We start from the raw sequence: 144,179 nt of genomic DNA, 5'->3' as shown, positions 1-144,179 counted from the left end.
CTGGAAAACAACTGTCATATTCCTTCCTCCCTTTCGTATCAAAAATGGTGAATTAAACTTGGTTTTGAAGCTATCCAATCGTATCACTTGTATGACAGTTGAAAAAATAAATCAATTGATGTGTTTGGACTTTTGATTTTGCCTTTTGATTTTTGATTTTCCTTTTTGAATTTTCCTCGGAGTTCATTATTTTTGTTTTTTTACTTTTTACATTGAGAATTTACGAAGGAATGATTTCAACTTCACTATTTGGAACTCTTGGTTTGATAGCTTCCTTATGAGCAGCAACCTCAATCAAGAAAATCATGATAGGAAATGGAAGCACGGAAATATCGTATCAATTGGGAAATATATACCCCGTATGCAGGTGCTGCTGGAATGTTGCTACTCAAAATGGAGAGTTCACAATTGGAAAGCTGAAATCATCTTGAATTACATCAAGATAGGTAGGGTAAGAACGGTTGTTAACAAACATGTTTAAACCTACTAGAAGTTCGATGCTTTGTCATTGATGGTAGACTTTCTTCTCGTTTCCCTATATGAAGTTACTTTTTCTTCATTTCTATTAATTGTAATTAATAAATCCCTATGAAGTGTTTTGGTTAATTTCAGTCTCTACATGACTTTTTGTTCTTAATTGTTTTTTGCTTTTAATTATCTTTCAATAACTGCGAGTACTCTTAAAGAGTACTTTCCTACATTCGTTTTAATTTGACCGGTTGATACAATTTTTTATGCAATTTTGTTATTTAATAACATTGAGAATGGAAATGGGGAATGTGTAAAACAGACAACAACCCGACCATAGAAAAGACAACAGCAGAAGGTCAACAACAGGTCTTCAATGTAGCGAGAAATTCCCATACCCGGAGGCGTCCTAAATTTTTACTTATTTAGTGTTATGTCCCTACCCACTATTTTTAATAAACACCACCTTTGATAAAGGTTTGGTGTGACGATACATTTTCACTTCTGTTCCCGTACTTAGAACAACAAAATTATTTATTTTCTTAAAACAATCCATTTACTGTAAAACAAAATCATTCTTATTTATCTATGTACGTTATTTTATTTTACACTTCTGTCCAGTGTAATGGTTGTCTCTCTGATATTGTTTTACATCTCACCCCTTTTTTCATTTAGTAATTTTATTGTGTCTTAGATCAAATTTATTCTGTCGTTTCCGCCTCTGGGTGCGGGATTTTTTCGCTGTGTTCAAGATCCATTGGTGGTCGTCGGCAGTGTTCTGCTATTTGGTAGGGTTGTTGTCTCTTCGACACATTCACCATTTCCATTCTCAATTTGATGGCTTGTTATTTTGTTATTTCGTCTTTTATTGAGTAAAGCCCTTTGAATTGAAATTTTATATTATATCTTTCTAGGTTGGGATGTTTAAGGCTCATCCTTACAAATGGACAAATATGGCCGTATTTTCACCTCAAAAAACAACTTTGTGTACAGACTTACTTTTGCTGTTTGGAAAGTTTTAATGCCTAGCATCCATTAAATATATAAAAGTTAAATGCATTTTGTGTGTAAGAAAAATAAAAAATTTCTTGGTTTTTGATGAACATTTTTTTCCTGTACTCAGAGTAATTGTTGGCATGTAAATACAGTCATATTTGTCCGTTTGTTATAATGAGCCTTAACTATTGTTTCAATTTAGGGTGACGATTGGTGCCTATCACAACGTTAAAACCCGCTGTATTTTTATGCACCTGTCCTAAGTAAGGATCCTGTTATTCAGTGGTTGTCAGTTATTGATAGGTTCATAACTGTTTCTCGTTTTTTTAAAGATCAAACCGTTTGTTCCCTGTTTGAATGGTTTTACAATAATCATTTTTGGGGTGTTTTAAAGCTTGAAAATAGGTGTGAGCCACTGCTCCGTGTTGAATTTCTTCCTCTGTCCTATAAAAGTACACTTTTACAAATTGTGACTTAGATAGAGTGTTGTCCCATTGGTCCTCATGACCTCATACCATATCTCACTATATCTATTCAAGATATGACATAACGACAAGTGTGGGGTTATTGTTTTTACCTTTAATTAAAATGTCAACTAAGGTTTTTATGAACACATTCAATTCATTTGATTTTCCAGTTTGTGTTGTGTCCAGTTGGGTCTGAACAAAATTTAAAAAAAGTTTCACATGACACGCTATTGGATAAAATGTAATATGTTATTTAATGTGTTGGGGATGTCATATTGAACTTTGGTATGCTTAACAGTGTATATATTAAAAATGTGTTGATTGAAACAAAGCTCTTTAACTTTGACGAATTAAATCTAAACTTTAGAGACCAATTATACTTTCTCTGCTGTCCATCTATCATAAACATTCAATATGAATTTGATTCAATCAAATAAGCAGATATAAAGTAAAATTTGGAATCATTGTTTTTTCTGAAAGTTGTGAGGTTGTGTGCAGAGACGTGAACTGTGACCTTTGAATTTAAAAAAAAACCTCTTCCAAATAGTTTATCTGCAAAGGATAATTTAATTTATCATCGCAAGAATAATCATTTTTTTAAATTCTATGCGTGTTTGGTGTTAACAAAAAAATTAAAATACTAGAAATAAGATTTAAGATTTACACTTGATGCACTTTGACATCTTAAGAAAAGAAGCTTTGGACATAAATATGATATACAGTAGTATTTTTGGGAATTTTATAACATATCTTATACAATTTTGTATGCACTTACCAGGAAATCTTGGAAACAGAAGGTTCCACTGTGATTGGTTGATTCTATGTTCCTGTTTCAAGGCAAGCAATTTGTTATACTCTTTCTTTATTGACGCATCTAAACACGCGGGAGCAAACTCACTATCAAAAAAGGCTCTAGCTGCACGGGGAGAAATTCCTGTCAAGAACAAGCTCATTCGAACATAGTTTTCTTCCTCTACAGAAAGAGAAGCCATAGTAATGTGTTCTTTATTCCTTTGCTAACCATAAACGTTGAAACAATTAAAACAAACTAATAGTTATATGGCAAATTTCGTGGCTTTCAAGCTGGCATACGTCTTTGTTGTTGCCTCACTAATGATGAAAACCACTATTTCATCTGGTAAATTAACTGAAAAAAGAAGACATGAATGTATCTAAATGTGTAAAAAGGTTTTTTTAATTGAATGATTTTAATTAAATTTCTTTTGCGATAATTTTTTACAGTACCAGGACTGATTTAGATCGTTTTCTAACATGTATATAAACTCATCATAGATACGCCAGACACGCGTTTCGTTTACAAAAAACTCATCAGTGAAGCTCGTTTTTAAAAATGTTTAAAAGGCTAAAACAAATGTATCGTCTTCTTACATGTATATGAACTCATCATAGATACGCAAGACGCGCGTTTCGTCTACAAAAGACTCATCAATGACGCCCGAATAAAAAAAATGTTTAAAAGGCCAAATAAATTACGAAGTTGAAGAGCATTGAGGACCAAATACTCATGTCTTTCGTTTTTTTTTCTTATGATAAGCAGGAACACACAGACAGTACATAAACATCATCATCGTAGGGCAATGTCCCCTAATATTAATTCTATTAGAGGTTCTGTTATACCTACCGTAGATAGGTTTTGTCAAGATAATACTGAAAACATGTAAACAAAATATAGTAGTTAACTCATGGTCACAGTCAATATGTATGTTGTTTTTTTGCATTTAACTTTTGCTATACATTTTGTACGTTTTTTATTTATCAGGTCTCCATTTTCTTTTTAATAAGGTTTGGATTTTCAAATATTTTGGTCTCTCAGAAAAGACATTCATTGTCGAAAAAAGTAAAATAACAAAAATACCGAACTCCTAGGAAAAAAAATAAAACGGAAAGTTCCTTATGAAATGGCAAATTCAAAAGCTGAAACACATCAAACGAAAAGAAAACAACTGTCGCATTTCTGAATTGCTGTAGGTATTTCCTTACGTCGAAAAAGAAGGATTTAACCTGGTTTTATCGGTAGCTTAAACTCTCACATATATGGTAGTCGCATAGATTTTCGTTATGTCAAATTGTGCATCTGATCAGAACAATTGGTATTGTGATTTTCAAAATCTTAACAGGTAAATTAATAAAAAAAAAAATATGTGTAGACAGGTTCACGTCGAAGAAAATATTCTACCATATCGAGTGCTCTGCAGTCGATTTTATTTCAATTAGAACATACTCACCCCTCCTCGTCCAATGAAAAGTCAGTGTTTTCCCTCTAATTTTCATAGTACACGGTTTTCCATGCACTATGAAATGCTATACATGAATGACTTTTCATTGTCAGTTAATTATGAAAGTGAACTCTTAATAACTGAACTAACGAAGTGAACAATCCCCTGAGGTATTTTCCATGGGAGAAGAGCTTACTGATTAAAGATGAAAGAGCAAACATTAAATCAAAACATTTTGAATTTAGCAAATTTTCATACATTTTCTAACGGTACACATATATAAAATAAACAAAATCAATTTGGGTGAGATATATGTAAAATAATACTTATTTGATTTATATACCTGAAATTGGAGAGATTGTCTTTTCAAGAAACAATGCCAGACTGTTGATATTTAAAGCAAAGAATTGTTTTTGGAGAAACACAATACATGTAAATTTATCAATAAAAAGTAACACTTAATTGAATGGTATAAATTTAACTATACATACAGAATTTTATATTTATAAAAAAAGTGAAATTTCAAAAAAGGGGATTTATATAACAATGTGATGCTTTTTAAAACAAAAAAATCTAAAGATATGTAAGTATAAAATTTTACCTGAAGCAGAAAAAAAACCCAATTTATCCACAATTTGGTCCTCACAAACTATGTCCGAGCTTTTTCATTCCATCCATTGAAATGATTATTTAAACCTAAGTTTTACATTTAGTTCATTATAAAAAGTGAACACTTCAAATGTTTGAATATTACAATGGGAAAGGATAATTTTGTAAGGTCACTCGAATGTGTGTATGTTCTAAATTGGTCAGACAATACTTGGTCATGTTTTATAAAGATTTAAGCCCTCGGCTTCGCGTTGTGCTTAAATCTTCATAAAACATGACCATGTATTGTCTAACCTATGAATAAATAACAACGTACAATCAATTTTAATCCTTTGATTAAAAAAAAAATCACGTTTAAAGCTATAATCATCCATTTATTCTAAAAGTTATATTTTGTTATGGGAATAAGAGTTCGTCTGGGTTTGTCATTAATCGCAATTAGCTTGTGACCCTATGTTCCCATTATGTTCCAACGCATTAAAAATCGAAATTGATTTAACATAAGTTACGAATCTGGTTTCGCCAATATTGGCTATCAGAATTTTTATCTGTATATAGATGTGCCGCTGGTATGATTCACATTTTAAAAATGTCATAGATATCAATATAAACGTACAGTTCATCATAACAATTGGACATACATAGATTTGTTTACATCTCACAAAACACCGTGTAAAGACAATCATGTGCCGGTTGAAATCTTTTTAAGTTTTAGTATCCATTAGATGTACAAAACAAATGCCTAACTTTGGCATGGTATTGGTTGCAAAAATTCGATATTTTTCATTTAACTGCAGTATTATATATTTAATTGGTATATTTCTTCATTAAAATGCAATATTTTTTCATTTGACTGGTATATTTTTTCATTTACATGAAGTGTTTTTTTATTCAAATGGTATATTTTTTCATTTAAATGCAATATTTTTTATTCAAATGGTATAATTTTTCATTTAAAAGGTATATTTTTTCATTTAAATGCACAATTTTTTACTTGTCTATCCCAAATTCATGTATTTGGTTTTGATGTTATATTTGTTATTCTCGTGGTGTTTTGTCTGTTGCTTGGTCCGTTTCTGTGTGTGTTACGTTTTGGTGTTGTGACGTTGTTCTCCTCTTATATTTAATGCGCTTCCCTCGGTTTTAGTTTGTTACCCCGATTTAGTTTTTTGTCCATGGATTTATGAGTTTTGAACAGCGGTATACTACTGTTGCCTTTATTTTTCATTTAAATGCAATATTTTTTCATTTGAATGCAAATTTTTTTATTCAAATGTTAGAATTTTTCATTCAAACATTATAATTTTCATTCAAATGCAATATTTTTTATTCAATTGGTATAAAAATCATTTGCATTCAATATTTCTTATTCAATTGGTATAATATTTTTTTTTTAATTTAAATGCAATAATTACTTTTTTGGATTTCTCCCCTTTCTTTCGTGTTTGAAAAAATAATGAAAAACAGTTCAATATCTTGAGAATGGGGCGACAGAGGACGATCGACCTCAAAATTTTCCGGTACTAAGTGGCAAGTTTTGGAGTATTACACAAATTCTTTTATTAATTTTGTATTTATCGGCCTATTTCTTTAAAGAATTATATATCAGAAAATCATTTCTTAATCGGCACCCTCATCCATTGAATTGAAATGCTTTAAATTGAATGAATTCTTAACTTGTTTACTTTTTTTTCTATTTCTCTCCGCTTCGTTAGTATCCAATTTCCGGTGGCGATGATACACAGTGATGAAGAAATATAAAAAAAAAATGTGGTGCACACTGAATAACGCGCGTTATTTCGAATAGACAGAAAAAATATTACAATCATTTTTTATAATTTAATTCTAAATTCCATTCTAAACCGTATAAAACCATGACTAAATTATGTCTATGGGCTCATTACAAAATAACGTTTGCCAAACAGAAGACGCGTTACATTCAAAATCAAATTATATCGTGTTTATATTAAACCTAGTCCCGCATGCAGCTGTGGCCACCCTGTTGAAGATAGTATACTATATTTTTTAAAGTGCGTTTTTCACAACGAAGCAAGAGAAATACTGTTTTAAAAATTAGAAGGATATGATATATCCATTGAGCTTCTATAAGCTGGTGACGGTGACATTTATTTTCAGCAAAACAAAGACATTTTTGAGTCCGTACAATCTAATTTAAGAATAACACAAAGATTTAAAACAATCAATTAACATGTTAAATTTCTACTTTGCAACCCTTCACTGCAGTCCAGTTTTTTCATTATTATTCCTTATTAAATTGTATTTTTGTTTCGACTTTTTATTTTTAATTTTTGTTTGTAGCATGTATGACATGCATTCCAACTATGTTTTTTCGTCATTATCTAATGTACTTTTTGTTTATATTTATACTGGGAGAGATCGTCTCTAATGTTGTTATAACTTGTGTCAAATCCCTTCTGCTACTTTTGCAAATAAAATATATTTAACCATAAACTTATTATCCTAAATAGCAGTGTAACAAGTTTATTAACTATCATCCTGATAAATAATATAATATGACAATAGAATTTGAATTTGCTATTTTACTATATACTATTTGTAGAAGTAGGAAGAGAAATATACAGGTTTCAGTTCCTGTCAGGGAGGAAGTAAAAGAATCAGATCTGCTCTTACATTGTTATGTTGATTTTCTTGGCACTTTATACATATTCTAACACTTGGTAATTCTTAACATAAGAAATCCGAGGGACAAGGTTAAATTTACAGTTGTAACCACACATGTAATCCCAGGCCTAGTCTGTAAAAAGGTCAGGTGATGTGTGCGAATGCCAAATTTGACATGTGTGCTATATTCCAATCTTGATTGGCTATGACTGTTAGTTTTCTTAGTTTTCTTACCGAAGGTTGGTGGTCCTCCTTGGCACTCCGCCTTCCTCCACAAAAAAAATTCCCAAATAGCACAATACTACTGACAATCAAATCAATCAACAAATTAATGAAATAAAATAATTTAGCAGATTATTTGTCAAAATATAAGGTTATGTTTAAGAAATAACTTCAATTGTTTTCATTATAAATAACCGATTGATTGTTTTCCTTGTTTCGAACGAAGTGTTACTTCACTTGTTTTCACTTCACCACTGCTCTAAATAATAATTCAGTCAATACATTTATATATTTAGATTAAAATGAAAAATAATCTCCTACCTTGTATTTTAAATATTTGTAATGACTCGTTTGCTTCCCTTTTCCATATTTTGTTTAAGTCGGCTAGATAAAGTGTCGACTTTGAACTCTATAATCAGTTTGATATGATATTTTTAGAATATTGACACCTTCTCGTTTTCAGAAAATTGATATTTACTCTTTAAATTATATATATATGTTACATATAGGAAATTAGGAATGACATGTAATTACTAGGAAATATATGAATACTTGAAGCACTTAGTTAATATAAACATGAAACAATTGAAACTGACCTGTTATTACCAGTAATTTCTAATTTTAAAATGTATTTTTAGACATATTTACTAACTGTTGACAAAGATATGTATTATGTTTTTTTTATAACTCAATGGATAGTTTTCATTATAAAACTTATGTACATATACTTTTTTCTGAAGAAAATTCTTTAATTTATTCATATTTAGAAGAAGTTTACTCAATTTTAATTGCTAATTCCCTCGACATATTTTCCGTATGCAAAGTGACCTCAGTGTGACCCATCTCGTAAAAATCCGGTGATCACAATACGCATGGATGTCCTTAAAATAAACTATTATCTGAATTTACATGTTAAACACGTGCTCAATTTCCATGCTTTTTTGTTTATTTTTCGTCAATTTTTGACAAACAGGTGACAATCGTTAGACTTCGGCTTCAAAACACGAACTTTAATTACCTGCCATATTTCACAACAACACTGACCGGTGGAAAAAAAATTGACGATTAAACGAAAATTACACGAAAAAAATGATCAATTCGATGACAGAAGACTAAGATTATGATATTTGTATGCATTGGTTCAAGAATTGGAAGAACATTATTTTTCACTGGTCACTCGTTTCTAATGACTTTAATCAATGCTCTTCACCACAAGAACATGGGAGTCAAAATTATCAAATTAAAACAATAACAGACAAACATATTGTACCGTTGCTTAATATAGTAAAAATATATTGTACTCAAACAATTGTTTTTAATATATGAAAATATTTATTTGATTTTTCGAAAAATGGTATAGGTAAACATGTACTGTTGATTTGCTATTTAAAGATGTTCTTAACCATGCACTATGTTAATTAACTGAGCTAGAGGCGATCTTGAGTTGTTTTAACACAGATCGAGCTTACCTTACAATTGCTAGAATCAGATTGGAGCTATCCAAGAGGTGACCTATATTAAGATCCTTAAACATTCGCATAGGTTAAAACGCTGTGAGCCAAGAATCCATGTTGAAGGCTGTACAGTGACCATAATGGTTTCCTTTTACACATTGTGACCTGGATATAGAAATCGTCTCACTAGCACTGATACCACATCGTACATATTTCTATAAAATAAAAAAACCTTGAGTAAAACAATATCCCATTTTCATTGCAGTATAACTTTCATGTACTTTTCAAAATTTAGGTTGAAGGGTTAAAGATTAAAAATCAATTGCAATGTTGTTTCTTTTGGCATTTTCAGTTTAGGGGTTTTCTTTAAACAAAAATAACAAAAATAGCGAACTCAGTGGAAAATAGAAAAGGAAAGTCCTTTATTATATGGTGATTTAAAATTTCAAACATACCAAATGAATGCAAAACAACTGTCATATTCCTGACGTGGTACAGGCATTTTCTTTTATCAACAATATATATTGCTCAGCTAATATTTCTGAGTTTTAAAAGAGTGTACCGTTTGAAATCAGTAGTACTCCTAAGTAACAAAACTTATTATTTATGTCAATTACATTACCATGAAAATACCATTTTTCTTTTACCCTCATAAAACCACCTTTTCTAAATAAGATAATTTGTATGATAGAATTGTTTTTGTAGACTTTATTTTCGATTGATGAGTTTGATTGTCCCTCTGGTACCTTCCGTCCTGTTTTGTAAAACTCCGTTTATGAGAGTTCAACAAAATTGAGAATAGAAATGGGGATTGTGTCAAAGAGACAAAAACCAGATTCCAGAGTAAAAACAATCGCCAAGGCCACAAATGGGTCTTCCTTTTTATACCAAGTAACTGTTACAGAATCAGAAAGCAATCATATCATCATCATGCATAAGCCAATAAAAAAACAATTACTGTACGTAATACGTCGAATCACCATTACTTAGAAATTCCATTTAAAAATCTTTTACATACAACGTCATCAGTATTGAAGAAAGTTGCCCCTTGCATTAAGCAAACCGTACTAGTGACCTGCACTGAGAAACTAAAAGGATGATCCCATTCTGTACTTTTTTTTCTTGAATTGTTTTTTCGTGTGATGAAGAGTTCCCATAGTTTTGAAAATAGAAAAAAACAAACTGTTTCAAATTTAATTGAAAGGACCTTTGATTTCTAATCCCCTCAAATCAGCCTACAATTCATATCCCTTTACTTACAACTCCCTCAGTAAGAGTTAGCCGTATGGTATTCTATTTAGTTCCTTTTTGTCTAAAACCCTTTAACGTTTTCGGCCAATATATTATCAATCTGATTAGTAATTACAGGTATTAACTGAAGTGTTTACTAATACCACGCATGAATCGGTCCACATTTTTCTTATTCTGAATATTTTACATATTCTGAGCACAAACAATTAACATTAAAATTATTGCAAATAGGCCGGGATTTTTAAAAAGAAATTGAAAAAGAAAATAAGACATTCTTGGTCTTAAAACCTTTTTCTTTTACCCTAGAGTTGTAATTTAGGACAACATAATATATTTCCGATTAGCCACACATGTATTTAAATGTTTTCCCAATTATACATTTTCAGCATAACCTTACAGTTTTAAGAATTGAACGCTTCTATAAGTAAATCTATTTAATAGGAACAACAAGATCATTGTTTACATGTTTTATTGGCTATTTTCTGTTTGACTCTTTGATTTCCATAGCTAGACCGTCCATCTGCCCCGAATGTAATGCAATGTATACAAAGACTTTTTTCTGCACGAAGTTTTTGAAGCATTTTTACAAGAAAATGAGACGAAAGACATATTATTTTCATTGGATTTATTGAAAAATATATGGAAACAGTTTCAAAAAACAAAAAAAAAGTATTTCCTCAAGCGATCGAAATTCTACTTTTAGCCAAATTGTTGGGAAATATGTGACCACCCCCACACTTTTTTAAACAAATAAATGCAGATTGTTGCCACAGATACACACACAAGAAATTATATTTTACTATTTTATTACTGAAGATTCTAAACACATACATATACATGTACATGAATGACACAAACAGTAAGCTTAATATTGAAAGAAAGCAATGAAAAGTGATGGTAAAATCTATAAGATCAAATTTTAATATTTTTTTCTAACTATGTAGTGCTACCTGAGGAACATATCTGATATCATATGTGAAACGGATATTCTATAATGGTTTACCAACTCGCGATAGCAAGTTTACGAAGCGATGATTTCAACTTCACCATTTGGAACTCTTGGTTTAAAAATGGAGAATATAGTTATCAAAGGTACCAGGATTATAATTAAGTACGCCAGACGCGCGTTTCGTCTACATAAGACTCATCAGTGACGCTCAAATCAAAATATTTATAAAGCCAAACAAGTACAAAGTTGAAGAGCATTGAGGATTCAAAATTCCCAAAAGTTGTGCCAAATATGGCTAAGGTAATCTATGCCTTGGATAAGAAAATCCTTAGTTTTTCGAAAAATTCAAAGTATTGTAAACAGGAAATTTATAAAAATGACCACATTATTGATATTCATGTCAACACCGGAGTGTTGACTACTGGGCTGGTGATACCCTCGGGGACGAAACGTCCACCAGTAGTGGCATCGACCCAGTGCTGTCAATAGTTATCAAGGAGAAGATCACAATTGGGATGCTGAATTCATCTCTTTTTTTCGTTTAGTTTAATTTTCAAATGATCCTCAGTCAATTTCTATATATAAGTTCGTGCATTTGTATTCAGATATCGCAGATCAAATTTATTCGTTCATTGTGTAATCATACGTTTTTTGATTGAGTTAAGTCTGCTAATTGATATTTTATCGTATGTTTTTATATGTTGTGATGTTATGCTATTGTTTCAGAAAAAGGGAGAAGGTTTGGGCACATTAAAACGTTTAATCCCGCTGCAAATGTTTGCACCTGTCCTAAGTCAGGAATCTGATGTACAGTAGTTGTCGTTTGTTTATGTAATATATACGTGTTTCTCGTTTCTCGTTTTGTTTATATAGATTAGACCGTTGGTTTTCCCGTTTGAATGGTTTTACACTAGTAATTTTGGGGCCCTTTATAGCTTGTTGTTCGGTGTGAGCCAAGGCTCCGTGTTGAAGGCCGTACTTTAACCTATAATGGTTTAATTTTTAAATTGTTATTTGGATGGAGATTTGTCTCATTGGCACTCACACCACATCTTCCTATATCTATCTAATCAGCTGGCAAAATCAATATCTCAAACACTTTAAACGAATTGACAACAACCTAATATTCCTGACTTGGTGCCGGTATTTTCTTTACGCAGAAAATGGTGGACTGAATCTGGTTTTATAGCTAGCGAAGCCTCTCACTTGAATAACAGTCGCATTAATTTCCATTATATTGACAACGATGCGTGAACAAAGCAAGCAGACATTATATATACAAATATCAAATATACAGCAGTCAATATATATTTTTTTATAATCTAAATTAAAAAAACAAACAAATATGTAACAAAGAAGCACACATTGGCATTAATTTTTCATAGTACAATAACTCAATGACGGGACGTATAAGTACAGAGCCACATCAAATATAACCAAGAAATATAAAAAGGCATACAGACAAAGCACAAAACATATATAAAAGATAACAACAAACAAGTTTATCAATAAAACAATAACTAGACGAATAAGCTCAATGCCAAATAAAATGAGAATATTTAAAACAAAAAAATGAGAGGACGTGTAAGTACCACACGCATCTTAATCACAACAAAAACAAACATAAGGCTAGAGGTATAGGGGAGAGTTGAGATCTCATAAACATGTTTTACCCTGCCGCATTTTTGCGCCTGTCCCAAATCAGAAGCCTCTGACCTTTGCTAGTCTTGTGTAACTTTTAAATTTAGTTTATTGTGTACATTTGGCGTTCATTATGTCACAGTGGAAAAATGGACAAAAAATGATTTTGAGACTTTTCGGTCATTTTATAAAAGATTTTGTAAAATCACTGTTTTGCTATATTTGCAATATTTCACTAAGGGATTTTGTTATTTTTATTATGCAAGATTTAATTCAAGTTAAGAAGATTAAGCTAATCTTATTTTATGTTTTAATTTGTTTTTTCAATTAGCGACATTTTACTTCAAAACGATCTATTATTCATATATGACAAGCCAAGACTTTAATTCCATAAATAAGTTTGTATGTTCTATTGATTATCATTATCTATGTGCTATTTTTTCTGAAAACCATTAATTGAAATTTCTCACTAATTTAGAGAAATATTTGTCAAGTCTATTAAATTAGTTTTTGGATTGCTGTATAATCTTTGTTATTATTTTGATGTGGCAGATTGGATTTAGTATTACACTGAGCAGTTCCAACTCTGTACAATTGTATTCCATGCTAAACTTATTAGATTATACATCGCGCTTACCAAAGTCGTCTTTTGTTACAAGAGTTAGTCCCAGAGTTAGAGTCCGTGCAGACTTGTCGTACTGTTTATTGTATGTGTGTGGTTCCAGGACTACACATTTCCCAGACACAGATACACACAGTTTCTATTTGTGACAATTATTACTGAACTATTATATATATTTGTTCAGGGACCAGCTGAAGGACGCTTCCTGGTGAAGGAATTTCAAGCTGCATTGAAGACCTATGGTGACCTTCTGCTGTTGCCTGTTCTATGATCGGGGTGTTGTGTCTTTGACATATTCCCAAATTTCATTCTCAATTTTAAATTTTTAACAAAGAAGCACAATAAGGCATATATTCAACCAAACAACCTCTGCAAACGCTTTCACATTTTTTGATTTGATCGATGTATGCCAAATCCATCAATAAAACACTGAAAGATAGTGCAAACAACACAATGACGGGATGTTTAAATACAGAGCCACGTCAAATGAACTTGACCAAAAGCAGACCAAACAGTAAAGGTAATATTAATAAAGACAAATAAAAGAACATTATAATCTATACTTCAAAACAGTCGTGTATTATTTGTGAAGTTGATAGGCAATATTTATCAACAGGGTCTTTGTACCATCCAATAAACCTTTTTAGAAAAAAAAAACGAGACATTCTTTGTCATACTCCTGGTTCAAGGGAATGCGCCCTACACAAAACTGCTTAAACACAAATATGAGGGAAAACGACTGAAATTGACTATGGTATAGTTTAGTGATCTCATAGTAGAGTGTATGCCTCAAGTGCGGAAGGTCGATAATTTTAGTCGTATAATATTTGATCATACTTCTTTTTTCTAAGCTTGCTGCATTTTAAAATAAGAACAAGGACAGTCGTCATTCATTCTTAAGGTGTTAGTTTAAGGTGTAAAGGTGATTTATTTTCCTGTTGACTGCTACTTTGTGAATTACCACATTAAAACCTTGGCTTAGTCTGTAAATAAATATATGAAGATGTGATTGGTTGCCAATGAGACAACTCTTCGTCCAAGTCACAATTTATAAAAGTCAATCTTTTTATGTGTGTGTGTGTAAAATAAAACAAGATGTATTTATAATATTTCCAACATCACAATTTTGTTATTTAAAACACACATACACACACACACGAGCTTTTAAAACTTGCACTACAATGTTTAATTTCATTATAAAAATATGTTTCATAACAAGTGTACAGTTTGGAAGCTTAGACACAAAATTTGTCACTTTTTTCCATTGGTTGAATTTCTCTCAAAAAACATTATATGGTGAGTTTAAGGAATGTTGCTGAAAGAAGACGAAGTCATGTGACTTTTAGGTGGAATTTTGCTGTGTTCCTTGTCAATCTGTCCATTACTGTTAAGTGTTCTGGTGACATCAATACCATCATTCCTTTGGTTCATGTGACTTTTGGGTGGGATGTTGTTGTATTCCTTGTCGATCTGTCTATTACAGTTAAGTGTTCTGATAAAAACAATACCATCATTGCTTATGTTCATGTGACTTTTAGGTGGGATGTTGTTGTATTCATTGTTCATCTGCACATTACAGTTGTCTGTTTTGAAGAAATCAATACCATCCTCGATGGTGATGTCGTTTTCAGTGTCAGTCAGATCTGACTAAATGATAGATAATAATCCTTATGTTTCTTATTGAACTTAATTTTACAGTTTGCAATTATAGCATAACACAGAATGATACAGTTGAAATTAGAAAGGTACAATCAAAACTTAATCATCTTGAAACTTCAAAGGTATCGCAACAAAAGATTGATGTTAGATGTCGAAGTACTGTAAACCAACTTATTTTCGCGACTTTCGCGAGGAGAAAAATAACTCGAATATAAATCGTCGCGATTATTTCAATCTTTGATCTTTCCTTAATAAACTTCATCAATTAAATCGGATAATCGCGAAATTAGATAGCCGCGAAGGGTTCAAGAAAGGGTAAAACGCGAAATAAAGTATCCGCGAAAATAAGTTGGATTACAGTTTACAAGACAACACAAGAAATAGGAGGGTTCAATCATAACAGACGATGTACAACAATGTTAAAGTTCTGTAAATGTATTCAGCAAATGTATTTAAACGAGATGCGGGATTAACTACCACTAATTCGACAGGTTAAGACAACGTCGTTGATTTAATTTAATTTAGTAACACATTGCAATGATAATTATTATTATGATAATATGTTACTAAATCAAACAGATTAATAATTTAGCAACTATGTATGGAATTAATCAAATAATCAAGGACCTGATATTTTAATCCTATTAATACAGGCATTTTTTAATAAGTGTTTTTATTCTCTTTGACAAATATCCTATGCATATATATTAAATCCTTTAACATATTAATGAGTCATTTAAAACTTACTTTGAATTTTGGTGGTAAGTTGTCTCATTCGCAATCATATCACATCTCCTTTTTTCATTTGTTTCAATCTGACACACTGTATTTGATAATTTACATGGTAGCTCCTAAGATATTTTGACACCGAACTGACAAGTCATTCATTTCACGTACTTTATTAAGACGCGGCAATTACATATTTGGAAGTCTAAGTCTTTATCCGTAACTCCTTGTAAGTTTTAAAGATACAGGCTAATGGGTGTATATATCTGATAAGACTTGAAACCTTTCCGAGACACCTGATATGACCTCTGACTTAGTCTGGGTTGTAGAACTCTGCATAAGGCTCTGTAGCAAATGTTTCTATCAAGTCGTTTTTCTTTTTGTGTCGTTAATGTGAGGTTCAAAATGTATATATACGTTAAAGTGTGTCTGTGTTTTATGAAGAAAAATAATATTTACATGTCTAATTCTACTCGCTGTGTTTATGAACCGTCTCAGTGCTGTGAATGATGTTATTAGCGTAATTGATGCAGCAAATCCACTGATTATAACACCTATATATGTGAAAGTTGAGCCTGAATGAAGAAAAAAATAAAACCCCAATTGAGTTCATTTCAAGTATGATTCAATACGACGATGGCTGATAAATCAATTTATATAAACATGTTAAGGGAATCCAATAAATAAGCATCTGTAACATTATAGCAATGTGGTCATTGAAATATGATATTTATATTATATGGTTTGATTTTGTGTATCGATGATAAATATCTTATGCATCGATGATGACTGATGTACCCATATTTTGACTATTTTATTAATTGTGACTGTTTATTTAACGCATCATGTAAATATAACGGAATTTGACGAGACTGTTATTAAAGAGAGAGGGTTAGCGCTATAGAACCAGGTTTAATCTACCATTTTCTACATTTGAAAATGCCTGTACCAAGTCAAGAATATGACAGTTCTTGTCTATTCGTTTTTGATGCGTTTTGTTATTTGATTTTGCCATGTGATTATGGACTTTACGTATTGATTTTCCTCTGAGTTCAGTATTTTTGTGATTTTACTTTTTGATACCTGAATGAAATACGTAAATTGTTAAGTTATCAAAGGTACCAGGCTTATAATTTGATACACCAGACGCGCATTCCGTCTACACAAGACTCATCAGTAACAATCAGATAAAAAAAGTTCGAAAGCAAAACAAGTACAAAGTTGGGTAGCATTGACTAGCCAAAATTCCCCCAAAAATTGTGCGTAATACGGCTAAAGTGATATATTCATGGGATAAGAAATTCCTTCGTATTTCGGATCATTAACAATTGTGTAAACACCAAATTTATAAAAATGACCATATATATATTTGAAGTGACCGAAGTGCCGACTACTGAGTAACTGATACCCTCGGGGGCGATACGTCCACCACCAATTTCATCAATCCCATTTTTTGTTTGTTTTACATAATAAAGTGTCAATGTATATGACCTCTTAATATAGTACGTTAAGTGTAATGTTTCGCTGAATTTCATTTTTGTTTCATTTAAAACATTGATTTTGATAAAACATGCAGTGTTTAACATATCATGCATGTTAAGAACGACTATATGGTTATATTTATATTATCTTTAAAGAACAAAATCCAGCGAATGTAAATTCTATTTATCAGTTTTACAACAGCATCTTTATCCATGGAAATAAGCAAGGCAAATGTATTGTGTTTTATTTTTTTATAGACCGGTGCATCATTTATGGGTTGTTCAACTGGTGCAATTCAACTAGTAGAGAAAATGCTATAACATATATAATGATACCAGATATTCACTCTGTGAATCATTTATACAATTAACAAAGATTTTTCAAGATTCTATATTTGCCAGTAATAGTTCAAAGTGATAAATAGTCTCCTAACAATGTGACTTCTAAAATATATTTCAACTGTTACTTTGCTGATATCTTAATGATTTTCCATCTTCCATCACTAGTATATATGTTTACGAATTTAAATATAAATAATGTGACTTGCCTTTGGTCTTCGTCTTATGCTTGACTTTGTCAATGGTTGATTCCATAGACCGGGTTGCTACAGTCGTTGTATTCGTAGAGGATGATTTCATTGCAATGGACTCTTTGCAGTTACACGATAATTCGTGTTGTATTATCGTCACTGCTAAACGTGATCCATCGTCTATGTAAATGATACAAATTCCGTTGAAATTTTTTTAATTTTCAAGATTTACTTTTTCAATTTGTAATGATTTGTAGTGTTATGAACAGCATTTGTTTATGTCTTTTAGTTTTATTTTTGAAGTTTTATTACTTTAAAATTGTTGTTACGTCATATGATACCGATTTGTCAATCATCGCCTGAAAAGTCTACCTCCAATGATGATCTGACTGCATATTAACAGCTTTTGATTTGTGAACTGTTTCTTTAATCGATGATGAGAATGTATCCGTAATTAAGAGAAGATTATTACATATATTTATTCATAATGCATTGATTTCAAATATTGCATTCCATACTGACGAAATAGAATACAATTATTTACTGCATTATGGACGGACAACATACCAGTACATAAAAACTGCAATATGTTTGACAGCAAGGAATACAAATGCAATACTTTAGCCTCGAAAGAGTTCCAAAAATTGCTGACGTAGAAGATCAATTATACAATTAACACCCACAATCCAAGAAATGAAACAATACTCAGTGGATGAATTTTATACTTATTGATATGACTATGGGAATGACTTTGAACACTAGGTTTGCAAACTTGCAAAGTCAATGCCGATTGTCCATATGGTGAACAATTGGTTCTCGATTCTTGTCTTTTATATAGATATTACCTTTGGTTTCCCTATTTGAACTATAACACAAATCATTAGGGGGGGGGGGGGGGGGGGGGGGGGCTTTATAATTTGCTGTTCGGTGTGAGAAAAGTGAGCCAAGACTCCGTGTTTCTCTAAATGTAAAACTCAAACGCCTTTCCAATTTCATTTCTCCCCTTTCATTCTGCGCGTTCAATACTTTTCACATATTTTTAATTTAATTCAACGGTAGAGTTTTCATTCCGGTCGCATATCCGAATTTGTATTTCGACAAACTATCATATGACATATTGATAATGATCTCTGTTTACTCATTGGCGATTTCATATGTTTCCTAGCAGAAGTTTTTTATAAGAGGAATACTCCAAAATAAAGTCCAGCCGGAAGGAAATTGTAAAATCAGAATGATATGAGGACAAAATTTAGAAATAAAATGACGAGAGAAAAGTGACGAAGGTGAATTTATTCATAATTTTTTTTTGTAGAAGGTAGATGTCATCGGCATTTGCGGAATCATGCATGATGCATGGTACAGTACTGTACATTATAAATGTACAAAATGCTAATATACTGATTATCCATTGCACAATGACAGAAAACAGGATAAGAAATATGCAATAAAAACAAATTAGCTAACATGATTGAAGAGTACATATGTTAAAAGAGACAACTAACCTGAACAATTAACCACGGTGTTAGGGAGAGGAACTCCGTCACGGCACGAGAATTCGGAAAATGAAAGGTCTGCTACCCTTTTCGTTATCCATTCATAGGTTGAAACAGACAAACAGTCACAGTCAAAACATTTACCGCAAACTCTACAGTAATAAGAAGCATTATATGTCAATATGTATTATCGTAGTTTGATTGGAAACGTAAGGCTGACAAGGATCAAACACTTGATAATAACCTCAACTTTAAAATCATGCATGCAGTGGTTTATGATAAAATGAAAGTTTACACCTTCTCCTTTTATCTTTTTATTATTAATTGTTTAACAATTAAAGCTATTTTTAAAGAATATAACTTCCATTTTCCCCTTGATTTCTATGCAACTTTCGACTACCATTTCAACCATTCACATACAGTGTGAGAAATAATGATACTATTTTCATGTAAACCACAAATTAATAAAAATTAAAAAAATTGTAAATGATTGATGGTTAAATGAATCGATGTTCTAGTTTTCACGTCATCTTTCATAATAAAAATACAAATCAATGAAGCAATATAAGAGAAAAATTAATGTATAACCTATTGCAGTTATTTGTTATGATTGTATTGATTAATGGATGCCCTCCTATCCTTGTTTTCATATGTTATTAAATTAGGGAGTTCTTGTTCGTAAGGTTACTTGCGGGGTTTCATTGAAAACAATTTCTCGTATTAACCATGGTTTAATATTGTCAATAGAACTGCTATCCTTTGTTTTTTTTTATTTAATATATCATGTCAACGCATACAGTGATTAGCATTGGGTGTAAGTAAGTTTTACTCTTCTGCATACGGCGTGTCTGTGGTATCTTATACAGACACACATAGTCATCATTGTATAAATATTACTAAAATACCTATGATTAAAAAGCCTAGATGTTAATTGTTGATCAGAAAGAAAAATTGAATAATTTCATATGCAGAATATTCGCAATGGACTATCAAAACTAGTGAAGATAGGGATACCTGACAAAACAATGGCAGAATATGTAACAATAATGAAAAGAATAACATCGGTGCATTGAACAATATTTCGACAACTATGACCGGATGACCAACACGAACCAACACCAAACACATGAGTTTATCTCGTGTACTGCGAAGTGTAATTGGACACTGATTCAGCAATCTGTTTATTGTTTTGAGTTTCATGTAGATACATGTAGATATATACTTACACCATGAGGTTTCCGATGTCGTTGTGATTATCAAATAAACGTGGTTCTACATTGTCGATGGGATTTCCCGTAATATATCTAAAATGGAAGAAAACGTCTCTTTGGTATAATTTTAATCTCTTTTATCTTACATGACGACACTGATGTTTTTTGGGTTATCAAAAATGTCAATTCGTTGTAAACATCGTCAATTTCGATTATTTATCTACACATGTAAGGATTAAATATTTGGGAGAGGAACTACACTAAAGGTTATTGTATTTAATGATTAATTGGACAAATTTTCAATCGTTGCAGGAGGAATTTCCCTTTTTAGATTACTGTCAAAACATATAACATCCAACTTTAAGGAACAAACACGGGAAACTTGCCAATGAAATGAAAAAGCGAAATGCTCATGAATCATCAATAAAAAATAAACATCATTAAGGTGAAAGCAATCTCTTTGAGCCCCGATGTGGATAGTGTGCGTTAAAAACGTTGTTATTTTTAAATTATGACAATGGTTTTGAACTGAAATCTAATATTTTTACCTTGACCTTCGTCATAGAAGGTTATTCATACATTATGACACACCTCCTGGTGTGATTTAATGTTCGTGTCAATTATAAACTTTGAAATCATAACTATTCTTTAGTTAAAACCAAAGTTTTATACCTTGATTTGGACCTATGAAGTTGTACATACATTATGACTCATCCTCTGGTGTTGGTTAATTTACATGTCAAGTATAAACTTCGAAACAATTCCGAGTCTCAAGATATAGGTCGAACACGATCCTTACAATATGAAATTAGGTTGTCAACTGCAACAAAAGTTTTTGACCTTGACCTTCGACCTAGGAAGTATATACCAAAGGGAGATAAAACCTAGACAGTTCATGAAAAATTGGCGACCATTTAGTTTACTAAATACCACAAATAAATTAGCATCAAGCTGCATAGCTGAGCGAATAAAATTAGTTCTACCATTAATTATTAACAGTGATGTCACCAGACTGGTGTTATTCCGGGTAGATTTAAAGGGGAGAATACTCGTCTTATTTACGATATATTATTTCATACAGAACTGAATGATTTACCAGAACTTTTCATAGATTTCGAAACAGCTTTTGATTCTGTATCATGGAATTTCATGTCAGACGTTTTAGATTTTTTCAATTTCGGCCCCTCTATAAAACAATGGGTAAGAACCTTTTACAAAAATATAAGTTCTGCAGTTTCTCAATTTTTTTTTATCTGAATTCTTTGAAACTCAAAGAGATTGTCGACAAGGGGATCCTTTATTTTCTTACATATTTCTTTTATGTGCAGAAATACTTGGAATATTAATTAGAAAAAATAAAAAAAATAAACGGAATTAAAATAGATGATACTGAATATTTGATTCTTCAATATGCTGATGACACGTCAATTATTCTTGACGGTACATTAGAGTCCCTTGACGCATTTCTCCGCTTATTACATAAATATGCTGAATGTCTGGTCTCCGTATGAACTTAGACAAGACAAAGGTGGTGTGGATAGGAAAGAAAAAAAATAATCAAGCCACCATGTGTGTAAAGTGGGGGTTGGAATGGGGTTCCAGTAGGTTTACACTATTAGGAATAAACTTTTCTGTCAATTTGCAAGAAACGGAATCTTTGAACTATTATTCTAAAATAAAAGAAATTGAAAATATAATCAATATTTTGTCTAGACAAACACTTACTCCAGTGGGAAAGATAACAATTATCAAGACACTAATTATTTCAAAATTAAATCATCTGTTTTTAACATTACCAACACTATGCAATACTACTCTTAAACAACTTATTCGTACACTATATTCATTTATTTGGAAAAACAAGCCTGACATGATTAAAAGGGAAATATTATGTCTGGAACATACATTTGGGGGGCTGAAAATGTTAGATATTGATAAATATATAAAAGGGTTAAAATTAACGTGGGTCCGACGGTTGCTAAAACACAATACAAAACTCAAAAAGCTTATAGAAAGCACAGAAAATATTGATATTAAAAATCTAGTATTTCTAGTTCCACCAAACAAATGTAAAAAACCCTTTTGGAAAGAGGTTTTTAAAGCATGGACAGAAATGCAAAATAAACTTAAACCAAAAAATGAAGAAGAATTTTTAACATTTTCACTTTGGAATAATGAAAATATTAAAATAGATAGCAGATCTGTGTTCTATAAAGACTGGGCTGATAACGGTATTTTGTTAATTAATGATCTGGTAGATAATGAGGGTAAATTAATGTCGTTTGAGCAATGCAAAAATATTAATGAAATTAAATCTAACTTTCTAGTTTATAATTGAGTTATATCAGCAATAAAATCATATCAAAATTCTCTTAAACATAATATCTCTATAGAAAATCTTTATAAAGTTCATGGACCAATTCTACCAAATTATACTAGAACATTTTTTTGTCAATTAAAGGGTCAAAAGATATGTATAATGTTTTCTTAGAAAAAAGGAGTACAAGACCTACTTGTGAAGATAAATGGTCTTTAAGATTAAACAAAAAATTTGATTGGAAAAAGTGCATGATATGTCTTTCCACACCACAAAAAGCTCTAAACTTCATTGGTTCCAGTACAGAATAGTGCACAGAATCATAGGCACAAATGAATTTTTATTTAGAATTAAGATAAAAACAATCAGATAAATGTACTTTCTGTAATGAAGCTATTGAAGACATTGAGCACATATTTTTTACATGCCATAAAATTTCAGATTTATGGATTGAACTTGGTGATTGGATTTATAACCAAATACAAATATTGATTCCAGTTAGTATAGATATTATTTTATTTGGAAATTTAGGTAACAACGGAAATAATATGATAAACAACTTAATAATACTCCTGACAAAATTCTATATTTACAGAACAAAACTCTGTGAAAAGAAGGTAAATTTTACAGAACTTAAAAACTACCTCAAAGAATCTGTAGTACTAGAAAAGAATTTATTTTTTAAAAGAAAACCTTTTTATATGGCCAATATCTGCTGGGAACTCTGGCTTCCGATTTTAGAAGACTAGGTTGATTATCCAAAATTGGTACATTATGTACCAGAATTATTTTTATGTACATTCCTTTCCTTATCCACATCACCACCTATGATATGATTTGATACTGTTATATGTTGGTTTAAATATATGCTTGGTGTTTTGTCTATGTTTATAACTACATGTATGTTCCTCTAAGTTATTGCCTGTACGCAAATATTTCAATAAATTAATCCTACAAGCTATATTATGAATGCTGTAAGTAAAATATATTTATTATCTTTTTTAATTTTATTTTTGTTGTTCCAAAATTCCAAATTTCTGTGATTTATTTATTCTTGAGTTTTTCTTCTTTTTTTTTTTATCTATTCGGATTTATTGATCATTCTATATTGATAATGTTTTAGTTGGATATATTATAATTTACAATGATTTAAAAATGTATATATTACAGTTAAAGAAACTAAGAAATACTAATCAAATTAATTATATGCTTCTAACGGTTATCGAGGCCGGGATAAGGTACCGGTATCTGACGTATCCACTTACAAATGTCAAAATATCAATAAAGTATGATTACTTCTAAAAAAAAAGAAAAAAAAAAGGAAGTATATACATTATGACACTACTTTGAGTGTTTGTTAATATACATGTCAAGTATATTGTATGAATCATAACGGTTCTCTTGACAAAAGTCGGGCACAATTTGTAAAAGACCGACGTAAGTACAGACATACGGACAGACGCACCTTTACAGGGCGACTGCCATTCGGCGGGGCCCAAATAATCATCATATATGATCGTTATTCTTTCAATGCAGAAAAAGCAGTTTTGTTTAACGATTCACTGAAATGAATGAGAAATGAAACATTCAGGTACAAAATGTACCTATCGACAAAATATTAAACAAATAATGCATTTACTTCGTGTTTTGATAATTAAATATACATATATTATTGTGCCATGAATAATTCATCAGAAATACTTACAGCATTTGTAAATCCAAGTTGTTAGCGAAAATATTCTGTGGCAAACTATCTATATGATTAAATTCGAGATTACTATAAAAGAGAAAATGATAACAAGTTTTTGTTAAAAGTGCTCAGTTGTACCAAAATGATATAACAATGAAAATGGAAAAGTACAAACAAATATTGTTATTGCATAGCTAATCCACAATGCCTCAAGTCAAATAGTTGAACAACACTTTAAAACAGAACAATGGCTCAGAAAACAAAACATTTGGTTTTTAATGACGATTTGCCAGCATTGTTTTATATTTCAATTTTATGATGTGCTTCTTCTTTTATGACATTGACGGTAAACGTTAATCAATCAGAAAACGTTAATAACTACATGTATATGGTCACTCACGAGTACTTCTTTTATAATGATATAAAATATCACTTTATGGTGTAAGGGTAGTAATATTTATTAATTTTTTTAAAATATAATTTACTAAACAATAATCGAAAGCTATCTTAGAACTTAAAATTAACTAAAACATGGTATTCTTAAATTTTTAATGCCTTTGCATATTTTTGAATTTTCGTCCTCGAAATTGTCGACTTTTGTCATTATTTTCCGCAATGTGAATTTGAGCCCAGCGTTCAAAAACTCTGTGTTTTCTAATGTTCTAATTAAGTCAGTTACTTTTAATCATATGCATTTGCTTGTGAATATTTTTCATAGGATACTTTAACATTTTTTCTTGTTTATCATATTGTATGATAGATTGGAGTTAAGCCTTGTGTATCGGTTCTTTTGTTGACTAGTATACTATCATTTTGAAACATTATTATAATCGTTCGTATCAACGTTAAAGTAGATCAAGCGTGGACATAAAGCCTCTTTTATTTACACCACTGGGTCGATGCCACTGCTGGTGGACGTTTCGTCCCCGAGGGTATCACCAGCCCAGTAGTCAGCACTTCGGTGTTGACATGAATATCAATTATATGGTCATTTTTATAAATTTTCTGTTTACAAAACTTTGAATTATTCGAAAAAATATCTCGATTGTCAATTTATTCAACAATAGAAAGGCTTATTCTTGTTTTGCACCATGAGAAACAACATATGGACCATTATCTGCCTACCTGTTTAGATATGCTGCAGTCATCCTCCAGTGAGGGTTTTTTGTCGGTCAATTAAAATAATATATGCATTGTTTTGAAGACAGTTGTCTATTTTATGGTAGAATTTTCTATTTTCGTCGTAGTTTTGTCGGTTTCTGTTCGACGCATGCATTTTGATTTTATTTATCTATCTTATGCCTCGATGTGTTAACGAACTATCCCGCTTACATGTGTAACCCTGCCACATTATGTATGTGTGTGCCTTTCCCAAGTCAGGAGCCTGTAATTCAGTGGTTGTTGTTTGTTTATGTGTTAGATATTTATTTTTCGTTCGTTTTTTTTTAAAAATAAATAAGGCCGTTAGTTTTCTCGTTTTTTTTTTGAATTGTTTTACATTGTCATTTTAAGGACTTTTAAAGCTGACTATGCGGTATGGGCTTTGCTCATTGTTGAAGGCCGTACGGTGACCTATAGTTGTTTATGTCTGTGTCATTTTGTTCTCTTGTAGATAGTTGTCTCATTGGCAATCTTAGCACATCTTCTATTTTAAAGCTTGACATTTGATAACTTTGATAAACACTTACAGACGTAGCAATCCTACGTTAGAGGAGAACAGATTAAGTGGCAACGTGGTCAAAAAGTTCCAATCTAAATCTCTTTTAAAAATGTAAAAATATTATTTTAATCGGGACAAAATTAGAAAACATAAATACATAAATTAAAAGATGTATCTATATCTATATTTGTAATAACATAAGCAACACGATAGGTGACACATGTGGAGCAGGATCTGCTAACCCTTCCGGAACACCTGAAATAACCCCAAGTTTTTGGTGGTGTTCGTGTTGCTTAGTCTTATCTTTGATTTTCTATGTTGTGTCATGTGCGCTGTTGTTTGTCTGTCTGTCTTTTTCCTTTTTTGGCCAAGGCGTTGTCAGTTTATGTTCGATCTATGAGTTTGGCTCTCCTTCTGTTATCTTTTGACCAACTGTTATTAACTTGGATATATACTCCGAATGTAGGTACTGCTTGAATGCCCGCTAGAGAATGAATGATCAGAATTGTGAAGCTGAAAACTTTTTATCATATTTTTTTTCAAGCGACCCTCATTGTCAATTTCTTAATGTTTCACAATATATGAGACAGTTTTAACAGTAATATGTGTATATTCCTATCTTTTGTATGGCAATGTTCAACAATGATACTCAATTTTGAATTATTTAGTGAAAGAACGCGATTAATATAATAGTGAAAAGATGATTTAAAAAAACACTTCTTCTTAAGAAATTCCGCTATTATACTGAGATAATAACATCTATTTTTTACTTACATATTCGTCAATGCCACATTGTACTTGAAAACAGTATCTGGTAAGTTTGTTAGGTTGTTGTTCGTAAAAAGTCTTTATCAAATTAAACAAAGAGCAAATTAGTACTGAATTTTCATTTCAAAGACTCATTGAAGTAAAACAATATATGTATAATAACTATTATCTAATAGGACAGGTAATCTGAAAAGTAGAAATCTTTTTTTTTTTTTTTTAAAGATAACTGAATATTTGTTTAAGATTGACACACACATTAAAATAAAACTGTTTTTAAATTCATTTTAATCCCTTGGAATTATTTTGGTACCATTCATATATATTTCCTTGAGATCTTTTCATGTATTTGAAGCAATGGTTAAGATTTTTCTAACTAATTAACTATCATTATACTAAATAAAAAAGTATTAAATCCATTTTAACGTTAACGTTAAAGTGTCACTCTGTTTGTTAGTAAATCATTCAATCGAAAGAGTACATTTTGTCATGGTTTATTGCCATGGTAACTCGTTCATGTGAAATTTATTAATGTTTTCTAAATATCTTGTACCTTAGTTTAGTTTTAATTTGTAACATTTAAGAGTATGTATGATAACTTCAAAATTTGCAGTAAGATTTGAGCAGAATAGAACCTGTGACATTCTGTGGATAGTTGCTTTCATCATAGTCACTGAATTTTTGAATTATTTAGTGTGAGAACGTCATTTATATAGTGAAAAGTACAGTCATAGAATACGGCCAACTTCGTTTCTTTGGGTTTTTTTTAGAAATTCAGCAAGCACACCGACACAATTACATACATTTTTTTACTTACAAACGTTCAAATACCACATTGTTCTTGAAAATAGCCTCAGGTAAGCTAGATATAATGTTGTCCGATAAACGCCTTTATTACATAAAACAAACAGCAATTTAGTAGCATATCGTCATTTCAAAGACCAATTGAAGTGAAACAATGCATTTACCAGTTATATAACGATTGAAAAAAAAAACAATCCGATAGTCAGCCCTGTCAATTGTTGGTTGTCTCAAAAGAGATGTTGATTGTCTTGTATCTATTTATGATGTACCTGCTTTTTGATAAAGTGGTTAAGGTTTCAGTTATTTGTCCTTTTTATTCAATTTATATTCATAACTATAACTAGTTTGATGCATCATCGTGACAGTTTAAAGACTGTTTTGACATTTTTCAATAAGTTTAAGATATTTGGGGAAGTATGTTCGCTGTGCTTAATCACATATACCATATTTAATTTTAAATCATCGTCACCATGTGCTATGAACGTTCATATTGAACTGTAAGATGCTGAAAAATATTTTACAACAGTAAATCCAACAATATATCACCGGATAGGAATGCCACTATTTATGTTGTATATATAGATATAAGACATAGTATGAGTGCCACAAAGAGAACTATCCATCTAAGTCACAATTTAGTAGAGAAAAACCATTATAGGTCAAAGTACGGTCTTCAACTCAGTTTTGGCTCACATAAAACAGTGAGCTATGAATGGCCCCCAAAAATGACTAGTGTAAAACCTTGCAAACGTTTAAACCAACGGTCTAATCTATATAAAAAACGAAAAAGATTTATGAACCACATCAACAAACGTCGACTACTGAATAGTGTGTTCCAGACTTAGGACAGGTACAAACAATTGTGGCGCTATAAAACGTTTTAATGGTACCTTACCTTCTCCCTTATCTGAAACAATAGCGTAACATCACAACATAAAAAGACACACTATAAAATATCAATTCGAATGGCGAATATAATATAGATATTTAATGCAAATAGTCTTCCAAAGATGAACTATAATAAAAGAAGATGCGGTATGATTGCCAATAAGACAACTCTCCATAAGAGACCAAAATGACACTGATACTTAAAAAAAATGTAGGTCACCGTACCGTACGACTTCGACAATTAGCAAAGTCCATACCACATAGTCAGCTCAGTAGGCTGAAATAGTTCACTAATGCTTCGAGGGAATTTTATACAACAGTACATATCAACAACTGGCATATGCTTAGAAACGAATTTCTGCTGTTCATTTGTGAAATAGATAAAACGAGAACAATCGGCATCAGAATGAATAAACCATCTTGACCAAGCTTCGTGTTATTTGATTACAGTATATTCAAGATTTAAACTTTTCTAAAAGAAAAAAAATATTGGCTGTACCAACCATTGAGCTAATAAAACCAACGGTACCAATTTTGTTGCACCAGATGCGCATTTTGACAATACATGTCTCTTCAGTGATGCTCATGGCCAAAATATTTGAAATCCAAAGATATATAAAAGTTGAAGAGTTATAATCCAAAAGGTCCAAAAAGTATAGCCAAATTCGTGAAAGGAATCAGAGCTGTGCATGAGGGAGATACATTCCTTAATTTATAATAATTTCTAATATTTTGTAACAGCAAATTTTAATAACACAAAAAAAACGTATTTTCATGCCAGTACCGAAGTACTGGCTACTGGGCTGGTGATACCCTCGGGGACTAATAGTCCACCAACAGAGGCATCGACCCAGTGGTAGTAGTAAAATCAACGGTACCAATTTTGTTGCACCAGATACGCATTTCGACAATTCATGTCTCTTCAGTAAAGCTGGTTGCCAAAATATTTGAAATCCAAAGCATATATAAAAGTTGAAGAGCTATAATCCAAAAGGTCCAAAAAGTATAGCCAAATTCGTGAAAGGAATCAGAGCTTTGCATGAGGGAGATACATTCCTTAATTTATAATAATTTCTAATATTTTGTATCAACAAATTTTAATAACACAAAAAAATCCGTATTTTCATGCCAGTACCGAAGTACTGGCTACTGGCTAAACTATGCAACAGGTACGTAAAGATTTTAAGTAAATAGTGTGTAATATTATAACTGAATCCATTATTATTAATAGTTGAAGTGTACGTTGGTCACATATTTTCAACTCGGTAGGAACCAGTCCCGCCTATTTAAGTTTACCTCTGACTAACAAATTCGGTTTAAAATAAATACTATCTTTTTGCCAGACATACTAACATGAGTACAGTTATATTCTACTTACAGATACTGTAATGCCACATTATTCATGAAAACATCTGCAGGTAAGCTAGTTAGTTTGTTGTTCATTATCCACCTATATTAAAATTTAGAAAAAGACAAATCAGTTTTGACAGGTTAATTTCATTGATGTCGAACATTTACATAAAAAAAAAATAATTCAAATGTATACACAAGTATATAATAAAATCAACGGTACCCATTTTGTTGCACCAGATGCGCATTTCGACAAAACATGTCTCTTCAGTGATGCTCGTGGCCAAAATATTTGAAATCCAAAGCTTAGATAAAGGATGAAGAGCTATAATCCAACTTTATATAAAATATGTTTAAAGTAAGGAAGTGACTTCTTAAAACCAACGATGATAATAAGAAAATCTATAAATAATTTTGCAGTAACTTACGTATTAATTCTAACACAAATATATTACTAGACCTTCTTCCCAAGTACATTTCTAATGACAAAAATATAGTTTCGATGGTTTATTTCGGAATGTTATTTGAATGAACAAACATAAAATAAAATAGACAACCCAAACAAACAGTATACAACTGCCTAAGGCCACCAATGGGTCTTAAATGCATCAAGAAAAATTCTGCACTCAAATTTGAGCCTCAACTGGCTGCCTTAATGTGTGCAAGTTCAGTTAAAATGGACGTCATACAAAACTCCAAAACAAATAAATAAACCTTAATAGAAAAAACACTCAAGACTTAAAAAGGCGCAAAAATTCGATAGGGTTAGATATGTTTTGTATGATCTCAACCCTCCCCTATACCTCAAGTCAATTTAAATTAATCAAACACAAAGTAAAACTCAGTTTGAAAGCAGTTCGAGTCAGATGTCAGAATAGTTGACAAAAGAAACAAAGCATAATGACATTGATACGCTTATTAACAATCTCCAGACTTCATTTAAACTGATCACATATTTACGCTAAAAGTCATCCACATTATTTCTCATTTGTATAATGGTTATATATATACAACATAGATTTTAAATGCAAATGATATTCCTAAGATGAAAGTCCAATATGCTGAAAAAGTTGACAAATGCTTCGAACTATATACAGGCAATAAATATCAACAACGTACATATTTGGGTGAATTCCAAACTTTAAAGGTTCGTTTTTGAAATAGTAGAAAAAGGAAAAACGGCATCAGAATGAATGCACCGTCTCGATCATCAAGCTTTATGAATTGAATACAGAATATACAAGATTTAAAACATTTTAAAAGAATAAGATATGGGCTATAGCACCAAATGATATAAACTATGCAACAGAAAAGAAATTATTCGAATTTATACATAGTGTATCGCGCGATCGTTACAACTGAAGATGCATGAACCATTATCGCCTATCAAAGTTTATTTTTAATTTCAAATTCTTTATTTATAGATTATCAGTGATCATCTCAATGAACTTGTAAGGCTAAAGTGAAAAAAGCAAGCAAGCTGAGATGACCAATGAAAATATGTTTATTGCTATTTTACATAATATGACGTTGTTAATATAATTGATTACGGGCGGAACATGTACCCCTGGTAACTAGTATTAACTTATCATATCACTCTACACATAATGTGATGAGGTAGGGAATTATCATGCAGTAAAATCAAAGGACAATTTCGTAAATAAGCGATAAAAAGTAAATACTATCCTTTCAAAAGGCACACTATCATGATAACAGATATTTTCTACTTACAGCGATTGTAATGCCACATTATTCACGAAAACAGCCACAGGTAAGCTAGTTATATAGTTGTTTGATAAATCACTACATTAAAATAAAAAAGTCAACTTTACAGGTAATGTCATTGATTGCTAACACTTTCAGAAAAAAGAGAAGGTACCTACAGGGAATTAATTTATTTATATAAACGCGTACATAAATATCTATATAGTGAGGAAGTAACTTCTTTAAAACCAAACAAGAAAATTATGCTATGAATAATTATGGCAGACACTAATTTATTAATTCTAACACTAAGATATTACTAGACGTTCATTCCAAAGTGCATTTCTAATTAAAAAAAATATAGTCACCAGTTGACAAGCGATGGTTTATTTTATATTATAATTTGAATAATCAAAGCAACATTAGAATAAACAACCTTGTCAGTGATAGGATGTCTTAAAACACGCGATGAGCGTGTGACTTCCTATCACATGTTGCCTGTTACTTCCCAAATTGGTGCTGAAGTCATCTTTTTTACCTTCTTGTTACATGTTTTCATTGCGTCAACATTGTGTGATGCAATACAATCTATACTTTGTTTAGAACTTTGTGATTAGACAAAAACATTAAATTGACGTCATGTATTTCGTTATATTCCTCTTCTTTCTTCTCATTATACTAAGATATAATGAAACAATGATATTTCAAGTGAAAACAACAAACCAGAGGACGCAAAGCATTTTCAAATTATTAGCTTTTACGTCTAATTCACATTTAAAATGTGTACCTAAACACCTTTCGTATATGGCGACCTGTTGTTAAAAAACATAAACTCAGTTGTTCATTCAGTAAAACTATAAATCTTCTTTGCATAATAAAATTGGCAAAAGGGTTTACATAAGCCGCAATATATCTACACAAGAATGAACCTTGGTGGCCTATTGTTTCAAATAGTCGACCTATTGTATCAATAGCCAGTCAACACTCGACTTCAATATTGATACACAAGAGTTGTTAGTATTTCTACGTAATGTCGGTGGTACTCTTCGCGCAATCTAGTTTCATCCACCAATAAAAACTTACCGTCACGAAATAACATAAAAGTGTTCAAATTGGCGTTGAACACTAATCAATCAACTTATCTAAACAAGTATATGATTGAAATCTATAAGACCGATTGTACTGTAATGATATAAAGTATGATATATTTTAATTCCATTGCTTTCTTTATTTCGGACGTTCAGTTTTCAGTGATAAGTCTGGTTATTATGTAAGTCCTTGCTGCAGCAGGACATGTTCGATATTATAAAACACAATAATATATTATGTTGACATAATGGTACAGCTATTCAGGGCATTATCTTGATTTACATCTAGAAATTGACAATGAGGGTCGACTAAAAACAAAACTTTACGACACAAGAGATGATTTCAGCGTTCCAATTGTGAACTTTCCATTTCTAAGTAGCAACATTCCAGCAGCACCTGCATACGGTGTATAAATCTCCAAATTGATACGATATTCCCGTGGTTGCATTTTCTATCATGATTTTCACGAATTTGACTAGTATACCTTTTGGACCTTTTGGATTATAGCTCTTCATATTTTACATAAGCTTTGGATTTCAAATATTTTGGCCACGAGCATCACTGAAGAGACATATTTTGTCGAAATGCGCATTTGGTGCAACAAAATTGGTACCGTTGATTGTATTGTTGCTCACAAGAAAGCTATTAAAACAAAAGTTCCAATTGGTGAAGTTGAAATCATCTCTTCGTCGATTTTACGGACGCCATCACAAATTGGTTGACAGTTATGGAATAACCGTTTCACAAATGATATCGGATATATTCCTTACGTCTAACTACAATCATCCCCTTTCCTTTCATGAATGTGACATACCGAATTAGACTATTTACCAGAATTGTTATCTCATACGCAACACGACGGGTGACACGTGTAGAGCAGTATCTGCTTACCCTGCCGGAGCACATGAGATCACCCCTAGTTTTTGGTGGGATTCGTGTTGTTTATTCTTTAGTTTTCGTTGTTGTGTCGTGTGTACTATTGTTTGGCTGTTTGTCCTTTTCATTTTTAGCCATGGCGTTGTCTTTCTTATTTTCGATTGACGAGTTTGACTGTCCTTCTTGTATCTTTCGTCCGTCCATCTTTTGTAAGCGGTCGTGTTTTGTTCTACATATATTTCAGCTGCTAATTTTATGTTTTCCTGGGAGAAATATATGCAAGGAACTCTTGTTTTATATATTTAACTGACATAAAATATTATTCTTGCCAAATAGATCTGTTCCGAGATACGGTATTAAGACGAATCTGTCACGTGACTTCCATCACCACGTCACTAAAATGTATGCATCGTAATTTCCAACACATGTTGAGCAAACGGGGGAAAAGTTTTATTTTATACAGCACATATGATTTTGGTAATTAGAATCTAATAAGAAGGTCACCCTCCCTCAGTCATGCGGGAATCAAGATTACATACTTAATAAACATAAATTTTTGCTATACTTCCCTACAGAATGACGATTATGAAAGTGCTGGATACTTTTAATAGAGCAGGGATATAGGCACACTTTTCATCTGGTGAATGACTCCATAAAGGCGTGCTAAATCGAAGATCTTTTTTCGGTGAACGACCTGATTCCAAAAATGACGTTGTGTGACAACACCTGATGACCTCTAAAAACTTGATGGTCATTTTCCTGTTCTTATATTTGCATGTATCAATCAAAGCTTAAGTCTTACTATTAAATTGACATACAAATGAAAGAAACGGACTTAAAACTCACTACATTATGAGCAGAAAAATAGCATCTCATTTAGAAGGAAAAAATAAGCCTTTTCAATAAATAAAGGGAAGTAACTCGTATGGAACAATCAATCGGCGTTTTAAACCCAACGATTAAACTGAAAAACTCAGTCATAAAAAATGTTAGAACAAGGTCATGCTGGCATCTAAGGATTATTCAATCTTAAAAAGAGTTTATAAATTACATTGCGCCAACATGAATTGCGAAGAAAAAAGACAATGATAGTGATACACAAATGTAACCAAAACTGCGAGAAAGACACAAAATGTAAAACACTAGTTTTTTTAATCTGTTTTATTATAAAATATCTTTTAGAACTACTCTTTGCCATGATTTTCAATATTAACATCAGATCGTAAGCAAAATAAAGATGTCTTCGATGATATATTTACACATCAGCATGTTCTTGTTTTAGTACGATTGATTTGTCAGTATATTTCTTTTTAGGTGGGATAGTAATATCATTTTCCCTTGGTATAAATATACATGTTATTTTTGTCTTCAAAGAACTACATCTTATGTCTTCTATACACACTGACTGTACTATGATTAGAGACAACTTCACATTTACTGCAGACTAAATGTGAAAACACTGCATATTCTTTTTTCTTTTTCAAGAGGCGAACAATCTTAACCTCACTGCGAATTCCTAGTGGGCTCCAGACGCAGGGAATATATTTTTCTTGAATATATGAAATTACTGTGGATTCATTTATATTCGTTGGACAACAATTTTCGTGGATTTCGTGGGTACAGGAGAACCACGAATTCAAATGTTCAATGAATTACAAATTTTCTAAAGGAATGAGTGTAGATTTTGCCAAAACCAAGAAATTAAATATCCACGAATATGTTAGTTTTCTCCAAACCACGAAAATTGGTACCCACGAACATAAATGAATCGACAGTAGTCTTTTTATTATATGTTTTCTATTTCTTTAAAGATAGCAGTTTATGGTATTACTTACAGACTAAATAAATTGAGGTAATCTGCAAAAGTATCACTGTATAAACTTTTAATGAAGTTGTAAGACAAATCCCTAAATTAAAAAAAATCACATAGTTTTATTTGATAACAGCATTTTTTTATTTTGAGCAAATTCAATTATCTAGAATGATAACTATAACTCAGAATTGCTGACAAAGTTTATTGCAATCTCATCTGCTTGTTCTCATATTCATCTGTATATGGCACAGCTAGAGTACCACCCGTGACATACATTGTACTCTTATAAATGGTCATCATCTGATGCTGTCTTCATCAAATGTGAACATTTTTTGGAGGTCATAAATGATAGAAAATTGCCAATTTATTCCGTTCATAAAGCATAGAATAGTGATCAACTTTATTAGGCCACCTAATAAGATGTAAAGGTATGTAATTTTTGTTTAAATCAGGTGGGTGTGTTACCGGTAATGCCATTGTGCATCAAAACGCTACCTTTTCTTATGAGTCGGCAGTCTTCAGCGGTCATTACTATGATTAATTACAAGGTTTCTTAATCATAATACAAAAATATGAAAGGATCATTCCTTCTGGTAATTGTAATTTAATAGTTTATGTCTGTAAGAACTATTTACTTGTTCTTCAATGTAATTGTGCATAATATATATATATATTCTATGTAACTTTATTGTTTGTAGAAAATTCATTCATTCTTAGGATGCCTTTACGATATGGTTGAATATCATGGAATATTTGTTTCACAGATGACGATGGATATGTTCCAAAAGAGGGACGAAAGATACCAAAGGGACAGTCATACTCATAAATCTAAAACAGACTGACAACGCCATGGCTAAAAATGAAAAAGACAAACAGAAAAACAATAGTACACATGACACAACATAGAAAACTAAAGAAAAAACAACATGAACCCCCCATTGTCGCAATTACAATCTCATCCCCCTAATTGTGATCTACCAAATTATACACATCATCCAGTTTGTACATCAATGAGCAACACAACGAGTGCCACATGTGGAGCTGGATCTGCTTACCTTTCCGGAGCACCTATTGTTGGTTTGGTTCGTGTTGGTCAGTCTTGATGTTTTATTTGTTGTTTTGTGTAATGTAATTTTGTCCTTTTTTTAGTCATTGCGTTGTCAGTTTATTTTCGACAAATTCATTTTAATCTCCCTTTAGTATCGTTTGCGTCCTTTTTTCACTTTCCAAAATATATAGACTAGACATTATAAACCATAATTGATAGCTCATTTAGAAATGTACCATTAAAGTAAATAAGGATATAATCAATAATTGAACAATACACAATTATATGAGTCAAACCAGATCAAGAACCCTTATTTTATGTTATTGTTAAGACAGCACAGTTTCAAGAACTTGACGTTGAGAAGCCACTTATACGTTAACCATTCACTTAAACAAGTTGATATTTTTTGTTCAGTTTAACTGTTAAAAAAGCTTATTACTATTTTTCAACGGAAGATAAAGGGTTCATTTTTGCCCAACTTAACGCTTAAATTGTATATAGTATAACTCATACAAAGCATAGTAGAAGTATGATTTTTTATTGAATATCTATTCTATTCTGAATTTAATCAGTCAATGCAAAGATGGAGATTCTATTTTAAAAAAAAAGGATGTACACCATCATCGTCTAAAATAAACGTCCTTGAGGGTCATTTTATAATCGATACTCAAAAATAGCAAGGATTAAGTACTTAGTATTTGTTGACATCCCTAATATCAAGATATCAAAGGGTTGTAAACAAAACAGTTCAGCATACTACAATCTTATCTTATACTATGTTTGATTGTTGACATTTGTGTTTTCAGAATATCTTAATGATAGTAATTTTCATAAAACTAAGGATTTTCTTATCCCAGGAGAAGATTACCTTAGCTGTAATTGGCACAACTTTTTTGGAATTTTGGGTCCTCAATGTTCTTCAGCTGTGTACTTGTTTGGCTTTTTTACTTTTGATATAAGCGTCACTGGTGAGTCATTTTTAGACGAAATGCGCGTCCGGTGTATTCAATTATAATCCTGGTACCTTTGATAACTATAATACATAATTGCCTTGATATTTTCTTATTCTAATGGAACCATTCCGGGTTCTTATTTGTAAGAGCATGATGTTTGCCCAAGATTAAGTTTAAGGTAGACTTTCTAGCTGTTCGAATTTCTAGTACTTTTCACGTTTAAAATGTTAATATTCTTATAAAAAAAATCAAACCCATCAGTTCCAAAGAGTCAATTTACATGTTAAGCAATCGAAGATAAGTCAAGACTTTGTAAAAGAGGGACAAAAGATACCAAAGGGACAGTCAAACTCATCAATATTAAACAAACTGACAACGCCATGGCTAAACATGAAAAAGACAAACAGACAAACAATAGTAAATATGACACAACATAGAAAACTAAAGAATAAACAAAACACGAACGCCACCAAAAACTAGGGGCGATCTCAGGTGCTCCGGAAGGGTAAGCAGATTCTGCTCCACATGTGGCACCCGTCGTGTTGCTTATGTGATAACAAATCCGGTAAATAGTATAATTCGGTAGGTCACATTCATGAAAGGGAAGGGGATTGTAGTTACAACGTAAGAAGCATATCCGATATCATTTGTGAAACGGTTATTCCATAACGGTCAACCAACTCGTGAAGGCGTCCGTAAAAATTTACATAGGGATGATTTCAACTTCACCATTTTGAACTCTTGGTTTAATAGCTTCCTGGTGAGCAGCAACCCTCTATCAAGAAAATCATGATAGGAAATGCAAGCACGGGAATATCGTATCAATTGGGAGATATATACCCCATATGCAGGTGCTGCTGGAATGTAAAATGACATGTTATATAAAAGGGCAAAACCATATGATTTATAACAGTTTCTTCTACATATGATCACTACATACAGTAATAATGTTGTCTCAGGGAAGCTTGGTACTTCTACTAGTTCTCTTCTGTTGCAGTGATACGAAGGTTCCTCGGTTTCACCCACCATTTCACAACTAGATATTATCTTAGAATTTTGGTTGGCATTGCAACTCTTTCCAATTAATAATATCAGTGTTGTTATTCCATTGCACCAAAGCAAAACGGACATTTCACATCAGTATCTTTTCCTGTGAAAGTATTCAGGGTAAATTTATAAGGATTGATTTGCATATTTTATTCGTTTCATATATGTGAATTGCACTTTTATTTCTTAATTTACATATGTAACAAGTATATGAAGGGGTTTTTGCATATGTAACAACCATATGCAGCCTTGGGTTTGATTATCGGTGCCTCATGCCTCATGCCTCATACGCGATTTAATTGAGCTTACTTTATCAATCTTATTAGTTACATAGTTATAAGACTAACTTGTGTGTCATCGATAGGTCGTTTTCAAGCTAAGAACGAAGTTTTGAATCAATCAAAAGATCCTGTAGGCGAACTCTGCGGGACATCATTTTAAAATTTACCAAAACATTGTGCATCAGGTTAATTTTCTAACTTCAAACATTACTAGCATTATCATGTTTTAGTTCTTTTATTTTTAAAATATGTTCCTTGTAGATATAATCACACTTGTTAATTTTTTGCCCGTTATGTATATTGACAAGGGATGTTATGGACATGTACTTTTCAATCGATGTTGAAGATTTGTTTCCTAAAGGTATTGATATCTTAATCTTTCATTGATTTAAGGCTCCTCATTTTGTTTACAGTTTAACAAATTTTACATAACAGAAATATAAGTATAATTTAACTTTCAAATCGATGCCCTCAAAGAACACGACCATTTGAAGTTCAGAGAAAGTTTGAAGAAGGGTGAAAGCTATACGTATGTCCGGATTAAAGTAGGAGTTTCTAGCAATGCTCTTTGTTCATTCCGAGAGGAAGTTTTACTTTCGTTCATAATTAGAACTATTTCCTGCAAAATGTTTTGCATGCGCAGATTATTCATGTTCATCATGTTTTGACCAAAGTTATTTATCTAAGGTTCATACCAGGAAAGCATATTCATTTTAAAAATTTATAATCCTCCACCCCACCCTTGATCAATCAATTAGCATATTATTCTATTGTAATAAAAATATCAATAAAAGTTTTAGACTTAGCTAACAAAGTCCTTATATTTGTATAAAGTATCATTCGTTTATAGTAAAAAATTGTCTAACGTTAAATGAGCTTTTTTAAATATGATGAATTGTTCTTTATATTGGTATGTTATCATTTTAAACGTTTTAAATTTTTGAAATTATATTCGTACATCAATGTTTTTGAAAAACCAACAACAACAACTGAAATATATTGAATTGATATATTTTGTTATTATGCAAAAATTATATCAGAAACCTATACTTAATTATAAAATTATGAACCTGTTAAAAGGAGACAATACTCGCACTACTTTTTTTGGAATTTGCACATAATACAAATAAATGCATGCAAACGACAAATTTATATAACTAATTAATTGTGCAATCGTGATCCACCCTCAATGAAGATTCTAAATAATTAATATAACCAAAAGTTGTTAATCTACACAGCTACTTTTGCATAGGTACTACTTCTGTACTAAATATTTTTAGTACTGAAAATCTACTTTTAATATTCAGTACTATTTTGTTACTCTAAAATTGTTGTAATATTAAGGCACCTGTATTTTACAGTGCTTAATTTGTATCTGAAGTTTAGGTACTACAGCATTTTGGTTACTACCGTTATATATTCAGCATTTTGGTTACTACCGTTATATATTCAGCATTTTGAAAGTTTTTCTATTCCAAGTCTCTTAAAGTTATGATTTTCAAACAAGGATTATTGTATTATTTCTGTACCAAATATTTAGTACAAATCAAGTACTGTAAAATACAAGTACCTAAATATTACAATAATTTTAAAGTAAAGAAATAGTACTGAATACTAAAAGTAAATTTCTAGTACTGCATTTATTATAGTACCGAAATAGTACCTATGCAAAAGTAGCTGTGTATAGGATGTTGAAGACTAATGAAAGATAACCCACTGTAAAAAATATTTCTTTGACATTTTTTAAAACTTCCACAGAAAAATCCTCGAGCCACTTGATTTTCATAGCTCATAATTAACGTTTTTAAATAGTATTTTAATAATTAGTAAAAGATTATTTGCTTCTCAAATTTAACACTTTCATATTCCAAAATTACAAAATGTGAAAAAGTTCATCATAAATACCAGGATTGAAATTTTATATTTACGCCAGACGCACGTTTCGTCTACACAAGACTCATCAGTAACGCTCGAATAAAAAAATGTTAAAAAAAGCCCAATAAAGTACGAATTTGAAGAACATTGACAAATTTACGATGTTTTAAACTTTGCTTTACAAGAAAATATACGGCTGTATCTAGTTATTCATTTTTCGATACAAAATTATTTTACTAGGACCAATCACTAGACATTTCATTGATGAGTTTATCCTGAAACACCTGTCTATAGATGAACTTTTCTATGGTGAGCAAACAGGTTAAATTCCACTCAGTCAAGTGAAATAAATCAAGTAATAACTTGTTTATTATTTTTCTAGATACAAGGTTAAATTCTTTGATCCGTCGATTTTTCGTAATGACGGCTAACACAATGAACTTCGTTATTTGATATCATAATTATAATATTCAAAATCTTAAACTTTAACAACATTTAAAAATATAAAACGTTAATAAGAAAAAAAGAAAGATATCTGTTTACACATATTCAGACATGAAGTTAGTTAAACTGTTATCTCCGAAATGAAAAACATAAATATCTACTTTTTTGGAAAAGCGCTCAATGTTTAACGAGAACTTGAAAATATATCGAAATAGAGTTCTTTTGGTAGTTGTTTTTCTATCCAAACCTGAAGACGTTGTAGTGTAATAAACAAATGATAACAATCAGCATTTATATAACAAGAATAAGTAACAAAAATTGTTTTTCTCTTGCATGTAAAAGTACATTCTGGAAACTGCAATTCATCAGTGAGATTCAGATCAATACAACATATTTCAGATATACGAGGTGAGAAAACAAAAATGAAAAGGCTTCAACAATGTATCGTGTTATCATTGTCATGATATAGACTAACCCTTTCGGAGCACCTGAGATCACACCCATTTTTAGTGGGGTTCGTGTTGCTTAGTTTTTAGTTTTCTATGTTGTGTCTTTTGTACTATTACTTGCCTGTTTGTGTTTATTTTAGCCATGGCGTTTTCAGTTTATTTTCGATTTGTAAGTTTGACTTTCCCTCTGGAATCTTTCGTCCCTCTTTTATAAAGTTGATTAAATGCATGAACATTAATATCCCAAGGGGTTGAATGCATATTGATAATGCAAATATATTATATATCATTTAAGAAAAGACTGATACTTTTTCTGTCAATGAAATAACATAAATATGTGTGGTGCACACCGAATAACATGCGTAGAGGACTATCTAAAATTGTGCACCACAATTTTTCCTGTTATTTCGAATAGATAGGAAAAGGCAATCTTCTTAATTCTACTCTAAATTCCAAGGAAACTACTGATACTAAAAGAACTGCTTCATACTCTGATCTTTTCCTCAATATTGACACAAATTAACGGCTTCACACGAAAATCCATGATGAACGGCACGCTTTCAACTTCCTTATTATCAATTTCCCATTTCTCAGCAGTTACATACCTTCTGCCCCTTTGTATGGTGTCTACATATCTCAATTGATACGTTATGCTCGTGCATGTTCACACTTTACCGACTTCATATAACGCAGTGTGCTCCTAACGCAAAAACTGCTCCAACAAAGCAATGAGGAGGACAGATTAAAAATGACACTCCGTAAATTGTACGGACACCATCACGAATTGGTTGATCCATACGATGTGTCTAAAATTACTAAGGAAATATTTACAACATTTAAGATGGTAGTTTGTCTTTACGTAGTCTGATCTTTATAAAAATACCGAACGTGACTTATTCCCGTTTGTGACTGTTTTGCTGAGTGTGAATTTGCATTGCTAAAAGACGTGGTACTGTACTTTTCCAGCAGAAATTCATGTATTTAGTTTTGAAGTAATATTTGTTATTCTCATCGGATTTTGTCAAATGTCTTATCGTTTGTAGTGGTAAATCTTATAATTTTTGTTATATTCGTGTGTTATGGTAAATATAATTATTCATCCAGTTCATTTGTTTGATTTTGGTTTTGTTCAACTTAATTCATACGATACATTTGGTTAACAGTTTGATCTAAAAGAAATACCGACATAGCTAGATAGTAAATTTATTATCTAATTACTTTCACAATTTGATATCAAATTGTATTTTAATTTTTATTGTTATCAAGAAATGTTATATCACTATCGCAAACCTAATCTTGAATTCTATCCTTATTCTATCCTAGTTTTGGGAAATTTTTAGAATTTCAAATGTGACGTCACTTAGATTTGTGCGTTTATCGATTTGGCTAACGTGGCTGTGAATTTGATATGCTGGTTAAGATTATTGATCTATCCATTTTATTTTGTAGTTTGTCACCAGTTTTGTCATTTATATCTATTATATAGTCATGTTATAAGAAATTACTGTTTGAAAAGTATGAATTATTCTAAATAATAAGGATGTTCTCATCCCAGGCAAAAAAAAAACTAGACGTATTGGATACAACTTTTTTGAACTTTTGGTCCTCATTGCTCTTCAACTTTACCCTTTGTTTGGCTTTCGAAATGTTTCCATCAGAGCGTCACTGGTTAGTCTTGTAGGGACGAAACGCGCGTCTGGCGTGTTATATTTTAAACTTGGCACCTTTTGTTAGCTATTATTCGTGTGTTTCTCTGTCCTTTATGTTCACCCATTTATTTGTATTGTAATCCTGTTATGTAATGTTGTCATCGTAATATTATATTTAAATTGGCATAAAAGCGGGAGGTTTGGGATGCCGCACAACCAGGATCAACCCACCATTATTTTTATTAAAATGTCCTGTACCAAGTCAGGAAAATGGTCATTGTTATATTACAGTTCTTTTCTGTGTGCGTTACTTTTCAATGTTGTGTTTCTGTTGTATCGTAGTTCTCCTTTTATATTTGACATGTTTCCCTCAGTTTTAGTTTGTAACCCGGATTTTTTTTCTGAATCGATTTATGAACTTCGAATAGCAGTATACCACTGTTGCCTTTATTTAGATTAATAATATAATTAGTTCTGTGATGTGTCTTTTACTATAATAATCGTGTTATTTTTTTTATGATTTATGTACTTTGGTGACATTGTTCTTTCTATTATTATTTTTATGGTGTATCTATATTGATCACTTAATCACCGGTTAAACGTTTTTATAAAAATGTTTAATATTATAATATTTTTTTCGCATTTCAAGATTGCGCCGTTGTCAAAATAATTCTTATAGATTTTAAAGAGTGTGGAAAGAAAATCAGTAGCGAATGTATATTAAACTAAATTAGATTATAACGGAAAGCTTCAATTAAAAACTGAAAGAGGAAAAAACTGGAGACTTGTAATATGAAAATATACAATATGCAACTTAACCTACCTGATGATGTTCTTTCGAGTTTTAAAATTCATTTCAAGCTGAAAGTTATTAAATAAGTATTAATGACATCAATTTTTTCTTACCAATTCGCCGTTTCAAAATCTAAATAATCATGGATAATTTAATAGTTCGAACCCCAAAATGAAAATAACGTCAAGTCATTGGTTGAATTTCGATTGTTTATGACATTTTTAACCAATCACGGCGTTTAGGAGTACACCTTGGAAAATGTTATCCGGGATGCATTAGATTTTGAAACGGCGAATTTTTAAGACTCTTTATTTGGTTTGAAAATAAACTCATCATAAAAACCAGAATTGAAATGTTATATTTACACTAGACGCTCATTTCGTATTCAAAATACTCAACAGTGACGTTCGAAAAATAAAATGTCAAAAAGGTAAAATAAATTACAAAGTTACCGAGCATTGAGGACCAAATATTCCAAAAAATTACGCCAAATACATCTAAGGCAATATATTCATGAGGTAGAAAAGTCTTAGTATTTCAAAATTTAAAGTTAAGGTAACAATTAATTTATAATTATATTAACCTATCAATGATAACTCGAGTAAACACAGAAGTGATACACGCAAACATTTTACTTACTGGTGAAGGCAATGAAAACGGGTCCGTAACGGAATCAACAAATGGACGAACTTTAACTGCACATATCTTTTTATCAAACTTATCCTTTTTAATCTTAAGAAAGATATTATGTCCAGTATAACCACATATCATTTATTATTCATATGATAGTCATGTTATCTCTGACTGATATCTGATTACATGACAATTGTATCCCATCTATTTATCCTATCATTAACTTATCAAAAGATAATGATAAGATATGTTTCAGGATCAATAAATAAATTTCAAGTATGAATACGTCGTATTTATCCGGGCTGGAATTTATAGCAGTCATAATTTCCATCAGTTTTCCGTTTGGTTGTTCATTCGTCCGTATGTTCGAAAGGCATATAAATATATATATATATATAACATTAAAACACATGTTGTCGTATTCTGTCAACAGCTTGACGCTGCTGAGTCACGTGTATGCGATTTCGGGATCTGCTTGACGTCTACTCACTGCTAAACGGTATTTTTTAGTTTAAACCGGTATGCTTACTATACAAGAACATGTACACCTGCTTGTTACATAAAAACGACATAATAAGAGTGTAAATGCGGTGTGAGAAAATATAAATTCATTTGAAGTCGATACGAATCCCGGAAAATATATATAACACAACGAATTGTACATTACCTGTTAAACCAAATCGATGATGATCAAATTTGCTTGACTAAAATATCAACAATAAGCATAAAACATGATGATTTATACTAGTAGGTTTCAACAAGTAATATTAAAATGTGAAATATGTTTTTCCATCAATTGTAAAAGTTTGAGTCGTTTTACGCGTCATCACTCAAGAAATTTTACGGTCGCCATCATGAGCTGATTGGCCATTATGACAAAAGCGTGTCAGGAATCATATCTGATATTCTTCCTCGGTCAAAATAACCTTCTAGCATTAACTAACTGAACAAAGAAATAACACGACGGGTGCCATAGACGGGACAGGAAATGATTACCCTTCCGAAGAACCTTAATTCACTCCCGGTTTTTAGTGGAGTTCGTGTTTTTTTCTTATTTATAACTGTTGATGCAAATGTCCTTTGGTTATTTGAGTCTTTGTTTACTTCTGGGTTTTGATTGTAATTGTCTTGAAGAAGGCGTCATGAATATTCAAATATAGTTCATGCTCTACTATTTAAATATTCATGAGAAAAAGTGATATCGGGTCAGTGACTGTTTATGACATAGAAATATACAGTTAACGCTCTTTGACTGCTCAAATAGAACATGTACAGTATAAAGAATTATAATATGTATATAGTTATCTCTTGATAATTCATTATTTATACCCTTTACATATGATCTCAGATGCTATCTCTCGTAATGATATTTTTATCGCATTCCTTTATTTTTGTATTAATTTATTTAATGATTGAGAAATAACATCCATTCCAAGATCCATAGTTCAGCTGATTTGTGTATCTTTTCAAAAGTATTGTGCAAAAAAAAACCCAAAAAAAACTCAGGGAACTCTGTACAATTGTAGATATATAATCAGGTTTCTTTTTTTTTAAAACGTTAAATTTTTTATTGCACATTTCTTTGCTGTTTAACAAATTACTCGGTAATTACTCAGGTTTCAATGATAAATTGATGCTGCTTGCGAGATAATTTTAAACAAAGATCCCGTTAAGGGACACGATTTGTATAATTTTTTTTAAATCCCAGTATTGGTATTGTATAATTGTATTTTTCAAGAAGAAAAAAGTAAATTCACAAAAAATACTGAACTAAGAGGAAAATCAATTCGGAAAATCCATAATCACACGTCAAAATCAAATAACTAAACGCATCAAAAACGAATGGACAAGAAATGTCATATTCCTGACTTGGTACAGGCATTTTGAAATGTAGATAATGTTGGATTAAACCTGGTTTTATAACGCTTACCCTCTCACTTTGATGACAGTCTCATCAAATTCCGTTATATTTACAATGATGCGTTAACTAAAAAAACACACTAAATAAAATAGTCAAAATATGGGTACAGCAGTCATCATCGTGTAACAATATTAAAGGGAACAATTCAACAGAACACAAAACCATCTACCACGTGCCATCTACAAACACATTGATTGATTTGCGTGTCTGACGTCAGAAAAAAATATACGTCACATAGATTTGTCGTTGAATGTTCATGTAAACAATTTTAAAATTTCACATAGGCAACGTTAGAATAAAGTGTAAAAAAATCAGAAGTATGTAAGAATAAATTTCAGAAATAGACCAAGATTTGAAATAGTCCAAAAGATATATAGAGTTTATAAGAATCAACAAATAGTTAATTCCACTATGTGATTGAGTTATTTTGACGTTTGTGGCTCAACATATTTTGTAATTAATATTAGAAATATATCATAATGAAATAAAATAGAACAATATCATACTGACGGGATCTTTTAAAGTACAGAGTCACGTTATAAGAACCAAATAAATACAAAAAGTCGCATATACAAAACACACCACCCAAAAATGAAAGACAATACAAACATATTGACGGGATGTATAAGTACCGATCCACGTTAAACGGATATCATATACAACAATTCAACAGTAAAAGTAATATTAATAATAGAACAAAGACAACTGAAAGAACAATAAAACACGTTGTTGAGATGATATACAACATCATTACGCAGCTTCTATACATCAAGACCATCATGTATTAGTTGTGATATTGATACGGAATGTTTATCAATAAGGTCTTGGTACCTTCCGATGAACATTTTTTAGAAAAAGGACGAGTCGTTCATTGACATACCCCTGGTTCATCAACTTGCTTCTCAGATACTGATATTGTTTAAACGAAAGATCCCATAATTGTTTTCAGGGATTCAGAATCTGTTTGACCGTTGAGTACTATTTGAGTCACAAATGATAATTAATATGTTCCATAAATGTTATTTCTACCACTGGGTTGATGCCTCTGCTGATGGACTGCTAGTCCCCGAGGATATCACCAACCAAGTAGCAAAGGTACTGGCATGAAAATACGGATTTGTTTTTGTGTTATTGAAATTTGCTGTTACAAAATGTAAAACTGAATATGAATTAAGGAATGTATCTCCCTCATGAAAAGCTCTGATTCCTGTCACGGATTTAGCTATACTTTTTGAACCTTTTGGATTATAGCTTTTCATCTTTTATATAAGCTTTAATTTTCAAATATTTTGGCCACGAGCATCACTGAAGAGACATGTACTGTCAAAATGCGCATCTGGTGCAGGAAAATTGGTACCGTAAATTTTATTCCACTCCTTCTTGATCCTATCATTTATTTTTTTTCCTTTGTGGTAACATCTATATGATTTAAAAAATGAATAATTACAGAACTTTCACATGCAGTGAGTAGCCTGACAAGTGCTATCAGATCACCAAATACTATTTACTCTTTCAGTACACCTGCGTTTTTTCCTTTGCAAAGATGGTTTCGTGTTGTTTGTGCTTTCAATGTTAGGCTATTTGCTCAATGTGTGCGCTGTTAAACAGTGACACATTGTTTACTCTTAAGTACATATATAGGAGACCTTATTTCGTTTCAAACGTTTACCTTAGTAAAATACATCTACCCATAGTTTTACATATTTTATTTTTTGTTACTCGCAAGTTAAGAAAAGAGATCAAGAAAAACATAAGTCAACTATTATATGGTATATGCTTAATTATTGAATATGACTCATCAATCCATTCCAATAAGATCACCTAGACTTCTTAAATAAGAACTGCTGACCCGTCTTTTGCATCTGAAATAATTTCCTGGTTCAAGTTGCTCAACAACTAGATTTTGGTGTAGCGATTTTGTAAAATGAATTTGAACTTTGATTTTGTCATTTGAAACGGGACTTTTTCGTTTGAATGTTTCCTTTGAGTCTGATATTTTTTCTTATTGAATTGTTGACTGCTGGTTTTATCTGGTTTTGTTTTAGTAAATAACAGTGTTGTGAGTGCAAGAGTTAATCTCCGTACGGCGCTCGTTTCTTTTCCGTATACTTAGTACACTACAATACAATGTAGTGATACAAAGTAAGTACGGAACGGATGTGAGCTCTGCGCCGGAGATTGTGCCTGAGTATCTTTTTTGTATTATCCTAGTATAAACAATAACCTTTTGCGCCGGAAGACACGAGTTTTTCCATAAAGTTTCTGAAGAATAAAACGGAACATATAACTGAACCAGATTCTGCGCCAATTGAACAATGTCCCAATCCTAAATTTATAGCACTCGGACTTTATTCCATCTGTGCAAAACCCTAAAGGATCCAAGATACGGTCTCTAGAGTCATGTTGTTGCTGTTAATTGCACACTGTATATGAGCTGATTTTTCTGAATCCTGGTATATCCTTGGTGTATCTTTTGTATGGTATAACTAATTTGTTTATTTTGTGTCTTGCTTGCAAATGTTTGACGTCTTTTTATTATATTTAGGTGTTACGGATAGAAAAATTAATCACCGCCTTTATTGATTATATTAAATTTTGTACGATTATTTACGTTTGAAGTTGGATTCATAACAAACTGGACATATATATATATATTACAGTTAATTGCTATTAATAAGTATTGCAATATGCGTTTTGTTTAAATGAATTATCAGTATTTAGTTCTAATATAATCGTAAATCAATCCTAATTCTATCTCACTTTTGAATGATAGTTTTTCATATGTGACGTCATGCTGTTTCTAAATTTCATAAATTCAAATGTGGCATAACGTTTGTGCCTTTTCGCCATCGTATGTGACGTCACATTTTTTTTTATTACGTTGACGCCTGGACTGATTCGGATGTGTCTATTCTGTGTTAAACTTAGCATCATGTATTCGGGTTTAGTTTTCTGTAATTAGTTAATACTTCAGTTTCTTTATGTATATCTCTGTCATATTCATTTGATAAAATTTACTGTTTGCAATAGCATGAATTGATCTATATAATAAGAATGTTCTTATCCCGGGCATAAAACAATGCCGTATTTGGCGAAACCTTTTCAACTTTTGATCTTCAGTGCTGTACAACTTTGTACTTTTTTCCCTTTCGATCTTTTATATCTGGGCGTCATTGGTGAGTCTTGTGTGGACAAGGCGCGTTTTTGTCGTATTGAATTTTAAACCTGATGCTTTTTGTTATCTATTAATCATGTTTTATTTGTCTAATATGTTCTCCTATTTATTTGTATTGTAGTCCTGTAATTTAATGTTGTCATTTCAATGTTATATTTAACTTTGCCATTAAAGTGGGAGGTTTGGCATGCCACAAAACCAGGTTCAACCCACCACTTTTATTCCCCTTTAAAAGTGTCCTGTACCAAGTCAGGAAGATGGCCATTGTTATATTATTGTTCGTTTCTGTGTGTGTTGCATTTTTACGTTGAGTCGTTTGTGTTTTCTCTTATTTTTGAGATATTGAGATAAGACGTGGCACGGTACTTGTCTATCCCAAATTCATGTATTTGTTTTTCATGTTATATTTGTTATTCCCGTGGTGTTTTGTCTGATGCTTGGTTCGTTTCTGTGTGTGTTGCGTTTCGGTTTTGTGTCGTTGTTCTCCTCTTATATTTAATGCGTTTCCCTCGGTTTTAGTTTGTTACCCCGATTTTGTTTTTTGTCCATGGATTTATGAGTTTTGAACAGCGGTATATTACTGTTGCCTTCATTAATTATCTAAGTTTTAATGAATTAGTATAATTATTATCCTCTTGTAGTGCTATACGCGTGTCTAAGTTGTAATACATTGTTTTGTCTTGTCTTGCCCAACTGAATCTAATGGGGCCACGCTTCGATTCCATAGAATAAATACCCACATGAAACGATATTGTCCAGGAGTCTACAGACAATGTCGTCAGCACCTCGGGTAGGCCTTAATATAATCAGTCTACTGGTATTTATTTAAAATTTGCGAACCTGTGCTCTGGTTAATATCATTATTTAGTTATTTCTTCATCTCTTTTGATTACTCCAGTCTATAGACGGTCGATGACAATATTTCCAGGTTCAATCCACCATTTACTACATTGGAAAATCCATTCGTTTGGTGTGTTTTTGTCTTTTGATTTTGCCATTTGATTAGGGACTTTCCGATTGAATTTTCCTCGGAGTTCAGTATTTTTTTTATTTTTTTTTAACTTTTTTTCGAACAGTCGAACTTTTGCAGGGCAACGTTTTAACGTTGTCATAAAATAGAATCTTCAACTTACTCCTTATATGGCCAAAAGTGTAATTGTTGAGTTGACCAACGTTATTAAACTTTGAGTCGAAAAAGGTCATATGCACTTTAAGCTCGTTGCAAATTTCATGCGAAATCAAAAGAACGAGCATTAAAAGTCGAAAACTTTCCTGAAAAAATTCTAAGATGCAATTGATCGTTTATTCATCTCAGCAATGCGTTTCGTTTTTTTTTTTTAAACAGTAGAGTTAATGAAAGGAAAAACATCAAAAATACAAAAAGTGTTCAAATTAGTAAGTTATGATAAGATATAAGATTACTGGAAATAGTTTTTCCTGGCAAAATTCTTCGTTAAGAATAAAATTTCTTCCCTTCCCGTTTGCAGTAAATTCCTTTAAAACATGAAACTCGTCTTCAACATACATATTTATACACTGCAAATAAAATCTGTCATCTTTATCGATTTTGTTTATATCTACCTTTCTCAATAGCTAACTGATGACCACTGATTCTAATTTGAAATTCATTAGGTTGGAATAAATACGCGTCCCTTTTGAAGATGCTTGTAATTTAAAAGAAGTACGCAAGTTTCTTTTTTTCTTTTTTTTTTTAACGTTTGCATTATCGTCTAAAGCATTTCCCCAGTAAATATTATATCTACTAATTCAATATATTTTTTTATCCTTTTCAATGTCAAAACTGTTCATAGTAACACTGGTACATATTTAATTAAACAAACAATATAAGAATACAGAGATTAAAAAAGAGAGACGAAAGATACCAGAGAGACAGTCAAACTCATAGATCGACAATAAAATGACAAAGCCATGGCTAAAAAAGAAAAAAATACAAACAAAAAATAATAGTACACAAGACACAATATAGTAAACTTAAGATTAAGCAACACGAACCCCACCAAAAACTAGGGGTGATCTCATGTGCTCCGGAAGGGTATGCAGATTAAACTCCACGTGTGATACCCGTCGTGTTGCTTGAATTATTACAAACCCGGTAAATAGTCATTCGGTAGGTCACATTCTTGCAAAGGGAAGGGATTGTAGTGACATAAGGAAGATGACTTATTACATTTGAGAATGTCCATACTATGTCTTGTGACCAGGTATAGTTTAACATCAGACTCGGACTTCTCTAGAACTGAATTTTAATGTGCGTATTGTTATGCGTTTACTTTTCTACATTGGTTAGAGGTATAGGGGGGGGGTGAGATCTCACAAACATGTTTAACCCCGCCGCTTTTTGCGCCTTTCCCAAGTCAGGAGCCTCTGGCCTTTGTTAGTCTTGTATTATTTTTATTTTAGTTTCTTGTGTACAATTTGGAAATTCGTATGGCGTTCATTATCACTGGACTAGTATATATTTGTTTAGGAACCAGCTGAAGGACGCCTCCGGGTGCGGAAGTTTCTCGCTACATTGAAGACCTTTTGGTGTCCTTCTGCTGTTGTTTTTTTATTTGGTCGGGTTGTTGTCTCTTTGACACATTCCCCATTTCCATTCTCAATTTTATTAACAAATGATCCTCAAATGTAACTATCTTGCCGATTTTATAGTGGTTATTTGATAACATGACCACGTATTTCATGGTTATTTGATAACATGACCACGTATTTCATGGTTATTTGATAAGATGACCACGTATTTCACGGTTATTTGATAACATAACCACGTATTTCATGGTTATTTGATAACATGACCACGTATTTCATGGTTATTTGATAACATAACCACGTATTTCACGGTTATTTGATAACATGACCACGTATTTCACGGTTATTTGATAACATGACCACGTATTTCATGGTTATTTGATAACATGACCACGTATTTCACGGTTATTTGATAACATAACCACGTATTTCATGGTTATTTGATAACATGACCACGTATTTCATGGTTATTTGATAACATGACCACGTATTTCACGGTTATTTGATAACATGACCACGTATTTCACGGTTATTTGATAACATGACCACGTATTTCATGGTTATTTGATAACTTGACCACGTATTTCATGGTTATTTGATTTTTTTATAGTCTAGGACTGTGTTTTTGATTATTTGATTGTTTGGTTTAAAAAAGAAAAAAAAAAATTTTATGTGTATATTGGTAACAAATTTGTGATAATGTTATTTATTACATGGAAACCCAACAAAAGGGGCCTCGTGTTTGAGGATGACTTTCAGTGTGTGCCTTATGATGGACAGGGACTACATGTTCGCATATAAATCCTTTAAATTTATTCAGCTTTACAATGCAGTCCCTTATATCCTCCAACCTAAGGCTTTGATTTATATTTCTGCTTTTTTAATAATGTAAATAAAGGGAACAGTAGTATAGCGCTGTTCGGAATTCATCAATCGATTGAGAAAAAAAACAAGTTCGGGTTACAAACTAAAACTGAGGGAAACTCATCAAATATAAGAGGAGAACTACGACACAACAGAAACACAACATTAAAATGTAACACACACATAAACGAACTATAATATAACAATAAAATTGAGAATGGAAATGGGGAATGTGTCAAAGAGACAACAATACGTATATCAACTATCTTCATTACTGAATTAAAAAAAGAGTCCAAATATTTTTTGTCAGCTTTTTACCGTTTTATCCATTTCATACAGTAAGTATGGAGTGAGTCATGAATGATATTACGACACTCATTCTTATTATTAATTGACGGGGACGATATTTAGGCCATTTTCCTGACTTGGTACAGGACATTTTAAAAATAACAATAGCATCAAATTTTTTAAGAACTTATTCACTAAATACTAAATTTAACGTATATTATTTCATTTCCAAAAACATATTTGAAATGATTTTGTAAATTGAACGGAAATGATTTTGTTCGATAATCCCGCCATAACGTAAAAGCATGTATGGAGGGTCGGTTTATCACATATTAAAGAACAACAAATCTTCTCCCCAATAAAGACAACAGTTTAATTCAGTATTTTTTTAACTAAGTGGTAAAAAGCTATAAAATACAAAAAAATTACTTTAAAAAACATAAAAATACTTGTTTGCCGTTACAAATACATAAAACAATCATGGAAAATATGGCACAAACTGCTTGCCATAGATTTAAATTTTCAACAGAGTTGTTTTATGATAAATTATTTTCAAAAATATTCCCAAGACTGCTATACTCTTCAAAGGTTTTTTTCGTTTATAGCAATCCTAGACACAAGTTGGTTCCTTTTTCCTTTTTCCTTTTTCGATATTCAAATTTTGAAAAATATAACAAGTCCAAACTGAATTATGGAAATGAATATTGAAAAAGGAAAAAGAAACCGAATAAGGAAATGAAAATCCAATAAGGAAATAGAAACCGAATAAGGACATAGAAACTGAAAAAGGAAATGAATATTGAAAAAGGAAAAAGAAACCGAATAAGGAAATGAAAATCGAATAAGGAAATGGAAATTGAATAAGGAAATGAAATCCAATAAGGAAATGGAAACCGAATAAGGAAATATAACCGAAAAAGGAAATGAATATTGAAAAAGGAAAAAGAAACCGAATAAGGAAATGAAAATCGAATAAGGAAATGGAAATTGAATAAGGAAATGAAATCCAATAAGGAAAAAGAAACCGAATAAGGAAATGAAAATCGAATAAGGAAATGAAAATCCAAAAAGGAAATAGAAACTGAATAAGGAAATAGAAACCGAATAAGGAAATGAAAATCGAATAAGGAAAAAGAAACCGAATAAGGAATGATAATCGAAAAAGGAAAAAGAAAACGAATTAGGAAATGGAAACCGACTAAGGAAATAGAAACCGAAAAAGGAAATGAATATTGAAAAAGGAAAAAGAAACCGAATAAGGAAATGAAAATCGAATAAGGAAATGGAAAACGAATAAGGAAATGAAAATCCAATAAGGAAATAGAAACTGAATAAGGAAATAGAAACTGAATAAGGAAATGAAAATCCAATAAGGAAAAAGAAACCGAATAAGGAATGATAATCGAAAAAGGAAAAAGAAAACGAATAAGGAAACGAAAAAAAATTTTGAAGAAAAACTTTTACAGGAAAAATATTTTGAGGAAAAAACAAAAATTTTAGGAAAAATAAAATTTGAGGAAACAAAAATTTGAGGAAAAAAAATTTGAGAAAAAAAAATTTTGAGGAAAAGAAAATTTCAGGAAAAAAAGTTTTGAGGAAAAAAATTGAGAAAAAAAATTTTGAAGGAAAAAAAAATTCAGTTTGGACTTCAAAATTTGAATATCGAAAAAGGAAAAAGGAAACAACTTGTGTCTGGTGTAATTGCACTATTCCCAACGCGCTAGACCACTCGACTATCTACGCTCTATATAGCTTGTTGTTCGTTGTGGGCCAAGGCTCTGTGTTGAAGGCAGTACCTTGACCTATAATGGTTTACTTTTTTTAATTGTTATTTGGACGGAGAGTCGTGTCATTGGCACTCACACCACATCTCCCTATATTTATCTACATAACTAATAAAGCTCTTATCGTTTTTTTTTTATCTAGCGTTTAATACAGAATTGATTAAGCATGAAGATGGAATTCCTACAGATCAGCTGAACTATCAATTACTGAGGATCTTACAAATTAAAATAGGATGCATTCACAGAAATAATTTTATTACGTCTGAAGCAGTCACAACTCTACGACAGATTTTATACCTCCGATCACCAGAAAGTATGATACAAGGCTGAACACACATTTTATATACAAATCATTGTCGTAGTACCAACCCAGCAATGCTATACCAACCAGCAAATGTAAAATGTACCGGATTGTCTAGAATAGACGATACTTCGCAGATAAGAAAAAATTATATAATAACAACTAATAAGATATATCAATTCATATTATCTATATTTCTGATGTACTTTAAACGTTACATGTTAGATATGTTAAATAATATATTGATGACGAAGTAACAAAGATGTTACACGTACATAATCAAGACGTACATAACTTGAAAAATCAATTATATTAAAAAGAAAAACAAAACATGTCACTATTCATTGTTGCTTAGCTAGTATCAGCAAAGTACTTTTAATTTGCTATCACAACTGAATAAATATTAGAATAACTTATCAATATCATAATAACATAACATACAAATGAATAAATAAATGAAATATTACATATTGGGTAAACAATACTCATATACACATACATCAGACAATTTTTTTAAATGATTAAATGTATTAAACGGACGATTACAACTTCTGTGAACCTACTGTGAGAATAATGTTGGAATAAGTTATTTCATTTCACTTATGTATACATATTGATAGTTCAATCATAGGTGTCATTGTGTTTTTAATTAAGACTTGTATATATCTTTAGCACATACTCGTCCAATCAAATTGCTTGAATTTGCCTTCTAATTTTCATAGTACATACCTTTCCCGTGCACTAAGTAACTACGCATGAATGACCACAAGGGTAAGATGTCATTGTATTGTAATCAAGATATTAGAACAAAAATTGCTACTGGCTATTTTGAAATAAATTCTGTGTTCTAAATTTAACTAAATAGTTTGTAATTAGTTTTCAAACAGATTCCTACTAATCAATCTTTTGATCTAAATTTTGTTTTGACAATTACAAAAGTTTCTTTCATTAAAATAAAGAGTAATAATTATGGTGCTTTATACCTTGATCAAAGTCAAACTCAATCTAAAATTTGTAATCCTGAATGTCTTCCATGCAATTACTGTGTACACAAAAAGAGTCAACCATGAATCTTTTGAAGGGAAATTATTAATAAAGCAATTTTGATATATTTAGTCATAAATTGGTCGATAATTGGTTGCCTAATGTCCAGTGACAAATATTTCATGCATTTAAACTATCCACTAGACTACCTATGGGTACATACCAGGGGCAGATCCAGCCATTTTTAAAAGGTATTTCAACCAAAGATGTAGGAGGGGGATCCATCTGTTTGTACTCATTCAAAAGCATTTTCAAGATAGTTTTAGGTTTTATTTGAATTAAAAAAATGTTTTCAAGAATGTAAAGCTTTCACTGCAATTTAAGAATTGTCTGCTCTTGGTGAATTCATTTTGTCATCTTACCATGTAAATAAGTACATGTATAGAAAAACAACGCTTTATATCAATAAACATACTTACACCAGCAGCTACCTTCTTTACATTCTAAAGTCAAGGGCCTTTTGAAATCCCATTTTTACAATGATATTATAGTGAGTAGATCAGGGTTTCCCCTGGGTAAATTTTTTTTTTCGCCACCTCTTTCGCCAAAACAATATATTTTTTGCCACTTTAATATTTTTTCGCCAAGTATCACAAATATATTTTTCTTTTAAAATTTTCCTTTTTTCCAGCCCCCCCCCCCTTAATAAGAAGTTGTTTTTACAACAAAACGAAGCATCTTATCACTTGGAATTGATCCCTCGTGTAAGGTGTAGTCATTACATTGAAGGGTTACTCTCATGCCAAACTTTTGAATAGATTTCTTCATAACGACAGTTTTCTTTTCTAGACCATCGTAAATAAGTTAAAATATAAAATTATGCTTGAAACACCTGTGTCACTGAAACGACTTTGAAGTACCCACTCAAATCAATGATCTATATGAAAGTTAAATGACAAAGTTTTACATCAGAGACCTTTCTTGCTTTTGAACATTTTTCGTCATAACTACATATTTCTTTTCTGGACTATCATTAAAAGAAGGAGAGGAAGCGTAAAGATTTTGCTTCAAACACATGCGTCGCAAAGTGGTTAATAAATCCCTTTGGTGACATGTGACAGATGCCATTTAATCATATCATTTTGTCATATCATACAATCAACACCTTTATTAATTAGTCCTTTGATGTCGATAGCTATGAATGCAATCAGCTGATTATTGATTTTCTGTCAAAATCTTAACGAGTTCAAGGTGAATTCCGAGTATTGTCTGATTGGTAAAATCAGAGAAACCCGAAAAAAGTAAATAAACAAAATGGCTCAAAATAAATCGTCATATATATTTCTTTCGCCAAATTCTTTCGCCAATGACGAATTTTAATCGCCACAATTATTATTTTTTCGCAAATTGCGAAAATGGCGACCGCCAGCGGAAACCCTGGAGTAGATATACACAACTACGTAAATGAGCTACATCCAAGTCAGCCAAAACATGTCAATAGACTAATTACAGGATTACTCAAGTTGTAAATATGTGCTAAATTGGATATTGTATAGAAAGGTATATACTATGAAAATAAGAGCTTGGGGCTAAGCCCCGCGCACTAATTTTCATAGTATATACCTTTCTATACAATAACCGAGACATAATACTAAAATAATGAGTTCCAATTTGTCAGCCGTCATGACGTAAAAACTATAAATCAATGAATTCAACTTTAAATATAACTGATATAGCACAATGGTGTTGATTAAAAATTACACCACTCCAGGCCCATTTGTCTTCCACGTAATTAATATTGCCAACAATTAAGAAGTGCCGGGTCAAGTCCGACACCGATAGTAATAGTATGTGTTACATGTAGCTTCCGGACGCATCACAAAGTAACATATACGTTCTGGAAAAACTTTTTAAAGTCGAACTCAGTTGAACTGAAAAGTGAAGCTATCAGTGTAGGTTATTATTTTTAAATATTAACTTTCAAGATTGTTGCCGAGGTTTACTGGATCTTAAAAAACAGAGCACGTGGAATACATGACAGATAAGTAGTGTTGTCAAATCGTACACTTTTGACTAACCGGTTAGTCGGATAATCGTTCGACCGATTAACCGGTTAACCGGTAGTTAAGTGATGTTTGAAGACCTTAAACTATCAATAGTACCCTACACATAGGTATAAGAAGATGCAGTATTAGTGTCAATGTTTATAAGATGCATTTAAGTTTGTCCTTTAGTATTATAAGGCTTGTCTGTAAGATTCCTGTCGAAGTTTGACTTTTAATAATCAAACACACGGTATCAGCTGTGGTGGTTATACTAACTTCAGATTGAATAGAAAAAACTACTTGATATCATAGAATTGAATATGGTTGAAACCGATTATTCTTTCATTTTCTCTTGTTGTCTCCTCAAATAATGTGGAGCGTTTAAATTTGAATTTATTAATCCTGATTCTCGTACTATCAAGTATGCATTGATTACATTCACGTTGGTTTGCTTTTTACAGCTTTTGAGTTTGCATTTCGTTTAAAGTATGACAAAAACTTACACGACGTGATTGCACATTGGTCTACACAGTATTGAATTAAAAATGAAAAGAAGTAATTATCGTAAAATTCAATCGTATTACTCATTTAAAGTTACTCCTTAAGATCTTGCCGCGAGCTGAGAGACAAGTTCTAATTAATTTTATATTTTTGAATTAACAATAGCAATCAACATACTGCACAGTTGATTCTTCAAATTAATTACCACGACGACAATTTTTAAAGCAAACATAACTATTTAATGATTTCAATACAAATTTATATCAAATCTATGAAAATTGAAAAAACGTCCGGTTAACCGGTAACCGTTTTTGGTATTCGGTATCCGGTAGTTCAAACGGTTTACCGGTTAACCGATTAACCGTTGACAACACTACAGATAAGTGAATTAAAAGAGCCATAATATTTGTTTTTGTATTTACCATGCACTATTCCTAAACAGTTGTTAAATTATTTGTTGTATAACCTTCAAGAGCACGTTGTTTATATTCTTTCATAAACTTTTTTTTTTTGGCTTAGTTTTTATTGCAACTGAACATGTCAATAGAAATATTGTATAAAACAAATTACAGGGATTATAACTGTATACAACTTTAATTATCTCTATTTAGTCCAATCTGGGGAAAAAACAATTATTTGAACAACTTCCTGTTTGGGTCAGGTGTCTCAAAAACAAAGGTCATCAGTCACGGCCTGAGAGAGGAAAATGTTAAGAAAGCGGACATTTTAAAACTATGATAGATTATGATCCACCTTTATAAAACACAAATTGAAATCTTAAATATAGATAAATTTGAAAAGACTGAATTCTGATATTAGTTATTTGGGAACAGCAATATTAACTACTAAAAATGAAAATGTGGACAAAATTAACACCTAAGTCGTGCATCAATTTCCTGCTAAACCAACAAACACCACAATTTATCTCAGTGCTGATACAGTTGCAGATGAAGACCAGCAAGGTCATTATCCAACTGAATTTCTGAATTCGTTAACAACGTCTGGAACACCTCCACACAAATTGAACTTAAAGAAAAAATAATACTTTTGCGCAATTTAAATCCTACAGAGGGATTATTTAATGGAACACGACTATGTGTGCTTAACTTAGGCACCAGAATAATAGAGGCTAAAATTTTCACTGGAAAACATTCTGACAATACTGTATTTTTACCCAGCAGAAATGACACATGTAAAACAATTCAAACAAGAAAACTAATGGCCTACTAATTAACGTACAAAAAACGAACGAAAACCAAATATGTAACACACCAACAAACGACAACCACTGAATTGCAGGCTCCTGACTAGGGACAGGCACATATAAACATAATGTGGCGTGGTTAAACATTTTAGCAGGATTATTAATTGAAGTGAAACTTCTTCAATAAATTTAATGTACACTGTTCACTTTGTAGTGTTTGTTGTTGTGCACCACGATTTTATTTTTTTTCACTTGGGTTTCTACGGCGTTGGTGATTTGTGACATCTGCAACTCCTCACTAACCATTCTATCTTATACAACAGACTTCTCATACATTAAAACTATTTGTGCACTATCACATTTTGTCTGTAGTGTTGGTTGCAGGGTTTTTAGATCAACCATTTTGTCATGCACAGTATGGAAAAATCTGATCAAATAAAAATGGTAATAGTTCAGAGCAAGTTCCTGATTTAGAGATTTGATATTTAGGGATTGACAAGACATTTCAAATTGCACATTGTATAATCATTAAAACACCTTGGAGAATACACTTAATTCTTTCAGAACAATTCATTAGACTTCATCCAAAAAAATCATTAAATTTAACACAATCACTCGGCAATAACAATGCACAATCACGGGTTATTACTAATATTATCTATATTTCTAGTATACTTTAAAAGATCGATGTGCAATTCCGCTGACTATATCATAATTAATAGTAATATATACTGATAACGAAGTATGAAAGCTGTTACACATACATAAGCAAGAAGTACATACGTTGCATAATCACTATTAATTTATGCATAATTAGCTTGTATTATCAAAGTACTTTTAATGTGCTTTTATATCTGAAGTAGCTATCGAGGTAATAGCGCATTAAAAATATAAAATCTTTCTGCATTGGGTCTGTTCTAGACGAAGATGTTTTTTAAATTCATAATAAAAAGGAAGATATATTATGATTGCCAATGAGACAATTATCCACGAGAGACTAAATGACACATAAATAGAAAACTTTAGGTCACCGTACGACTTTCAACAATGAGCAAAGCCAATACCGCATACTCAGGTATAAAAGGTCCTGAAATGACAATGTAAAATAATTCAAACCAGAAAACTAACAGCCTAATCTATGTAAAAAAAGAACGAAAAACAATTATGTAACTTAATTATATTAACGACAACCACTGAAATACAGGCTCCTAACTAGGGACAGGCATGTACAAAGAGAATGTGGTGGGGTTAAACATGTTAGCAGGATCCCAACCCTTTCCTAGTTATCAATTGTATGCAGCTTTGGTTCATTCAATTTTGCATCTCATCTCCTTGGATTTGAGCGCCCTGGAAGTGTCCTTTTGAGAGGAAACGCGAAACTGGCCAATGTGTATTGTCTTTATATCTTTTTGTGTTTATTTTGTTACATATTTGTTTGTTTTGTGGTGGTAATCATTATAGCACAATGTATACTTTTGTATCCCTTTTTTTCATTGTTGTCTGTTTTGTGTGTTTGTTTTGGTCAGACATCGTCGTCAAAGTGATTAAATTGGATGTGACTGTCATACATTCAAAAGGTTTAGCTAGCTATAAAACCAGGCTTAATCCATTATTTCCTTAAATACAAAATGCCTCAACCAAGTCACGAATATGACAGTTGTTATCCAGTTGTTTGATTTGTTTGAGCTTTTGGATTTGTCAGTTCATTAGAGCCTCATAATTTTTGTGATTTTACTATTTGCTGATTAAATTACAGTATCCATAAAAAATTGAAAAGATTTATTAACAGTTAAAGAAAGTAACACGTTTAACAATATTTGCTTATTCAGTCAATATCAAGACAGAAAAACAACACATGTCACTAATCGATATTATAAACCACGCAGAACATTCACCAAGTTCTTTTATTCAACTTGCTATTTAAGTAGCCACTGTATTTCAGAAATCATCCTTCTATCTACGGCTCTGCTATTATACATATTGGTAAGTTTTTATTTATTTTCGTACAAACGATATTCTGGTTGTTTAAATTTATTCAATACAATTAAAAAGGTTATAACAGATACATTTTGGCTTATCTTGTTTGCTGAGAGCTTTAGTGTTCCAAATGGTAAATAAAGGCAACAGTAGTATACCGCTGTTCAAAACTCATAAATCCATGGACAAAAAACAAAATCGGGGTAACAAACCAAAACCGAGCGAAATGCATTAAAATATAATATAATTGAAAGAAAAAAATCTAACTTAACTCAAGGAATTAGACCTTAGTTACGTTTGTGTCAACCATTTTCATAAAAATATTTTAAGCTTCTATGTTACATAGATCCAATCTGTTTCAGGTAAATGCTTAAAATTTATCGATAAACCTTGACCTTTACAAACGCATCACTGATTAAAAGAGTTATCTCCCTGAAAAATGATTTCCAATTGGACCACTGTCCACAAGAGACCACAATGACACAGAGAATAGCAACTATGGGTCACCGTTCGGCCTTCAACAATGAGCAAAGCCTATACCGCATAGTCAGCTATAAAAGGCCCCGAAATGACAATGTAAAACAATTCAGACGAGAAAACTAACGGCCTTATTTATATAAAAAAAACAAAATGAACGAATAAAAAATATGTAACACATAAACAAACGACCACCACTGAATTACAGGCTCCTGACTTTTGACAGGCACATACATATATAAAATCTATAATAAATGTTAATTATTTAAGATACAATAGACTATTTGTTATTCAATTCAAACAAAAAAACTCTATTAATAGGCGGTAAGGATTTCAGAACGACCCTCAACTAGTAATTTCAAAATTAAAAAGGGGTTGACATGACATACAGACACCGAACAGACTAAACATATAAACTTTGCTAGCAATGAAATTTTTTTTTAAAGTAATAAGTCATATTTTAGTTTACTTAAATTTGAAATCAACTATGTTAACCTACGACATATGGCATTGTTGTTTACAGCCTAGTAACACATATATATTCTGAATTAGTTAGTCCATTGTCAAACATAGCTCGGGTTCTGTTCAATTTCCGCTAAAGAACAACTTCTCTGAAGTATTGTATGTTGATATTCCACAACATATACTTTTTCTTGATATTACATTATAAGAAACAAGTAACTAAGTCTTATATAACAATAAGTCATACAACATTTGTAAATATTCGGATGTTTTCTTGACTGAATATAAAATGTTAAATTTTAAACACGTTTCTGATAAATATGACTATAACCCTTATAAACAACAATGACATTCAAAATAGAAAATTAGAAAGAACGAAATTGAAAACCAAAACAATCAATACGAATCCCTTACACAAATAATTCCACATTTTTTTTTAATTTTTGACAGTCCGATTACCTACTTCGATTTTAACACATGAAAAGGGAACTACTGTACATGTGGTCTTGATAAGTTATGCTCGTTATTAAAATATTTTGAAAGCAAAACTATAAACCACTTCAATGCTTACAACCTGAAAGTGCTTTCATACATCATCCAACCCCTATCTATTGGTAATTATGGACTTTGGTTTAAAAACTGTTACATGTTTTTTGGAACTTGAAATTTACGATCAAAATATAATATTTAGGGCATATAGTCTCACTGCGCTTTCTTCAAGTTCACGATTCTTTTTAAATAATTCCATATTTGTAGACTAAAATCGCGTCTGGCGCAAATATAAAATTCCAATCCTGTATCGATAATGAGTTTATTTCTAAATAACCTGGAATCTAAATTAATAAAGAGGAGTTTACATTTCAGAATTATGATGAAGTGTTGTTGTTTGATTGTTTTCATCTTTTGTACATTTGATGTTTCAAATGGCGGCAGTAAGTATCATTTATGTTTAAAACGCTGTAGTGAAGATAAAAGATTAAGCTGCTAGACTCTCTCATAATATAACAGATATGATCCTTTCACTCTGATCAAATGTTCTGCATTCGAGAGCCAAATTAGACAGACAGAGTTAGAATAGTTATCAAAGGTACCAGGATTATAATTTAATACGCCAGACGCGCGTTTCGTCTACATAAGACTCATCAGTGACGCTCAGATCAAAACAATTAAAAAACCAAACAAATACAAAGTTGAAGAGCATTGAGAACCCAAAATTCCAAAAAGTTGTGTCAAATACGGCTAAGGTAATCTACTCCTGGGCGTAAGAAAATCTTTAGATTTTCGAAAAATTCAAAGTTTTGTAAACAGAAAATTTATAAAAATGACCATTGTTAGGACCTTGTTATTGAATATATATTCAATCATGTTAACACAATTATCTACCATTTGTTTTTATAGTAATTGGGGGAAAAACAACTTCAGTTTTCAACGATGATATCAGTACTTTTGTCGAGCTACAGAGCTGTACAAAACTGTTCAACACTACTTTTCTAGTTTGACATAATAATAATAAAAACAACTCTGCTTTTAAGGAAGTTCGCTGCTCAGTTTCAAAATAAATAATTTTCCATAAAACTATTATATAATTGATAGGGGATAAATTGAGGAAATCAAAAATCAAAAAAAATATAGGGGGCAAAGTGCTTGTTTTCGAGATATTCGCCATTTGAAATTTGACGGGAAAATGTTCTCATAGCTTTATCATTGACCAGTTAAAGTTCTCAAAAACTATTAAAAATTAAATAATATTTTACCAGGATTTCGAAAATATGACAAAAATTCCAAAACATCACAAGCAAACATCCTCAAGAAGAACTAATTTTAAAACTTCTAAGCAGAGTTACGAGCATCTCGAGCAAATTCAGTAAATAGTAAAATTACTGAACTCAGAGGAAAATCAATTTGGGAAGTCCATAATCACATGGCAAAATCAAATAACAAAACACATCAAAAACGAATGGACAAGAACTGTCATATTCCTGACTTGGTACAGGCATTTTCAAATGTAGAAAATGGTGGATTAAACCTGGTTTTATAGCGCTAACCCTCTCACTTTGATGGCAGTCTCATCAAACTCCGTTATATTTACAATGATGCGTTAATTAAACAGACACAAAAAAGAAATCATAACGCAACAACAATATATATAAACTCTTTTTTTAAATTAACAAACTTCTTCTTTGTGTTCTATATTCAACATTGTTAAGCAAATCAATTTGAGAAATAAACTATGACTTTATTTCTATATTCCTATTGTGTATATGTTAATGTATATATCAAAGTAAATCATGCTATACTGTATCAAAGTACTGTACTATTCAGTTCTTTCTGGAATATGCCACGCCTCCAATGGCACCTGTGGAAGAAAAGGTGTTCGATGCAATGAGACTTTCGGGTCTGGGTGGATGTATAACGGATTATGCTGCAACGACAGACCATGTTGCAAATGTAAGTAGACAAATAAAGCAGGCAATAGTTTTTGTCACTGTATATCAAATCGAATGGATGCAGAGGAATTTCATAGAAATAGATAGTTATTTTCGGAAAGAAAAGAAGCATGGAACAGTTTTTCATTCCCTTTGCTGAAATATTTTGTGCTCAACATCGACAAAGACAACACATTTTCTATTTTCAGTAGAAGACAAAGCAATTAATGAAAGTTGTCATAGCTACCATATTGTCCTTGAATATTTCTTTTTGTTACAATTCGCCGTTTCAGAATATAATGCATCCTGGGTAATATTTTCAAAAGTGAACACAAAAACGTCCTGATTGGTTAAAAATGCCATAAACAATGGAAATTTAAGCAATGACGTGATGTCATTTTCATTTTGGGGTATGAACAATGAAATTACCCATGATGCTTTAGATTCTGAAACGGTCAATTATTAGATGTTTGTCTCTTTTTATTATGTTTTGACTTTACGTCTGCATAGCACACACTTGGGAAGCACGTCAGCTGTAATAATTTAACATATTGCGGAATCAATATTATTTGTTAGATACCACGAAATCAAAAAATCAAGAATGACAGATCTTAAAAAGGCTTGTATGCAGACTTGAGAAAAACCACGGTATTAAATATCCACGAACCAGTCAGTTTTCCTTGATCCACGAAAATTAGTACTCACGAAAATAAATGAATCCACAGTAGGTTTATTGACCAGCTTAATTAGCTTATAACATGTACGCAAGTCACATGGAAACAACTGTAATTCTTCGCTTTAGTTCGCTATGTGCCCCGACATCAATATACAACATTAAACAGAACATCAAAATTAATGTAAACTGTTCTTTTACAAATAATTTTAACAACCAAAGAATTATGATGACTCTGAAATTATTGCGAGTAATGCGACAGTGCTATAATCATAGTAATTTAAACTTGCATTTTGAATTTTATATGAATTAAACAGAATTTTTCTCAATATGGCAAAAATGCAAATCACATTTTAGTCTTAGATGACACAATCACAATGATAAATGCACGCACTAATTTCTGAATTTTCAGACACATATAATTGTGCACTTAACACATTAACATACGTCCCTCTAACAAATGAATTTGAAATTTACCTGCAATGTAAGTAAATCCCTGCCTTCTTCTTCTTTCTTGTCTTTTCGTTTTTATTTAGTTCTTCTATCTATTCGGTTTTGTTTATATTGTTTTTCTTATTGTTTTTCTTTTCGTTTTTTTCTTCTTTGTTTTGGTGTTGTTTTTCTATCTTAAACTGACATGTAAGATAATTTTGACTTTAGTCCATAGATTTACTAGTTTTGAACAGCAGTATACTACTGTTGCCTTTATTTATTTATTTAATGACTGTAAAACAACGAACATGGTGCTTTTTTTATAACGTTATTGTAAATTTCGCCATCACTTTATCTTTCTATGATTTAATTTCGATTGTAGATAAAATTGTATTTTTTTTTTAGTTTCAAAACCGCCATGTGTTCCGGAAACTTGTCCAAAGGGGTTCAAACTATTATCAAACCAAACAAGCAGTGCTAATTGTTATTACTTTAGTTTTCCTGAAGAAGCTAGCTGGAATACAGCTCAGGTGAGTAGGTTAGTTAATCCCCATTTGCAAGACTGTGTATATTTCTTCGAAAACAAACAAGAAATACAAACCATATACAATACATTACTTTAAAAGCTGTATGCATACTATAGTATTAATATAAGATTACAATTAAGGTTTATGTTTAAGGATGTTTACTGCTTAGTTTCAAAATAAATAAATTTCCATAGCTCTAGAATATATTGATAGGGGATTAATTGAGGAATCAAGAAAGCAAAAAAACATATAGGGGTAAATGTGCTTGTCTTCGAGATATAAGCCATTGGAAATTTGGCGGGAAAATGTTCTCTCTTGAATTTTCATAGCTTAATTATTGACCACTTACAGGAGTAGGTCCAGTAAGACCCCTTTTTGGCCCCAAAATATGGCAGTTTTACAAAATTGTTAAAATGTAAACTTTTAGTTTTTTATTGGATAGTAGAATGGTTCTGCTACATAAATATGGGCTGTTTTTAACAATACAATGCACATATATTGGGTACTAGCACCATTAAGTCATGCTAAATTACTGAAATCTTAACAATTCCAGCATTTTACTTAAATTTTAGACGGTTTCCGTGTAAAACGAAAGTGGCCGCATTCGTGTTCATCCAAAATATTGAAATGGAAGTTGTATTTGATGATAATACGTTACATATTTAAAGTAGAAGGATGAACACGGATGCGGCCACTTTCGTTTTTGACAAAAACCATTTGAAAAATGACATATTTTCGCATATTTGGTAGATTTTTCATATTTGCGCTTGAATCGGATCGTTTTTAATGACGAAATAAGTTAAAATCTTTCACATAAATTAATTGAATCATATGAAATAGACACTTATGTGTTTAAAAAGTGGTCAACATCTTTCGTCAGATGAAACTGAAATTTGAGGCCAAAATCGGTCAAAAACTATTAAAAAATAAAGAAGATTTAGCCTATAGTTATACATGTAAAAGATTTCTCAAAAGAAAAATGGGGGTCCATGGGCAAATTGGTTTAATGCATTCGAATGGATAAAACTAGGGGATTTCGAAAATATGACAAAAAATCCAAAACATGACAAGCAAACATCCGTAATATATTGATCAAGTAACATTTCAGAATTCTTAATCCCTGACTTAAGTAATTATCTATGTTATCATTACATGATAAGTGTAACAAACGATTACCTGGTTTAATATACGAAGAATGACGACTTTCAAAAAGTTTTTCTACAGTATAAAATATAAAAAAAAAAGATGTGGTATGATTGCCGATGAGACAAATCTCCACAAGTGTTCATAGTTATTGGCGTTGTATATGTTTTTGATTTATACAGTACGTTGTTGAAAGTCAGGTTAATTTTGTTAAAGAATGTTTCTTTTTTTCATATTTAAATACCATGTGACGTTTTAAGTGGTGTTGAACGAAGCTGAAATCATTTGGACCGAATTTTATCTGAAGCAACAATGACATATTAATCATAGAATATAATAGTACAACAAACTAACTGAATGGTCTTTGGCGTAATTCTGACTCCATCTAGACCTTTTTGTATATTACCGACTTTTGACTCCGGAAATTAATAGTTTCGACAGGTTATCTTCTCTGTGGTAGACTATCATGTAAACTGGTCAAGCAAGAGCTAAAAAAATAAGTAAATTCAAAATTTCAACTACAAATTTAAGCGAAAATTTACTGTTTCTATATCCGCAAAAAAACAGTCAAACCCTCACTTTCAACATTGCACCGATTATATATTTGATTTAGCTTCTTATGATTACCATTTTTGCCTGAATACCAGAATATCCTATCACAGTGGAAACTTGTCATAATATTATAAAAACCCGGAGTCAAAATTCGGTTTTCGTGAATTAGAGAAAACTAGAGCATACCATATCTGATCTATATACCAGCTTTGATAAGCTTTTGGATTAACTATAATTTTGCTTCTTCGTACTTTGAACCTCGATATTATTTTCCTTCTCCTTTTATACTGTATACATATCACACCTTTGTCACTTATACATAAAGAACACGACGTTTTATCGAGCACCAATTTTATAGTTTTATTGTTGATATTCACCCCACGTGTACCAATTTTCAGAATAGTTTTATTAAATCTTGGGTGTTCCTAAACGGAAGGTAATGCAGACAAAAGAAGTATATCTAACAACAAATTTATTTTCATTTACCTTTGTATAAAATTATTGCAAATGGCTGACTTTTTTTCAGGATTGACGTTTTTTCTGAAATTGTTTAACATTAAACTTTTGGTTATTAATCATCCCTTATTATTATTATTTTGTATTTTTCATTGTAGCATAGATGATTTTTTTTTCGTTCTGTGTATGTTTATTTGTGTTACAACGTCTTTTTATTGAGTAAAGCTATAGATATTTCATAGTGTGTCTTTCTATGATGTGATATTCAAATATTGGTTCAGATAAAGGTAACGGTGTGGTACCATTAAAACGTTTAAAACCACTGCAATTGTTTATACCTGTCCTAAGTCAGGAACCAGATGTTCAGCAGTTGTCGTTTGTTGATTCAATTCTTAATTGTTTCTCGTTTTTCTTTTATATATACATATTTGACCGTTGGTTTTCTTGTTTTCTTGAATGGTTTTACACTAGAAATTGCTTGGGGCTCTTTATAAATTGCTGTTAGGTGTGAGCCAATGCTCCGTCTTAGAGACCGTACTTTGACCTATAATGGTTTACTTTTATAAATTGTGACTTCGATGGAGTGTTGTCTCATTGACACTCATACCTTATTTTATATCTATTTACAAGTATATAGTAAATTTGTCATTTGTTGAAGATTTAATTTTGTGGTTTACCTATACCCACGAAATCTGTGAAAATGAACGAAATGTAAATATGATATGAATGTTATCATTATAAATTTAAGGATCGTTGTGCCTCGACAGATGGTGCCTACCTGTGGAGACCGAACACTGTACAAGAAGCCAATGCTATTAAAAATGAAATTAATTCTCGTGAGTTAAGAATGTATCATTAATTATTTCTAAATGAAGTTTTTCAGTAATCATGAATTATAAAATTTAAAAAAAACAACTGTGATAACAAAATAAGTAAATTCGTGTGAACGAAATTAGTCCGTTATCACCTATAACAAAAAAATATGACAACGAATTTGATTAGTTATTAAGAAAATATTGTCACTAGTTCCACAAATTTGTGATGACTTTTTTGAACTGAGAAAACAAATTTGTATTTCATGATAACGATTTAAATCGTGATTTTGACTTTGACATATATTTTTGTGAGTCCTAAAAAAGGTTATCGTTTAACGATACAATATTTTTTTCCAAAGACGTTCTGAAACTTATGAAGGTTAAAAAAACTGAAATAACTAGTTTCAATTGGTCACAACTTGAAAAACTAAAGAAGGTTTACAACAACTAGTTACAACTTGAAAGTACTAAAAGGTTAAAACAAACTGATGTAACTAGCTTCAAATGGTCACAACTTGAAAATGTATTTAAATAATGATAAAGTGGATTTGGTAACTATAGCGAGACAACAATGGGATGACCTGCATTTAATTCAACTACTTGGCTGGTATCTTATACTATAAAGTATGATTTTAATCTTGTCCTAGCTATTAAATCCGGTTTTATCCATCATTTTTTACATAAGAATGTTAAAACCCAGTCAAATGCGGCTACGATTATAACAGTTCACATTGATGTTACTCATATTTTTCATTGCTTACAACCTCAACAGAATTGATTAATCTTGTTTCTTTGAAAATTCTAGTCAGGAATATGACAAACTGTTTACATATTTAAATTATCAAGTTTTAACACTTTTTTTAAATTTTCCTCAAAGTCGGTATTTATGTTCATATCTTTCTTTCTTCAATCCGATAAATTTTTGATCCAATATTGAAAATTTGATGTAGGGGCATTAAGACCTAGTTTTGGCACAAGAAAATAATTGTTTGATAACTATTTCAAATTGGCACATACTGTTTAGAAATGCATGAGGTCAAGAAATATAAATGAAAAACATAAAGATTTTTATCTGATGACGTCAAAATTACGTCATATTATGTACTGTTTTCACAAAAATGATAAAAAAATACAGAATGAATGCAGTTTTCCATCTTTATTTTCGTTGTGGAAATCTCGTAGGCTGCCAAGAAACAACAAAATAATTTGTCAGAAGCTTTATTATAACTATTGACATAATCTCACCAAATATAAAGTTGTTTCATTGGTGCACACAATTTTTTTAATCTAAAAAATACTGAAAGTTTGATAAAAAACGAGGAGAATTACAAAATTATAGAAAATATGCAACTCAAGTCATATATTGTTGCCATGGTTACTTGTTCAATGCCAAATTTGTTTTGTTTTCCTGATACCTTGGACCTTAGTCAAGTTTTAAGTTATTATTTAAAAATATGTATGAAACCTTTAAAATTTGCAGTTATTGTTGGACCATATAAGGTCCTTTTGCTGAATATTTATCATTTAAATTGCATTTATTATCTTTTTTAAAGATAATTTGTACAAAAAAATCTTCATACGTAATCAAACCGAACTTCATTTAAAAAAGAGAGGTCCATGAATGAAGGCAACAGTAGTATACTGCTGTTCGAAATTCATAAATCGATAGAGAAAAAACAAATCCAAGTTACAAACTAAAACTGAGGGAAACGCATCAAATATAAGAGAACTACGACACAACAGAAACGAACTATAATATAACAATAACCATTTCCCTGACTTGGTACAGGGCATTTTAAGATAAAAATGGTGGGTTGAACCTGGTTTGTTGCATGCCAAACCTTCAGCTTTAATGGCAATGTTAATTATATTATTAAATAACAACATTACATGACAGGACTACAATACAAAAAGAATAGAGAAAATATAAGACAGAGAAACAAACGATTAATAGCTAACAACAGGTACCTGGTTAAACATATACTACGCAAGACGCGCGCCACGTCCACACAAGACTAACCAGCGACGCCCAGATGAAAAATGTTTGAAAGATAAAACAAGTACAAAGCTAAAAAGCACTGAAAAACACCATGAACTCGTTTTAAGTAAAATCAGTTTGATTGATAAAAATCAGTAGAAAAATCCATCTTTTACCGATATGTCACAGTTTGACGTCGCATATTTATTTTCATACCTTTCTTTCTTAATCTACTGATTTTCGATGAAGCTCATTCACATGTAATCCTTTACAGCCTCTACTTGGTTTCTATGGAGTGGTGCAAATGATATAGACAACGATGGAATCTTTACATTTGTCATAGAAAATGGTCCATTTTCATTTAATGATCTCCCATTTGGACTTGGTAAATTTTATGATAATTTAGCAAAAGTATATACAAGTACACCATACGTCGATAAGACAGCAAGCACACAACACACAAAATGTGCCATCTATAGGACATGACATGGTATCCAACAATATATGTGTATAAAAAGGTGGATAAAAAGTATTAGATTAAAAGTATTCAGCACTTATCCATTTTGGTGTATAAGAAGATAAAAAAAATGAAAACGAGTAGTTATTTTCGAATGTGACCTACCTAATTACACTGAACTACGGATGTGTACTTACATTTACAACCAAACATGTGCCACTAGTTGGGCAGAATCTTCGATATCACCGATTGTTTTTTATGTTGTATTTCGTATATTTTTGTTTATTTTTAGCAGGATTCCGTTTTATCCATGTCATTGTGAATATATATAAGAAGATTGATATAAGTGCCAATAAAACAACTCTCCAGCCAAGTCACAATTTGTAAAAATAAACCATCATAATTATGTCAAATAACTGTCTTTCACGGAGCCTTAGCTCACCCCAAACAACAAGTTTTAAAGTTTTTTTTCGACTTATGGATTTGATAAACGATCGTTTTGTATATCTTTGTTTGTTTTTTCTAATACAATCAAAATACAAGTTAACTCTTAAAATGGTATAGAAACATTTGAATTGTCCCTTTTGGGTTATGTAATACGAAATATGAAATAAATGGTTTGTTAATTATTTCAGACGGGTCATCTATAAATGGAAAATGTGTGAAGATTATTAACGGCGGGACTTTCTGGGGTTGGATGCACGAACCCTGTACATTTGTTTATTCCTACATATGCGAGTACAAACTAGTACGTATACTCCTTCGTTTAGCCTTTAATTTGAAATATAATATTGCCTTCATAATATTAATATATAGCATCAACAACATCATGTATCATGAAAACTTCGGTACATGTCACAGATAGGTTACAATCGCCTGGCATCCGATACACATATATTTTGTTTTATCGTCCTTCCCTCGGCCAATATCACCCTACTCTGTCGTTTCTTAATTCTCGTACCAAGGCTTCAAAACGAGATCAGGCATTATCAGCAACGTCAAATTGTAAGAAGAGAAGCTATCAGTGACGTCAAAATGCGAGAAGAGACGTAATCAGTGACGTCAAAATGCGAGAAGAGACGTAATCAAGCTAATCAAGTAATTAAGTTTTTATAAAGTGTTTATATTTGTCAGTTGAACTTTGTGATGCGTTTTAATACAAATCACTTAAAAGCTTCCTGTTACCTGTGTAGCCGTATACTTCAAGCGGGTGGTTGTATCATTAGTGAGCAGTAGCTCACAGATTCACTTATTGACAAAAATGTTCCAACCTATACATATATATACCATTTGATCTAAATTTTTGATTCAGATATTAGTTATATTGTATGTGTTTGTTGATTTATAGTATTGTGTTTTTCAGAGAGTTTGTCCGTAGAGAGGATGTATGTCACTGCAGTACTTGATGTAATAAAATTGTAAATGATGATTTTTCTTTATCTTTAAAAAAAACCAAAATAGAACGGATATATCAAGAAAGCCCAAACAAACAAAACAAAAATAATAAACTGTAGAAGTGATCAGTTTCTTTTTCATTATGCCATTGGTTGATCTGGTCATGTCATGCATATATGAGTTTTGTGTTAGTACGTCGAATTCGGCTTGATACCATACACCTTGACCAAAATTAATTTGGCTAGTTTAATTTTCATAACATTTTGACAAAATATTGACTTAACAAAGTTGAGGAGTATCGAGGACCCACAATTGAGGAGTATCGAGGACCCACAATTGAGGAGTATCGAGGACCCACAATTGAGGAGTATCGAGGACCCACAATTGAGAAGTATTGAGGACCCACAATTGAGGAGTATCGAGGACCCACAATTGAGGAGTATCGAGGACCCACAATTGAGGAGTATCGAGGACCCACAATTGAGGAGTATCGAGGACCCACAATTGAGGAGTATTGAGGACCCACAATTGAGAAGTATTGAGGACCCACAATTGAGGAGTATCGAGGACCCACAATTGAGAAGTATCGAGGAGCCACAATTGAGGAGTATCGAGGACCCACAATTGAGAAGTATCGAGGACCCACAATTGAGGAGTATCGAGGACCCACAATTGAGAAGTATTGAGGACCCACAATTGAGAAGTATTGAGGACCCACAATTGAGAAGTATTGAGGACCCACAATTGAGGAGTATCGAGGACCCACAATTGAGAAGTATTGAGGACCCACAATTGAGGAGTATCGAGGACCCACAATTGAGGAGTATCGAGGACCCACAATTGAGGAGTATCGAGGACCCACAATTGAGAAGTATTGAGGACCCACAATTGAGAAGTATTGAGGACCCACAATTGAGGAGTATCGAGGACCCACAATTGAGGAGTATCGAGGACCCACAATTGAGAAGTATTGAGGACCCACAATTGAGAAGTATTGAGGACCCACAATTGAGGAGTATCGAGGACCCACAATTGAGAAGTATTGAGGACCCACAATTGAGGAGTATCGAGGACCCACAATTGAGGAGTATCGAGGACCCACAATTGAGAAGTATTGAGGACCCACAATTGAGAAGTATTGAGGACCCACAATTGAGGAGTATCGAGGACCCACAATTGATGAGTATCGAGGACCCACAATTCAAAAACGTTATGCCAAATAAGGATAAGGTAATCTATGCCTGGGATAAGAAACTCCTTAGTTCGAAAAATTCATATCTTTGTGAACAAGAAATTTATAAAAATGTTAATATAATTTATATTCATGTCAACACCGAAGTAATTACTACTGGGCTGGTGATGTCATCGGGGACAAAACGTCCACTAGCGAACCACACACTTTCTCCATAAAAAAATTAGTGGATATAAAGCAGTTTGACAAACACTTAATTTGATCATTGAAACGCTCAATGTATGCTTATAAATAGAACGCAATTAAAATGTTCAGGTGATTTTACAGAGTTATCTCCCCGTTGTGTTATGTACCACATAAATCGAGGAAAAAATGAGAGATTTGTGGCCTTGACGATAGCATATATTCGTAGTCATTGTTGACACTATAAATATCCTAAATGAGAAATTAAGCTATGATTGCAATTGCAATGCTTTCAATTACAATCATAAAACGTAAACTTAAACGAAACCCTTGGTTCATGAAGCTTCTTTGTGGGCATCACATTAAGGTAAAATGAAAATAAAAACTTTGGAAATTTTAAGACAACTAATCCATAAACGAGAGCTGCTGGAATAATTTCACACACAAAAACAGCTAGAATTGTGTCTTTTTCAAATAGGTATTTACATTCTTAACGTAAAGGATGAATCAACAGCGGTCTGACAATAAAGATCTTTACTTCATGGTTTTTATAGCCATTTTAATAAACCAACTTATGATACTTTTTATATATGAATTAAAGCATCATCGAGAAAATGTCATATGCTACGAACCCTTTACCTGTAAATGATGTGGATAAAGCTGTATCTGAGGTTTCTTAAACTTTTTCTGTTGTTGTTGTATATTCTGTTGTCGTTTTCTTTTCCGTTGCCACACATACAACACAATCACTAACAACAACAGAGCCACAATCATCATACGGTGGCACACTCAAAACAGTATTGTCTTCATTTACTTTATAAAAAATAGAGAGATAAGACGCATTTATATAAAAAAATAATTACATTTTTTTCAAACTTGTTCTGATTTAAACCAGTATACAATTGTTATCCTTAATATTATATAATAATACTACATACGGTTTACAGTTGTTTGTAATGGTTAACCTTTGCATATTCAAAATTCATTCAATAATTTATTGGACTTCAGTATAACAGATTTATAGTCGTTTATTTATTTATTTATCTTTCTTTGTTTACTTTCTAAACAAATATAAAAAATAGAAATACTAATCTTACATTCAAAGTTCCTCTTCATATAAAGATGTTCACCGGGAGCAAAGATCTGGTAATTATTTGTAAAGTAAGGTCCGTCAAACATGTCATACATCACACCCTTAGATTTAGAAGATTGAAATGAAAAAGCCCAGCAGAATAGAATACCATTGCAATGATCTATGCATTATTCTACTGCTCCATGAGTCTCTATTCCAGTCAATCCAGTAGATGCCCTTGTATCATCTTCGATTTCATGATAAAATTCAGACTTAAAAATAGCTGGAAGGAAAAACGACATTAGTGAATACTGAATTAATATTTTATTTAGATATTACGAAAATATATAAAAAGCAAATATATCTCAAGACACATAAAACAAATTTAAACCGGTAATTAGTATAATGAAAAAGTAAAATGCACAGTTAAAGTTAGATGACAAACAAAAAAACACATGAAAAATCCAAGCTCTTATAAGATATTAGAAAATGAGATATGAGTACCAATGACACAGCTCAATGACAACTCTTAAACATGAATGTCACGCTTTTGAAAGACTTAAACTTTATTCAAATATAGGAATAAAAAAGATGATTTTATTACCAATAACATGAGACCAAATAACGTTCGGGCCATATCATATGGATAGAAATAAAGATTACAGAAGAGATACGTAATCGCAAAGTAAACGGTACTATCATTTGTCTGTTTGTCTTTTCTTCTTATTTTTTGGTTAGTCATAGCGATGTTAGTTTACTTTCAATCGTTTTACTCTGGGTTTTTATCGCTACCCTTTTCCTACTTGTTCTTTTTTTTCTTTTCATTTTTTGCATTCCAGGTTAAAAATTATGACTCAATAGATGAATCATCATACATGAGACGTGTTTAGTCTGTTCATAAACTAATGTTTGAGTATAATGTAAACAATAAATAATAATATTCTGAAGCTCCACAATAGTACTTCTTAACAAAAACACGACAGGTGCCCCATGTAGAGTAGAATCTGTTCACCATTTTGGAGCAGCTGAGATCATCAATAGTTTTTGATGGGGTTCGTGTTGAGCAGTTTTTAACTTTCAATGTTGTGTAGTGTTTATAATACTGTTTTAATGTTAGTCTTTTTTTTATAGACGAGTTGGTATGATTGCTAATGAGATAATTCTCCACAAAAGACCAAAATGACACAGAAATTAATACCTGTAGGTCCTTCTGGTATTTTCGCCACTTTTTAATCACTAAATTGTGTCAAAATATGTGTGTAGCCTTTCTGTAGTTAGATAAAAGGACACTCCAGGAGGGCCTCAAATCTAAAGGTCGACCGTACTTAGTTAGAATATATTCAATCAATAATTACAGCTTATTCAAATAATTTTGTACTGACTGTCATACGCAAATGTGAATTATATACTAGTATTTGATTTAACTTCCTTCATGATAATATATGTCGAACAAGTATTTGTACATTTTTGTACAGACAAATGCATTATATTCTAATCTTTTAGATTTATATATAAACTACCGTTGTCGGAGAGGTTAACTTTGAAATAAATTATAATAGATCTAAGAAGATTAGGTATGAGTGCCGATGAGACAACTCTTCATCCAAGTTCCAATTTGTACAAGAAATCCATTAATGGGGACAGTACGGTCTTTTTTTAACATATATAAATAGTTGATCTCGCATGCATCACATATAAGTGTTTTTGTGTCTGTTCCACATTCAGCTAAAAGCCAATGTATGTCATCGTCTTCTACCTCCACATAAGCACAGAAATTGTCATTCCCAATATTTTAATCCGGGTGACCAGTTTGAAAACGAATCTGATAAAACGCAGTCATTTGTCCATTCACGGTTAGTTGGTTGATTTGGATCTGGAACATGAAGTCCTATCCAAAAGTATCCTTCAAAGTTAGAAGTATTGTCTTTCCTAAAGCAAATACATTAAAAACAAATCAAACTGATGACACAATAGAACTTAGGTACATTTGTACTAAACTAAGACAGACTAAAACATGTCCATGGATTACAGGGATAGATGACAAATAGTACATAGTATTCAAATAAGTCTGATATAAATATTTGTCCTAGAGCATCACTGAAGATATATGTGTTATCGAAAATCGCATAGAGTCCAGAACATTTGGTATTGTTACTGTTTAACGACAATTTTACGTAATGTTGGGGATAACTAATTTCCTTATCCATATGAAATGACGATAAGCTGTTTTTTTTACCTTAGGTAATAATCTGCCTAAAAAAAAACAATATATAGTAAGGTTTATCATGTTTATTTAGCATTTAATATGAAAAACAAAATAAACTCGAATCCGACATGCAACTTTATATCTTCTAGCTGAAATGACTTTCTTATTAATAGTTATCAAAAGTACCAGGATTATAATTTTATACGCCAGACGCGCGTTTCGTCTACATAAGACTCATCAGTGACGCTCAGATCAAAATAGTTAAAAAGCCAAACAATTACAAAGTTGAAGAGCATAGAGGACCCAACATTCCAAAAAGTTGTGCCAAATACGGCTAAGGTAATTTACTCCTGGGGTACGAAAATCCTTAGTTTTTCGAAAAAATCAAAGTTTTATAAACAGAAAATTTATAATATGATCATATAATTGATATTCATGACAACACCGAAGTGCTGACTACTGGGCTGGTGATACCCTCGGGGACGAAACGTCCACCAGTAGTGGCATCGACCATTATTAAAACATCAAATTAACACGATAAAGAAAGCTTTTAGATTTTGTTGGATAAACTAAAAGTAAAGCCAGTTAAGTCAAGGAATCATTGTTTAGCATAAAGAAAATACATTTCTTCATTAGCAGAGAGTTCAAAAAAAATTAGTAAATTTCAATACGGCAATATCTGTTATCCGTACCAGAAGATAAGTACTGACTATTTGGATTGTTAAACACTCGAGGACTTATAATCAACCGCCCATAGGTATTGGCCTAGTGGCATTAGTAGAACTAACCACACCAAATTTGCATTTTGACAACACATATCTCTTCAATAAGTATTCATGCTTTGATATAGGAAAATCCAATTCGTAATTAATACGTTAAAACGCTGATTAAACTATATTTACATGTCCAGTAAAGCTTCGTGTAGAAGTTGCTGAGCACTTCGCTTGTTCATCAATTGTCACTAAATGTTGTCCTATACTTTTACAATATTGGTTAGCTTCATTCCAGGTCAATGGTTCGGTATATAATGTTGTAGATGCTAAAACAAGGACAGAATATTCTGTAAAAAGAGAAAACATGTAAAAGGAAAATGATTTTTTTTTACACTCTTGAATATAGTTTTATTTCCTATAAAACTGATACAATGTGATAAATAATTTATCATACTTATAGCTTCATTGACGGACGTTTTTATTTTAACGCATAGCACTGTTTTGCACTTAAAATTGTTTAAAGTGGTATACTTTTTTCAACAAATTTTAGATAAATTATAACTACAGCATTTACGAGATAATTAGAATGATAAACCAAAACATTCCTAACCATTGACTTTTAACGATATCCATTTTAATTGTATAGCCATATACAATTGCCCCTAATCCTTTAGTTCAGAAACAGGCCGGCGAATTGCTTATGTGTAATCGTGTTCTAACATTCTACATTTTAAAATAAGCGTTAGAATAAAGATAATATTTGAAAATAAAACATGCATATTTTGTTTTTAGATAAAGCAAGAAATCTTACATTATCAACAAATGTTAAAAACATTCTAGGTCGAGTTGTCGTTCGTAGTAATATAGTTTGTTCCATACCATTGTTTGTTTCTGGTACATGACACTATTCAGTACATATTTGTTAAATTGAATAGATATTACTGTTTTGAATTATATAAGTTGTTTGAAAATATACTGTTGATTGAAAGCAGTAAATGGCGCTATTCTGCCTAAGCTAAAACTGTATATGGTTGTTAACAACATCCACTAAATAAATGTAATGTTTGTGGCTTTACGTGCAGTCCAACCATGGGAAGCTGCGCTGTGCCGGCTGCGTTCTTATTTGAGTCATTCAATGCTATATTTCTCTACTTTTGGTCTACATAATAAAAATTGTACTTATTGAAAAATATATATATTGTTTTCATTTATTTTCTTTAGTTGGCGCTATTACATTAGGCATCCATCGTATTTTTATTTATCAGTTGTCAAATTAGACCAATCTGTGATCTGTATCCCCTGCATAATTATTGATCCTTTTCTACCTCAGGCATAGATTACCTTAGCTAGGAATTTTGGTCCTCAATGCTCTTCAACTTTGTACTTTATTTGGCCTTTTTAACTTTTTTGAATTCGGGCGTCACTGATGAGTCTTTTTGAAGACGAAACGCGTCTGGCGTATATACACAATTAAGTCTTGGTTTTTATGATGAATTTATTGAATAACCCACATTTAGATGAAAAGGCTACCTAATAAGGGGATGTCAGAAACAAAAGGGGTTGTTGTCTGTAAAACTTTCGAAGGGAGGACTTCAACTTTACCACTTGGAAAACCCTTGGTCAAATAGCTATTTTTTAGGCAGCAAACCTCCATCAAATGTGAGTAGCTCTTGTATGTCGTATAAACGGTGGGGTATTTATTCCATATACAGCCGCTGCTGAAATATTACTACACGTGCATTGAAATAGAAAGTTCATAATTTGAAAGCTAAAATCAACCGTTGTCCTTCACTGATAGTTGATCACGATATCACTTGTATCTGTTGCTTTTCACATATATCGTTCAAATGCATTGTCTTGTTTGTATAATACACATAGAAAAACATCTTACATTGTAGTCCACCTTTTCGTTAACATTTTGCAAAAAGAAAAAATTCATAACCTGATAAAACGTAACAAATCTTGTATAATTAAAATTAATCGAGTATATATCATGTATGTATGCTCTAGTCTGTGCAAATTGATATCATTCTTATCAACTGTTATAGGTTGTGCCCAATTTTGAAGACTGGAGTTAAAACTTGATTGTATTTAGATTGTGTCAAAAACATTTACAACAAAAAAAGAGACATTGCGAGATAGAATGTTTCCCTCGTCGATTCCCAGTGCATATTTTGAAAAATATATGTCTGCTTAAAAATATATTTAGAAATTACTTTTATTTTATCAAATATATAACACTGAAAAGCTGTTTAAAAATAGTTATTTGTGAAATACAAAAATCGTGTGATCAATATGATTTTAAAGTACTCGTAAAGACGAGAAAATGCGAAAACATGAACCAAATTAGTAATTCTCCTGTAGAAATACTTCATGACACCATTCGAGTTCACTTTCTTTTTAGGAAGTCTCTCTGTCGAGGTAAACTATTGACATTTTTACTTTTGTAACTAACTATTTGAGGAAACAAAACGAAAGACAGTCATTTTTTAAGTTGAAACCCATTCGGCATATTATGACAAATACTTTGCATGCTCATAGATCTCTAATTGAACTTAAAAATATCGTTTTTTTGTTTGAACTTTCCATTGAAATTCAGTCATTTGATTTTGATGAAAAATGTATAAATATTGTACGCCCTTTTTAAGATATTGCGAGTCCTTGTTTTATTGTTTAAAAAAATAAAATAACCTAACATTTTTTCGGGTTGATTACTGATATCCATTATGTAATCAAGATGCTCTGAAAGATTCCCTGAAAGCTTCATTGAAATCCTTACACTTTTTAAGAAGTTACGGATACAAAATCAACTACTAACGATGAGACACCAGATATTTCAGTAAGCGTAGTGCGGATGTGAAATATCCTTCGTCTCTTTACCTACAATATTGTTTTAATATAGATCATATTTCGTCATTATATTGATTATTTAACTATACTTACCTCTTTCGACGGAAATAACCTCCTTTTCTTCAATTCCATTATTCATATCTTCAATTCTGCATTTGCTTATCTTCACTGTCAATTTAAACTTAAAACGTGTAAATTGCTAATATTGTTTTCGTTATTTAGCAATGAAAAATGAACAGCATGCATCATATCTGTTTGTTCAACTCAACGCACACTTGACATAATTTTACCACACTTGCGTCGTTTGCATTTAAATGTCATAACAAATCATTATTTACATCCGTGAATGTACATGTTAGTGAAATACATGTGCAGTGCACCCACTGGAAAATAAACAGAGCTAGGAAGTTTGTTAAAATTTGTTGTTTTCATTAATATAAAATAACTTTGATGAATATTTCTTGTGGTGTTAAAATCATAATTGGGAGTTGTATCCTGTAGATGTACATTGTAATGTCATCATAAGGAGAACATTTTCTTTGTATCTGAATAAACTTTAAAAATAATATTGGTATCATGTTGTCCGCTTTTTATCTTCTTATAGTTGATAAGTTTTCTTCGGTTTGAGTTTGTTACCCGGGGCCTGTTTCTCGAAACTGTCTTAGGATTTGAAAAACAGGAATTTATAAACTTTTAGTGTTTAAGAATGTATTGAATTCATCAGTAGTATATAACTACAAGATTACAATTTTAAATACTATAAGTATTTTTATAAAGAAAACAAACACTATTTATTTAATTTGATGTACAATCAAACTTTATTAAACAAAAGCACAAAATGAAAAACACAAAAATGTAACGTGGTATATTATATTTAAAAAAATGTTTGTAAACAGCAGTAACAGTGAAAACTAATAAAAGACAATCGCAAACAATCTGCATATATATTTGAGTGAGTTTAGTTCTTATGGTCACGGTTTTACCTTTACTGAGTTCAAAGACAAATATCTTGCATCTTTTATTAAAAGTAAGGAATACATCAGGGTTTCCTCTGGGTTTATTATTGTTTTCGCAACCTCTTTCGCCAAAACAATATAAATACATTTGGTGTTTTTACTGTCTTCTGATTGGTTAAAATTATTAGTTTTATTTTCAATGTTGTCAATTTTGATGGCAACACGCCCACTCTGACGTTGTGTATTCATACGCCAACATGTGTGTACGTTGTTATTGTTAATATAAACAATATTAAAAGTTCTTTGAGCCTTATTTTTGTTAGAAATTTATTTATAATGAATGGCAATAATATATTTTGATTTTATTGAACGCCTTCGCGGATTATTCAATGTGAAGAGTCAAAAAATAGTTTTATGGTTCAATTATTTCAAAATAGATAATAGCCATTCATTAAATATTTTTCGCCACTTTATTATTTTTCTTAAGTAACATTAATATATATTCTTTTAAAATTTTCCTTTTTTCCAGCCCCCCCCCCCCCTTTCCCTCCTAAATAAGAAGGTTTTTTTTACAATAAAACAAAACATGTTATCACTTGAAATTGATCCCTCGTGTAATACATTGAAAGATTACTCTCATGCCAACCTTTTGAATAGATTTCTTCATAACTACAGTTTTCTTTTCTATACCATCGTAAATAAATAAAACAATGCTTGGAAGACGTGTGTCAATGAAACGACTTTAAAGTACCCACTCAAATCAATTATTTATATAAAAAAAAAATGATAAAGTTTTAAATCAGAGACCTTTCTTGCTTTTGAAAAGTTTTCGTCATAAAAACAGTTATCTTTTCTGGACTATCATTAAAAGACTTTAAAGAAAGACAGTGACTTATTACGGACGCCATTTAACCATGTCATTTTGTCATATAATACAATCAACACCTTTATTACCTTAAATGTGGATAGCTATAAATGCAACTATATCTGATTATTGATTTTCTGTAAAAATCTTAACGAGTTCATGGTGAATTCCGAGTATTGTCTGATCGGGTAAAGACCGAGAAACCCGAAAAAGTAAATAAACAAGATGGCTGAAAATAAATCGTTATATATATTTCGTTCGCCAAATTCTTTCGCCAATGACGAATTTTAATCGCCACATTTATTATTTTTTCGCAAATTGTGAAAATGGCGACCGCCAGCGGAAACCCTGGAAAACATGAATTATATCACTACAGATCATATGCGCTTGGGTAATGGTCTCCAATTTTCTAAACTTTTTCAAGGAAGTATTATTTAATATTCAAACCTTTATGGGTTTTATATATATGCAATGCCCTCTATTCCTATTTTCCACGTGGAAAATATGAACAGAGAGGTGTTTTCATATACTACTGTTTTATCTTTTGGATAAGAGCAAGAGCCATTAGATAAGTGAAAATAGATAAATTGGGATCAATATATACGAAGCAATCGTATTTATTTACAAATATACCATCATAAAATATATTATTAAGTTAGGATCATCCTGGGGTCATATTTAGGTGACCTTAAGTGAGGACAACTCCTACGACTTTCCCTTAGTTATGGTGTGTTTGTTAAAGTCACTTAGGACTAAGATACGTCCTAAGATGATCTTAGGACATGTCCTAGTCCTTAGAGCGCTTCGATAAAAAGCCCCCCCTGATTATTCATTTTCCCTTAATCCATTTATGATTGTTGAACAGCGGTATACTACTGGTATCCTACTTGATAAGACTTTTTTTTGCAAATTTAGTAAAATTCTCATAACTAGATTTCATTGTCATTTTTTAAATGACGAAAAAGTAAGTTATAATTAATACACGAGATTAGTAAATATTTTCTCAATTTGATTCTAGAATACATTTGTTTTAGTATAAGAAAACATATATACTGGCATGGACATTAACAATATAAATCCATAAAGATAGTATAAGCATTACAATCATATCGTATGCATATATTTACGTGTAAGGCAAAAAAAAATATGAATAACCATGAGTGTTTGTTGTTGACAACCAGAGACCTTGACCTCAATTTCTAGTGATGATAACTATTTGATACTTGAGAGTCAAACCCTGACACATTTAAAAGATCTGGAAAGGAAATGGACGGTTATGGCATGTTTTTGTTTATCCTATACATCAAATGACAGCTTTTTCATGCATATTCAAGACTAGAACCATAGTACTTCGGTGTTGACATAAATATCAATTATATGATCATTTTTATAGATTTACTGTTTGCAAAAGTATCAGTTATTCTAAATACTAAGGATTTTTTTTATCCCAGACATAGATAACCCTAGCCGTTTGTAGCACAATGTTTTTGGAATTTTGGATCATCAATGCTCTTCTACGTTGTACTTGGTTGGCTATCTTATTATTTTGATCGAAGCGTCACTGATGAATCTTATGAACGACGAAACGCAAGACTGGCGTATTAAATTATAAGCCTTTTACCTTTGAAAACTATTAGCATTTCATAATGTACTATTGTATTGTTTATTTGTGTATTTCTCTATTCTGAATTTTCTTGCATTTATTTGTGCTGTAGTCCTGTCGTGTAATGTTGTCATTTTAGTTTCATATTTAACATTGCCATAAAAGTGAAAGGTTTGGCTAGCCACAAAATCAGGTTCAACCCACCATTTTTTCTAACAATGTCCTGTACCAAGTCAGGAAAATGACAGTTGTTATCTTATAATTCGTTTCTGTTTTTGTTGCATTGTCGTTTATGTTTGTTGCACTTAAGTGTTTCTGTTGTTTCGTTGTTTCCCTCTTATAGTTGAAGTGTTACCCTCGGTTTTAGTTTGTAACCCGGATTTGTTGTCTCTCAATCGATTTATAACTTTCGAACAGCGGTATACTACTGTTGTCTTTATTTGTTACAAGGTTTACATTGTCCGTTTATAAAACAAGAAACTATATCTATCTTGTTTATTTCAAGAAAATGATTAATTATAAGATTTTCAAAGTTGATTGATTGGCTTAAATAATAGATAATTCAAATGTCACTCTCAACTCGATTCTTTGGAACACACGTTTCATATTTTATCTATCTTTATCTTCTCTTTTTCTATTGTTAAACAAAAAGGCGAGGGAAGCTACGCCCTTGACAACGATTTTGTATGTCATCCGGTATTCATTTTTTGATTGTAGCAAACGTGAGCAGGAGAGTAAACAACTTTTCCTCCACTTCTTCCATACGTTGTTTTATTCTGTGCATTTTTTTTTACATTTTTCTTATTGATTTGTAGTTGGTATTCATTTGACATATTATCTTTCCGAGATCAGTTAAACACCATTATCATTTTTTTTTTAAATTTTGTACAATCAATATAATAAAAGCTACTTATGACACCAGAAGTCGTATTATTTTTACATCTGATGTGGTCAATTATCAACCTCATTGTGTAGCAAAAGTATGAAGAAACCATATATTTTTGGACTCAGTTGTTTATGGGTTCATTTGGTTTCATGGGTACAATTTTTGTAGATTTTTTGGGTATAGGTGAATCACGAATAAGAATAATTAACGAATTGCAAATTTCTACACACTTGTATGTGGACTCTGGCAAAACCAAGAAACAAAAGAATCCACTGAAATAGATATTTTTCTTCATTCCTGGACAATTGGTATCCACGAAAAAAGATTATGAATCCACAGTATTGAAAAACTATTATTGAGACCGGAAAGATGTATTCCATAAGTATTATCCAATAATCTCCTTATTTTAAAGGTAAATATATACATCTATACATATATATTAGCCCCGCCACATTATGTATGTATGTGTCTGTCCCAAGTCAGGAGCCTGTATGTTCAATGGTTGTCGTTTGTTTATGTGTTACATATTTGTTTTTCGTTCTTTTTTTCATAAATAAGGCCGTTTGTTTTCTCAATTGAAATGTTTTACATTGTCTTATCGTAGCCTATTATAGCTGACTATGCAGTATGGGCTTTGCTCATTGTTGAAGGCCGTACGCTGACCTATAGTTGTTAATGTCTGTGTCATTTTGGTCTTTTGTGGATAGTTGTCTCATTGGCAATCATACCACATCTTCTTTTTTACATTAACATTTATATACCAGATGACAGGTAAAGCTGACAGTTTCTTTTCTGAACATTCGTTCTATGGTATAATTTTGGATTGGATTTCATGTTCATAACAGCTTAGAGGACAATATTGAATGGCGTACTGACGTGATATGTATTATAGATACAATGAATAAGCGTTTCTTGTTTACAAAAAAAAAAGCATGAGCGAGGAGGGCAAAAGGTTTGTTTTGCATGGATCAACGCTTGTCTACTGTGTCTCTAACCTAATCTATTGCGTTGAAATCTTTTCAAAATTTCAACCTTTTTCTAAATAAAAGGTATTGTAAGTGAGTTTAAATAACTATGTAATCATGTTCAACGAGGCATTAATAAATCAAAGTTCACTATTAATTGGTTAGAGAAATACAAATATAACATAGCATAACATGTCTGTCTTTGAATGATTATGCATCTGAATAATATCCGTAATTAACAAAATAAGACATATTCGAACTTATTTCTAAGTATATATAATAAGAATGTTGCCAAAATTTCTAGCAAGAAACCTAGCTATGTGCCTAGAATTAGCTAGGTTTCTTGCTAGAAATTTCGGCAACATAGGGATTTGCGAATTAACTTTTGTAAAGATATGTAGAAAACAGATGAAATCATACTACAGTTATAAAACACAAATGGACAAATTGAATGCTATCATGTTCTTTTCAAATACATCAAATAGCCAATTACAATAAAAATAAAAACAACGTGAAAACCTTTTTTTTTCAGAAAAATATCCCCAGTAACATACAAAATAAGAAAACTGGAAAACCTAAAGAATAGGAATAACACAGATAAAATAAGGATCTGAACCATAACAGACAAGTGTCTACTACTAACTTGACTCTTTAACTCATTGATCTTCACCTTGTGGCTACCAACGTATACTACACAATTGTCTATTATGTATGTATAAGGTACATGCCCTGTGTGTCCGTTGTGAATCATATATAGATATAGGAAGATGTGGTGTGAGTGCCAATGAGACAACTCTCCACCCAAATAACAATTTAAAAATTAAACCATTATAGGTTAAAGTACGGCCTTCAACACGGAGCCTTGGCTCACACCGAACAACAAGCTATAAAGGGCCCCAAAATTACTAGTGTAAAACCATTCAAACGGGAAAACCAACGGTCATATGTACCAACGGTCATATGTTCATTTATATCTATAAAATTAGACATCTAGATTGCAACCCATTGATAGCCGAGAGGTTTAATCAGTCAAGAAGGGGTTTGACTCCCAGTGAAGGTTTATAAAAATTACAAAAGTTAATTCAAAGTTTTTAGAATAATTCATTCAGTGAACAGAAACCAGTTAATTCGCCAATTCAAACTTAATGAAATTAGGCACACAAACAACACAATTGAATATAATGTGTGAGTCCATTTCAGCGACTGATTGTGGAATCGTTGATTCTAGAAAAGAGAAACAACAGTAAATGAATAGGCTGACGTCACGGCAATGGTCAAACTTGATGAGGAAATTGTGATTGTCATTGGGTAACAACAACAATGGTCTTACACGCGAGGAGATTAAATTTGGGCCTCCATGTGATGGTCCAAAGTTAAATACACGTTCCAAATCTTAGTTTTTTTTATGTTGACTGTTAAATATCAAATTATACTTTGCTTTAATCGTTAGATGAAATATTTAACTCAAACCATTAATAATACTCAGTCAACCTTTTTATGAGTAAAATATGTTTTGCTCGAAAAGTCAGCGACAAAAAGCCTACATCTTTGTGTCACATACTGTAATAAATTATTCTGCTAAATGCCCTTTTATAAGATCAAATCAAATACTTTCAAGTATAACTCGCAGGGTTGAAACACAATTAGATTAATTAATACTGCAATGATATTTTCTGATAGCAAATTCACCAAACAAACACCGAGTCTTGTCGGGTACTTGTCGGCTGGTTTTTCCTTAACCACCCTTTTTTGTCAATTTTTGACCATTTCTCACTTGACAAAAAGTAACTTTATTTTCCCTTACATAATTTTAGTTGAAATCTATGTAGCTATTTGGAGCAGGATCTGCTTACCATTCCGGAGTACCTGAGATCACCCCCAATTTTTTGTGGGGTTCTTGTTGTTTAGTCTTTAGTTTTCTATGTTGTGTCTTGTGTACTATTATTTGTCTGTTTGTTTTTTCTTTGTTAGCCATGGCGTTGTCAGTTTATTTCGATCTATGAGTTTGACGGTCCTTCTGGTATCTGTCGCCCATCTTGTATAATTTTCTAAAAATGTATTAACAAGTTCCAGGGAAAATTACTTTCATAAAAAAGAAAGTAAATTCCAGTCAATGCAGTTTTACGTATTTTTATTGGAGCTCTACATATTTATTGAAGTTGAGTTAATAAAGATATATTTGAAATGCAAATAAACTTAATTATATTTTAAAGAATTAAAAGTTTAATGAACATTTTAAGTTAGAGCAGGTACCTCTTTATAACTCCTGCCGGTTGTAAAAATATCAGAATTTGTGATCGTAACAAACGCACGTACGAGAACCAGAGATGAATGAACTATCTGCATATCTAATTTTAGATAATCAATCACACAATGTTTAAAACGAACGTTTGAAATTACATTTGTTTTCACATTTAGATAATTGAAATCTAAAATCATCCCCAATTTTGTCGACAGTTTCGTAGTTTACACCGACAAATTGACCTTTGTCTTCTTCTACTTTCAAACATCGATTTGGTGATATTTCATTCAGTACGATAAATGCGCCGTAGCGAGCAGGAATCAATTTGAAGTCTGATGATTGGCTGAATTCCTGAAATAAAATATGTTTGTTTATTGGCAATTATAACTTAATATCTAAATATTTTTTTAATCTGTGTAAGTGCTAAAATACAAGCAACAGTAGAATACCGCTGTTCAATAGTCATAAATCAATTAAGCGAAGAAAAAAAATCCGGGGGACAAACTTAAACGGAGGGAAACTATAAGAGGAAAGCAACAGAACAACAGAAACACAGAACTCCAATAAAATTCAAGCCAACATACATCGAAACATTTGTTTATTCTGCTTTGTAGGCTGGTCCTCTTCCTTGCAACATACGGGTATTACAGCCAAACAGATAAAGGACAGAGAACCAGTCTATCTGCTTTGTTGATAGATTTTGGATTGAGCTGCATGCTTTAGGATGATATTTAAGGCTTGACAGGGGTTACATTAAGATTGAGAGATAGTAAATCTACAAATATTTTGAGCCCAGGTATAAACAGAATTGACATGCAATTGAACCCAATAGAAATAGCAAGAACATCAAACAGAGAAAGAAAATAATTCAGGGTAGCATCTACTGCGCCCGAAGTTTCATAAGATTTAACCATTAAGTATAAATTTCTGTTCAACATTTTGGAAAATCCCTTTCTTGGACTTTGTAAACGATTCGATCCTACTATGCCAAGTTTGAACACGCTATCCACGACATAATATTTCATTAAATGCAGAATATCTAGTTCGATCTGGAACTATCTATCAACGACGACAAACAACACATGTTGACGCTACGATTGTAAGTTTTACGGTTTGTTATCATAGAAAGCCTTACAAAAAAAGAACAGAACCATGTTTTGGATTAGAAAACTTGATATTGTTACTCGCGACTTACAATTTACGATAGTTATATGTGGAAAGTTTAATATTTATCAGAAAGTACTGATCCAGTTTAACAATGGACACCTCAGCGCTGAAAGCATAGTAAAAGTGTCAAATATACCATACATTGTAGGAGACTGTATTTACATTTCCCTAACTCGTCCCAGCACAAATGAATGCATAAATTACCTTAGCCGAATTTGGCAAAACTTTTAGAAATTCTAGATCATAAATGCTCTTCAATTTTGTACTTGTTTGGCTTTTTAAATATTTTGATATTAGCGTCACTGATGAGTGTTATGTAGACGAAACGCGCGTCTTGCGTACTAAATTATAATCCTGGTACCTTTAATAACTAATTAAAGCAAAAGGTATAAATAAATATATAATTACATCAAGAAGGTTTAGGTCGCCGTCATCTGTTACGTGAAGATATTTCATTTCGTCGTTTTTAGATTTTGTTGAATAGCGCCTGATCATGATGATGCAATTGAACCCAATAGAAATAGTTGTCTTCTCCATAAAACAACCTAAAAAAATTTGAAGAGAACATTATTAAACCGATTTTAAGACACAGAATTAACGTAATTTAACAAAAAGGAGAAAAACAATTTTATATATTGGGTTAAGTAAAAACAGACTACACTATGACAACCTCCCCCCCCCCCCCCCCCCCCCCCCAATTACAAAAACTATACAAAAAAGACGCCAAAAACATCAACATTAAACAATACACTAAAAAAAATAGACGTTTCTTACTAGCGGCCTCGTGGTAAGTTAAATACGACGGTTTCACTATAGAAGGTGGAAGGTTGAGCTTGCGGTACTACAAGAGAAAAACATGTGACACAGATATTCCATAACGGCTAGTCAAGTGATGAATTACTCATATCTCTTCGACTGACTATAAATGACTGAAATTTTTGTCAGAATAAAAAAAAGTCATTTCAATTTTGAAACTTACTGCAAATATATTCGACTTAAATATATATGCATAAAAGTAGATGAGGGTCATTCGTGTATGGGATGCAATCCAACAATCCAAGTAAAAAAAAGAAGAAAATCTAGAAAATTAACAGACAAGTGCGAATATGTTATATGATAAAATACGCTCAAAACAGTCCCGAAAATACAAACATGTGAATAAACTATAAACAAAATGTCAAAGTTCTACTATCAACAACAAGTTATCCAAATAACAAAAATAATAAGGCAGCAACCATTTGATTTTCTGGGGGGGGCTATGGGTCTTTTTTTCTACGCAAACTTTTTTTTGGCGACAAGATGAAAACAATTTTTTTCTTTCAATTTTAGCAATACATATAGTGGCAGCTAAGGGTGAAACAAACAATTTTTTTTTCTCAGGGTCAAAAACAAATTATTTTTTTCTCCAAAAACTGGAAGCAAACTTTTTTTCCAAAATAAAACATAGCCCCCCCCCCCCCCCCAGAAAATCAAATGGTTGCTGCCTAAGATAACCACTGACGAGGGTTCTGACCTAGGACAGGCATTTATTAATGGATCAGAGGAATCTCTTAAGGGCATACAACACAGAACCAGGGGAGATAATGACGTTACTAACGTAAAATGTTATTCAGTTTCGCAACGTCAAGCTGTGACATACCGGGATCAAACGTATTTTTCGACTGATTGAAATCATTAGCATAAAATAACGAGTGCAAGAAGCCCTCCTTTTTAAAATGATATTTGACTTGATACTGTATAAAAGTAATTTATTTTAAGGTTTATGAAGAAATCACCGTTGGGTTTTTTTTTAAATTAGATAAATAAACAACAAAAAATATTGTTTTTCTTAATCTTGAAAATTTAATAAAAAAGAATTATTTTCAAAGAATTGTTACACAAATTAAGAGAATACTTTTGTAAATACGATATTCCAAATCGATTTACAAAAATCCGCATGTGTTTTTATTTTGAATCAAAAAAGTTTAATATATCTATTCAAAGGATATAAATCCCAAGAAACCGAAAGTGTAGGTAAATGTCTAAAATTTCTTCCCTTTTTATTTCTAAATTCAGTACATGAATGTATACTTTTTATTACATATTTGAATTGACCAGGTGAAAAATAGCTTGTATACAAATTTTCGTAACCAAATCAAAATAGGATCGAAACTGTATCGTATACCCTTGATACAGGGTAGATAATGATGTAACAATATATAAATAACACATAGCTGAGAGGGTGATAGAGCAGATTGGTACCCCGAGAAAACATTGTCAACCGCGGCGAAGCCAAGGTTGACAATGCCTTTTCGAGGGGTTCCAATCTGCTCTATCACCCTCTCAGCTATGTGTTATTTAATTTATTATACTGAATGTCCTATCATTATTGGCTTTTACAGATTACTTTTATTTTAAAAGTATTTTCTATGACGTCACGTTCATAACAACGGTACGGGCATTAGACAAAAAACAACAAAAGTCAAGCAAAATGTTTTATTTTATTTATTTTAACAGTCGATAATAAAATCTGAGCCCAAAGTAGAACTTTAATAAGCATTGTATTTAATTCCTTGATGTAAATTCGATTCATTGTTCTTTGAATTATCGATTTCTGATTGGTCTAGACGAGAGGGTAACATTAAAAAAAATTGTCATCCGCTCAGCCATGTGATAGAGTAAATTGACCCCCTCGTCTTAGCCAATCAAAAAACGGCATTTTAACGTGAAGTATAATAAAGTAAAATGTTATTCAGTTTCGCGACGTCCATCTGTGACATATTGGAAGCAGATGTATTAATCGACTGATTTTAATCATTAGCACGAAATCGAGAACATGTTTCCCACTTTTTTAAGATGAGATTTAGTTTGATTATGTATGAAGATTTTTTTGCACCAATTCCCCCATTTTCAGGAATATGACAGTTGTTTTTCATTCATGTGAAGTGTTTGAGCTTTTTATTTTGCCATTTGATAAGGGAATTTCCGTTTTAAATTCTCCTTGGAGTTCGGTATTTTTGATATTTTGCTAACCACTAAAATAATGATTTAATACATTAGGAAAAAAAAAGTTCAAACAATATGTTATTTAACCGTAGCAACTATTACTAGTACTTCATTTAAAAGTAATCATTAAAATTATGAGACGTAGTCGTTTCTTAATCCTAGATAATGTTAGTGTGTCTTTAAAGTCTGAACTTGTAAGCATTTCTATGCCGCATATATATGCGTATCATTAGACCATATGTTCAAACGCACTATTTTACCATATGAGTACACTCGCAATATGTGTACACGCAAATTGTACAACCTGGATGTTTCAGTACAAAGAAATAATACAGTCACTGAAGCACACATTTGTTATCTGTTGGGGTTTTTTTTGTATTTTTTTGTTTTCTATTTTTTACCTACATGTGGGAAAATCGCACGGCTTTTTGTGTGGTTGCCAGGATTCGAGTCTTTCAAAAACGATGTTATTACTGGGTTTTGCCAAGTGCTGCATAAATATATCTGTTCCAGATTTATTTAAAACAACCGTGCGCTCCTTAATCCTGGTCCAATCAGGGATCACCAAAAAACGTGCTTCAATCGTTTCTGAAATTGAAATTAAATGACAGATGCATATAATGGTATTGTTTACATTAACTGATTTTTCCAAATGACCTTTGTTACGTGCACATAACAAGTCATTATCTAGAAGTATTTTTTATTCACTTCAAATGGTTTCTATGTTGCTTTGCACCTCAGACGTTTTTTTTGGGGGGGCAAACGATTTTGTCCTAATAACGAATGGAAAATGTGTGTCTGAGTGTGAATTCTCATGGCATGTGATGCATGCAGGGAAGAAAAAAACTAACCTGTCTACACATCCAGGTTCTCTCCTCTGTGAGTTCATGCGAGTTCTTCATTATTCAATTACCACCTTGATTTGCCTCTTCTTAATTTATTGATAAAATCTGAACATCGTTAAAATACTATCATTTCTAATTTATAGAGATGACGTATCCGTGCCTAAAACTAAATGTGACGTCGTCAATATCTGTCGATGATATCTGCATTATTTATAAGCATTCACAGTCAGGATTCTACTTCGTAACAATTATCTCCCCATTACACCAGTTGATTTTTACAATCTGAGAAATGGAACCTATGGTAGGGATGACGCGCTGCCAATTTAGCTCTTGAAAACCAATAAATTTATCCACATAGCACCATAACGATCCTTATGTGTCAGTTGTATTTTAAAGACAAATGTATCTTCTAGCTAATGAGCATCAAATAATGTTCTTGTCTGCATTGAGTCAACTTTTAAAAAACTATTGTCTGATCGGATGTCAGGTGGAATTTTCGAAAATTCATAAACATTTAAAAAAATTCTAATTAAATATTTCGTGGAAGGCAGACTGAAAATGTTCAGTGGTTGAAGACTATATCCCCTAATTATCACACACAAAAAATTTTTTTTTTTCGAAGATATGCATTTTTAAGATCCAACTTAAAAGACTTTCGTCAAGAACTTTTAGTAAAAATTAGCTATTCGAACAAACCTACTCTGTTTTTGTGTTTCATTTAAAAGGTATTTCACTTGACCCATATATTTCATCTTTTAGTACTGTGAATTTCGTATGTTATAAAGTCAACCTGTAGCCTTATAAATAATGAATAAAATTCTTTATTTAACGAAGGTAACACATTTAACAATTACATGTTAATCTTCCATAAGGCCTTCAAAAACTATCAATACAAACAGAAAACGGACAAAAATACACACAAAATAAAGTACATAATACAGTTAAATATAGCAGCTTAAATATTGAATAAGCACATATGCATTCAGTAGAAGAAGAAAAAATATACAGTTTCGTGCATCTTTATTCTGTTCAGTAAGAAAACAGTTGACCAGTTAGTTTTAAATGTGTTTAAATTATCTATTTCTTTAATATTATTTGGTAAATTATTCCAAGTAATAAGACCAGAATATTTAAATGTTCTTTTTAAAAATTCAGAATTAGGTCTTGGTACATGAAGAAGTCCTGATGTTGTCGACCTCAGACAATAATTATAAAGATCACCACAAGCAGTAGATTTAATAGATAGATAATCAGGTGCTAGAACATTCATACACTTAAACATTAACACAGCTTGCAAATAGTGTATCCTCGTAAATATAGTCATCAATGCAAGTTTTTTAAAACATTACTGTTGATTGAAAATCAAAAGAAACAGATATAACTAATCTTGCAGCACGTTTTTGGAGCTTATGTATCCTCTCCAGATTAATGTGTTTGGAAAGACCCCATACTGTACAACAGTAGTCAATAATGGGTAATATATAGATATTGCAAAAAAGAATAAGACCCTTTAATGGTAAATAACGTTTCAACCTTTTTAACAAATATATTCTGGTTGAAATAGTTTCACATATTTTATCAATTTGGATTGACCATGATATGTTTTTATCAATATGAATTCCGAGAAGTTTTTCAACTTCAACATTGTCTAAAGCGATATTATCTTGTGATAAAACACATAAACATTCATTACAGTTTACCAGTTTTCTGTCTGATCCAACAAGTATACATTTTGATTTCTTGCTATTTATCGTCATATCATTTTCTTTACACCATTTAATAACATTGTCTAAGTCTTTATTCAAACACATATTTAAATTTATAAAAGATTTAGATGACAAATGTAAAGTTGTATCATCAGCATATAGATCAGATTCTGTACATTCTAAGGTTAATTGTAAGTCATTTATATAAACGAGGAACAATAAAGGTCCAAGTATAGAACCTTGAGGAGCCCCAAAAGTCACAGTTTGATATTCTGATTCAGTGGTTCCTAACTTAACTGTTTGCATTCTCTGAGAAAGGTACGATGAAAACCATTTTACAGAGTGGTCATCACATTTGTATAATTTGAGTTTTGCTAAAAGTATATTGTGATTTACCTTATCAAAAGCCTTCATAAAATCTAAAAAGAGAAGGGTGGTAAAATTTCCATAGTCCAATTCTTCTAACAATTTATCAATTATTTTAATGAGTGCTGTACGGCAAGAATGTTTTTCTCTAAATCCAGACTGCTGTTGTATTAATAATTTGTGTGTGATTTAGAATATATATAGTTGTTAAAAGACAGTCTTTTCAAATAATTTGGACACAGTGGGTTAAATTGAAATGCGTCGATAATTGTTTGGGTCTGTTTTATCCCCTCCATTAAATATGGGAGCAACTTTAGCAGATTTTAATATGTTAGAAAATATTCCTGTACATAAACTAAGGTTTATTATGTGAGCAAGGGGGCTTGCTACAATCGACCTTGGTAGTTTTAAAATTTTTGGTCCAACTCCATTAATTCCAGTTGATTTAGTTGTGTATAGATTTTTTAGACCTTGTAGAACCTCGTCATTTGTGACAGTTTATAATGAGAATTTAGTATCATCATTTATTTTTGAATTGACATAGTTATTAATTTTCTCAGATTTAAAACTTTTGTGAGGGTTTGAAATAAGCTTCACACCTACTGTTCTAAAATGATCATTTAAGCAGTTAGCAATATCATTTTTGTTTTGACTTTTCCTTCGTGTATTAAAATGTCAATTTCCTGTTTTGTTGTTGAATTCATATTCTTTAAATGCCTCCAAAGAATTTTACAGTTTTTATCGTTATCTATTGCATCCATAAAACATTTTGCTTTTGCAGAACGGATTAATTCACTAGTTTTGTTCCTATATATTTTTATAATTTTCAGTGTCTCTCTTTTTATGAAAATAATCTCTTTGGAATTTTTATATACCAATTTCGTTAGTAAACCATTCAGGTTGATATTTATGTTTTACACGTTTAGTAACAACATATACATGTTTATCTAGTACATTGACAAGTAAGTAATACCACATGTCCATTGCTTCGTTTGGATCATTGATTTCCTGTATTATATCGAATGGTTGATTTGACAAATCTTTTTAAAAAATTTCATCATTAAATTTTTGGAAGTTTCTATTTGATCTCAATATTGAATCTGATTTGTCTTTAATAAGCTTCGCAAATTTGTTTACAGTATAGCTAATAGGAGAATGATCACCTGGAGCGTATGATGGTACTATTGCATAGATAAGACTTGCAGGATTTGTACTGTAAATACGATCAATTAAAGTGACACTAGTAACTCTAGTAGGGTAAACCACCATTTGATGAAGACCATATGTTGTAATAAAAGTTGACCATTTAGAAGGATTGGCGTTTATATATTGTCTTGACTTTACAGCTTTAGAATATATATTAACCAAATAAACAAATACATATATTTCTCTGTCATATAATATTCTTATTTTGTATGTATTTACACGACATTTCATGTTGAATTGATTAAAACAAATACAGCAACCATCCTGCATCCTGATCCGCTTTCTCTTTAACTTTATGATTATGTGAGTTCTTTACCAAATGTTTGTCGCATGTAAATGAAGATTAATTTGTTGGTGTAAAAGCTTTTATGAAATTTTCCAAAATTTATGAAAAAGAATTACTGGACTGTCCATACGTCCGTATCACACTTGTGATCATGACGAAATTGGTATATTTTTAATCGATCGTCACCTAAGTTGATGTCTATATTCAAATTCTGAAGGAATAATCGCTTATTGATTTTGAAGGTCTAAGGAAAATATCACATTTTTTTTTATCAACGGCGGACTTCTCCGCTTCAAGATATTTTGTTAGAGTTGATGTTTTTCGTGATAAATTTGGCCACACTTAAAAATATGTTAGTTTGCCCAAACCCTACCCAAATGTTGAGACAGTGGGTAGGTAGGTAGGCATTTTTTTTAAAAATTTTTTTAAGAAATTGAAGTATCAGATGTTTATTAGTCTTCATGCCTATTTGATTAAAAAAAACTTCTTCAAATCAGGACAATAAAAGAATTTGAGTAGGCAGCTTTTTTCTGGGTAGGTAGCGTTTGGGCAAACAAACCTTTTATTTGTTATGACCCTTTGGAAAACAAAATATGATTGACTTCTCGTTTTAATGTTACAACATCTCAAGCAGTGTATTACATGTACCTGCGTATGGAATTTATATTTCAAGTTGTAAGTTAATACTATAGAGCTTGTTGACATTGCACAATCAATATGGACAGTGCTAAGCAGGGTTTTGTTGTCCCGAAAACAACATACCTTGTCCCTTTGTCAAAGTGTCCTTTCCCCATTCCTGAAAAGGACCTTTGGGTTTCTTATACATTTGTTATAAGAAAGTGATCAAATTTCGTTAATTTTATTTATACAATGGCATTGCTATATTTTGTTTTGTTTTCATCGTGTCAAAACTTATTTCTCTATATCCAATTTCAGCAACAAAGTTTTGTACTTTTTTCAAGTTTTGTTGAACTTAAGATGTTTTTTGTATCTCATATATGACCATACATAAGAGAGGTTTTTAATCAAAATAGGGAGAAATAATCCTCGGCATTTCCCGGAGGACTGTGTTCTTCGTAGAGACAAAGTTTCTTCAAATCGTCATCCTTTAGTTACACCATTTACAACACCTCAAATAAATCTTAAGCCAGAACACAGTGTAGATACTTTTCTGTACGCTATCCGGAAGTTGCGATTGTCGAAGCGAGAAATTTTTGGGTCACATTTTAAATTTGATGGATATACTCAATTAAACAGTAAGTTTATCATCTGTACATTGCTTAATGATTAATTCAGCTGACATCAATATTCTCAAATGGTTTAGAATTAAATTCAGCACATTCATTATTCGTATCTTTGCCTTAATTACGAGATTTTCAAGTGCATCTCTAAGGAAAATCAGTCGGTGACCCTATACGCAATCTTTTTACCCTCTTGGAGTAAACAGTTACGTATAAACCAGACTTAATTACCTAAATGAAGTAGATTTCAAAAGGGGGTAAAAGTTTCAACCAGATCTTTGAAGCCAGGAATAAGAAAATTATACTTGTTTGAATTTCTCACTGTACGATCAGTCTCGCTTGTATATTTTGAAACTGTATGATCAGTCGTTATTTCACTGTATTCTAGTGGTGATTTCAAAGTTATATACGATACATTAGAAGGTGGCATTTTTCTAAATAACACAGATATATTTCAATAAATTCAAATCCTATAAACTTATGAAACATATTTTAGCTTGATAGGGTGTACTCGACTTACTACATTAAGTATAAGTATGTTTAAATGTTGCTAAAATAAGAGGAAGGTTGTGTAAATAAGTTTCAGAAATGTCCTCCGTTACAGATTTAATTGTTATATAAAAATACATGTATGTACACACATTCAAGGCCGTACTGTAGCCTTTAAGGTTTATGTACCCTTCTGTTGCCATTTTTGTACAAACTTTTCAAACTTCAATTGTATCAAAACTACAGATATCACGAATAATAGACATAGGCCATTTTGTACATATTCCAAGGGGAAACTTGATGCAAAGCATTAGTTTTTACTGTTCCATTGCATTTAATAGAAAAAGAGGACTTTGTGGCAAATAAATCAAGATTTTTATAGAAAATCCACAGCCTTTATCCTTGTACTCTCATATTTGGCAATTTGATGACTGATAGATATAGGATTATTGCATGCAGTGCTAGCATTGGTTTCCTTAAAACAAGTTTATAAATGTAGTTATTGTTTAAAACAAATATAAATATGGCCAAAATCAAGTACACCTTTATGGGTGCGCTCGACTTTAGTGACTCAGCACGAGGTGTTTTGGAATTTACAGGTTGTTTAGAACTTTTTGTAAAATAAACACTAGCACATCATATAAAATCAAGTGAGTAATTAATGTTTCAAATTTTATAACAAAAATCTTTGTATTAAAGGCTGTGGATTTTCTATAAAAATGTTGATTTATATGCCACAAAGTCCTCTTTTTTTATCAAATGCAATGAAACAGTAAAAAAATAATGCTTTGCACAAAGTTTCCCCTTGTAATATGTACTAAATGGCCTATCTCTATTATTCATTATATCTGTAGTTTTGTTACAATTGAGGTTTTAAAAAATCGTACAAAAATGGCTATTGAAGGGTACATAAGCCTTAATTGATCACAGTTCCTTCTTTCTGTTTTGGATATGGAGCTGTCTCTTTGTAGACGAAACGCGCGTCTGGCGTATATACAAAATTTAGTCCTAGTATCTATGATGAGTTTATTTGACACTCAATTGTACTTTGTTTCACATTTCTTCTAAACAGGTGACTACAGTTTCACAGAAATATTACATACACTAAGTGTGCATGATTCACATTGTGGAATTATGATTTTATTGTCCTTCTTAATTTCAGCAGGTATCAGTTTGAAGGTTTTGTTCGGACATTTGTTATAGATGGAGAAACAACACGTGTTGCAACTTTCAACTTTAATTCTTCCGAATCACGACCAATTATATACAATGATCTACAAATTCTGCAAAAACCTTTCACTGTACATTTGTGCAATAAAAACAACGAAACTTTGTCATTGGATTATCAGGAAAAAGAAAACTATCTTTCGTTTACTTGAATGCATTACAGTAGTTATATTGATTTGAATTTAACATCTACTTTTCATAAACGATTATCAAATAACAAAGTCAGTGGACTAAATATTAATGATGTGCCTCTCTTTTACCCCAGCCCAAAGTTTTCCTCCGGGTCGAATAATACCAACTTTTAGACTGAATGTTTCTATAATGGGGCAGAAATAAATAAAAAATGAAGATAAACAAAAACATAGCCAACTCTCAATGAAAATCAAACCAAGAGCCTTTCAGAAGGCAGCTATCCCGATTTATTTTTAATTTATTTATATCTTGTATTTTTTAATCTCTCAAGAACCATCTCTCATGAACGTTGAATATGAAAATCATCAATATCATACTTGACCTCTATGTTATCATCAGTAACAACATATTAAAGTTTGAAAAGTTGTATGATTGAACGATTCATGGGTTAACGCACGGACACGGCTGGAAACACCATTTTTAAATCTTTCAAAAAGCATACCTCGTAATTAGAAACAGTAAAAATTGTCAATATCAAACTTGACCTCCATATTGGCATATGTAAAGACAAATTAAAATTTTAAAAGCTTTGATTGAACGGTTCATGAGTAAAGGGCATGGACAATGTTTAGCAGCATTCTAACATCACCAAAATAATAAATGACTAAGTGCAAAACGATCGTGCTTACATTTCAATAAATTATCTGTCAACATTTTATTTTTGAACTGAAATGGTTCAAGTTTCCAAATCAAATTTCCGATGGGACATTTCCGTACATCCTATTTTTTGGAAAATATGTATGCAAATTTTAAATGGAGACAGCCATGTTAACTAATACTGAAAAATAACACGTCATAGAATGTTCATGCAAAATTTCTAAGAGTTGCGTGAACATTCCGCGAATTGTTCGAGTTTTATGTTTCGAGTTTGTTACATGGGACAACGCTAAGTAAACGTTTTTTTCATGTAATCTGTGTCTTCCTAACTCTATGAATATTATATTTTATTCTTTCTCTATCATAATATGAAAATATAAGAATTAATCTTTATTTTCATGTATAATTTGAAATATTTAATTCAGTATTTCTAAAAAAAAATCCTGTCAAATATTTACTTAACGTTCTTTGTCGTGGTAGTAGCAATAGCTAACGTTGCATCAATTTCCCTAGACAGTTCATAATAGCACATAGACACGTATATACCTTCAAATTGCCATTGTTTTTTTCTTCAAAATCACGACTGGTCATACAGTCAAAAGATCTGAAATCGCTTCTAGAATACAATCAGTTATAGACTGATCGTACAGTTATTTATTTTGGGATCCTCAAGGAAAACATATTTTTAATGGCAAATACGAATATTCTACTTAAATACGAAAAGAATATTGAAACAGTATATATTTATCTGTACACTGATGCAAATATTTGCAATAAAAGATTATTTGCTCTGTACTACGAGAGCAAAATTGTCCATCGAGTTCACTTTTTTCTATTAAGTTGGTGTGATGCACACGTATAATTTATATTCTAGTGCATGTTTTTGTTACAGTTACTCATATTTATGATGCTATATATAGATTGAAGGTGTTTAAAGCACTGTATAGATATAAAAGTAAACAAATGATGAGAAAAGTCACCGTAGGCAAAACAGTCCTGTTAGCCAGCTGGAAACATCGCTTCAAAAATCGCGACTTCCGGATAGCGTACAGAATAGTATCTACACTGTGCAGAACATTTGAGAGAAAGAGCAAAAACCTTAATCGCGTGATTGGTGAATACAGAATTCAAGTGGAACACCAAATTGGTGTATTGCAAATATACAAAGTATTCAGTACATTATGGAGACACACAAGGCCAAAACTAACAGACATTGTGGAAACATGTGCCGCCCTTATCAACAGACATAAAACATGATTGTTTAATTAAATATCAACAACAATCAAACATGCTTTGTTCTTTTCATTTTCCAAATTCCACCAGGCTAGCTAAAAGTTCAACGTCTAAAAAGATGAAATGTGACTTAAAGTCTATCATTTTCTTTATGATAAATTAAAAAGAAAATCCATGTTATTTGGACTCTGTAGGATAGTTCTATCACTGGCAATGAAAGCAATAAAATCAATAATGATTTCAATTTTTATTTTTGAGATGATCCCTCACATTTTACCTGTCGTAGTCGTTCTCAACTGTAGGTGTCGAGGGATGTTGAAAAGGTCTATTAGGTGGTCTGTATACAAAACATAATAAAAATGATTTTTTGTGTTTTGGAAAAATCTTAAACCACACAGTTTCTATGTTTTCACTCTCTAATGATGTCATTCTTTCATATTTAATATCCTTTTCAAAGTAAACTATCCATCCCCACCTTTTAAAAAAATCTTTTCTTTCATTTCTATACCCTGGGATATTAATCTCATTAGAATCCCGCTTACATTTTTTAGTATTTAAAAACGTTTTACAGATGCCAATGATATCTGGTTTGGTTTTTTTTTCTTCCAAAACTTACAAAAGTAGATCTGATTTCATCAATCTTTGGTAAAATATGTTGTATATTATGACATGTTAATTTTATCCCCTTTTCTGAATGACCATATACATTATAATTACATGCAAGTATATTCTTTTGATCTGAATCATTTTGATCATTCTTGATAATGGATACTTCACTTTGATAATCATTTGTACAAGATTTACTATTATTCGTACAGGGCCTTAAATTACAAATACAATCTAAATTATCATTTTGACAGAATTCGCATAAAATAGAATAGAGTATATCGAAGTTATTGCGTACATTAATATCATTGGCTTGATCTTCTTTGCAACCATTTCTTTGATATATAAAAATGACAGAATCTGAAGCGAGATGATGTATCAAATACTCTTGATTTATACGTTTCCAATACAAAATATTCAACTCAAACACGCCCTAATATAAAAAGGTACGCTCGATTTTCTCTATACGATACAATTGTATCCACTTTTGGGAATTTTTTCTTGAGTCACATAATGAAAGGACAGACACGAAAATTACTAAAATAAAAGATTGATATGTTCTTCGTCCGTTGTAAAAAAAATTCTGAGGTTATTCATTTTCTACAATCAACTTGATAATTACCCATGTCGTCGACTTGATACCTAATTGGTCTGCTTAACTTTGTAATAGATAAATTGAAAACTTGTGCAAACGGTGTTTTTAAAATAAAATACTTCGTAATTGAGCAGAAGATTGTCATTTTTTTTTCTTTTAACTTATAAAAAATTTGTTACTATACTAATTAAAGGCAACAGTAGTATACCGCTGTTCAAAACTCATAAATCCATGAACTAAAAACAAAATCGGGGAAACAAACTCAAACCGAGGGAACCGCATTAAATATCAGAGGAGAAAAGTGAGCATTAATCGCATTCTCTAACAAAGAGCTTTGATTCTTTTGTTCTATTTCAACCGGGTTTCCACCTGTTCAAATTATCAAAAAGGTTAATTAAAACGTCATATAATTTTTTTTATTTGCATTAGTATTGTAATTTCTATTGATAATTTGTTGAAACTTACTTTCAGATAAGTATAAAGAAAAGATAACGTCTGTTACGTGGTTCGACGAGGGTCTCCAATAAATCTATAAATAGCATAAACATGTAAGTGCTAGTCAATAATATTAAAAGATGCATGCTTTGATTTAGCAGATTTCATCCGTAGAATTACTTTTAAGCAATCATGGCGATAAACAATTAAGACTGACTTGAAGAAGATTGTACTTATTTTTAATTGTTTACCTATTTTATATGTGTGTTAGTTTACAAGCGAGTCATTTATAATTGAAATCATATGCCCGTTTTTTATTTTTTATTTTACGTTATGGTTATTTCACGTTTGATATCTTTTTAGGAAAGAATTAACCATATTTCTAACAGAGTCGAAAGATGCCAAAAGGATATTCAAACTGTTACTCAGTGGTTGTCGTTTGTTGCTGTATATCATATTTGTTTTTCGATTTTTTAGTACATAAATCAGTTTGAGTTGTTTACATTTGACATTTTGGGACCTTTTATAGCTGACTATGCGGTATAAGTTTTGCTCATTGGTGAAGGTCGTACGGAAATCTATAACGTCTATGTCATTTGGTATCTAGCTATGAGGTGTTTCATTGGCTTCATGTACAGATTTTTAACATACACAAAGATTTTTTGTTTATGTCACGTGTATATAGTTATCAAAAGTACCAGGATTATAATTTCATACGCCAGACGCGTGTTTCGTCTACATAAGACTCATCAGTGACGCTCAGATCAAAATATTTCAAAAAGCCAAATAAATACAAAGTATAATTATTAAAAACAATAGACATACCATCGTTACATTTTCATTTAAAGGTATTTTTTCTAAGAGCTCCAAGACTTCATTATGAGGCATTAATGTAAGATCTTCGTCGTATATATAAAGAAGTTGATCACAATTTCTGCAATAAAAACATTAACATTCATTGCAAGATTGCATTTCCCCGGATAATTTTTACAAAATCTACGAGTATGAGTTGTTTTAATTAGATTGGTAGTACATGCGGACATGATGAATATCAGACATAATTTTTTTTATCGCGATGATTTAAAGAGGGACAAAAGATACCAAAGGGACAGTCAACTTAGGTAGCAATACACAGTTAGAAGTTAAGTTTCGCATTATGGCCCCAGTGAATTTTTTAAATATGAAAGTTTTTGTACAATAAGATTGATTTTTAGGTAATTGAAGAATAATATAGCCTTCTTAGTGGGTTTATATGAACATTTAGATTGATTTTAACATGTTTTATAGGCCATTTCAATGATTGACAGTCCGTATTTTCCTATCCGTACCGTTCATAGGTCCATAAATTATTGTAGTGTTTATCAACAAAGATTTTGCGCTCGATCTTTTCAATTCAATTTTATGGAAAAACGAGCAGGAAGACATATGATTTTTTTTGGACCACTTGATAGATATAAACCTATGGATTCAGGAAAGGTATCACTGTAATTCATTGAAATTTTCCTTTAGACCAAATTTTGGAGACTTTTGTGACATGTTCACCCCCCTTTGTTGCTATATTTTGTATCTAAGAAATGCAGATTGTTGCCATGGTTACACCCAAAAGGGATTATATTTCACCCTTATGACCATTAGAAATCAAATCTATGGAAGATTCTCTTTCTACAAGTATATACATGCATAACACACATATAAAGCCTTCTTTGTTAGACAGGAGGGGAAAGGGGGTGTTTAAAAATTATGAGTGTCAATTTTAAGTTTTTTTCCTAACTGTGTATTGCTACCTTAGGAGATAACTGTATTGTATGTTTAGCTAGGCCATCGTAAAACGTAGGTTTTACTACAGCAAATTAAGTTTACCTGGCGACGGTAGACGTATTCATACTTTTCGTACGCTTGTGAATGTTTTAAACAGTTGACAAAAAGAAGATTTTGAGGTACAAAATGTGACTTTTTTGTTTATCTTTTTAGAAATTACATACCAAATATAGTAATAACTGTTTTTAATATATCTCAATTAACAGTAATTTAAAAAAAATAATAGAAATTGGTAGAATCTCACCTTTTATCAAATCTAAAAGATACAAAGTTGATAAAATGATATAGGGACAGTTATTAGATATAAAAACAAGAAAAAGACCAAACAACAAGCAATAACCAATAACCAATAAGGTATTTTTACAGAAATGCACCCACGTGTAAAGCGTTTAAACAACACAAACAAAAATTGTAAGCCGTCGTCATGTAGCATTTGACAGCTGAAATTCAGATGTTTTGGTAGATTAAATATTAGAGCCGAAATAGACATGATAGAAGAAAACACATTCATTTAAGGCAGCATAAAAATAAAGGCCGTGGGACACACTTAAGATAAATTCCAAATTGATACTTAATTGCCGAAATGGTTGAATATTAAACTTCACGAATATTATACAAACTAAAAGGTTTTCTCCTTTATTCATATATCAAATAATTAGTACTTAAAATATCGCACAAAGTTTTTACACGTTTTTACAGCAGATGTAGTGTCGTTGCCTTTCCGTTTAAACGATGCTGTCCAAAGTGTTAAAATCCTGACTTTTAAAATAGGTTAAATAATAACTATAAAAGACAATACATGACTTGATTTTTTACCCAATACATTAAATTAATTTCTAGTTTACTTTGAAACTACTTCAAAGATACCAGGCTTATAATTTGTTACGCCAGACGCGCGTTTCGTCTACCTATTCAATACTTGGAATGCAAATATCAAACACGAAGTTCGTGAGCATTTCAAGCAAAATATTTCACGAAAAAGTTGTGCCAAATACGACAAAGGCTATCTATACCTGGGGATAGAAAAACTTCAGTGTTTCGAATAATTTAAAACATCAAAACATGCAATTACAATTACCGAGGATAAAAAAAGCCGATGCTTCATAGACATTTATTAATAATGGATGAATTTTATAGAAAGTTCTCTCTCAGGAACATCCACAATGTACCCCTACGTCTCTTATAATGTACGTCTCTTATAATGTAAGCCTGGACACAGAATCATGCCAATTTATCTTATAGGATTTTTACTTTCTTCGTAAAATTTCCATCCTGTAAGGTTGTTTCCTTTTCTGTGATTATTCAGTATCTATGTTAAGGTTGTCTTTGATATTCTTGTGAAACGGTCAAACTGTATCTACGTTCAAGAAACGATAAACGTATGTAAACCCAAAGGATTTCCTTAAGCTTATTTCAAAACTTTTTACGGCAATATTAGAGATAAATTTGAGACCATATTGGGGTCTACTCAACTTGTATGGTGAATATGACGCGGACGTTTTAGTAAAGTTTAAAGTTTATTGCAATGTTAATAAATTTAAAGACTATGTATATAGTTGCTGTATACAGAATTAAAAACTTTATTATACTTGAGGTGATTTAGATTTGATACGGATAACAAATATGATGGTTTCAGTTGGGCCATTGCTCAGCAGTAACACATCCACTGTTCCATCGTACTGCGTTTTCCACTGATTCGGTGTCTTTGTCTCTTATTACAAGATAATTCCTTTCATGATCTGTAGTGTCTTTTTTTTTCTATAAACCATTTTGTATGAGTGATTTTGTAGGTGATTAATGCATGAATAGTTGATGCGAACTGCAACTGTTTCCCTCCTGATCTAAAACGGAATTCGTACTACTCATGTTCTACGTTGGTATGTGTCTTTTCCTTATTATTGCACAGCTACATTGCGTATTTATATGTGTTTGTCTCCATCTGGTACTGTAATCGGAGCTTGAAATGATGATAACCTTTTTATATACTTCACGCGATATGTTTTACATGCTATTATGTAAAATATTCGTTGTTTTGATAATCTTAATCAGAACTAACCACCCCAACTGAACGTTATGCAATTAATATGCGCAATTACAATACCTTAGTTTCAGTGTTGAAGAGGTTGAATCCATTATAAATACGTGTTGAAAGCCTTCGTTTACGATGTACTGTGTTTTTATGTTTCCATGAAGCCACTGTACTGTCTTCAATTCTGATTTTTCCGTTCCTACATTTGAAATATCCGCGTTGAATTCCTAAATGGATAACATATGGAAGTAAATTATTACTGTGAGCAACCTCATATCTCAATAATGGATTATTCTTAATCAAAATTCTAAAAACAAAACTTGATTAGTATTTAAACTCTGCTTTTAGTAAATGCAATTTCCTCAAATTTATATTTCTATATTCAAATAGGATTTACTATATTTGAACATCGATAAACTACTGTGATCTCGTTTGTGTCGCACAAATCAAATTTGATTATTTACGGCTATAATCGATAGAAACATTCTAAAACCTTATTACAGGATCTGATTACCCTTTTGGACACATGAGATCACCAGTTTTTGGTGGGATTCGTATTGCGCAGTATCCAGTGTTCTATGTTGTGTTACGTGTACTGTTGTTTTTCTGCTGGTTTTCTTTTTAGTCATGGCGTTGATCGTTTTATTTTCTACTTATGAGTTTGAATGTCTCTTTGATATCTTTCGCCTCTCTTTTACAGTGTCTATCTCCAAACTCTGATATCCCTTTTCGACAAAAGTCGATAAAAAAGGTAAAAACGTCTAACTAAACGTACGATTACAAAACTTACAAAGCATATCTAACTTTATTGTCAATTGTCATATAAATCAGACCCAATAAGGAACTTTTGTTTTTGTTTATCCATGTTAGATTATTATCATTTATTACCTCAAATGAGCTTTCTGCTGTTTTATTCTTTGAACTGGAAGAATGCTTTTCATCGTGATCAGTATCTTGCATACAGTTGTGTTTTTCACTCTCTGTAGTTCTTGATGTACCCATGTGTTTGCCTAAATTAAAGAGATCATATTTTGTTTATGTTTTTGTTTTATTTTCCGGATCGAATGAACGCAATATTGTCGTGGTAAAAAGATAGAGGAGTATTAAATTACTAAACATATTGATTAATATTCCATATTAATAGTAGATAGTTAAGGAGGCTCGCGGGTATAAACATTTCAGAAAAAATCAAACATTTATTTTTCATTACAAATTGTATTGATTACCTTTTAGTAGTTGTTACTTTATCATACGGTACGAAAACCATTCCATAAAATCAATACGGGTTGGCCCCAGGTGATTTTTAAAATGTAGATATCATTGGAAAAGCTCCAAATTATCTCCCTTTGGTCCAAAAATGCAATTTTTTGGCATTAAAATTGAAATATATTTTTTAACATATCGGTGACCTATATGTTTTCATTGTTGTTTTCGAATAAGCTGTACATAAACTAAATAATTGTAAAAATTTTGGTATAAGATAAGGCCATCATAAGACACCTCTCGTGTAGTCCTAACCTTATGACCAACTTTGAGAAATGTTCTAAGTTAGAATGGAGGTACCGAAATACTGGCTACTTGGCTGGTGATACCCTTCTAGACTTAATATGCACCAGTAGAGGTATCGACACAGTGGTAGTAATACTATTGACAGAACCAATTTTAATAAACGAAACCAATGACAAGTCTTTGTTATTAAGTTCTGTTCGAAGTAAAAGAAGAAAAACATTATTTACCACAGCAACTGAGAAAATGGACGAATTTCAATATTACGAACTGAAATGCATACTTACCTATTTGATAATCTATATTGTTCATATACATGTATTCTAAATATGATGAATTCAAAAGTCTTTATTGTATAATATATTGTTAACATATACATTTATATTTTTATTATCGTGTGTTTTAATTGGATGGATCCACTTACAACTTTTGTATGCATATTTTCCAGAGAAGTGTTTCAAAATGACCTAAATCACTTTCTACAGCATGTACAGGTTGGTCGAAGTTTCAAAATGAGGTTTTCACAGTACATGATAGAACTAAAATAATTGAAATATCCATTTGTCATTCGTTTTTCACCGCTGAAATAAGGCATTTGACTTAGTTTTCTTTTTTAAATCCGGTAGTTCGATGAGTTTTCTTAATCAATCCGATTCCTCAGGAACGAAAAGACAGAAACGTCTACAAAACACTGCATCGAAAACTGAATATTGAGCCTTTAGAAACCAACCAAAAACTGGGGTTAATTTCAGGTACTCCGGCAGGGTAAGCAAATTCTTCTCTACTAGTCACGCTCGTCAGGTTGATTATAATATTTTTACTGCCTATTATGGGGATGTCATAATTGAAGAACAAAAGGGGTTGTTGTCTGTAAAACTTTCGAAAGGAGGACTTCAACTTTACCACTTGGAAACCCCTTGGTCAAATAGCTTTTGTTTAGGCAGCAAACCTCTATCAAATGTGATTAGCTCTTGCATGTCGTATAAACGGTGGGATATATATTCCATATACAGGCGCTGCTGAAATATTCCTACATGTGCATAGAAATAGAAAGTTCATAATTTGAAAGCTAAAATCAACCGTTGTCCTTCACTGATAGTTAGTCATGATATCACTTGTATCTGTTAGTTTTCACATATATGAATCAAATGCATTGTCTTGTTTGTATCCTACACATAGAAAAACATTTTGCATTGTAGAACACCTTTTCGTTATCATTTTGTAAAAAGAAAAAAATCATAATCTGATAAAACGTAACAAATCTTGTATAATTCAGATTAATCTAGTATATATCATGTGTGTATGCTCTAGTCTGTGCAAATTGATATCATTCTTATCAATTGTTATAGGTTGTGCCCAATTTTGAAGACTGGAGTTAAAACTTGATTGTATTTAGATTGTGTCAAAAACATTTACAACAAAAATAGAGACATTGCGAGATAGAATGTTTCCCTCGTCGATTCCCAGTTCACATTTTGAAAAAAAATATGTCTGCTTAGAAAAATATTTAGAAATTACTTTTTTTTTATCAAATATATAACACTGAAAAGCTGTTTAAAAAGAGTTATTTGTGAAATACAAAAATCGTGTGATCAATATGATTTTAAAGTACTCGTAAAGACGAGAAAATGCGAAAACATGAACCAAATTAGTAATTCTCCTGTAGAAATACTTCATGACACCATTCGAGTTCACTTTCTTTTTAGGAAGTCTCTATGTCGAGGTAAATTATTGTCATGTTTTTGACACTTTTACTTTTGTAACTGTTTGAGGAAACAAATTTTTTTTTTAAGTTCAAACCCATTCGGCATATTATGACAAACACTTTTCATGCTCATAGTTCTCTAATTCAACTTACAAATATCATTTTTTTGTGTGAACTTTCCATCGAAATTTAGTCATTTGATTTTGATGAAAAATGTATAAATATTGTACGCCCTTTTTAAGATATTGCGAGTCCTTGTTTTATTGTTTCAAAACAAAAACTAACAATTATTCGGGTTGAATACTAATTTCCATTATGTAATCATTCCCTAAAAACTTCGTTAAAATCCTTACACTTTTTAAGAAGTTACGGATACAAAGTCAACCACAAACGATGAGACACCAGATATTTCAGTAAGCGTAGTGCGGATGTGAAATATCCTTCGTCTCTTTACCTACAATATTGTTTTAATATAAATCATATTTCGTCATTATATTGATTATTTAACTATACTAACCTCTTTCGACGGAAATAACCTCCTTTTCTTCAATTCCATTATTCATATCTTCAATTCTGCATTTGCTTATCTTCACTGTCAATTTAAACTTAAAACGTGTAAATTGCTAATATTGTTTTCGTTATTTAGCAATGAAAAATGAACAGCATGCATCATATCCGTTTGTTCAACTCAACGCACACTTGACATAATGTTACCACACTTTCGTCGTTTGCATTTTAATGTCATAACAAATCATTATTTACATCCGTGAATGTACATGTTAGTGAAGTACATGTGCAGTGCACCCACTGAAAAATAAAAAGAGCTATGAAGTTTGTTTTATTGTTTTCATTAAGATGAATAACTTTGATGAATATTTCTTGTGGTGTTAAAATCCGAATTGGAGTTGTATCCTGTAGATGTACATTATAATGTCATCATAAGGAGAACATTTTCTTTGTATCTTAATAAACTTTAAAAATAATATTGGTATCATGTTGTCAGCTTTTTATCTTCTTATAGTTGATGTGTTTTCTTCGGTTTTAGTTTGTTACCCGGGCACTGTTTCTCGAAACTGTCCTAGGATTTGAAAAACAGGAATTTATAAACTTTTAGCGTTTGAGAATGTATTGAATTCATCAGTAGTATATAACTACAAGATTACAATTTCAAATACTATAAGTATTATTATAACAAAAACAAACAATATTTATCTAATGTAATGTACAATCAAACTTTATGAAACAAAAGCACAAAATGAAAAACACAAAAATGTAACGAGGTATATTATATTTGAAAAAAATGTTTGTAAACAGCAGTAACAGTGAAAACTAATAAAAGACAATCGCAAACAATCTGAATATATTTTTGAGTGAGTTTAGTTCTTATGGTCACTCACGGTTTTATCTTTACAGAGTTCAAAGACAAATCTCTTGCATCTTTTATTACAAGTAAGGAATACATCAGGGTTTCCTCTGGGTTAATTATTATGCCAACCTTTTGAATAGATTTCTTCATAACAAGTTTTCTTTTCTATACCTTCGTAAATAAATAAAACTATACTTAAAACACGTGTGTCACTGAAAAGACTTTAAAGTACCCACTCCAATCAATTATCTATATCAAAATTAATGATGAAGTTTTAAATCAGAGACCTTTCTTGCTTTTGAAATTTTTTCTTCATAACATCAGTTTTCGTTTTGGGACTATCATTAAAAGACTTTAAAGAAGGACAGTGACTTGTTTCGGACGCCATTTAACCATGTCATTTTGTCATATAATACAATCAACACCTTTATTAATTAGTCCTTTGGTGTGGATAGTTATAAATGCAATCAGCTGATTATTGATTTTCTGTCAAAATCTTAACGAGTTCAAGGTGAATTCCGAGTATTGTCTGATCGGGTAAAGTCCAAGAAACCCGAAAAAGTAAATAAACAAGATGGCTGAAATTAATCGTTAAAATGTTTCTTTCGCCAAATTCTTTCGCCAATGACAAATTTTAATCGCCACAATTATTAAAGCGGAAACCCTGGAATACATGAATTATTTCACTACGGATCATATGCGCTTAGGTAATGCATGGTCTCCCATTTTCTAAACTTTTTCAAGGAAATATTATTGAATATTTAAACCTATGAACATTTATTTTATGTGTTTTATATATATACAATGCCCCTCTGTTCCTGTTTTCCACGTGGAATATGAAAGGCCCCCCGGATTATTCATTTTCCCTTAATCCATTTATGATTGTTGAACAGCGGTATACTACTGTTACCATATTTTTTTTGGCAAATTTAGTAAAATTCTCATAACTAGTTTATAACGTCATTTTTTAAATGACGAACAAAAAGTAAGTTATAATTAATACACGAGATTAGTAAATATTTTCTCTATTTGATTCTATATAATACATTTGTTTTAGTATAATAAAACATCTATACTGGCCTGGACATTAACAATATAAATCCATGAAAATAGTATAAGCATTAAAATCATATCGTATGCATATATTTACGTGTAAGGCAAAAAAAATTATGAATAACCATGAGTGTTTTTTGTTGACAACCAGTGACAAAGCTTGGCTTCAATTTCTAGTGACAAAAACTATTTCATACTTGAGAGTCAAACCCTGACACATTTAAAAATCTGGAAAGGAAAAGAACGGTTATGGCATGTTTTTGTTTATCCAAGGGACAACTTTTTCATGCATATTCAAGACTAGAACCATAGTACTTCGGTGTTGACATAAATATCAATTACTAGTATATGGTCATTTTTATAAATTTACTGTTTGCAAAAGTATGAGTTATTCTAAATACTTAGGATTTTTTTTTTATCCCAGACATAGATAACCCTAGCCGTTTTTGGCAAAATGTTTTTGGAATTTTGAATCATCAATGCTCTTCTACTTTGTACTTGTTTGGCTATCTAACTATTTTGATCGGAGCGTCACTGATGAATCTTATGAACGACGAAACGCACGACTGGCTTATTAAATTATTAACTATTAGCATGTCATAATGTACTATTGTATTGTTTATTTGTGTATTTCTCTATCCTGAATGTTCTTATATTTATTTGTGCTGTAGTCCTGTCGTGTAATGTTGTCATTTTATTGTCATATTAAACATTGCCATAAAAGTGACAGGTTTGGCTAGCCACAAAATCAGGTTCAACCAACCATTTTTTCTTACAATGTCCTGTACCAAGTCAGGAAAATGACAGTTGTTATCTTATAGTTCGTTTATGTGTTTGTCGTCTATTTTTTGTTGCACTTCAGTTTTAGCGTTTCTGTTGTTTCGTTGTTTTCCTTTTATAGTTGAAGTGTGTCCCTCGGTTTTAAATTGTAACCCGGATTTGTTGTCTCTCAATCGATTTATAACTTTCGAACAGCGGTATACTACTGTTGCCTTTATTTGTTACCAGGTTTACATTGTCCGTTTATAAAACAAGAAACTATATCTATCTTGTTTATTTCAAGAATAAAAAATTATGATTAATTATAAGATTTTCAAAGTTGATTGATGACAGCTGGCTTAAAGAATAGAGGATTAAAATTTCACTCTCAACTCGATTCTTTGGAACACACGTTTCATATTGTATCTATCTTTATCTTCTCTATTTCTATTGTTAAACAAATAGGCGAAGCAGTTGCCTCATTGACCCGAGGGAAGCTACACCCTTGACAACGATATTGTATGTCATCCGGTATTCCTTCCTTGATTGTAGCAAACGTGAGCAGGAGAGTAAACAACTTTTCCTCCACTTCTCCTATACGTTGTTTTATTCTGTGCATTTTTTTTTTACATTTCTTCTTATTGATTTGTAGTTGGTATTCAGCTGATATATTATCTTTCCGAGATCAGGTAAACACCATTAATATTTTTTTTTTAAATTTTGTACGAATCAATATAATAAGAGCTACTTATGACACCAGCAGTCGTTTTATTTGTACAACGGATGTGGTCAATTATCGCCCTTATTTTGTAGCAAAAGTATGAAGAAACCATATATTTTTCGAATCCGTTGTTTATGGGTTCATTTTGTTTTTAATGGGTACAATTTTCGTAGATTTCTGGGGTATAGGTGAATCACGAATAAGAATGATTCACGAATTTCAAATTTCTACACACTTGTATGTAGACCCTGGCAAAACCAAGAAATGAAAGAATCTTTTGAAATAGATATTTTTCTTCATTCCTCGACAATTGGTATCCACGAAAAAAGATTATGAATCCACAGTATTGAAAAACTATTATTGAGACGGGAGAGATGTATTCCATATGTAGGATCCCATAATCTCCTTATTTCAAAGGTAAATATATACATATATACATATACATTAACCCCGCCACATTATGCATGTATGTGCATGTCGCAATTCAGTAGTTGTCGTTTGTTTATGTGTTACATATTTGTTTTTGTTCAATTTTTTTTTACATAAATAAGGCCTTTTTTGTTTTTGTTTTACATTGTCTTATCGGGGCCTTTTATAGCTGACTATGCGGTCTGGGCTTTGATAATTGTTGAAGGCCATATGACCTATAGTTGTTAATGTTTGTGTCATTTTGGTCTTTTGTGGATAGTTGGCTCATTGGCAATCATACCACAACTCTTTTTTATATGACATAGAAACCATATATTTTCGAATCAGCGTAAAACATCTTTTTTTTTATTTTCTCTAGTAAGACATATCTAGTACTTTCAGATAAAATATGACCAATTTTTATTATAAATACAAAGCAAGATTTACTTACTTACTAACCTTGCTTATTTTTTTTAAATGAATTCAAACATAACTTCATATGTAATGCTATACAGTTATGAACAATTTCCAGTCTATGAGATGTCGAAATTGTATTTTTGCATTGCACAAAATTATGCTTTTTTTCAGGCTGTTTATAACGTCTTTTCTCACCCCATTGGAGATACTGACTGATATTTAAGTCTGGTAAACTATGATGTATTTGTAAGTTGTAGTGAGCTTTCAACTTTATCGTTTATTAACTACACGTCTCTTAGATCGATGCTTTGTTTGTTCTGCATATTCTTTTATTTTCTTTTGTGATTCATGTCAATCAGATGAATCAAGTCTGTTCACACTGGTCTATATGTGCCTGTCAAAAGTCGTGAATCTTTAAAATATTAGTGACTTCATGCAATATTTGATTTAGGTTTATTGCTTTATTGTCATTGTTTGAAGGTCGAACAGACTGAATTGACGATCCTAGATGTGCCCATAGAATGGTCAAGTGAGATGGCCTAGACACATTACTTGTGATGCACCAGTCCCCGGACCAGCCCAGTAGCCAGTATTTCGGTACTGGCATGAATATACGGATTTTTTTTTGTTATTAAAATTTGCTGTTTCAAATATTAGAAATTACTATAAATTAAGGAATGTATCTCCCTCATGCAAAGCTCTGATTCCTTTCACGGATTTGGCTATACTTTTTTGACCTTTTGGATTATAGCTCTTAATCTTTTATATAAGCTTTGGATTTTAAATATTTTGGCCACGAGCATCACTGAAAAGACATGTATTGTCGAAATGCGCATCTTGTGCAAGAAAATTGGTACCGTTAACTTTATTACAGTATTATGAAAATATTTTATTTGATACAACGTTTGATTTTGTCAGTTTGTATGTACTTCCTACTTTTTAAACAGCCCTCGAAGTTCGGTATTATTTGTTATACTTTTTATTTCATATAAAATGAATACAATGTGCATTTTCAATAACTTGCCGGTGGTCACATAAAGAGGAGGACAATGTTCGATAGCATTAAATACTTTGCATTAATAAACCTTTTTCAATATGAAAACAATCACACATTAGGGATTTTATAGACAAAAGCTGAATCAAAAGACTCAAGATCCCCATAACTACTTAAATCATATGACACCATCATCAGTCCTGATTCTTTGTTTATATCTATTGAACTAGGACAATTGATTCCGTCGTGTTCAGATAGTATTGAACTACTTCTTTTGCCGTCTGGTGATAATACTATGATACTGTTGTTACTAGCAGAAGCTATATAAACGAATCCATTCCTGTCTAATGTTAGTCCCACAGCTCCATCAATCTCATGGTGTGTAAATGTCCAAATATGTTCTCCATTATTTTTGTAGCAGCTTACTCTGCTTGCATTGTTTATTTCAAGGATACCATAGATGTTCCCTTTGAATAATGCTATATTGCTTGCTCTCACTTCTTGTAAGATTGTACAGCACATGTCATGCAAATTTATTAAGGTACTTTTCTGATCACTGCTGACGACCATCCTGTTATCATCCACTCCTACTCCATCACAGTTATGAGAAATTCTAACTATTTTGATAATTTTATTCTTTTCTATATCAACCAGTGCGATCTTTTTTGCTGACCCTAAGGCTACTGCCACTATATTTGTTCTAGCATAACAGGCATCATACGGACAATCTCTGAATGTATGTATTTTTCTCACAAAGCAGACGTTGTTACTGAACAGTAGTAGCTGCATATCTTCCAGTATCATAAATGTATCATCAGGTAATACTACACAAGCCTTAATGAGTAAAGGAAATTTTGGAATCGTCATTACATACATCCAAAATGGCTTAATTTGTTCAATATCAGTAATGTTTGGAACTAATTGTTGCGCTTGGCCCTTTTTTCTGGTCTTAACTTGTAGAGTTGGAGGGCTTATACTAATAGCAATATCCCCAAATGACTTAACATCTTCTATAATAGATTGAAGATCAGATGAAAGGGTAATATTCAAATTCTTTTCGCTCAAATTATCTCCTCGTTCCAAATCTTCAATGAAATTGGCTATTCGTGATGACGATTTATCAATATCAATCAAACAAATGTATATTTGTAAATCAGTTCCATATTGTATCAAATCAGTTAACTTGCTCTGCAATTGGTCTATTTGACTTGCTCGCTGTTCTATTTGTTGTACTAAAGTGTCCATGCTTAATTGCAGCTTTGAATGTTTAGACTCCAAGTCATCGAGTAGTTTCTGCTCTAACTGGTTTAGGTAATTATCAATCGACATCCTCATGAACCGGATATCCTCAACTGCTTTCGTTTTTTGAATATTATTTGTACTTATCCTGCTTTTTATGTATTTAACTGAGTTTATTAAGTTTTCCTTTACATCTTTCAAATCTGTTTCAAGGTTTTGGCCGAAGGCAGATGATTTGACTTGCTGTATGATATCTGACAAGGGTTTCATTTCTTGACATCTTTGATGTTTATCAGTAAGGCATTGTACACAACAGGGAGAGTCATGGAAAGAACAGTAAAGTTCAAACATCTTCTTGTGGTCTTTGCACTGGATACTAATTTCTTTGATGAATGTAGGTATGTTTTGGTAATCTTCAATTAATATGGTTTTATGGCTTTTCGAGAGTTTCAGCCTTTTGTGAGGTTTTTCACAGTTTTCGCAAAAGAATACCTCGCATTCGGTGCACCACGTTACTGCTATCTTCGTTATTTCATCATCATTGCAAATTGTACAATAGTGGTTGACAAAGGAAGCCATTTTTATTTCTCTTACTTCTGAAATCACAAAACATTATTTTTGTGATTTAACTTTTTACTATCAGAAATAATGCAATATTGAATATTAATGTAATATGATTACATTTGACAATTGATGTTGTGTGTTCCAAAACGTTATACACCAAATGCATATTTACGGCTACAATGTATAAGATTTATACCCGTGAACAAATTCAAATAAATATATACATTTATAATGTGAAATTTTGTGATATAGAAAATTTCTCCACCTACATTAAAAAGAAAATATGTTTTATATCAAATTGTAATAAAAAAAAATGCGACAAAAAGGATAGAAATAGCGCTTCTTATCTTTGATGTCATCTGAATATCACAGTGAAACCTTGCTTCTATTCTTTTAACACAATGTGTTTCGGTAAAAGCATTTACAAATTATAAAATTATATGAAAAACAGCATTTCATTATAAATGATATATTTGAAAATGGCACAGAGGATAACACTTCCGAGTTGACATTAAACAAGACGAATGAAACATTGTATGCACTCAATATTTTCTTCAGATCTAATTGTGTAATAATAGACTAGAAAAAGTGTTGAATCAAGGTTTGCAAATATATATATAGAACGCCTGAAAAAAAATATGCATTTATGTTTTTTATATAAATGTTATTCTCTAAAATGGATCTGAGGAGATAGATTTAAACATCTGTTTGTGTGCAATTGATTTTATTATACTTCACGTTAAAATGCCATATTTTGATTGGCTAAAACGAGGGTGTCAATTTACTCTATCACATGGCTGAGCGGGTGACAATTTTTTTGAATGTTACCCTCTCGTCTAGACCAATCAGAAATCGATAATTCAATGAACAATGAATTGAATTTACATCAAGGAATTAAATATTATACAATGCTTAAGTTCTACGTTTTGGCTCAGATTTTATTATCGACTGTTAAAATAAACAAAATAAATAAAAATGCTTGACTTTTGTCGTTTTTTTCTTATGCCCGTAACGTTGTTATGAACGTGACGTCATAGAAGATACTTTTAAAATAAAAGTAATCTGTAAAAGCCATTACTGATAGGACATTCAGTATAATCAATTAAATAACACATAGCTGAGAGGGTGATAGAGCAGATTGGAACCCCTCGAAAAGGCATTGTCAACCTTGGCTTCGCCGCGGTTGACAATGTTTTCTCGGGGTACCAATCTGCTCTATCACCCTCTCAGCTATGTGTTATTTATATATTGTAATCTAATTTTTTTTTTATTTTTTTTTTTTTTTTTTTTTTAGATACTTAAAAATAATCGATATAGAATCAAATAAATTGATTTTTGCTAATTCCGATTCATTTAATCAGCGTATTTTTGGCAAGATATGCATATACCCAGGCTCATAATCAACTTGATTACCATTATTAAGGTAATTAAATGTGGAGTAATCAATAAAACACCTGTGGTGTACATGCCTTTGACATATGTATTGATATTACATATAAGTGCTTTAAGTTCCAAATTTTCCAATTTGGTCTAATGTTATGTAAATAATTCGCGATTGCCTTCAAGAAGGTTACAAAGTTGTACTTTTGTTATTATTGTCACCTTTAACTAGAGAAAAAGAGGACCAAATTCAGATCTGGTTTTTTTTAATTATCTTAATTACCTTTTGTGTTAGCTGTACTCAGAGCGATATGATGAAAAAATAAAATCAAACATGTGAAAATTTATTAAATTAGCAGAAATAAAAATTGTGACAAAGATGTTGTTTTAAACAAACAAATGCTGGTATATATTTGGACATGTAAAATGCAACTTTGGTTTGATTTGATTTAAAACTTTCATCTTCCAGAAAATGCACCCTGAAAAACACAGCTTTACAAACCTTTACTTAATCAACGTGAAACGGGCGGAAACCCGGTTGAAATAGAACAAAAGAATCGCAGCTCTTTGTTAGAGAAGGCAATAAATGCTTAACGTAATTGCTTACTGTAATGTTAACTATAGAAACAAAAAAAAATAAAAGTTAATAGAATCAAATAAAATGACAAATTTCTCCTCGATTACGAAAAGTGTTCTATTTTAAAACGCCATTTGCATAAGGTTTCAATTTATCTATTACATAGTTAAGCAGAACAATTAGATATAAAGTTGACGACATGGATGTAGAAAATGCATAACCTCCGATTTTTTTGGGGAAAAATACCACAGACGGAGAACATATCAATCTATATGTTCGGTAATTTTCGTGTCTAAAAATTGAAAAAGGAGTCAAAGAAGAATTTTTTATTTTCTCAGAGAAGTCTATAATAATAAAAAAAAACGCAATACAATGGAGATTGACTTCGTCATTACTATAATAGTTGTCTGACGATTTCGCCAATGCTACTTAATTGTAGATGTGTGTGGTCAATATTTTCTGATTGTAATTCCTTTCTATCTATTTAAGTTTAGGAAATATTAAAAAAAAAAAAGTCAAATGACTTAAAAGGACAACAACTCCGATAATAAGTCGACTGACAGGTCTGATGTAAATGGTCATCAGGTATAAATCTCAACAGTTTGAACATGTCTGTCACTGTCATATTTTCTTTAATCGTAGCGTTTTTTCAAGATAATAGAAAAAAAGAGATAATTTTGAAATTCATTGGAATAAGATGTAATCATGACTACTTGCCAGTGTAATCATTAATTTAATAAAAGGTAAAATCACAAAAATACTGAACTCCGAGGAATATTCAAAACGAAAATTCCATAATCAAATGGCAAAATCAAAAACTCAAACACATTAAACATAACAACTGTCATATTTCCGACTTGGTACAGGCATTTTCTTTTGTAGAAAATGGTGAATTGGACCTGGTTTTATAGCTAACTTAAGCTCAAACTTGTATCTGTATGACTTACTCTGAGAAATGGTGAAATGATTAATTAAATTTCATCTTAGTAATTGTAATTTACTCAATTACATTGAAAGTAATCTGACCAATCACTACACTATTGTCGACCATGTTTGATTGCAAAAGGAGTCAAAGAAGATATATTCTTTACAATTTACTTCAATTATAATTGTGGTCAAGTTTGATTGGATTTGGCCCAGTTGATAATAATGAAAAAACGCAATACAATGTGGGTTGAATTCGTCATCACTATATTAGTTGTCTGATGGTTTCGCCAATGCTACTTAATTGTAGATCTTGTGTTTGTGGTAATTATTTTCTGTTTATAGTTCCTTTCTATCTATTAAAGTTTTGGAAATCTCAGTAAAAAATGTCAATTGACTTTAAAAAAGGACAACAACTCCGATTATAAGTCGACTGACAGTTCTGATGTAAATGGTCATCAGGTCTAAATCTCAACAGTTTGAACATGTCTGTCACTGTCATATTTTCTTTAATCGTAGCGTTTTTCAAGATAATAGATAAAAAAGCATTTTACCCCTAATGATATGTTCCTTTTAGCCAATGTGACCCATGCATTTTTGCAAGCTAAGACATCATCACATTTTTTAAAACAAGATACCCTAATAACAACTGTGACCAAGTATGGCTAAATTTGGATATTAATATTTCTCAAAGTGAACGACGGACGATCGACGAGAACAGCTCAATTGACCTTTTGGAAAGGTGAGCTAAAAATGTACAGTTCCGTTCCCACCTAATCAACACTTAAATGTGGAGTTTGCAGTCTGCTTTCAGACTTGAAAATGATTCGTCAATACACATTACGCAGCACATGATATAGTTAACCCGTTCAAACTGTTCAGTGCGTTCAAAAGTTCAATATTGAAATTTAAGTGTTTCTATTGTTTCGTTGTTTTCCTCTTATAGTTGACTTGTTTACCTTAGGTTAAGTTTGTATCCCGATTTGGTTTTTTTTCTCTCAGCCGATTTATGACTTTCGAACAGCGGTATACTAATGTTGTCTTTATTTAGTCATGTTAGTAGGTTTCACTCTTTTCCATTTTGATCACTATATCTTAAAATCCATACGTGTAACAAGCAAAAGTAATAAAGTGGATGCTATGCACAACGCATCTCTGTAAAACTTGTTCACTTTGATCTTTGTTTTTAGAATGATTACTTGTTTAATGCTGTTTTGGACTCTTTTCCAGATCATCTAAGAATATTGGTATTATTTGAACATACTTACCACGGGCATTAATACAGAAAGGAATTCGCACAGAGAAGTAAAATATCCAATATCTGGGTTATTAACATATGATTATGGATTTGTATTTAAATACACACACAACAAATGAAAAAGTACAAATAGCTATGACAAAGCTTTAATACATACGAATTGATTGATGGTTAATATCAATATTATCCTTGATGTCCCAAAATAACAGATAGATGAAAAGGTTTTTGAAGTATTTGGCCACAACTTTATCTGGAATAAATTATGTTATCATATACTTAGACTAAATAACATATAATTTTTACTTGATGATAATAGCATTACATTTACGAAAAATCCATATTTTTCGAATTGGTGCTTAGCGGGCTGATATGAAAAGTTTATCACATGGTTCGATTGTTATCACGTGCCTTTTCGTAACGTTATGGCATAGCATTCCGGAAAATACACCACAATGCTACGTTTTCAGTTAAAATATTACAAAGAAGTGTACAAAACAATTATTTGGATACTGAAAGGTATATTGTGAAAAATAATAATAATAAAAAAAAAATTAAATAAATGCATTTTTTAAGTTTCAAACATAATTTAGAAAGTTACTTTTTCCGTTACTCTTTGAACTTCTATTTTAGAGCCACGTAAAAGGATCAATAGATGAATCTGTTATTTTTCTCCATTGTTGAAGCATATGATAAAAAGATCATATTCATATCGCATGTATTATTAGCCCTCGGTCAATATCAGCCCTCGAGCCATGCGGCTTTTGGGCATATATTGAACCTAGGGCTGATAATACATGCGATATAAAAAAATGCCATGTAATAATCTGATATTATCGCTATTTTGTGCATTTTTCCTTTGATCTTTTTTTCATATATTTTTTCATATCATGCTACTTGCTTGAGATGGAAAATTATCGCTAGAAACTAAGAAGGCACGTGACGTTCCTAATGAAATTGACATGCAATTGACAAAATCATCATAGGTAAAATAGCGATAAACTGATTATCATTAGTCATCTTAACTAGATTGCTTTTCTCGCTTTCGCCGAACCGGCTTAAGCGATAATCTATAAAAAAAAAATATATGATATATAATGTATAATATGTATTTAAATTGGCAAAGTTGCTCTGACATATGATTATTAATGCCTGTATTTAAAATATAAAATTTGGAAATTGGTATTTCGTTCATTATCACTGAACTAGTATGTTTGTTTAGGGGCCAGCTGAAGGACGCCTCCGGGTGCGGGAATTTCTCGTTACATTGAAGACCTGTTGGTGACCTTCTGCTGTTGTTTTTTCTATGGTCGGGTTGTTGTCACTTTGATACATTCCCCATTTCCATTCTCAATTTTATTTATTATGTTATTCTTATTGTAGCTACCGTAAATTATGGCAGACCAACAGTGTAGATATATGTATGTAGTAAGTCTGTGCGAGAAGTTGACAAATGAGCTGTAATAATCAAATGCTAAACTGTTCGCTGAATATATGAATGTTGTATTTAGTGCAGCGAAATGTCTATTTATGTCCAACTTTTATATCTACATTATGTTCTTTGGTTGTCTCCTACATCGGTACCATTACCAGAATGAAGCTGAAATGTAATCTTAAAAGCTGTATCGGGTATCTTATCGTTAAGAACAAATAATTAAAAAAATATTTAGATTGGGAGGGTGTTTGGTTTCTGAAGAAGATTCGACGTGTTTTCGTCGTCTGCAACCTCTCTGTCGTATTTTAAAAAGACCAAAGCGAAGTTTCGATTCTCACTAACCAACACTTCACATACAGCCAACAGGGATTGAATTATCTCCGGGCCACGACGACGCAGGTATTTTAACAGCCTTTTGTGTGGAGAGGTCACTAAATGTAAATATTCATTTATCATTTTTATGATCGGATTCAACTAAGGGGATAGAAAAATAACCCTGAGATTGATATAGACAAATAACAGTTACGCAAATGCATCGAAAACGGTGATTACATTGCTGTTCCTAATTTAAATTGTAAATTATCAGCCATTCTGTTTTAGCTTTGAATTAACACCATCGGATTGTTAAAGGTTTTGGTAATTGAAAAATGACTCGCCATTAAACAAATTGTTTTATAGCACGGCGGACGTCACGCGACGGATTTTAAGAGTCCTTTTGGTTATGCGATCTTTTATTGTCAATAGTACCTTATCATTTAATTTTACTGACTGACAAACAGTCAAAACGATTAAGAAAAGTACAGACAAACAGCACTTGTATACGCCATTTTCTGGGTTTGTCAGTCTTTATTGTTATATATTGTGTTCTGTTTACTATTGTTTTTCTGAGGTTTTATAGCCATAGCTTCGTCAGTTTAATTTCTCATTATGCGTTTGAATATCCCTCTGGTATCCAGAATAAAGCTCGAGAAACTTGACTTTCATAGCTCCTAATTAACGTTTTACATGATATTTTAATAAAGTAGTTAAAGATTATTCCGGCTTCTCAAGTGTAAGACGCAATACAAATAGTATGCTTGCATCATCTTAACCAGTATTATATGTCTCTGTCTTAACCAATTACAGATTTAATTAAGTCCTGATCCGACTTAATATCTATATCCATTTATCGTCAGGTAAATATGCTGCGACTTGTTTTAGCCTCTGAAAAAAACTTTATGAGAACATTTTGGTGCGTTGTCATTAATAACTGTTTTACGTGTATTTAGTTAAATTTTATCTTATCTTGTGGATCACAAAAACGCTTTACACTACTTATTTTCTAATATTAGTTTAAGAGTTTATTGACGTTGACCATTGACAACAATGTAAACAAAAGTCGGCAGCATTTCAGTTTTTGAGTTCCTTCAGGCTTATTTACTTGGACAAAATAGAAAATACACATAAAAATTGCAACATTTGAATAAGAAAAAGGTGCATTACATGTTTTTTAACCGTACAAAATTATGACAGGCGGAGAGTAATAAAATACGAAGATATTGTTGACCCTTGCATCTGTCTGTTATTTGTATCTTTATGGAGCAAACATTTAGATCTTGTGTGAAGAAAAAGGGGTTTTAATCTCATGTCAACTAAGAGTAAAGAGAGAATGTCTCATTCAGATTCGACAGTTAAAAAAGACAAGGATGATGATGAATGTATAAGGGTAAAAACAGTGAAAAGTTCAAAGTCACGAAATGGAGAAGAGGATGTTCAAGAAGAAAATGGAGTTTTGTTTTGGGTAAATAAGAGCGGATTTCCAATTGACAATAAAACATGGGAACGCATGTGGGACCATGTTGCTAAAATTCACCCAGATAGTTTTGACATGGTACGGAAGGTTCGAAACAGCGGAGATTTACCACAAGTATGTGTAAAATATATTATACCGTACATTTGTACCTCTTATGACCGAATAACAATGTTAATATCTGAACTAACACTTGTAATGATCAAATACCACTTGAAATTTAACTATTACACATATTGGTGACTTTTAATCATAGTGTTTCCTACAGGTGGTTTTGGCGTGTAATGGCGCCCTGCCGTGATTTCTCGACGCCCTGCCCTTTTTGGGAAAAAAAATTGGCGCCCTGCCCTAATTCTGTCGAAATTCTAGACGCCATGCCTTTATCGTCTGTGTGCCTTCATCAGCGCCCTTCTGCCCTGACGTCTTTTTCCAAAATTTTCTTGTGCCGTTTTGGTGAAATTTTTTTTTATCGATTTCTGATCTACAAGTTAATTACATATGATACCTGTGTGATTGCCCCCAGGTTAATCATGTCATTACAATCAATTACAATGATAAAGACTTCAAAGGTGTTAATTGTATATATAATAACTAAGTAATTTAATTAGGACAATGTATCTTTTTGTCATACTTTTGATGAATGTGTCAGGGAGTGTATTTAGCTTGGGTCGGCATTTTTGATCTCCAAGTCACAATGGAGGAGTGTATAAATGAAGACTTTCATGACTTTAGAATTGAATTTAAGTCATCAAAATAAAACTATGCCGTTACAGAAATGCCTTCCATCTCAACACAGTTAACGCAAACGTGGTGGAAATTGATTTTGGAGTTACTTCCCCTGTTTTAGCCTATTACAAATTTGTGCACTAAAAATATTATCTTGTACCAAAATAAGGAATAAATAACCAATTGAATATATAATAACATAATAATGTTACCTGAAAGATATTAACTGTCTTTGAACATATTGGAAACAAAATATTGCAATTTCTACTTGATAATTATACTTTTTATTAGCAATCCATGTTCTAAACATTATCAAATTAGAATTGCTCACAATTTTCAGAAATTCCAACCGTGCAATGGCTGTATAGTCAGTAAAAGACGTTAAAAACTTTTTATTGTTGGGTTAAAAGTTGTAATTTTTATATAGATATAGTCAAACCATATTCTTAGATAATGGGTAGAGTGAAGTTAAACTATAAAAACCTAATAAAAATTGTATGTTGATGAAGATGTACTATACATAACTACACAAACAATGACATAAAGACTATAGTTGAAATGCATCTTTATTTAAAAAAACAACAACTTATACAGTAAAAACTGGCACCCTGCCCCTTTTGAATTCAAGTTAGAGCTAGCTAGCTAAATTGTGTTTATTGTTTTAAATATTTCATATATACACTTTTTCTTGTATAACATTTGTTTTAATGATTGATTACAGATGTATATGTCCTTTTTATAGCATTAAACTAGTATGTTTTAAATGAATCCATTTTATAGAAATTGCCTGTTTATACATGTAGTTAGTGCCCTAAAATTGTTGTCCATCGCGCTTAATGTGCCCTCTGAGCTAACAATTACCCTGCCCTTTTTAAAAGCTGCAGGAAACACTAAATCATTGATTATTAAATAATAGTATACATGTATTATTGATGTATTTTATAACTATGAGAAACAGATAATTCATAAAAAAACTTTTTAATTTTAGTGTGAACATCCAATATGGTGAAAACGGAAATCACACTGTTCATGTACACTCTAAATTTAAAATGATCTTTATGAACTTATCTGCTTTCTGGAATTCTGTAAATATTTTTTTTGTGTTACCCATATATATATGCACGTGTAATATGTAGATGAATTTATCAAGTACTTTTCGGTTGTAGACCAGAAAGTTTAGAAATGTATGTACATCTTCTTGGTCTTCCTTGCTATGATCGGATTTCTATTGGAATACATGTAGTTCCTTAGACACTGACCAAGAACAATATCTGTTTTTAATGTGATTCTATTGCTCACACATGTCGACACAGTGCTAAAAAAAAAAAAAAACAACACTTTGTAAATGTCATGCTTCCAAAGAAAAAGATTGCAAACTGACATTTCACATCTGAAATACAAAGGCCTCATATTTTTTTTACTATTGTCATGTTAATTTTTTGTTAGCAACAGTAGTTTAGTACATGTATCAATGTGTATACATATTTTAAAAAAATAAACAAATTAAATATATTGTTAAAAAAAACATAATCTTGGATTGTTTGTCTTGTCACATTTTTTCTTGTTGTAAATACAACATGTACAAGTGACAGCTTCTTAATATTATACATGTATATTTGTTTTCTTTGTCGTTCAATGATTGCGTTACTCTTTGATCTATTTCAGGTATATTATAGTGTTTATAACCTCATATACCCATATTTTAGGTTCCATTTCAAGCACCACCAATTAATTTTCCATCTTCAACACCAGTGTCAGAGAGAATTGAAAAAGTACAGAATTACATGAGGAATCTACAGTATCTTTTGATCAAATTATTGAATATACATGTAGCAGCTTCTTATATAATTAATTACTATCTAATATTTTCAGTTATATATTTTAAGAAAGAAAGGAAATTTAACCTTGAGAAATATTCATATTGAATAGTAAAAGTGACGACAGTAAAATTGTCTGGTTTGTTAACAACTTCCCAGTTATATTTGAAACATTGCAAAGAGGGGTATTTTCTTTAAGTCATATATTAATCTGGCTTTATTCTATGAACTATTTATTAAGAGAAAAATTGTAGATTTGTTTTTGCTTAATAGATAAACCAATTATGCAGGTCACTAGCTACCCACTGTATAGAGTTTTACACTCACTTTAATAATGTGTTTAATAAAGATGATTTGGGGGGGGGGGATACATGTAGAGATAACAGGGCCAAAAAAATAAGCAAAGAGAAAAATGAGCTAAACATGAGCCCCCTGTCTTCATCAAGAACCTAAATTGTCACTCATTTTTTGTCTCCATAGCCCTCATATTCACATACATTTTACCTCAATCCTTTAACAATCAAAAAATGTTATTGTTTTTTCTTAACTGAAAGGTATAATCACACTGGAACTCAGTTTTATGAAGTCAGAAAAAACAGACCAATATCTGGGTAAGTTAGCAACAGAAAAATCATTTAAACTTTATCCAAATGAGCACTATTAATATATATCTTAAATTATTTGAGTCTAATTCAAATATAAGCACAAAAAAATATCTCAATAGAAACATTCTTCAACTAGAAAACATTTAGAACGAAACCTCAAACACTTATCCTGCAGCAATAACATAAGCTTAAGGTGGTACCCAACACTTTCACTAAAATTAATTTGGCTCGTTTAATTTTCATAAAATTTTGACTATGTATTTAATTTGACCCTTTAACGAAAATATAAAAATTTCAAAATTTTTGAACCAACCGTTTTGTCAGAAAAATTACACTGGTTATATAGCAGTTTGACAAACACCAATTTTGATCATTGAGAAGCTTGATATTCACTTTACAATACCATGTAATTAAAACGTTTAGCTGACTTTACAGAGTTATCTCCCTGTAGTGTCAGGTACCACCTTAAGAGACAAAATTCAGTCAGATATTGTTAAAACTGATCTATGCACACATGTGTTGCTTTTACTAAAAGTATTTAATTCTATTTTTTATTTCATCAACATTTAACTTAAAAATTAAGAAGACACATAAGTGTCAAGGAAAGAAAAATGTCATCATTACAGATGTCTTGCAAAAAAAAATAAAAAAAATAACTAAACACTGTATTGAAAAACTAAAATTTACAAAATGATCAGGTTGAATTTGAAACCAAAATTACTCAGTTAAAGTTTAAGCTTAACTGAGCTACAATGAACATGTATTTGATTGAAGAAATAATTACAAATTTTAAAACCGCTTCAGTACAATAAATAAATAATAAATAAATATTTATTTTATTAAAGTGTTACATATTGATTGACAATATTTACAAATCACAGTATTCAATAAAACAATCAATACCCAGTCATAAATTTGACTTATGAGACACTTAACACATGTTATATACATACTAGTAGTACAGTTAAAAGTTATGGGGAAAAAATGAATAATTCCCCAAAAAATTGAAACTAAAATATATTGATACTGATTAAAGTTTAATATTATATTTGTAATTTATGGTACATTGTATAGCATAATTTCACATAACTTCTCAACTTTTCTTTTGTAGATTAATGGATTTAGCCAGAGAAATGATTAAAGAATCCTTACCAATTAAATGTTTGGAAGCCATTATTCTTGGAATGTATCCTTATTTAAAACATCTCTTATTTGAATGAAGACCATGCATTTGAATGACAAACTTTTGAAAATACTCTAGAAGTATACTGATTAGTTTCAAAATTCAGAAAATCAGAAATCACTGTGAATTAATACATGTTATGTAAACCAATCTGGATTTGTAGATGATCATTGGTTTATACATTGAAAGAAACTGTGACAATGAACCTTCACTACACAAAAATGACTTAATCCATATTATCTCAAGGACAAAAAAAAACATGCCAGGTAGTCTTGACATGTTTATGGAAAAAATTAATTGCTAGATAACTTATTTGATTTGAATACTATGAAAACAAAAAATGTCTACTGGAAACTAAATTCTCATGCAATACAAATTATATCAATAATTCATAACTTGTTCACATCTTTGGCTTTTGGTCCGATAGTTAGCAATCATATATACAACATATTTTTATTTTGGTTTTTAACAAGCCTCAGTATTTTAAAACCATCTTTGATATTATAATAGATTCCTTATCTGTACTAGTTTTCTTACCAATGGTATGCTGGGAGTTGAGAGATTTCCTATCAGTTTCAAAAGTGTATTTAATGGAAATGTTCACCGTCATGTTGTTTTAGGAATATATTACAGTGGTAGATGGGGCACCATAGGGATGAGTCGACGTGAGGAACTTATGTACAAACCACTAGTTTTCAAGGTATATTAATTACAGTTAATAATTTTCAAGCAGTGTTTTTTTTTTTTCCATCTACACACTCACTTTCATAATTTTATATTTTATTTGTGCATTTTATTTATCTATAAATACCATTCATTTTGGGCATTGTTGTCCATCTGTATTGAGTTTACTGATTTTGATAAACATTTTATATTGACATAATTTTAGAGTTATTTCCCTTTGACCATCTTCTAAAAGAATAAATTAGTTTCTACTGTTTCATGACTATTGATTGAAAGACTTTAGAAAAACTTGTTTTCTCAACTTATTGTTTAGAACTGCTTTAATTCATCACTTCTTACCTATGAGGATTATTTTTTTATTTGTTAAAATGTCTTACAAGATAACTAATCAGATTGCCCTCTAAGTTCTAACCAGGCTGTCATTAGGGAAATACACAAAATACATCAATGGAAAATTAGTGGTTGAATTACATACTGACAATACTTATAGCTGCATCTGAATTGACTCCAATTAAATACCCATTATGAAGGAGAATGACTAATGTACAGAGTATAGAATAAGTTGAAATTTTAACCAGATCTATTATGATACATCGGTAGATCCATGATTTTTGAAAGAGGACATAATTGCTGATAACTTCCTTATTGTTTGAGCAGAAAACGTCAATGTTATTATTTTCATCAAAGAGGTGCACCCTTTATGCCCTCCCTAAATCCTCTACTGATTTTTATATGTAATAGTTATAACTTCAGAGTTTGGCAGATTTGATGTTTGATTATGAAAAGTCCTATAACCTCTGTAAGTACATGTATATATGATATTCTCAATAAATGTATATGATATTCCTAACAAAATTAATTTACATTTCTCACATCTTCTTTTATTCATATTTAATATATCAAATACTTATTCATTTTATCTACAGATTAAGAATGTAGGACAGAAAGTCACAGGGCAAAAAGCTATAGACAAAAAAAGTCATAATTCAATTTTGAGATGGTTTTATTGCAAGGAAGAAACTCTTATTTTCGACACAATTTTTATGTTTTTCTTGAACTATTCTTAACACTAAAATAAATATATGTAAAATGAAATCATTTCAAGAACTTTTTCTTATATCATGTATATTATTTATTCAAACGATTGTAAACAAATTATTTTAGGCCTTTATTCCTGTGACTTTTTGTCCTATCAAATTTGGGACTTTTAAAATAGATATGTCTAATAACTTTCAGAGTGTCTGTTTACCTTAAGATTTACAACTGTCATACAGAATTTATTTTTGATATCACTGTTATTTATTTTTGATATCACTGTTATTTATTTTACCCAGTTTTTTGTAAAAGAAATAATGCTAGCAGTTATGAGTTTTGTTAAATATGGATATGATCTTGTTAATTATTTTGTTTTTTTAAATACAGTTTATCATGAAGTAAAGAAGATGAAAATAGGACTACCAGCTCCACATGATCCTCATAGTTATGAATTTATCAACTGGAAGGTATAGTTTATGTTATACAATCCAAAGTGCCTGTATATAAGGTCACCCTTGAGACCAGAGAAAACTGACCTAACCTTATAAGTGAGGTTTCCTTTTTATAAAAAAATTTGGAAATGTGGTATGATTGCCAATGTGTTAAATATCCACAAGTGGGTCTCATTGGGGTCTAAGCGTGACGCGGTATTGCCGATTTTTTGTAAGCGTGACACGTGAAAGTCAAATTATTGTGTCGTGAAAACGGGAAATGAGGTCTTGTGGGACCCGGGAAATAACAAAAAAATAAGAATTGCTTACATATATAGTGTAAGCGGGATACTGGAATCTGACAAAACAGTAAGCGGGATCCGGGATCGGAACCCCCCAATGAGACCCCCCCACAAGAGTTCAAAAGAAGTGGGTGTAAGCAATTATATGCAACTCTACAGTCTTCCTCAATGAGAAAACTTGTTTCAAAATGTGAAGATGAAAAAAATTGATAAACATGAACCAACGAACCACTGAATTACAGGCGCCTGACTTGGATCAGACACATAAAGAATTAGTGTTTAATGTGTATATATATCATTTCCAAATTTTTCTTAGTTTTGCTTACATGTATAAATTTTTTATAAATTATCAGGTCAAAAAATAATGTGATTTTTACTTCCAGGGTAAATTTCGGAGTTTAATATGACATCCATTTTCACTAAACTAGTATACATGTTTGTTTGGGGCTATCTGAAGCACACCTTCCTGTTCGGTAGTTTCTTGCTGTATTGAAGACCCATTGGTAGCCTTCTGCTGTTGTCTGCTCCTTGATCCAGTTGTTGTCTATTTGACACAAATGTATTTATTTTTAATTCATTTGGTAAAATTTATATATAACCTCTTTTCTGGCAAAAAACATGTGATACAGTAGTTGAACTACTTAGACCACTCATCAACTATGAAAACCCATGTACAATCAAGCCATCCAGTCAGTATTTAAAAAGGCAATCAAGCCTTAAAATTTTTTCTGCAGTAATATTATCTTTGTTTTCTATATTATTACCATGACAATTATATTCAAATTATCTCCCTTTATACTATTTTCTATAAACGTTTTGTTTTCAGACCTTAACATTAACTCCAGGTAAACAGAATAAGAAGGAGATGACTAAAGACTTAGAACACATGGCTAAAGAAATAAGACTCAAGGTATTTAGTCTTTTAATCAAACTTTATTTATTAGTCTTTTTTCGATGGTTGAATAACTAGGTAATTTGTCCTGTTATTTTTTTTTATAAAGAATCACTCCCCCCTTGGAGACTTAATACAGTATATCTTCTGTATTAAAAATGTCAATGTAAACCACACATAAAGAAATCTTTGCTGGACAGAAAAATTTAGGGGGATACAATCTTGTGGGAAATAATTGCTTTGAATGGACGACCACATATTAGATGGCACTAAAAACTGAATTTTGGCCATCATGGGTAGCAAAGTTACAAGGAATGGAACAAAACTAGACATATAAAGATATTATTTACAAAGAGCACTGACTATATTTTTTAGGCTAGATTGAATGTAATATGTCAGACAGAGTTGTTTTTCCCATCAATGAAGGTATGATGGTACATGGAACACTATTGATACACTATTGATAAAAGCTATCCATTACTTGCACTTGAGTTTATGTCAATAGGTTTACTGGATGAGTAATTGAGTTATTAACCACTCAAAAGATTATAATACCAAATAATCATGGAATTTATTAAAAAATTTAAACACCAGAAATTCAATAATTAAAAATAATTCCAAGTTCAAATAATAGCCTGTTCAGTGTTAACTTGAATAATTCAGCGTTATCGGTCAATGTCCTCTCGAGTTAATGTAGCGATCGATAGTGAGTCGGAATATAACGACTGGATTATTCGGGTTAGTTCAGTGTTAATAACAATTTTTTGGAAGTTCTATTTGTAATTTTGTCAAGAGCTGTTTAGAAAAGACAATATATATATGTTAAACTGATATTGCTAAATAAATTGAAATCTATCTTTGTAAATGGTCCTGTGGTTAAATCATAAGACTTATGATGTGTTTTACCAGAGCAATATTACTTTGAATTTTTAAAACAGTGCTATTGAATTAAACTTAAGTTTTAAGAAAATTGGGTTTGAGACCTGTACAAGGATTGCTGTACCTGGAGATTAAGGGAGCATCACATATTGCAAAACTTGTTATATTTATTTGTCATTGTATAAAGTCATTAGATAAAAACTTGTGCATATGAATTATTATTCATTTATTATGAATTACTGTCTTTAAGTGTATAATACACATTTTTCAATTCCAAAAAAGTAGTTGTTTTTCAGTATTTTTAAAACTTTTTTCACCAGTTTTTGAGGGATTAAAAGGGCTTGTTATACACAACTGCATACTATACACTGCTTTTAAAATACGGTATTGTTGATTATTTATTATGATTATTTTTTTGTTAAAGGATTTTTGTTTTTGCTCATTTATGTTTTTAAATCTGTTGAAAAATTTAGGCCTGAGTAGTCTCTTTTATTATTGCCTTTTATCACCAGAAACATTTAGCAGAATGATTTGTCATTTGCATAATCACTGGGATTTGTAATTAGGAAGGATTTCTCATTTCCATATACAGAGGTGACAGATAAACTGTAGGCTTATATGAAGTTTTTTTCAAAACCATGTCATGATGAAATCAATGTATCAACATTTTACCTCAATCCTTTAATAGGTACTTTTCATAATGAAAATTAAAAATTCCACTTTGCAAATTGGTGAAACCCAAGGCTGTCCCTGTTGGTCATGAACATTAATGGATCCAAAGTAGTTTATGTTTTTAATCTTTAAACTTTAATGACCTTTTTTAATGTAGTTTATATTTACATAAGAAAAACATATTGTATTCAAAATGAAAGCTGATTGATGGACTAAAGTATTGAAATTGCATATATTTATCTTAGGCTTACCATAATTCAGAACCTACACCTGGCATCATACTGTATTCTTCTCGTAAGGTAGAATGTTTGTTTAAATCTCATAGAAGTTTTTAATAATATGCTCTTTTGTCATAACAAATATGTAAAATGTGCAAGACCCAATGGTGGCCTTCTGCTTTTGTCTGTTCTTTGGTCGGGTTGTTGTCTCCTTGACATATTCCCCATTTTCATTCTCAAATTTATAAGTCATGATATTCTTAATTTTAGAAAGTTCCTTTTATGAAATGGTATTGAAATCCCCTAATTTAAAAGTGTCTTGTATGGATTTATTGGTCAATAATAAGAAATCACATTCTTATATCTGATATGTATATCTGTATGCAGATTTTTCTGACATCGCAATAATTAATCTCACATATTTGTCCATTTTACAAAAATCCCAATAATAAATGCATGCAATAATTTCTGAATTTACATTAAGTATTCTGTCGGACGGTTTATTACTTTATCCACACATATCATTCCCAGGGGCAGATCCAGGGTTTTAGGGGGTATGCAAATATAAATATTGGTTGAGATAAGCTGATTTTTTCCCCCGGTAAAAATGATCAAAATATTCTTTTTTAAGCTGAGGACCGATGCATTGCAAATTTTAGTGGAGGCCAAAGCACACCCCTGCCTGAACTGCATGTTGTTATATTATGTATCATTGTATGTTTGAAATGTGGTAATCCCATAGTAAAATTATCAATTTTTTTTTAACTAAGATTTGCTTTTAATGGTTGCTCCATTCTCATACATAATCTTATGATTAATATATATAAAAAAGAAGATGTGGTATGATTGCCAATTAGACAACTATCCACAAAAGACCAAAATGACACAAACATTAACAACTATAGGTCACCATACGGTATATGTTAATAAATGAAAATATTATTTTAACATTGAAAAAAAGATTTTTCTTTATATATTGTTGTCTTTAATTTATGAATCTGACGGGTAAATTAAAAGATTAATGACATATAATATGTATGTGAAGTTTATCTGATTACAGTTTCAACTAATGTTGGTCCTTGTTTGAAACTTTATATCTTCCACTTAATAATTTTGTTTAATCATACATTTTCAAATGCTATAATTTTCAAATAGATTTCTTTTTAAATAATAATACATTTAATTTCCATGCAATTTACAAAAGAAAAGTGATTACATTAGACATTTGTTTATGCCAACTTTTATTAATAGGTGTATAATACCACCGTTGATTTTCCCCTGTTATTCTTTGTTTAATTTTCACTTTAATTTCGAAAATTGTGCAGAATTTATCATTGTTTCCAAAGAGTAATGCTTAACCTGAGTAAAGTCTTATCCTGTCAAGTACTATAGAAAAAAATTTCTAATCAAATTTCATTGCATAAAAGAGAACAACTATCAGTTTTTTCACTGGAAGTTAAACAATCAAATGTTCATCTTTGCAGAATAGATACATTGTCATTTGAGACTCTAAAGAAAATATTGTATACACACCTTTTAATTAAAGCATTTTTTTAATACAAAAGTAGTACCTGTACTAATATTAATTACATGTATATGACAAATTTTAATTTTAAAAGTGTCTAAAACTATGGTCATAATTGATATAGACTTGCATTGATTGAGACAGTATTTAAAATTACTATTGTATCTTATTAGGCAAAATCCTACAGTACCCACCAGTGCCAGTCTCCAAGAAAAACCTATTCTACTGCAGAATTTCCATATCATGAAAGCAATACTCAGAGAAGTATAAGGGAGGCAACCAAGGTCTATAGGTCGTAAGTATTTTCAGTAACAAATGTTTAATAACAAAATTTTCCAAAAGAATGCAATGTGTACATGTATCATAATTTTATTATTAGTACAACATATAATGGTAGTATTTAGTTTTGACAATTAAATTCCATTGTTGGATTAAGGGAATGTTTTATAAACACCTAAATGGGATCCAGGGAAGGTACCTTGAAATCTGGACTAAATGGGTCAGAGTCAAGAACCTTGAAAATGTACCTCAATAGGTTGTACCCCATTTTGAAATTACCATCACATGTATAAGATAAAATATAAAGGTAACAAAGAAACAGGCCGGTAACAACTGTTGCCGGTTAGTTTTTCTGCATAAGTAGTCAGGTCAAGGTCTGAGGCTAATTAATTTTAAAATAAACAGGCTGTCATCTTTATTGTTGATGAAAAAATGCAGGATGTGCCATTCCATCCCTGCATCCCCCCTTAAATGAAATCGTAAAAATTGTGGGTTGTTGCCAAATACATGTATTTAATGTTCAGTGGTGGGGGTCCTGGGGGTTAGAACAACCCTTTTTTTTTTATGATCAATGCATTCAAATGGGGACATAAAGTTGGAAAATTCCAGGATAATTTCAAATTGCTTATCTCTGCATAATGATTTATGTAAAACTTTGTCTGATCTTCCAGCAAAAAAGTTGTCATATCAATAAATAGTAATTGAACTGAACCATTTTGTTTTGATTCATTTTACATACATAGATCCCGGTGCAGGAATTTCTTGCTACATTGAAGACCTGTTGGAGACCTTCTACTGTTGTTTTTTCTATGGTCGGGTTGTTGTCTCTTTGACACATTCCCCATTTCCATTCTCAATTTTATAGATGTATTTACTGTTGTCATTTATTTTTCAGCCAAACTTCAATCAATGCAGAATCTCTAAAGAAGTTTACCAGTACAAATGAATCAGCTGACTACCAGCTTAGGATTTAACATTGTATGAAGAAAAAACAATTGTAAATGTTTTAAAATCTTGCCAGGATGTTGGATTTTTATGTTTATTTTTATCAAAAGAAGACTTTTTTGTCAATTTTGTGCATGTGATAGGCTAACACTGTGATATTTTTTACACATAAAGTTGTATTTTATTTTAAATAATTCATAAATACTATCAGATCAGATTATCTAGATCAGATTATCTGAGTTAGCTTTTTTTTTTTTTTACTTTTCACATATGTATTGTAAAATCCATTTGTTTATTTATTTCTATTGTATGTTTATTTTAAATTTTTTAAATACAACTAAATTGTTTGAATTTTAGTAGTTTATTTGAATTCTCCCCCGACTATTTTCCTATCTTGTCTTATTCAAATTACTGTGTACCACTGTGCATGCAAACTCATTGTCTTTAAAAAGATAAAGAGATGTGGTATGATTGCCGATGAGGAAACTATCCACCACTCAAGACGACCACCAAAGTCCAAATAATGTTGATGGAAGCAACTAATGTGAGTGTTCTTAAACAATGAGCAAAGCTTATATCAATGTAACCATAAAGTCACCTTTAAAGGTCATGGCTTCTTAAATGTGAAACAGTTCATAGGGGAACTTTCAGCCTAATTTATAACAAGACAAAATATGAAACCGTTCTAATGAGAATACCAAGGACCTGATTTATGACAAAGCAGTAAACTTAATTAAAAATAGAACAAACAACAACTAATGACAACTGCTTAGTTACAAGCTCCTGACTTTGTACAGACAACAGCCAATGACAACCGCTTAGTTACAAGCTCCTGACTTTGTACAAACAACACCCAATAACAACTGCTTAGTTACAAGCTCCTGACTTTGTACAGACAACAGCCAATGACAACCGCTTAGTTACAAGCTCCTGACTTTGTACAGACAACAACCAATGACAACTGCTTTGTAACAAGCTCCTGACTTTGTACAGACAGCAACCAATGACAACTGATTAGTTACAAGCTCCTGACTTTGTACAGACAACAACCAATGACAACCTCTCAGTTACAAGCTCCCGACTTTGTACAGACAACAGCCAATGACCACCGCTTAGTTACAAGCTCCTGACTTTGTACAGACAACATCCAATGACAACTGCTTTGTAACAAGCTCCTGACTTTGTACAGACAACAACCAATGACAACTGCGTTGTAACAAGCTCTTGACTTTGTACAGACAAATACCAATGACAACTGATTAGTTACAAGCTCCTGACTTTGTACAGACAACAACCAATGACAACTGCTTTGTAACAAGCTCCTGACTTTGTACAGACAACAACCAATGACAACTGATTAGTTACAAGCTCCTGACTTTGTACAGATAACAACCAATGACAACTGCTTTGTAACAAGCTCTTGACTTTGTACAGACAAAAACCAATGACAACTGCTTTGTAACAAGCTCCTGACTTTGTACAGACAACAACCAATGACAACTGCGTTGTAACAAGCTCTTGACTTTGTACAGACAAATACCAATGACAACTGATTAGTTACAAGCTCCTGACTTTGTACAGACAACAACCAATGACAACTGCTTTGTAACAAGCTCCTGACTTTGTACAGACAACAACCAATGACAACTGCGTTGTAACAAGCTCTTGACTTTGTACAGACAAATACCAATGACAACTGATTAGTTACAAGCTCCTGACTTTGTACAGACAACAACCAATGACAACTGCTTTGTAACAAGCTCCTGACTTTGTACAGACAACAACCAATGACAACTGATTAGTTACAAGCTCCTGACTTTGTACAGACAACAACCAATGACAACTGCTTTGTAACAAGCTCCTGACTTTGTACAGACAAAAACCAATGACAACTGCTTTGTAACAAGCTCTTGACTTTGTACAGACAACAACCAATGACAACTGCTTTGTAACAAGCTCCTGACTTTGTACAGACAACAACCAATGACAACTGCTTAGATACAAGCTCCTGACTTTGTACAGACAACAACCAATGTCAACTGCTCAGTTACAAGCTCCTGACTTTGTACAGACAACAACCAATGACAACCTCTCAGTTACAAGCTCCCGACTTTGTACAGACAACAGCCAATGACCACCGCTTAGTTACAAGCTCCTGACTTTGTACAGACAACATCCAATGACAACCGCTTAGTTACAAGCTCCTGACTTTGTACAGACAACCAATGACAACTGCTTTGTAACAAGCTCCTGACTTTGTACAGACAACAACCAATGACAACTGATTAGTTACAAGCTCCTGACTTTGTACAGACAACAACCAATGACAACTGCTTTGTAACAAGCTCCTGACTTTGTACAGACAACAACCAATGACAACTGATTAGTTACAAGCTCCTGACTTTGTACAGACAACAGCCAATGACAACTGCTTAGTTACAAGCTCCTGACTTTGTACAGACAAAAACCAATGACAACTGCTTTGTAACAAGCTCCTGACTTTGTACAGACAACAACCAATGACAACTGCTTAGATACAAGCTCCTGACTTTGTACAGACAACAACCAATGACAACTGCTTTGTAACAAGCTCCTGACTTTGTACAGACAACAACCAATGACAACTGCTTTGTAACAAGCTCCTGACTTTGTACAGACAACAACCAATGACAACTGCTTTGTAACAAGCTCCTGACTTTGTACAGACAACAACCAATGACAACTGCTTTGTAACAAGCTCCTGACTTTGTACAGACAACAACCAATGACAACTGCTTTGTAACAAGCTCCTGACTTTGTACAGACAACAACCAATGACAACCGCTTTGTAACAAGCTCCTGACTTTGTACAGATAACAACCAATGACAACTGCTTTGTAACAAGCTCTTGACTTTGTACAAACAACAACCAATGACAACTGATTAGTTACAAGCTCCTGACTTTGTACAGACAACAACCAATGACAACTGATTAGTTACAAGCTCCTGACTTTGTACAGACATATGTTCATAAAGAATATAGTGGATAAACAATTTTGTGCGCACTGAAACCTCAACCTCACCTTGGACGGAGGTGTAATAATTTGACTTGAGTTATCATTGATATGTTCATAATTATAAATTAACTGTTAACAAAACTTTGAATTTTTGAAATACTAAGGCTTCTACCTTAGGAATAGATTACCTTAGCTGTATTTGTTAGGAAATTTTGGTCCTCAATGCACTTTTAACTTTTTTTGGCTTTTTTAACATTTTTTGAGCATCACTGATGAGTCTTTTGTAGATGAAGCATGTGTCTGGCGTAAATATAAAATTTCAATCCTTGTATCTATGATGAGAATATTTATTAACATATGAACAAACTGTAAAAATCAGTTTGAAATGGATTGACTCTTCATGTTGCCATAAAGCTTAATAAACAAGAATGTGTCCATAGTACACGGATGGCCCACTCGCACTATAACTTTTCTGTGTTCTGTGGAATGTGAAATTGTGGTACTAACTCTAGTTTGGCATTAAAATTAGTAAAATCATAACATAGGGAACATGTGTTCTAAGTTACAAGTTGATTGGACTTAAACTTTATCAAAAACTACCTTGACCAAAAACTTCAACCTGAAGCAGGACAGATGTACAAATGAAAGGACACAGACCAGAAAACATAATACACCTCTACTATGTCAAGTGGGACATAAAAAACAAGATAAAGACAAAACACCCAAAGTACCAATATCCAAGGTGAGCAGTCAAGGGTCTAACTTAAATAAGTTATTAGAGAAAAATAACATACATGTTGTTATTGTGAGCTAAAATATCCAAAAACTGTGATAACATATGGATGTTACTTGTTTCAAAAAGACAATATACAAACTTTATTTAGTTAAATTTTTCACAAGTTCCATTTATATCATTATCTTCTTTTTATATACTAATCTTTGCAAAGATATAACAGCTCATAGTTTACCAATCATGCATAGTATACCAATGTTATTACAGAAAATATATTCCTGCAATAACAAAGGGGTGTTATTACTGCTTTTCTATATCTCTTTAAAGGCTTTGCTCTGATTTGCATAACAATTTATTTCAATTCATTGTAAGAAAGAATGATTAGAGCTTGCAATGAGACACTGCGCAAGATTCCAAGTGTCTCCTTTACTCTCATATTGTAATTTTCATGCTTGTAATAACCTAAGCCTTGTTATTATAGCTTGATTTGCCCTTAAAGGCCTTGTCTGATTGATTTACCATGGTTGATCAAAATTGTATTAATAGAATTAGAAAATTAGTTATCAAAGTAATATATTAAGCTACTGCGCAAAGTTTTCAAGAATTCCCAAGTGCCCATTAAAGATAGAATATTTATGATGTATTAAACTGATAACAATCATATGTTATTACAGATTTAGGAAAAAAGAGAAGACAACTCATGAAAGCGTCTGTAATAACAACATGCATGTTATTTTTCTCTGATAACTTATTTAAGTTAGACCCTTGACTGGTGAGGGGAGGTTTAAGTTCTCACAAACTTGTTTATCCACAACTGTCTTTATGTAATCATAAATCATAGAGATTATTTTTCTAATTTTCTATCACCCTTAGTTTTAAACATACATGTTGAAGACCCATTGGTGACCTTCAGCTGTTTTCTACTCTTTGGTCAGGTTGTCCCTTTGACACACTCTTCATTTCAACTCTCAATTTTATGATAAAAGGAGATCTAAAATTATTTCCAATGAGACAGCTTCTCTAAAGACAACACAGTGGCAGATCCAGAAATTTTCATAAGCGGGGGCCCATTGACAACCTAAGAAGGGGTGGCCCTGGTCATGCTTCAGTAATTATATAATCAACCAAATTTTTGCCCCATGGCCCCACTCTAAATCCGCCTCTACAACAGGACAAGCATGTTAACATATATAGATCTGTTTACAGCCTTCAACATTGAGCAACAATTTGGTTTATAG

The 144,179-nt window shown here is 31.5% G+C and overlaps 4 protein-coding genes and 1 long non-coding RNA gene across 9 annotated transcripts in view; 1 reads left to right on the top strand and 4 right to left on the bottom strand.

Moving 5' to 3' along the window:
- LOC134710422 (uncharacterized) overlaps nucleotides 1-3,058 on the bottom strand; it is an 18,011-nt gene extending 14,953 nt beyond the window's left edge. The window contains exon 1 of the mRNA XM_063570780.1: nucleotides 2,707-3,058. Within this exon, the coding sequence (XP_063426850.1) occupies nucleotides 2,707-2,923 (217 nt within the window). The 5' untranslated portion in view covers nucleotides 2,924-3,058. The remainder of the gene's footprint in view (nucleotides 1-2,706) is intronic.
- Nucleotides 3,059-76,162: 73,104 nt separating this feature from the next.
- On the bottom strand, nucleotides 76,163-83,156 carry LOC134710208 (uncharacterized). Of its 2 annotated transcripts, XR_010106106.1 has the most exons (4): nucleotides 82,481-83,156; nucleotides 79,727-79,884; nucleotides 76,644-76,901; nucleotides 76,163-76,359 (listed from the first exon to the last, which is right to left on the bottom strand). It is a non-coding gene; the product is annotated as an uncharacterized LOC134710208 (long non-coding RNA). The 2 variants fall into 2 exon arrangements; XR_010106105.1 differs by lacking the exons at nucleotides 76,163-76,359; nucleotides 76,644-76,901 and adding an exon at nucleotides 77,818-78,547 and having other exon boundaries at nucleotides 82,481-83,097.
- A 6,620-nt stretch (nucleotides 83,157-89,776) lies between these two features.
- Nucleotides 89,777-112,845, bottom strand: LOC134710206 (uncharacterized). Of its 2 annotated transcripts, XM_063570446.1 has the most exons (8): nucleotides 112,656-112,844; nucleotides 109,816-109,937; nucleotides 109,000-109,154; nucleotides 105,906-106,014; nucleotides 105,111-105,174; nucleotides 94,462-94,644; nucleotides 91,480-91,616; nucleotides 89,777-90,255 (listed from the first exon to the last, which is right to left on the bottom strand). In XM_063570446.1, the coding sequence occupies exons 1-8, from the start codon at nucleotides 112,699-112,701 to the stop codon at nucleotides 90,040-90,042; spliced, it is 1,032 nt and encodes a 343-aa protein (XP_063426516.1). In that variant the 5' UTR covers nucleotides 112,702-112,844; the 3' UTR covers nucleotides 89,777-90,039. The 2 variants fall into 2 exon arrangements, with proteins under 2 accessions (XP_063426516.1, XP_063426517.1); XM_063570447.1 differs by lacking the exon at nucleotides 94,462-94,644 and having other exon boundaries at nucleotides 112,656-112,845.
- A 4,886-nt stretch (nucleotides 112,846-117,731) lies between these two features.
- LOC134710205 (uncharacterized) lies at nucleotides 117,732-123,864 on the bottom strand. The gene is made up of 2 exons (XM_063570445.1): nucleotides 123,809-123,864; nucleotides 117,732-119,691 (listed from the first exon to the last, which is right to left on the bottom strand). The coding sequence occupies exon 2, from the start codon at nucleotides 119,672-119,674 to the stop codon at nucleotides 117,968-117,970; it is 1,707 nt and encodes a 568-aa protein (XP_063426515.1). The 5' UTR covers nucleotides 119,675-119,691; nucleotides 123,809-123,864; the 3' UTR covers nucleotides 117,732-117,967.
- Nucleotides 123,865-126,567: 2,703 nt separating this feature from the next.
- Nucleotides 126,568-139,392, top strand: LOC134710204 (tubulinyl-Tyr carboxypeptidase 2-like). 3 transcript variants are annotated; one of them, XM_063570442.1, is made up of 10 exons: nucleotides 126,568-127,136; nucleotides 129,452-129,543; nucleotides 130,117-130,173; nucleotides 131,279-131,353; nucleotides 131,879-132,050; nucleotides 132,788-132,833; nucleotides 133,457-133,536; nucleotides 134,629-134,712; nucleotides 138,162-138,283; nucleotides 139,163-139,392. In XM_063570442.1, the coding sequence occupies exons 1-10, from the start codon at nucleotides 126,855-126,857 to the stop codon at nucleotides 139,239-139,241; spliced, it is 1,089 nt and encodes a 362-aa protein (XP_063426512.1). In that variant the 5' UTR covers nucleotides 126,568-126,854; the 3' UTR covers nucleotides 139,242-139,392. The 3 variants fall into 3 exon arrangements, with proteins under 3 accessions (XP_063426512.1, XP_063426513.1, XP_063426514.1); XM_063570443.1 differs by lacking the exons at nucleotides 138,162-138,283; nucleotides 139,163-139,392 and adding an exon at nucleotides 136,491-136,595; XM_063570444.1 differs by lacking the exons at nucleotides 138,162-138,283; nucleotides 139,163-139,392 and adding an exon at nucleotides 135,070-135,141.
- The last annotated feature ends 4,787 nt before the right edge of the window (nucleotides 139,393-144,179 follow it).

Source organism: Mytilus trossulus, chromosome 3, assembly GCF_036588685.1.
Source record: "Mytilus trossulus isolate FHL-02 chromosome 3, PNRI_Mtr1.1.1.hap1, whole genome shotgun sequence".
NCBI classification, from domain to species: domain Eukaryota; kingdom Metazoa; phylum Mollusca; class Bivalvia; order Mytilida; family Mytilidae; genus Mytilus; species Mytilus trossulus.
Note: the sequence above shows the minus strand (reverse complement) of the source record. Positions and strands in the feature narration are given on the sequence as shown.

Excerpts from the sequence above, each read along its gene's own strand:
- LOC134710206 (XM_063570446.1), bottom strand. The coding sequence starts at position 112,701 with ATGAATAATGGAATTGAAGAAAAGGAGGTTATTTCCGTCGAAAGAG. Across the intron at positions 106,015-108,999 it reads TCTTCAACACTGAAACTAAG|AAATTGTGATCAACTTCTTT; the intron begins GTATTGTAATTG and ends TTTTTATTGCAG. Across the intron at positions 94,645-105,110 it reads TTCTTTATACTTATCTGAAA|AAACGATTGAAGCACGTTTT; the intron begins GTAAGTTTCAAC and ends TTTCAATTTCAG.
- LOC134710205 (XM_063570445.1), bottom strand. The coding sequence starts at position 119,674 with ATGGCTTCCTTTGTCAACCACTATTGTACAATTTGCAATGATGATGAA.
- LOC134710204 (XM_063570442.1), top strand. The coding sequence starts at position 126,855 with ATGTCAACTAAGAGTAAAGAGAGAATGTCTCATTCAGATTCGACAGTT. Across the intron at positions 130,174-131,278 it reads AAAAACAGACCAATATCTGG|ATTAATGGATTTAGCCAGAG; the intron begins GTAAGTTAGCAA and ends TTTCTTTTGTAG. Across the intron at positions 131,354-131,878 it reads GAAGCCATTATTCTTGGAAT|TTTTCTTACCAATGGTATGC; the intron begins GTATCCTTATTT and ends TATCTGTACTAG.